Source organism: Lycorma delicatula, chromosome 1 (assembly GCF_047948215.1).
Source record: "Lycorma delicatula isolate Av1 chromosome 1, ASM4794821v1, whole genome shotgun sequence".
NCBI classification, from domain to species: domain Eukaryota; kingdom Metazoa; phylum Arthropoda; class Insecta; order Hemiptera; family Fulgoridae; genus Lycorma; species Lycorma delicatula.
Window position 1 is genome coordinate 26,302,670 of NC_134455.1, and position 121,821 is coordinate 26,424,490.

At 31.9% G+C, this 121,821-nt stretch overlaps 2 protein-coding genes across 6 annotated transcripts; one reads left to right on the top strand and one right to left on the bottom strand.

Annotated features, from left to right (window-relative positions):
- The first annotated feature begins 13,168 nt into the window (after positions 1-13,168).
- On the top strand, positions 13,169-90,408 carry Gtpx (Glutathione peroxidase homolog with thioredoxin peroxidase activity). Of its 5 annotated transcripts, none has more exons than XM_075380928.1 (7): positions 13,200-13,328; positions 39,672-39,774; positions 56,299-56,399; positions 62,567-62,714; positions 68,882-69,027; positions 72,456-72,540; positions 84,630-90,408. In XM_075380928.1, the coding sequence occupies exons 2-7, from the start codon at positions 39,697-39,699 to the stop codon at positions 84,660-84,662; spliced, it is 591 nt and encodes a 196-aa protein (XP_075237043.1). In that variant the 5' UTR covers positions 13,200-13,328; positions 39,672-39,696; the 3' UTR covers positions 84,663-90,408. The 5 variants fall into 5 exon arrangements, with proteins under 5 accessions (XP_075236967.1, XP_075237043.1, XP_075236893.1 ...); XM_075380778.1 differs by lacking the exon at positions 13,200-13,328 and adding an exon at positions 13,742-13,788; XM_075380852.1 differs by lacking the exon at positions 39,672-39,774 and having other exon boundaries at positions 13,169-13,328.
- Positions 90,409-99,083: 8,675 nt separating this feature from the next.
- Positions 99,084-109,844, bottom strand: LOC142333680 (facilitated trehalose transporter Tret1-like). The gene is made up of 2 exons (XM_075381133.1): positions 109,738-109,844; positions 99,084-100,640 (listed from the first exon to the last, which is right to left on the bottom strand). Exons 1-2 carry the CDS (start codon positions 109,778-109,780, stop codon positions 99,265-99,267), a joined length of 1,419 nt encoding a protein of 472 aa, XP_075237248.1. The 5' UTR covers positions 109,781-109,844; the 3' UTR covers positions 99,084-99,264.
- Between the last annotated feature and the right edge of the window lie 11,977 nt (positions 109,845-121,821).

Here is a 121,821-nt window from a genome sequence, read left to right on the forward strand (position 1 = left end):
GTCTTGGCATACTGTACTGCAGAATGCTCTTGGCATATGAAAGGTTTGTACTGAACACACCTTGTCTTCAACGGCCGATTTTTCTTATAGCTGCAAAGGAAGCATCGCTTCGAAGTGACTACATCTGGTGGTGGTTCACGTTGTTGATCTACTTGTTTGCTGATACCCAAATCTCACATTCGTAGTTTCATCGGCTTAGGTATATTTCTATAAGAAATTCTCTGTTCACTGTAATCTTTGCACAAGACGAAAGCTAGCTCTTGAATAAACTTTCTTCTAAAGATAGTCTGGTTTACATTCTTTTTCAGAATAATGTAACTGTTCAAACATCCAACATCGAGAAGGGTGTAAAACAGCCTCATCGACCATCAATTATAGACTCTGGCCATTGAATAGCTTTCCTTATATTTGTCAACTGTAGCCACTCCTTTCCTTGAATTGTAGAACAAATTAATTTCTGACTTTCCATAAGAGCGAGAATTCTCAGTTGTGTCTACAGTATTGGTGTTGTGCATTGATGACACCAGGATTACATCTTTGTTCTTCTTAGTTTTAAATGAGACCATGTGTAGTCTTTCTACAGAAAGACCTTGTGTAGTCTTTCTACAGAAAGACTACACAAGGTCTTTCTACAGATTTTTAGGGTCTTTCTACAAGGTCTTTCTTTCTACAGTTAAACTAATTGTTCTGTATTCTTCACATTTACCTGCTCCTCCTTTCTTTGGTATCATGACTATAACACTTTTTTTGAAGTCTGATGGAACTTCCCCTTATTCATAAATATTACACACCAGTTTGTATAATCTGTCAATCGCTTCCTCACCTGCACTGCGCAGTAATTCTACAGGTATTCCTTCTATTCCAGGAGCCTTTCTGCCATTCAAAACTTTTAATGCTCTCTTTAATTCAGATCTCAGTATTGTTTCTCCCATTTCATTCTCTTCAACTTCCTCTTTTTCCTCTATAACACCATTTTCTAATTCATTTCCTCCGTATAACTCTTCAATATATTCTACCCACCTATCGACTTTACCTTTCGTATTATAAATCGGTGTACCATCTTTGTTTAACACATTATTAGATGTGTTTAATTTATGTCCCCAAAATTTTCCTTAACTTTCCTGTATGCTCCATCTATTTTACCAATTCTCTTTCCACTTCTGAACACTTTTCTTTAATCCGCTCTTCTTTCGCTAGTTTGTACTTCCTGTTTATAGTATTTCTTAATTGTCGATAGTTCCTTTTACTTTCTTCATCACTAGCATTCTTATATTTTCTACGTTCATCCAGCAGCTGTAATATATCGTCTGAAAACCAAGGTTTTCTACCGGTTCTCTTTGTTCTGCCTAAGTTCGCTTCTGCTGATTTAAGAATTTCCTTTTCTTCATTCTCCCATTCTTCTTTTACATTTTCTACCGTATCTTTTTTACTCAGACCAGACCTCTTGCAATGTCCTCCTTAAAAATCTTCTTTACCTCCTCTTTCTCAGGCTTCTCTAAATTCCACCGATTCATCTGACACCTTTTCTTCAGGTTTTTAAACCCCAATCTACATTTTATTATCACTAAATTATGGTCGCTATCAATGTCTGCTCCAAGGTAAGTTTTGCAATTAACAAGTTGATTTCTAAATCTTTGCTTAACCATGATATAATCTGTCTGATACCTTGCAGTATCGCCTGGCTTTTTCCAAGTGCATATTTTATTATGATTTTTGAACTGGGTGTTGGCAATTACTAAATTATACTTCGTGCAAAACTCTTAAGTCGGTCCCCTCTTTCATTCCTTTTGCCTAACGAATTCCATCCTTGGCTCTTGTAGTGAAAGGTTGTGTTTTGTTGTGCTCTGTGAATTGTCAGTTGTAACCAGTCCAGCCAGGTGTTCAACAGTTCTTCTACCTGCGTCGCCAGACAATGTGAGAAGGGTCTGCTAGGACATCAGCCGGGCGGCCAGCTACCTGGACTACAGGCCAGTCACATTAAGAAAAGGATAATCCTTTTCTTAATTTTACTTTTATACTATTCAATATTTCTAATAATGTAAAGTGAACTCTTGTAGTCATTGTGAATACGTTAAGTAAATAGCCTATTATTATAGGACTATTGTGCTACTTTTAAAATAATTTTATTTTTTAATTGATTTTCTTGTCAGTGATTTTATTTTACAGCAAGTGTAGATTAAGAAGTGTAAATTAAGTTTAATTTTAATTTTTAAATTTTTCTTCCTTATTTTCCTCAATGGAAGGAAAAATAAGGCCTCCTCCACCCCGTTCTCCCACCACGGAACTGTCCGACGGTGGAGAGGAAAGCGGGTCTGGCGCTAGGAAGCGCCAGAAACGCCGGGACTCCGCGCCTCCTATGGAGGCGGAGCCCGTAGCGGGCTGTAGCAAGGCTGCAGCAGCCGCCAACTCGCAGGCTGATGATGGGGCCCCATCACAGCCTGCTACCGTCAGGCGGGAGAAAATCCCGCCGATAATGCTGGACTGCCCGAAAGAGTGGCCAGCATTGGCGAAGGACATAAAGTCGAGGATTGGGGGGCGCCTGGTGGCTAAAAGCACCGGGCTCTCGATAAGGCTGCAGCTGGGCAGCGAGGCGGATTACCGGGCGGTGCAGAGTTTTCTGCACTCGAAGGGAATCGCCTTTCACTCCTTTCAGCTCCCGAAGGACAGGGAGCTGAAGGTGGTTATACGGGGGATCCCCTATGGGGCTGCCCCGGAGGAAGTAAGGGAGGAACTGACCTCCCTTGCCTATGAGGTGGTTTCGGTTAAGAAGCTCCTCACAAGGGACGGTCGGGAAACCCCGACCTGCCTAGTGGCCCTTAAGAGGACCCCTTTGGCCCGGGCCATTTATGACCTTGGCAGTATTTTTTACTGCAAGGTCGCAGTGACTGCATTTGTGTCACGAGGGGGGCCACCCCAGTGCCACAGATGCCAGAAATTTGGACACTCGTCCAATTACTGCCAGAGGGCCCAGCAATGCGTAAAGTGTGGTGGAAACCACGACACTTCTGCCTGCGTCAAGCCGCGTGAGGAACCAGCCTCATGCGTCAACTGTAAGGGGCCACATCCGGCCAATTACAGGGGCTGCCCCTATTATAAGGAGCAGACAAACAAAGTCAAGGGACTTAAAAAGCCCGCGACTTTGGACGGCCGCAGCTGGGCCCGTGTTGCCGGTGGGGGAAAAACAGTCCCCAAACCGGAGGTGCCGGCACCCGTGGCCAAAGCGGTCGTGAAAAAAGGGGAGGTAACCTCCCCAACACCCGCCAAGCCAAAACCGGCGGCAACCACCAAGAAGGTGGTAAAACAAAAGGCGGCGACAAAGCCGGCCCCGGCGAAGAAGGCCAAGCCTTCCTCGACGGGAAAGGCAAAGCCGGCCCCGGCGAAGAAGGCCAAGCCTTCCTCGACGGGAAAGGCAAAGCCTGCTCCGGCTGGGAAGGCCAAGCAGGCTGTTAAAAACACCGCGGCCCCTGTGGCCCCGCGCCCCACCAAAAGGGCGGCCGCGCCAAAAGGCACCCCCAGCGGCAATCCGAAACCGGCTACCCCGTTGGAGACCACTGGCATGGACTTCCTGTCGCAGATGACAGTGAAGGATATCCTGCCAGATATCATGATGGTTTTGCCACGCCTGCTCCAGGCAAAATCTCTCAAGGACTGTATTCAGTCCTTAATAGAGTGCCTCATGGCTGTACTGTCAAGGTATGGTTAGGCCCACCCTCAGACTCTTGCAGTGGAACGCCAACTCAGTAGTAGGCCGGACGGAGGAACTATGCCGTCTGGCCGAGGATCTACTGATAGACGTGATACTGTTGTCTGAGACGTGCTTGAACCCAAACAAGCAACTGACCCTTCGGAACTATTTTACATATAGGACGGATAGGCCAGTTCGACCCGGATCTCGCACCTCTGGTGGAACTGCGGTTTTAGTCCACAGACGCCACATGCATACGCGCGTTGTTCTTCATACAAACGTGATGGAGCAAACGTGTGTGCATGTGGAGCATCTGGGCACGGTGTATCGGCTGGTTTCGGCTTATAGCAAGCCGAACGACGCGGTAACCGGCGCAGATCTGGATGCCGTGCTGGAAAATTGGGATGGGCCCGTGATACTCATGGGCGACCTCAATGCCAAACACGTGTCATGGAACAGCATTCTGACAAATCCGAATGGCAGATTGCTGTACGAAAGGGCGAGAGCCCGCCGCTTGGTCGTCGTAGGCCCTGAGGTGCCCACGTTCGTGCATCGCTCAGGCAGATCTAGGCCTGACGTGCTGGATATCGCAGTCATGAAGGGGGGTACCCTCCCATTCATGATTGAAACGATAGAAGACCTCAGCTCGGACCATTCCCCTGTCCTGTTGGAACTAGGTCAGGCAGGGGGTGGCCGAGATCCCCCGCCTATACCCCGAAGGTCAGTCAACTGGAAAAGGTTCTACGAGACCCTCCAGCGGGAGTACAGGCCGGTAAATCCTGAGCTCCTGAACACCCCGGAGGAAATCGACGACACTGTCGGGCGCGTCACGTCGTCAATGACCGAGGCCCTGGCAGGCAGCTCATCGGCCAAAACTCGAGCAGTTGTTCGAAACGACCTCCCTCCTCATATCTCCGAAGCCATAACGGAGAAACGACGACTGAGGAGGAGATATCGAATCACCCTGTCCCCCGCTGATAAGCGGGCCTTTTATAATCAAACGGACAGGGTAAAACAACTGCTGACAAGCCATCGAGAGGATTCGTGGAACGAATACCTCGCCACGGTCTCTGACGACATCTCCTCGGTGTTCAGGTTGAACAGGAGACTGCGAGAAGGGAAGAAGCCTCGCCATCCGGTTGTGGGGCAGCGAGGTTTTCTTGCATACTCGGAGGCGGAGAGGGCCGAGGTATTCGCCGATACCTTGGAGGAGCAGTTCACTCCAAACCCCCCTCCCTCCCCGAACGACGAGCACACAACCGAGGTGGAATCCTTTCTTGTAGATTATTTCTCACAGGTGGAGGACGCCCCTCTAGAGATTGACCAAGTCACTGAAGCGGAAGTTTCCGCAGCCATTAAGGCCACAAGCCCCGACAAGGCCCCGGGTGTCGACGGGATCAGCGCCCGTGCATTCCGGAACATACCGGCCTCCGTGATTACAGCAATTTCGGTGATATTCACGTCCATTTTGTACGTTGGATATTTCCCGAATTGTTGGAAAACGGCCAAAGTCGTATGTTTACCCAAACCGGGGAAAAGTTTACTTTTCCCACGGAATTATAGGCCAATCTCCCTGTTACCGGTATTGTCTAAGTTGTTCGAGAGGATTTTTCTCGAAAAACTGAGGCGATACATGGAGGGAGAAGTGCGGCCCGAGCAATTTGGGTTCAGGGAGGGTCACTCAACCACCCTCCAACTGGTAAAAATAATAGACGACCTTGTCGGAGGCCTGAACAGGAAACGGGTGACTGCAGCCGTTTTTCTGGATGTGGCCAAGGCCTTTGACAAAGTTTGGCATAGCGGGCTGCTTTATAAGCTAGCGCGATCGGCGATCCCGTACCGCTATGTCAGACTGATGCGGTCATATCTGCTAGACCGACATTTTGTCGTGCGCGTAGGGGAAACGATTTCCTCTACCAGAGAAATAGCCGCTGGGGTTCCCCAAGGAGCAGTACTTTCCCCGTTCTTGTACACTTTGTACGTGAACGATATGCCGCTGTCGGAAGGGGTCAAAACGGCCCTTTACGCAGACGACACGGCATATTTCTACGAATCCGCAAATGTGGATTACGCGGTCCGGAGGCTCCAAAGGCAGCTGGACTTAGTGGAACCGTGGCTCGACATGTGGAGAATCAGGGTCAACGGTGAAAAATCGGTGGCCGTGATGTTCACATGCAAGACACGTAAACCGACCAGAGAGCTGGAAATCTCAGGGGAGAAAATCCCTTTTGAGAAAACAGTTAAGTACCTGGGGGTGGTGTTGGACAGGCGGCTTACCTTCGGCGAACATGTAAATTATGCGACCCGGAGGGCTAAGGCCGCCAGAGCCTCGCTATACCCAGTGCTGAACAGTGCCAGCCCGTACCCACTGGCAACTAAGCTCCTCATTTTTCGGCTGTACGTACTGCCGATTCTAACATATGCTTACCCGGCATGGGGGGCAGTGTTGAGCTCCTCGCTTCAAAAGAAGATCGAGGCCGTCCAAAACATCGCGTTGCGGACGATCTTTGGAGCTCCGTGGTTCGTCAGGAACGCCACTCTCCGATCTGATGCGAGATTTCAATCCGTGTCCGAGGTGGGGGTGGCGCAGGCGCGCAGACTGTTCGGGAGAGCGGCTGTGTCCGAACACAGTCATCTTCGGGACATCTGCCGAGAGGACCCAACTCCGACAGTTGTAAGGAAGCGGCCTCACGCCGTACTGGACGAACCACCGTGATGGTGCGGTGCGGTAGCCGAAAATCGACAAACCAGGCTTAGGGGCCTCCATATCGCATGAGCCATAAACGGAATAGTGCGTCAGACGCGTTTCCGGGGTCGCGAGTGAAAAGTTTTCGCGAGTTATATAGTTTGAAGACGTCAAACACGGTAAGTCGCGCATAAAACAAAAACGCGGTCTAAATTTTAAAAAAAACTTACAGTAAGACAAAATATCCCAGCAATTGCGACTCCTCTGGAAAAGGGGACGCATTGCTCTCTCCTTATAGCTAGTGCCCCGTTGTGGCGTATTCCTGCTAGCCTATTAAAGAGTTAGCACCGAAAGGACTTCAGTGGACGGTCTGAAGGGGAATTACGTCGGGAGGACAGGCTTTATAAGCCTAGCCTTCCGCGGTCGGCCCATGAAATGGGTTCGATAACGCTGGTTTAACAACGGATTGGAATGCAATTAAATCCGTCTTAAATTCACTAAAATAATAATAGATAAAACTTGAAAAATTAGATCCGAGATTAAAAAATAACCCTTTTAAAAACAAGCCCGATTAGAATGATCCAGCAGCAAGGGACTCTGTCCAGGTTCTGCGATAAAGTAGGGAGTAATAGACTCCTGCCAACTTTGCATTCCATTCCATTTTGCCTAACCCGTATTCACCCACTACATTTCCTTCCTTGCCTTTTCTAATGCTTGCATTCCAATCTCCCACTATTATTAAATTTTCATCTCCTTTTATATGTTTAATTGCTTCATCAATTTCTTTGTATACACAGTCTACCTCATCATCATCATGTGCGCTTGTAGGCATATAGACAATCGTTAACAGTCATTGTCGGTTTAGGTTTTGATTTTATCCTTATTACAATGATTCTATCGCTGTACATTTTGAAATACTCTACTCTTTTCCCTGTCTTCTTGTTCATTACAAAACCTACTCCTGCCTGCCCATTATTTGAAGCTGAGTTAATTATTCTAATATCACCTGACCAAAAGTCGTTTTCCTCTTCCCACCGAACCTCACTAATTCCTACTACATCTACATTTATCCTATCCATTTTCCTCTTTAAATTTTCTAACCTACCAACCTTTTTTAAACTTCTAACATTTCACGCTTCGACTCGTAGAATGTTATTTTTGAATTTTCTGGTGACCCCTTCCTTAGTAGTCCCCACCCGGAGATCCAAACTGGGGACTAGTTTACCTCCAGAATATTTTACCAAGGAAGGCATCATTGCTATATGAAAATGCAGAGCTACATTTTCTTGGAAAAAAAAGCAGCTGTAGTTTTCCATTGCTTTCAGCTGCACAGTACTCAGTGGACTGAATAATGTTGATATGGCTGTTTAAGTCATCCTGACCTATGCCCTTAACAACTACTGAAAGAGGAAAGAGCTACTGCACTCTTTCAGGAATCATTCCTTAGTTTGGCTCTCAACAGATACCTCTCCGATATGGTTGCACTTCGGTCCAGCCACTCTGCATCACTGAGCACTCAAGCCCCCTCACCAACGGAAAGGTCTCATAATTCATAGAGGTAGGACATAAATATTTTAATTATACCCTGAAAATAGAAAATTATTATTATTAAAAAAATAATAATAAAACATATGACTTAGTAAATATAATGAATGAAAAAAGAGTGGACATGAAAAAACAGAAAAATTAATTTGTAATAGTTCTTAAATATAATTAATATCAATTAAGTATTTATTATTTTTTTTAAATCTGATGTTGACACTACTTGACTTGTTTGTACACCTGTTAAATTACATATACATATTTTTTTTAAATGTAAAGTACATAAAATTTTATATCATTAATAACATCTGATATTTTTTTCATTTTTTTTTTTTTTAATTGAATTATTATTTATCATACTTTTTTTACAATCAGAGGTTAATAATTATTAATAAATCAATATATTTAAATTAAAGAAAAAGGAGATAAAGTCTGATTGATTTGAACTGATGTGCATTCCCCTTGCCTTGTAAGATTCAAATATTTCATTTGGCTGTAACTCTAGAACCAATGAAAATAAGTACCACTTATGATATGTAGTTGAAAAGCTCTCAATGATGAGGGCTTATTATTGCAGTTGAGAAAAATTTCAAAATCTAATTTTTTTTTTTTTTGGGCACTTTTCGTTCAGTTGATTGCAATCAAAAGTGGAGATGCACAACTAGATGTTATAACAATCCTATATATATAGAGGATTGTTATAACATCTATATATATATATATATAGGATGAAGAAACTTATTAATGAAATATTTATATATAAAATTTCATACTGTTTGGGTGTATATTTATTTAAATTAATCATTAACACACAGTTAGCACCAGCAAAAAAAAATATAAAATTATAATCATTTTCTAACAAAACATTCATCTGTTTTGTAATCAGTATATTGACAAAAAAATATATTTATGTAAGAAAAATAAAGGTTATGGATTTATTTTTCCTTATCCATCATAATAATAATTTCCATTATTTTTATCATTAATATTGTTATTAATTTCTTGGAAGATATTTTTTATAAGCAATATTTAAAATCATATTTGATGCATAATAATAATGAAAGAAACCCCTAAAAAAATATTACCATAAAGTTTGTTAGTGTTTATCCTTCAGGAAACTAGCTTACAAGAAACAAAAACTATTATCTTTTTGTATATATATATATATATATATAAACAAATGATTTAGGAGTTAAGGAAAATAATTTGGGAACTGATTCTAAAACTTGAAATAAGGAAAGAAGATACATACATACATATGTCCAAAAACACTGTCAAGTTACATCTAGCAAAAAATGAATTAAGTTCCCCCAGTGAAATGAGATAAAACTGAAATTTTACCCCTTGTATAATACCTTAAAATTTTCATAATACATACATACCAGTGTTTCATACATATGAATTTCTTATGTATTTTTTTTGACCTGAAAATCGAATAAAATAGGTCCCAGAACTATATTAACTGTAGTTTTCATGATATCCAATGTAAATCAAAAAAATTCATTGACAGAAACACATTTTTTTTTTTAGTTTGATGTGTAATAACTTTGTTAAATGACTAATAAATTAGTAAATTTTATTATTAAAACATGTACTGAATTTAATTCTGAGAAAATTGATGATCAGAAAATTTTTCTTGATATTTATTTTATTATATTTATAATTATTCTTTTTATATTATATTTTTCATATTTAATTTTTGATTGTACATCTTAAGTGCCAGATGAAAAATTAGAAGGTAATTAATGAAATATAAATTACAGTAGAACTTGTTCAATGCCAAAGTTAGAAAACCATGAGAATTGTGACAGTGATGGTAAGTGTGAAGTGCAGCCTTTAACAACTTTTTTGAGGAATTTATCTCAAATATTTTTCAATTATTTTTTATCAGTGGATAAACATTTTTTTTAAATTAAATAAATTATTAGTGCATGGTGAAATCTGTAGATTATTAAACATTTTTCACAAAAAAAAAATTTACTACATTAAAAGGCTTTAATGTAGTAATTTTTTTTCAGTTTCACAGTAATGTGAATTTAACAGTTTAAATGCATTAGTCAAAGTATGTATAATTATGCATAAAGCAAATTAATTTTTTTTTAAATACACGATTACAGATTTATAACAACATCATGAATTGATTGCATGCTGAAAAGAACTACTACTCTATTAGCCAGAGAGAATCAGGGCAGCACCAAAAAATATAAAATTATTAGTTTGTATTTTAATTATGTTAAAAAGTTAACCTATCATTAACCAGCATTTGTTGTACTGCATGAAATGTAGTTGCAATCCTCTATTTCTGTTCAAGGTTTGCAGATTTAATTTTATGTAATGAAATTTATATACCTACAAAGAAAAAATCTAAAAGAGAAGTTTGCTAATTGAGCCAGCCATTCAATACTTTCTAGTGGTATCTAGCCACTGCCTATTAAACTAAGTATTGATAAACCTTTAAATAGGCAGGTAATTAAAGATTTGACATTAGCCATCTTGTTGGAAGGTTGATAAGTTTTCTTCAGCTTGATCCATAATTTCTGAAACCATATTTTCTTTCATCATACCCAGGCATTTGAGCATATATAGTGACCAATCAGTTAAAAAATAATCCAATGATTCAATCCTCATAAACTCCTTACTAAAAATATTAAGTTTCTAAATAAATGCTGAGTGTGACTTTAATAAAATCAGTCGATATATGTATTTATCCATTACACACTATTATTAGACTTAACTGAAGCATGCTTAGAAAATGTACATAATCATGGAAAAGCACATAATTTTACATTATAGATAACCAGCCATCTCGATTACAATGCATCACAATAGAATAGTTTCATAATTATAGTCTTCTGTTTGGATCATTTTCAATGAGCTCTTGAAGTAATGTGTTTCACGTAGCTAAAACTTAAATGTTTTGACAATTTTGCGTGCTGAACCAACAAATATAACATTTTCAACTGGAATTCTGACCGATTTACTTGAATCTATTATAACTTTTCCAAGAACTAACATTTATTTCATCTCTTTTCATTCAATACTGTTGAGGAGGTCTGCACTTTGAGGGACATAGTGTGTTACTAAATTTATTGAGTAAACCTGTCAAGTTAGGAACTGATAAAGGTCTATATGAATGTGTTTCATTGAATAAACAAATTGCATAACAGAAATTTCTAATAACTTCATCATACAATGACATCAATTCTATCTTATTTTTATCAAAGCGATTTAGTTTTAAATAATATGATCTCTCTTATTTATGAACTGTAGGAGAGACTAACAAAATGAAGATAATAGACATAATAATGTACGGGCTTGACAGGACAGCAACAAATAATATACTTTACATTAACAAAATATTAATTTGTTTTTATTTTATTTTAATGTAAATAAAGTAAACCATTCTTTTATTTCATTCAATTTATTAACATATTATTTATTTGTTTTTTTAAAAAATAACAGATTATTATTATTTTATAGGGTTTTATGTTAATAGCCGATTACAATTTATCAGCTGATTTTAATTGACAGTGTGTTTTTAATGATTTATTTTAGTCAATAATCAAAACAACCCAGACAATTCTGGAAACCATTGGTAGTTTGCCAATGAGTTATTAATTTTTTTTTCAACTGTAGTAATTATTCAAAACTTTGACCAGCCACCATTCTTTAACAAATAAATTTTTTTAGTTCTGGTTCAAGCCATTTTTTTTGTTTTTAATGGTTCACAGCTTCCCTTCATTAAATTTATATTAGGTAAAAGGAGATAGTTATTATGGGCTAATCCTTGTGTCATTAAACTGTGCAGCAGATATAAACATGAATTATATTTCAGCAGTTTAGGTTAAATCATTATGTCACTTGCACTTGTAAGTAACAAAACAATTATAGTTTTATGCGTATAATATTGTACTGTAAACTATCACTTATCTAGCATCATGGCTTTGCAATGATAAGCAAATAAACATTTTTTTGATTCTTGGTTATTGATGTTTAGTAATTGTAACATCAATTGTAATGCTTCAGCATTATACAGTTAGGGAATGGGTAGATAAAGAAATAAATAGCGCAAAAGACGCTTTTTTGAAGGGTTTGTCAACTGGGGTGAAAACCTCGGCTAGAAAAGGTAAACATTTAATAGTAATGCATGTAGGAAGTGAAAATGGATTTTTGAATGGTGGTTTATGGGTATTTCAATCTAGATTTTCTCAAGTATCATGATAAAATGAATGGTAACAATTTTATGTAGTGATTTAAAAAAATTGCTGAAGAAATTACTACATCATACCATAGCCTGAATACAGAAAAAAATTCAAACGTTTCGTTCTGAAAATGGGAAATTGCCGAATGGTTAAAAATCGAAGAAAATTGCGTACACTGAAGAAAAATGTTAAAAGTTGAACTTATAAGATTAGCAAAAATCAATTAAACAAAAATATATTCATATTTTTGTTAAAGTAGATGAAATAGCAAAATCCAAAAAAATTGTATCCCGTTGCATCTTTCTCCGTGGCACTCCAATTTTAACTCTAGAATTAATATGAGCACAAGACAAGGCTAACTTGGAACTAATAACACAGCATATAAGTTGTGATGTAAAAGATATATTGGTAGGTTTTAATAGAGCACATGCTAATACTTGGACAAATTGTATTCAACATGTAATTAAAGAAGAAAAAAGGCACAGGAAGCGGATGGTTTGTGTGAAAATATTATTGAAGATAGTGATAAATTTGGGAAACAATGATAATAGTTTAACAAACAGCAGCTTATCGGGTATTGAAGAAATACACTGAGGTATTCTAATAAATTATTTTTCCGTTCTAATTGATTTTAAATTATGAAAACGTTCTTTCTTATTTTTTCATTTTTAATGTAAATATATAATTTTATCACAATTTTCTAATTTTTATTGTTAAAGTTATTTTTACTTCATTTTAATGTTAAAAGTAAAGACAAGTGTTTTTTCACGTTGGATGGCGCTAAATTAAAATCATACTTTTATGTTTGGGTTTGCAGCACGCTTTCATAAAACAAATTATAGTACGTGTTGTAACGATTCAATCTTCAAACGGTAAGATGATTGTAAAGACCTTTTGAATACAGTTAATGAAAAAAATCTGTTAATAGAGATATGTGGGAGACAAATATATTTAAGAGATATTTGTAATTGAAAAAATTAATTAAAATCTTTGTATCGATTAGATGCTTAACCTTTGTCCGTTAAAATTCAGCTCAGTCATTGTATCGGATCTGTTATAATAATCGATAATCGCTTTCGAAGGTTTCAGTCGATGATATTGCACAACATTGTAGTTAAGTCAGATGATAAATCCGTCGTTAATTTTTAGTGTGTTACTGCCTGTAATTGCAGTTATTTGTGGTGTTTTACTGTACATTAATCGTGAAGATCAGGTTTGTACTAATTTAACATTTAAAGTTAGCCTAATTTTTTGAGATCGTTGTTTTATTAACATTATGCCGTAAAATTTATTTTTTTTTTATAACTGTAAAGACTTGTATGTTGTATCGGCACCCATTAAAGATAAAGACTAATGCTCAAACAGTAGGTAACAGATTTCTGCCGTTAGTCTTTGGTTATTTATTGCCGTTTGTAATAATGTGATTGGGTGCATTATAAGTGTAAATGTTATTTTGAAACTGTTTGAGTTTAACGAAAATTTTTGTTTAATCTTGATTTACCAATTTCAACAGTTATGCTAACATTTATGCTTATGATTATGATGAATTTCGTATGAAATGAGTCATGTTCTAAATCCAGAATTTTATATCGCCTGCTAATTACTTTTTAAGTTGGACACATTTTTGCTTTATTAATTATTATGCCCCTGTTATGGAGTTATGCTAATACCCAGTAAGTATATTTTCTTCTGCTTCCAAACATTTAATATGTTTGGATAAACATGCTTACAATTTTCATGTTTTCTACAGCACTATAAAGTTTATTTTCAAAGTTATTACCCATTATTAATAGTGAACTGTTTAACTTGTATAAAATATTAATTATTATTACTAACAGTTGCATCTGAAAGTTTTTTCAGAAAATTAAATAAAGATTAGAAATTTAGTAAAAAATAAATAATTTTGCTTAAACTTCAAACCAGAAAAAATAAAAGCCCATTGCATACTCAAAAAATTTAATTAAGAATATAAATATAAAGAAATAGCTATATTAGAATAAGGAATGGAAAAAAACTGTTTATGAAAGAATCTAATGGATATTTATCATCTTGTACTAGAAAAAGAATTTAGTTGTGTTACCAGGTTGCATTACACGGTAAGTTAAAGGAGTAATTTAAATCAATTTTGTTTATTTACATCAAATTCTGCAATTGCAGACTTTCACCTAGTTACCATTTGGGTATTTTTATGATTATAAATGAAATTTTTAGTAGACAAAAAATGCCAGGTCTACTACAAGGATTCAAATTCAGAACTTTCTGGATGGTAGGCAGAGGATATTTTCATTGAAGTGGGCATGGTACTGTTATAAAGAATATGGTTACCATATTTACACCATGATTCAAAATTACGTAAATCAATTTTGTGTTATTAGCCTATATTTTTCTTCCAATTTTCACGTTTAATTGATTAGCTTTATCTCATTTTGTGTAATTCTGAGCAAATACTTTGTCACCTGCAGTTTTTTCCTTACTTTAATATACCATAGTAGATAGGCTTAGGGTCAGGAAAACTCAAGCTCTTAATGTCAGAAAACAGGTTTGGACAATAGTTGACGTGTATAAACTCAGTCCTTGCTGCATTATCAGTATTCTAGTTAGTTAGAAATCAGTATTGTGACTAATGGCAACCTGTTTTGATGCTAATTCATTCTGTGGTGAGAGGTTAGGGTTAATGTTAGAATTTTGTAGAGAGAGAAGAGTAAACCATAAATAAACCTTAATAGTCATCAAGAATCGAACTGTGAGTCAGCCACTGAAGATGACAGAGTGCTCTTCATAAGTTGATATCTGTTATACATACGATTAACAGCACGGGACATGTGGTGTAGTCTCTTTCTTAATGACTATATTTCTGGTTAAATAAATTTGGCCGTGTCTGAAATAGTATTAAATTTTGCCATACCTTGATAATTTATCCATAACCTCTTTCTCCACAAAAGTCTAACTTTCACCGTAATTTATCTTCACAGAATGGATTAGCATCAAACAGGTCTTGATAACTCATAAAATTGATAGTTAGTTGACTAGGCTGGAGCAAACTTTAACCTTGCATGGTCACCCATTGCACAAACCTGCTTCCCAGTATTTAATTCTTGTGTTTTCCCGATCTTAAGCATATTTACTATGGTATATAAAGAATGAATTAAATTGAAATTTAACAAGTAATTGCATAGAATTACTTCATTCTGCAATAAAATCATGAAATTTGACAACAATTCTGTTTATACTAGATTCTGTTGAATTGAGGGTATTATTAAATAGATTTTACTATATTACCTTTCATAATTTGGGTGTCATGAAGAATTTTATTTATATGAGGACAAATAATTTAGATAATTAAACGACTACATTCATTTGTTGAGCAAACTAATAGCGTTTATTGATGCGTATTGTTATTAATTAGTTATTGCAAAATTAATCGTGTAAATTATGAATTGAAAAAATCTTTTTGCTTGGTAAAAGGTGTGTAATTTTTATAACTGCTTTTTTATTTGCTTAAGGGTCAATCCATTTGAAGTAACCCAAGGGTGGTTGCTTTACCAATTCAAAAGAAATTGAAACTTACCCACTTGTTTCCTACATGTCTCAGCACCTTAAAACTATTTTTTGTTTTTTAGATTTTTTATTTAAGCAGTTTACCTGTGCAGCCATTTTTTTTTTTACAGTGTACACCTATTTTTGTAATTGTAAGGGTTTACAGGAAAAAATCACAACTAAAAGCTATTAGTTCTGGAAGGATGAAAGAAAAAGCAATTTATTCATATTTTCTCAAGGTAAAGTATCGGTCCAGTGGTTTATTTACCTATCTCTCTTCTTTCTATGAGAAAATTACCAATAAAGTTCAACATGAAAAAGTGTGAAATTTCACTTTTTTCAAGAGGCTGGGATGGCATACACAGTTTGAATTATTTTTTTATAAGTCGGTGTGTGTTAGTAGTTTTACCATAAATAATATTAATGGTGATATACTTACCCATAAATTTTTATGAATTATTGAAAACTAATTTTTTTTTTTTAAATTCAAATTTTGGCTTCAAGTAACTGATGGGGTTGGTGATAAAAATCTTAAATCTGCACAACTACAGTATTTTTGTAAATTTTTAGGGCAAATAAAAAAGTTTCTGTGTATTGTATAATAAAAAAGTTATAACCTCTCAAACATCATGAAAAACCTGTAAAGCGATACCATTTTGACTCGCTAAATAAGTACTCAAAGGGGTTTCTTGTCTTCTTGGCACTTTAATATTTTTATGCTTATTACTGTAGTGGGAATATACTTATTTGAACCATTCAACTGCTGTGTTCATGTTATAACAGGTGTTTGATTTATGTTTGTTGCATCAATTAGCTTTGCATTTACAGACTGGTCAGTCTAACATTAATCAGTGACCTATTCACATCTTTACAGAGTGTCTAAAATTTCATCCTGTGTTTAGAAGTTTAATAAATAAATATGTTTTACTTACTAGTATTATATTTGCAAATTATGAAATCAGTTAATTTTTTTTCAAGTAATTTCACATAAAACAATGGGAGAACAATGTTCTGTAGGAATTTATGTGAATGAAGTGTATGAATGAGGTGTAAGAGTAGCACTGAATAAAACAGTGTATGCTACAGTACCAAAAGAACTCATTACAATTTGTGAATTTAGTGATGAAAACCAATAACTTATTTTTTTATGTGTTAATTCAGATCTCTCTAGTGTTTGTAAATATCATGAAAAAACGTTTTTGTCAAAATTCAGTCACCTGTATGGACAGTTCTGTTGTGACCTTTTGATAACTCATAAAAAAAAAACGTTAAGAAAAACTTAAGATAAGTAACATTAGAGCAAGCTTTTAAAGAACACATTTTTCCGAATTTAAATTTAGTTCCTGGAAAGTCTTTGTGTTAATTGTTTCAAAAGTATTTTTTCTCAGCAGAACAAAAAACTATATGAATTCGAAGACCAAGAGTAATACATTGACCCACATCACAATATTGAACAATTGGATGCTGCTTGTAGCATTTTGGGTGTACCACCTCCATTAGAATTGAAAAAATTAAGCGAAAAATTAGAGAATAGTTAAAATAAATAAATAGTTATTAAATAGTAAATAATTAAATTAGAGAATTTAAGAATAATTAAAATTTTGCTACAATTTATTTTTTTTTCAATGGCATTTACAAAAATAAACCAATAAACTAAAATAATTAAAAACTACATTGTTATCTACTTGTGTTGTTTCTTATTGATTAAAGAAAAGAAGCTATATCATCTTTTTTTTATAATTTTATTTGTCATATTATTGAAGTGTCAATAGCCTTGATTAGTTATTATTATTTTATCAAGGTAATATTATTATTACCTTGACCTTCATTAGTTATTCATTAGTTAACTCAATCACAGTCAAGTATTCGCAGGGACTCTAATAATAATATCAGTATAATACACTCAACTTGTTATTTTCAGTTAATAATTAGAATGTTATGGCTAACTTAATTTTACTGTTTATTACTTCATTTTCAGACTGCTGTTTCGGTTGGTAAAACAATTTCACATTTAGCTTATTTTAAAAAGATTTTTTTTTAAATTAAAAAAAAATTAGAACTATAACACTGTATGTCTTAAAATTTAATTTACTAGTCCATGAATAATTGATATTGAAATTATTTAAATATCTATTGGCAAGGATATGTGCTATTGTTGATTTCATGGTGTTAATATAATGAAAAGACAGATACATGTTTTTTATTCTAATCATATAAAGTATATATTTAATGCAAATTATGGGTGTTGAAGTATTGAATTTAATGTAGTGTTCAAAAAGTGATGCAATTTTGTAGGAAAATGAGTAAGTTTTAATAGTTGTTGCAAGTGGTCTCCATTATGTGATTTACATAATTGAATACGATGTTGCGTGCTCTTAAACACATGTTGTAACATTTATTGAGGAATTGCAGCGACACATTGTTTACTTTTGCTTTGCAATTCGGAAATGGTGTGTGTTGGCTGATATTGCTCTCTGTTCACTCTTAACAGATTATTGTTTTAAATTATAATGTTGGGGATTTTAGCTAAATAAAAGAAGTGTAATTATTTTACAAAATTATACTTCTGCAAAAATAGTTCATGATTTATTATGTTAATAAAAATTCTGTATGTAAACCTGTTTCATTTATGGTACTGATCATATAATAATGGTGGCATTTCTAATACTAATGATGTTGAGTAATTTTCATAGCAGTTGCATATGAGTTTTTCTGTATTTAGAATTTTTTTATCTGGTGAACTTAGGAAAGTAGCAATAAAAATCATTTTCTGAAATGAGTTAAAAAAAACTTAATAAACAAATAATATGTATCATATAAAAAATAAAATAAAAATATAGTAGAACAAAGAAAACACATTTTTACACTAAAATAAAAATGTTTCCTCTACAGTAATATACACATTGCGTACATATGAAAATTGGCTAAACACAGTCAATAATTAAATTCAATCATTCTTAAAATAAAAAAAAGATAATAGAGGAAAAGATTATACTGTTGCAATAAAAATATACTAAAAATCATAAAAAGTAAAAATGCTAAATAAAACTAATGGAAAAGTACCAACAATTTGAGGTGTGAAACTCACTTAGGACAGCACTAAATATGTTTGGTAGTTACCGAGTGCAGTGCTTACTCATGCACAATTGATCAAAACGCAGTTCTCTCCCATTCTGTGCCTAAAAGGAGACATTGCAAGACCTGCATTAAGACATGCCTTTCAATATAACACGGAGTGATTGTGCTCTACATTCAAATTTAGTTGTTCTCATTTTATAATGATAATAAACTTTTTTATGATTTATTTGAATGAATTATTTTATGATTTAGCACAGTTAGCTAACCTTGTATTCTCAGATCAGATAAGCCATTAAAAAAATTTGTGTGCACTGGAAACACAGTTGATTAATCATAATTAGGTTCTACATAAAGTACTTGAAAAGAGTGAATATTTTAGTCAAAATCATGTGTTCTATTTATATACAACCTCTTGACATATAAATATTTTAATAAGAAGGATGATGTGAGAAATTACAAAATGTCAGATCTTTGCAGAGTATTGAACTTACTGATATTGAAACTAACATAAACTACTCTGAATTAATTATGCACTAATAATTGCACTTTGATTTCTTAAAATGGCTAAAGTTGACAAAAATATATTTTAAATTTGCAGAAAAAAGTGACAACACAATGAACATTTTTATTACTTTTTTATCTTAAGTTTTTTTTAATTTTTTTATTTTTTATTTTATTTTATTCTGTATGTGTAGAAACAGATCCATAACTTTTTATTACCATAAACTTACCATCATAAACTGGACTGTTTGAAATTAACCAAACATTTTACCAATAGAATTTCAAACAAAAATAACTTCTTGTTAAAAAAATCACCACTATCCAAGGATTTTATTACTTCTACTTCTCTAATTCTAACAAAGTTATTTTCTACGATAATGGAGTGCAAACTAGATATTATATTGAACAATTCTTTGTATTGCAAAGTAGAATGTGGATTCTGATGATGTCATTCTTTTACAAACTGCATACTTTTATCCTTGAAGCAGTTATGCAGAATGTTCTTTCTGGGTTAGGCAACTTAACATGGTACACACTTTTTTTTTAATTTTTTAAAATGGTTATTATTTTGATTAATAAATCAGTATATTTAAGTTAAAAAAAAAAATTAATAAAAGGAGATGATGTCTGATTTGAACCAATGTGCCTTTTCCTTGTAATATCCAAATATTTTATTTGGCTGTAACTCTGGAACCAATGAAAATAAGTACCACCTATGATATATCGTTGAAAAGCTCTCAATGATGAGGGCTTATTACTGCATTTTTGGGCACCTTTGGTTTATTCGATTGCAATCAAAAGGGGAGGTGCATAACTAGATGTTGCAACAGTTCTAAATCAAAATTTTGACATCCTGCAGCTAATTGTTTTTGAGTTACGCAAGATACGTACGTACATACAGACGTATCGCCAAAACTAGTCAAAATGGATATTTCTGTTGAAATCTGAAATCTAAAATTTTTTGCGATCACAATACTTTCTTTACTCCGTACAAGGAAGTAAAACTGCTATGAAAAAGACCCACTGTACTGCCTTCTCCAACATTTCAAAATTATTTTTTTTGAGTGGGGGTGCAATTTAGCAAACAAATTTATACACAAAAGATTTTTTTTCATAATTATTCAGAAAAATATATATAAAAAAAAAAAAGGCAACAAAAATCATCCCTTGTACTTGCCTTATATAACTCTTCAAAATTAAAACCATTTTTAGGGTTGGGGTGAAATTTAGCAAAATGTTTTTTGTCCAAAAGTTGTTTATCAATGTTCACAAAATTATAAAAAAAAAAAAGTATAACCTTAATTATGCAAAATCTGGAGATGCTTTCGTTCTCTCCCCTGTATCCCCCCTGTATCCCCCACTCCCTTGACCTTTTGAATTGAAAATTTAATAGCATCAGTGCCCCAAATGTAGAAGCAATCTGCTAAGTTTGGTCAAAATCAGTGGAGTAAATCTGCAGATATAAGGTGATTTACAGTTAATTCGTCATGATTCAGTGAAAACCGGATATGCCCAATTTTGACCGATCACCATACTTTGCCTTCTATATAGCTACAGCTTTGCTGTAGCTGCTATAGATGACAAAGTAATAGCTTGTATTTTATAATTTGTATCATAAACAATATTTTTTAAATGATCAGTTGTTACCTACTAATTACTTTTTGTATTTATAAAGTATGTTGCAATTTAATCAATTTAAATAATCACTAAATTGATCCAATCATTTTTTATGACTGCCACTTGATTGCCATTTAAATTTTTTTTTAGTTGCTGATTTTTATTAAGTATTTGGGAAATAAAGCAGTGCTTTTTATTGGAATGTGGCTTCATTTTTGTATTTCATTGTCATCATTAGTAATGTTTTTGTTCTTGAATTCTGCTCTATGTTGTATCTTCTTTAGTCATATTAAAATATACTGGTCTGTTATTAGTCAACATCCTCCCACTATACCATAACAGTTTGTGTTAAGTTTGTTTCTGTACGTTCAACTTTTCATTGAATTAAATTTATTAATCTATATTCAGATATTTTTTGTTTTCTGTTTTTATATATTTTTTTCTTAGTGTACAAGATTTGTAGGAATTTTTGTAGCAGTTTTGAATTACCTTTATTTTACTTGCTTCAGAATTCCACAAAATGAAATTTTATTGCAGAAGAAATAACTTTTATGAAAAAAAAAAAATTGAATTTACTCACAATATAACGTGGTTAGAATTGGTTATCATTAACAACTTCCTCATGGTAACAGTTATAAATAATGTTATGGATCTGTTTCTACACATACAATAGAAAAGGTACTGTGGTGTACATAATTCTAAGAATTGTCGAGTTGAAGCAATATAAAAGATTGATCCACGTTAGCAGGGTGCCAGTTAAGGTAATGTTGCTCTGATCAAGATTTTTCCACAGTTTCTCTTGACTTTTCCAGCTAAATCCTAAAACAGTTTCTTTTTGATATCATGAACAATGGAAAACCTGTTGTTACTGATATGATTTACATAATTTTTAATTATTTTGTGTTCAGTAAGTGTGTTACGTATGTTTTGTCATTTGATCGTGTTAAAATATTAACAGCCAGTTCTGATGTGCTTTAATGACCTGTTTGTAACATGGCACCTGAATTTATGTTCCACTTACTTCAATGCCAAATACATTTATTCTTTTCTAGATTAAATATTATTTTAATTATGAATTTTTTTTGTGTATTTTGAAACTATTTTAAGCTCATTATTGAATGCTTCTTAATTTATTTTAGAAATTTTGGTTTATAAATTGATGTTCTTATAAAAATGAATTCTGCTAAAAATGCTTTTATAGTTCTAAACAGTACAGTTCATTTGAAGTAAGCAAAAGATTAGTTTTGCAATTTATTGTACGTTAAAACATTTTGAAAATTAATTACATCTTATGAGTGATATTTATAAGTTTATTCATCACCATCATAAACCGTCTGAAATTAACCAGATATTTTACCAATAGAATTTCAAACAAAAATCACCACTCTCCAAGGATTTTATTACTTCTACTTTTCTAATTCTAACAAAGTTATTTTTTATGATAATGGAATGCAAACTAGAGACTATATTGAACAATTCTTCGTTTTGCAAAGTAGAATGTGGATTCTGATGATGTCATTCTTTTACAAACTGCATAATTTTATCCTTGAAGCAGTTAAGCAGAATGTTTCTTTCTAGGTTAGTATTTGCTTTAGTTTTGCTGAAGAAATTGTCTTATTTTTAAGTGTGGAACTGAATGAACAAAATTTATCTGTAATTGTTAAAGTTCAAACATTAAGTAGAAATATAAAATCTTAATAAAATTTTTAGGCCCTTTGTAATAAATGTTTGAAGACCAACATTTAAAAGATCCAAAAATCCAGTACATCAATAACATTGAGACAAAAAAAAAAATTGAAATTAACCTTTAAAATGTACTATTTTTTTTTTTTTGTAGCTCACCTGTTTAGTTTCCTTCAGAGTAGTTTCCCTAGATTCAGTAAACTTGTCCCATTGTTTACATTACATTACTGTAAGAAATTGTTCTCAGGAGGTTCTGTTGTTTCCTTTCACTAGCAAAATCTTAGTCTTTCATGTGGCACTTTGTGATGGAAAGTTGATTAAAGTTGCCTAATGCAAGGTTGGGTGAGTAGGGAGGATGAAGGAAAACCATTGTGGTTTTTCCCATTAAAAACTCTACTGCATACAAAGTGAGTGTGTAAGCAAGGCCATTGTGGCAAAGAATCTAATTATTGCTGCTCAACTTGTTGACTTGTTTTCTTCACGTACTATTGTGTAACTTTTTCAATTCCTCTGAGTAAAAGTGTTGATATCCAGTTTGTTTCGGTGGATCAAATCTTTGGTACGATTCTATTAAATATTGAAAAATATTCAATAGAATTTTTTACGTAAGGTAAGACCTGCCAGGTTTTATTGAGTTTTGATGAATTCAACATTTTCAATTAGCTTGATACTTTTATTAACAACAATAATTGCAGTACCATGTTTCACATTCAATCCCAACTTAAGAGAAAAACAGACCCATTCTGAACTTGTACTCTGAAGTTGTGATCAGTATTGAGTTTAGTGGTTTTTCTAGCATTCACTGATTTGAACTTTGTCAACCCAGATTTTAGAAATTTCATCAGTGGTCTGATAATATATTTTGATTAGTTGCATTATAAACTCTTACAAGATTTTTTTCATATGAATGCTTGCCAGTAAAATCTTGACTGGCTTGAAGTGTCATTTTCTCTTGCTTGAAGTACTGCTTGTGTATACTTGAATTTCTATTTAAAGCATTTTTCTTAAAGTAAAAGCTTCCTGATAGTTCAGAAAGGTTTCAGCATTTGATATCCCAAAAAGAAAACAAAGTTTCTTACGTACTCGCTCACTTGCGCACACCCGTTCTCTCCTACCTCATGTCAAATTCATATATGATCTATATTATCTCTTTTAAAAGAGAGATTTGGTAATTTCTCTTTGTATGATTTTTACATGGGAGTTATAGTTTGTTATAACTTATCTTTTAATTATTGAGTGGGTGTAAAGAGAATTGTACTAAATTTTCATGTATGTATGTATGTGATATATTTCTGTTGAAAACATCATTTTTTCTACAGATTCAGAAAAAAGTGAACAGAAAAAATGTAACATTTCTATATAAATTGTTGTTGGTTTTATCAAAGTTAATCCTTACATTTAATTTTTTTTTTTTGCTTGATGATATCGCCACATAAGCAGCTTATGTGTGGGATATGTAAATGTAACATATGAAAAGTACCATGTCTAATCGGGATTAGAACCCAGGACCTCTGGATGAAAGGCCAAGACACTACCACTTGTGCCATGGAGGCCGGCGTGAGTGTTAGCGTCTTTTTATTTAATATTTTGTTTTCTGCTACTCAGCTTACAATTTCCTTATCTTTATTGCTTCTCTTTATGTTTGTTATCTATAAATACTTGGCTATCTAATATTACTTTAATTTTTTAAATTACAGAATGTTTAATATTTTCAAGTGAAAATTTACATTATATTGTTGAAATTGCAGTAGGTATTCAATGTTGTTTAATAAAGTGTAATTAAAATTGTTTACTTAACTATTTACATCGTGTCTTCATTTACCAAATGTTAACAGTATTTAAGATCTTACATCCTTTTATATGTAAGGCATATCATATTTTGTGACTTATGAAATGCACATCTGATATGAAAATCATGTTGACTTTGATATAATACATTCTTCTGGGTCATTAGAGGTGTGAGAATGGTACACAGATAGCAAAGGTCTAAGCTGAATATGTAATTTTTGTAAAATTGTATTGAACATCATAAATTTATGTGTTTTTCTATCAGCTATTCATTAATTTAGTCAGAGGAATAACTGTATCCAAGTTTTTTTAGAAACCTTTTCCTGGAGCATCTGTGTAAATAAATGAAGCAGCAGTTTTTTACATAATTTATTAATTGTGTATGAATATCATGCTTTTTAATATGTTTCAATAGTTGTTTGCGATATTGAAACTCTAAAAATTTACAGACTTAAGGTGGCTTTGACACAGGATGTTAGAAAAAAATATTAAACATTTTAGGAAGTAGCAGCAGTTCAAATTGAATATTGCAAAATTATATTAAATTTACCTTACTAGTGGTATTAATGTAGTTAAATACCTTTATTAATTGTAGTTTGTAATTTTAACAATTTTCGTACCGTATTCTTTTTCATCTGACAAATATACAATTTATTTAATATTTAAATTTCTCTGTTCATTTGTCGAGATCTTTGCTGATGAATCATAATCAGTTTTATTAACTGTAATGAAATATGTTATGCCCATATTTTCTTTTTATAATATATTTTTAATAAGTAACAAGACATTTTCACCTCTCTTTCACAATTACCTTGCTCACTCCAGTTTCAAGTATATGTTAATTTTATTTTTGAGAATTATTTTTAACATATTGAGGGATTGTGTCATCAAATGCTTTTAATATTTAGGAATAATTTTTGATTGCAGCTGTAAAGCAATTCTATATTTCCTACATGGATTATTAATCTGTACTCCATGATATGGTATGGTACATTTTCCAAAATAATTACACTATTTGTGGGTAATATTGATAAACATTTTTAGAAATTTAAAAAAAATATATAGCCTTCTATGTCTACATGGTAATTTCTGAATTTTTTTAAATTAAAAAGCAAGTAATTCCTTGTCTATAAATTCCATTTTCATTACTGATATGTACTACATTTGATTGCTTACCCTTATTTTTGAGGTGATTAAGCCCTTGCTTAATCTTGATCTGTATGCTTGCTTTTTGTTAGGTTTTGTTGTGCTTTTTTTTTATAGTATCAAAGTTGTTTGAACTTTGACATTATCTCATGTCTCATTTAAGCAAATAATTTGTTTATTTGTATTTCTATACTTTACACTTTACACTAAATAATAATTCATTTACCAAGTGATATTGTCTTCAGAACTTTTCTACTTTTTTTTTTTTTTTTTTTTAATGAATTTAACCAATTGACAAGATTAATTAGTTGTTGGTGTAAACTGCTGTTACATCTAATGTCTGGTAACAACACTCCTTATAACTGTCAATATTGTATATAAAGTAGGTATTTCTTTTCAAAAGTATAATTATGCATTTTTATCTCATTTTTATCATCAGATTTCCTGATCATCTGTTTTTTTGTTTTTTTTTTTTTGGTTTCATTGTATTAGATGTTTTTACTTTTATGCTTTTCTTCGTTGAGTTAATATCCTATTAATATTTCCTACTGGTGTGATGGTAAATTCATATTTAAGTTTTTACTACTTCGTTTATTAGTAATGTTTAATTTTTATAATTTATTGACGTCATTTTTATAATGTTTAATTTTTCTCAAGTTATTAAAAATGACTTGTCTTTTCATTTCAGTACTTCTCAAGAGCATTTTATGATTATTACTATTAAAACTAGGTTATCAACTGTTATATCTTTAATTAATGTTTAAATTCTAAACGGTTTGTCTCAAACCTAATTCTTAAAATTTGGGTAATAGAAACTATGTTGAGCACACAGCTGAAAATATATAAACTGTAATATTTAAAATACTACAAAAAAATACTTTACAATTATTAGACTTAGTGAATTCTTTTCAGAGTAATACAGTAAACAAATTGTTTTAGTTGGGTTCACATGCTTGCAAGAAGGTGAAATATTATATAGTGTAATTATGTAAAAAGATGGCTGCATTCAAAAGTCAATAATCTTGGCATATATTGTTGTTTTCACTGTGCTAGTTGTAAGTATATTTAAAAAATCTCTGTATTGTAGTTTTTGACTTAAAAAGAATTTAACATGAAAAATCCAAAAATGACATATTCCCATAGGGGCAAGGGTAATATTAGGAATTTTTCAGTACTCTTGTGTTTATATATTTTTTTGCATAACCCATATCTATATCTATTATTCACTCTTAAAACACTTCATTGAAATGTAGGTAGACTGATTTCGTTATTGATAGGTTGTAATGAAACATTAACGCAATTAAATTACAGAAATGAAATTAAAAGAGTTATGACTTTCTGAACCTCAAAAAATCAGCATATAAAACCTAAACAAATCTAAAATATCAGAAAATATAATCAGTTTTCTTCTACTCTTACCCTTTCATTACTTTCTCAGTATAAGTATGGGTACTGGAGGTGATTCCTCTTAATCATGTATGAAAGGATTGTAGGAAGTTTCTTTTAGTACATAAAAGGTCTATAAAAAATTATGTTCTGTAAATAATTTAGTTAACTTTGTTAATTTAGTTAATCAGTTAGTAACCTTTGTATTTTTTTATTTGTTTAATGAATATACTTCCTGTTTGAGATAATATGTAATATTTGTATAAGAATGATAAAATGGGTATTTTAAAACACTATAATTTTAAGAATAAGAATGAATTGTTAACTATTACTATTAACTAATTATTCATTAGTTACAAATTGTAATAATGTTTTTGTTGATTATGATTTAAAATACCTCCAGTGTTACAAAATTATAGTTACTTTTTATTTATTATTATTTTTTTTAAAGAAAATTCACAGAATCAAAGTAACCAGTCTTATTCTTGTTTGGACAATAATAATTTATTTTCGAAAATAAGAATACACTTTTTAACAATATAGTATTATTTCCAATATACAAGGGTCAATCCATGAATTAACTTTAGGGTGGTTTCTTGACCAATTCAAAATAAAACTGAAACTTACCCACGTGTTTCCGGGCCTTAAAAATTATTTAATAAGTTGACCTTTCTGTTTTTTTGTTTTACGCTGGATGTGGGAAAATTTGCCTAAACCAAACGCCCGTACATACTGGGTCTGTGGGACCGCCTACTGCAGTGGGACCCGCTAAAACACCACCCAGTAACGCGGTACTGGAATTGACGTAAAGACACAACCTTAGCACCTCGTGCGTCTCTGGCACAACTCACATTCTTACAAATATTTACAAATCACATTCACACCATATTACCCTATTTACAACTCAATATATACACTATACACGCGGACTCCTCTTAACCCCGCACAGCTATGCAATTGGCATAGCTTGTCACCAGTGGCTTTTGACCATGACTAGGCACCCCCGCCACCTACCCCCGAAGGCTAGCGCCCAGCGCCGCCCTCAACCGATATTCTCGCTGTTCTCCTCACGTTCTTCCACCAGTAGCTTCTGGTGGAGCACTCTTCTAACTACTGAGCACACATGGTCCAACCTACTCCAGACGAGAGCATCAACTGTATAACTCTCCCCGGCGAGTTCAAACCGTCACATGTCAATTTTTTCGTCCACCTTGGATACACGAAAAAGGTGTGCTCCACCATGTCCGTATCTTCGGAATACCGACATTGATCCGTACGCCTCCTTCCAATCCTGCGGAGGAAGACCCTACCAAACGACCCGTGACCCGTTAGCCACTGAGCCTTCCAGAAATTCACCTCCTCATCTGGTCTGTTGATACACGCAGCTACCTCTGGGGATCAAAATATAGCTCCAATGTTTTTTTTTTATTCCTCCACCTCTCCTGCCATTCAGTATGCATGCGGCTCCTCGCCTCCTCTTTGCCTCCTGTAGTCCTGTCCCTTGTTTGCTTGGCCACGAGGTCCAATGGTAGCATTCCCGCCACCACTAGTGAAGCGTCCAGGGGGACTGTCCTGTATAGTTGGGTCACCCTGATTGCCAACTTCGTATATATGGTCAGCCTTCGGGCAATTTCTCCCTATCTTGAAGGCCTCCCACCACACTGGCGCCGCATACAATATGGCCGACACCACCGTATACGCAAACATCCTGCATTTAGGTTTCCTGGCCAATGTCCCTCGACATTGGCCATCAGCCTCATCAGTGTCGAAGACATTCCCTCCGCCGTCATGGTTATCTGTTGCCCATGGAAGGCGAAGCCCCTCCACCTGTGGAGCCATATTCCCAGCTACTTAACCCCATCCTTCGGGGCAATCTTCTCCATATCTACCTTGATAGAAGATGAGGGTATACGAAGTCTCCCTGTCATCGATACAATTTCTCTCTTCGTGGCTGCCAGTCACTCCGTGCCGTTGCCACTCCGCAAAAGTTGCACAAAACACTATCAAAAAAACAGTAACTCCGACAGAGAAACAACATGTCCTCTCTCTAAATCCATCACAAAAACACTCCTAATTAGTTTACCTGTGGTGGCTATTTTTGTTTTATAGTGTGTACATCTATTTTTGTGATTGTTAACCACCATGTATTGTGAAAAATATGTAAAAAATGTAGAGTGCAAAGAAGACAAAAAACCCCCTTGGGGCACTTATTTAGTGAGTCAAAATGGTATCGCTTTTAACAGGTTTTTAATGATTTTTGAGAGGATAACTTTTTTATTAGTACAATACACAAGAAAATTCTATTTGTCAAAACACCTACAAAAATACAGACTTGATCAATACTATCGCAACTACATTCAGCTATTCTAGAACAAATGAGATTATGATATCTAACGTCCAAGTTGCTAGTTTTTTCACCCTTAAACCGAAAGATTACATATTTGAATTTAGATTAACATAATCTCGTTTTTGATTCACCACAACCTAATTTTAATTAAGTCTCTTTGATTGATTTCAAAACTTAGTCATAGCTTTTTTCTTTGTAATAAAGGGCAGTTTCATTTGCATATAAGTTCAAATAACCCTGAAATTTGCCAGAACAGAAGTCATTAATATAAATTAGGTTCAGAATCGGGCCCAAAACTGAACAGCCTTGAGGGACACTGATTTCTAATATCCCTTGTTACTGAGCATAGTTTTATTTTAACCTTTTGAGTTCTTCCCTTTAAGTAGGATTCAAACCAGTTAAAGACTAAACCTCTTATACTCGCTTCCTCCAACTTATTTAATATTATATTCTGATCAGAGACATCAAAGGCCTTCTGGGTATCCACAAAGAGGACGCTGACTTTAGAATCTTCATTGATGCTATTTATCGACTTTGAAACAAATTTAAGTAAGGCATTTTTAGTGCTTAAATTTTTCTGAAAGCCAAATTAACACTGAAAAAATTATTTTTATTAAGAAAGTTAACCAGTCTTGATTGTGAAAGCAGGGCTGTGGACCTAAAGTTCTGACATAATTACTATCTCGCTTTTTAACTACCACTACTTGTTTATGTTTATCTGGAAATTTACCCGACTGCAGACTTAAATTGTATAAGTACACAAAAAAATGAGAACTATGTTCACACACAAAGTTTAGGGCATATGAAAAAATGTCATCAAAACCAAATGACATTTTGGTTTTCAGACTATAATTTTTTCAATCTCAAGATAATGTGTAGGCTGTAGGAAAATGGTGGTTCCGACTTCGCTTGAGGTAAAAATATTGTTATATAAATAATGATTCTGAACTGTAATATTCTGAAGAGGTGTTTTTAGTTTCTTTGTGATTTCTAAAAAAATAGCTATTAAAAATATCCTAAACCTCTTGAACCTCGCTAACTATCTGGTTTTAATTCCATATATTTCATTTTTTTTCTATCTTTTTTGTCTATAAGCTGATCAGTTAGTTTCCAAGGTTCCCTAGTATTACCAGTGTTATTAATTAAGAAGTTTCTAAAATATAATTCTTTAGCCTTCTTTATGTCGTATATGAGTCTATTCCTGAATCTACTGTAATATCTTTTTAAATCTAAATTATGTGGTTGATTTTTAACTTTTTTTAATAACACATCTTTTTCTTTTAATTCCATTTTTATAGATTTTCTGATAGCCAGGGTTTAATTTTGATTACATTTTAAGTTTTTCTTTTAAACTGCTTTATTCAGAGTATATGTTTAAAAGTTCATAAAATAGCCCAAAGGCTCTGTATACATCTTTTTCATTAAATACTTAATTCCAAACAGCATGTAAGATCTCATGTTTAAACCCAACTAAATTAATAAAACTATATTGATGTAGAGTGTTGGTTACATTCTGAATTTACTTTTTATATAAGCTTTTTAATATCATCCCAGACTAGTATAAGGGAATGGTCTATAATGCCAGCATCTGCTACAACAGCAAAAAAAAATTTAAGACATTCTTTGAATTGTTTACATTTAATGAAAAAATTATCTACGCACGTGTTTGCATCCAACCTCATAGGGGTGTTGACCATAGACTTCGTAGCATTTGAATGAAGCAAAAATTTGTATTTATTAACAATATCGTTATCCTCTAAAAGATACAAATTTGTATCTCCTACGAGCATCGTTATAGGCTTACTGTTGTGGATATTTAAGAAATTACATAAGTCATTAATAAATACCTCTGATATCGACCAATGATATCTATAAAAAGCAAAAATATTGCAAACATAATTATCAAGAGAAAAGATAAACAAATGCTGTCAGCTGATAAGAAACCGACCTCATCGACCTTGACTGGAATGTTGTTTTGCACATACACTATTATACCTCCAGCTGTATAAGTTTTGTTGCATTTGGTGTAAAGAATATATCCATCAATTTGATAATTATATAGTTCATCATAAATCCATATCTCGGTTAATACTATTTTAGGAAATAATTTTAAAACAATATTATTTAAGAATAAATCAAAATCTGTATGCAATCTCCTTATATTTTGATGGAATTAGAAATAAAAATTTATCTTCCATAAAAGAAAAAAGAAAAGTATAATAAAAAACTTAACAAAATACTATTTAAGAACAGACACCAAACACTATTACACATTATTTAAAGAAAAAAGTAAATAATGATAAAAATTTTAACAAAGCACTATTTAAATTTATTGTCATCATCAACTGAAGTAAGCACAATTGCAGGAGCACTCTCAATTCTGCGTAAAAAAAATTTTTCAACTACATACCCACAGGTACTTGAAACCCTTTTCCTTTTTCAATTCTCTTGCCATTGAAAACACTTCCCTACGATCAGCTGAAAGATTTTTATTTATTTACACTGGATTATTATTTGGCAACTCTTAAGTTCTTCGTTGAGAAGTCCTTCTGCTTAAGATGCCATCTTTTGCAGATCTTCTGGTAAAGTGAACTATAATCGTAGCTGGTTTTTTTTTGGGGTTCTGTTAGTCAGCCTATGGCACACATCTATGTCGCTTTCAGATATTGGGTATTCAAGTGCTTTTGCAACATTTTGAATTACTAAATCTAAATTTTCATCTTTCTGTTTGGGTATACCATGTATTTCTTAATTATTCACACAAGAATACTGTTCGAAGTTTACGAATTTTGTTTAGTAAAATTACATTATTATTCATTTCTCTTGTTAGCTCACCTGACATATCGTCAACCTTAGTTAGGATATGTTGTATTTTTTCTCCTTGAGTTTCAAGTTTTTGTTATACTGCTCTGATTTCCCTTTGGCAAGCTTCATTGGAATACCCTAAATTTTTCTTCATTTCCTGGTTTTCTCTGCAGATTTTGTTAAGTAACTTCACAATATCTTTCATCATAATTGAACTGTCTTCAGCTGCTGATTGCTGTGCAACACTTTCCTTTTTCATTTCACAGATTCACACCGCCAAATTTTATTTTCTTGCTCAACGAAATTAACCTCTTCTTGAGTAAGATCAACGCACTGTGGGTGAAAATTACTGCTGCAGTTGCTGCACACAATACTTTCCGAACCGCGGCACACTGTTTTTAGACAAGTAGAACATAACATATTAAAGTCGGCGTGAAAAACAAATTGGCAAAAGAAATAAACAATCAATAGATATCTTATTATTATATTATTTAAATGACAAATATGTACATGTAATATTGAACACAGTTTAAATATTCTTATTATCACTAAGGTAACCACAACTCCCCAGGCAGAACTTCACCATAAATGCGCTCAATCATAACTGTTTCAATCATTTAGATGTAGTTTACTTTTAAAACCAGTTGGTTCAGTGCTTCTCTTTTGTCAGTGAAATGAAGCTCTGGGAAGTTGTAAAATCTTTAAAGTATTTTTAATTTCTTTCAAGAATTTTATATGCTATTGCAGATTTATGAATTGTAACTCGGCTTATATTAAAAAAAAAACTTTTATACTAAGTAAATTAATTGAAAGTAACATTAATAGTAAAAAAATTGTTTAAAGTAACAATAATGTGTTGTATGGTCACAAAGAAAACTATTTCGATTGTAATTGAGTTGTATTTTTTGTACATGTATAACTGTTTGGGATTATCTTATTATAAATCTGGTTTGCTGTATGAATTTTGGTATGTTTTAAATTATATTAATTCACATTTTAAATTAATATACTGCTGATACTATATGTCACATTATCTTAATTATCTTGTGAAAACTAAAAGGTAGAAGAATAAGAATTAAATATCCAAGATAAAGTAGGATTAAAACCTATTTTGAGAAAGTGTTCCAGAATTAGATTTTGCTACTCCATACATGTAGAGAATAGAAGAAATAACTTCTAGTTATGAAGATTAGAATGGAAGGCAAGAAGTATAAGGGAGAGTGAGTGATAGAAGTTTTACAGAACAGTAGTGGGTGGGAGTGAAGGCTCCAGAAATAAAATGGTCTTGTCAAGCTTTTAAGATTCAAATTGAAATAAAAATATTTGGAATCTGGCCCGCTAGTATATTACAGGAGGATGAATAAGTTACTATCCTAGCTGCTAACCTATAGATAGTGAGAAACAGACTATTTCTCACACTAACAATACTACAGGCAGTTATTGAAGTGGTAAATATCCACATATCCACTTATTATTGGCAGCTATAAGAAATGATTGTTACCTGTTTTCAAAAATAAAATGAGATGATCACAGAGGTAGGATTAAAAAATTTAGCAGATTATAACTTTTATTAAACCATTACATATGATGTCCTTTTTGCTAATTTAAATCAAATACCTTAACATGTTGTTACTGGACCACTCCAAGGTCGAAAAAGGGTGAACAACTTAAAACTGAACCAAGTTGGCTCAGACTGTAGTTATTTTGCTGCTGCTGCTACACTAACACTATTATTGGTTGTTTATACTTCTTTCATCTGTTGTCAGTTGTAAACTGTCCATGCTTTAGTGCAGTGTTGTTTTGTTATTTCTAATTGTATTTTTCCTAAATTACCTTAATCGATTGAGGAAGGAGTTGCTGTAGTGGAAGCCTTTGTGCGTTCTGGATCCTTTCAAGAAATGTGCCAAATATTTGTGGGAAAATTACCAGTCTCCTAGCAAAGAGTATCATGTACAATTTGGTTAAAGAAAGGCATATAATGGTTCTATTTAAAATGCAAAGTGAAATAGGCAACCTTCCATTAGGACTCCAGAGATCATAGTCAATATTCAAAGGCTGTCGGCCCAAAAAAATCTATATGTAAGTTATCACAACAAAGTTTTGTAACATAGACATCTTACCATAAAGATTCTTTATGATCTGAATTTGAAACCATATCATGTAACATCTTAAGAGAATGGACTAACCGAAACATCTTAATTATTGTGAATGGCTTCTGAAAAACATTGTCGGTGAATAGATATACTCAATGTCATATTATCTTATCTCAGACAAGGTATGTTTCATTTATCTGGGCATATTAATTTGCCACACAAAACCTTTCTTTTTCCTGTTTAGCTGCCATTAATTACCATTCAGAAAATACTTCAGAGGATGAATGAGGATGGTTTTAAAGCAATTACTAATAGAGTAAATTTGTTGGTCAGAATATTTGACACAGGTAGTTCAGTATTGAATAAAAAATGAAATTTTACTTGTTTAGTATATGGTGTATTACAATTTATTTCAACAAATTTTCAAAACATTTATTGCATCACTATTTTTGATTTTTATGATATTTGGTATATGATAACTACGCACCTTGTAGGAATTAAAAATATTTTTTGTATTTTTAAAAAAAATTTTCTTGAGCAAGACCATTTTCTAACTTTCCAACAAGTAAAACAGGCAATTTTACCAAGAGCTGTAGAATTCTTATTTTAAATGAGGTAAAAAAGGACCTTTGGGAAAGAGTAAATGTGGAACTTCATTTTAGTGAACTCAAAATTCATTTTATTACATAACCAAATCTTGTAATGTTTACTGAAATGTTTACAAATTGTTTTTTAAAATTTTTTGCCCTAAATAAATAATGAAAGGCTTAGAGTAACAGGCCTGTTTTTTACCTGTTAACTCTTAGGTACTAGTAGTACTTAAAACAAAAAAAAATTGGACTGTTACCGAATGTCCTTCATTAAAAAAAATAGCCACCAAATCTTAGATTTTGAAAATGTCTCATTTTTTGGGCCCAAAAACCACAGGTGGCAAAAATCTGAAATGTTCACAGCAGTAAATACTTTTTTATGTACTTCAAAATCATATAAAATTTTTTTGTTACCCAATAGGGTTGATGAGTAATGAAGCCATCAAAACTGCTAAAAACACTGTTCCTTCTACCTGTGAACAATGTAAAGTATGACTCATACACACAAACTCATGTATAAACACCAAAGTGAATAGACATGCATGGACATGAATGTTTGTGTAATCCTGAATATAAACATTGTAGAAGGCTCAGTTACTCTTTTGATTTCAATGTGATATGTTGCATTGTTGCTAGTATTAATACTGTGGTTAGGTAATGGACACAAATTGGCAAAACGAAACCCAGTCTCGTAATTGATGAAAATGTTATTAAATGTATCAAAGATTTTTACCACAGTTATGAGCACAGCCAAATGATGCCAGGCAAGAAGGATTGTGTCTAAGACAAACTGTTGGGAAGAAAATAAGCATTAAAGCTTCAAAGAGAAACATAATTTAAAATTTGTTTTTAAAAATTTGCTGATAAAATCTAAATTTGTGTTCTGGCTGGTGGGTCGGTACTCTCTCTCCCTCCCTCCTGTTCTTTCCCTTTACCTCTCCCTCTTCATCTTCATCTCTCCCTACCGCCCCTCTTTCTCACACACCTTGTAGTGACTAAAAAATATTTTTTTATATTTAAGAAAAAAAATTTCTTGAGTAATAGACTATTTTCTAACTTGCCTACAGGTAAAAATAGCCATATTCGTCACTTTTTCATGATCTGTACCACTCTTATTATATCTTGTAATGTTTACTGAAGTTACATTTACAAATTGTTGTTTTTTCAAATTTTAGGCCCAAAATATATAATGAAGGGCTTAGGATTTTACCTTTTAACTCTTAGGTACTAGTAGTACTTATAAAAAAAATTGGGCTGTTACCAAGTTTTCTCCATTAAAAAAATGACCACCAAATCGTAAGATTTTGAAAATGTTTCGATTTTGGTGCTCATAAACCACATGTGGGACAGATGGCAAAAACCTGAAATGTTTACAGCAGTAAGTACTTTTTATGAACTTTAAAACCATATAAAATTTATTTAGTTACTCAAAGGGGTTGATGAGTAATAAAGCCCACAAAACCACTAAAAATAATGTTCCTTCTAACTGTAATCAACGTATCCAAAAATACTGATGTGTTGTATTTTTCAGGTATAAAAATTACAACTAAACTCATTAGAATGAATAAATTAATAATTAATAAACAGTTAGTTGCAAAATGATAAATAATTCAAATACATTAACAAGTTGTTCAATTCACTTTTACTTTATTTTACTTCTGCTAATGAAAGTTACGAATAAATCTTGCAATTTTTTATAACAACTTAACTAACATAACTTAGTGCTCCTGCCATTTTTTTATTGATTATAACTGATAAGTCCTCATTCATCTTTGGTGTAATGTGTCCTCTTCCTGTAGTTTACAGAAAAAACTGTAAAGGGGTGATAATCTTTAAACTATTTTTCAGTTGAACCCATGTTTGATTATCCCGCAATGATTTCTTGAATGAAGTATCCGGACCTGTGGATGGAAAAGTGTATTTGATTATCCTCTTCATTTTCATGTATAATGACTTCGCCTAACCACCACTTGCCATCGTATATGCAGCAGACATAATTTTTATATTTTGTCTTTGGTAAACCTATAAAGTAATCAGAAACACTAATAGCCTGCCTTGTGTACAGATACTAATGTAAATGTTTCTGATTCAGAGGTCGCCCGGGCTTTCAGAATACATTTCTGACTTGTTGGATCATAACTGTGAAAGGTTCTTGTTTTTGTGACTGTCGTGATTACCTGATAACGAGAATTCAGCTATTTTCTTCAGTCTCTTGAACATCTTTATTAGAGCAGAAAATAAATCTTATATTTTTAATATTGTCTTTGCAATAATTGTATACTTCAGAAGCAATTTGATTGTTGACTGTTCTTTGAAGGCTTGCTTTAGTCACTGTCCTTTTTACAGTTCCACCAATACAATCACATGGTTCTTTTCCATGGTATGAGGCAAAAAAATGCTATTCAACTGTGATTCAAAATCTTCTTGATGGTAGCACAAATTTATTAAATTTTTTTTGTTTTATACTGGACTGAGGAGCCATCAGAAAAATATAAAAAATTGTCTAACTTGTGGTAACAGTGTTTTTACGTTATTTATAACTTGCTTTTGGAAGCAGAAGAATGATGTAGTATTGTGCTTGAAGTACCCACTAATCATACAGTAGCTTTAGCTTTGTAATTTTCCATTTTTAAAATATCAGAGAAATTGGTGTACTGTGGCACAAGTTTTTGACCAGTGATAACTGGACTTCACTCTGTATCACAAAACAAAAATTTTGAGAGAAGTCTCCAATTACAATATATTCACCCTCCAACAAGTTCTCCTTTTTAGATTATTTAAATTTTTACTAAGTTTATGTAAGTACTCTTGGAATGGAAGAATTTGAGTAGTTAGTTCACAATGGCCAACAGAAACCCACTGTTTGAAGATAATTTCAGAATCAAAATCATCCCAGCTCTACTGCAGTAATCTGAGCACTTCATTAGTGTCTGGACATTTTTCACACTGTGACTGCAGGCACGTTTCATTTTCTATATCATATACCATGGTTAAAAGGAGAATATAATCAAATTTCATTTTTAGAGCAGATAACATGAGTTTTACATATTGGTGGGTAACACACACACACACACACACACATGCACAAAAACAAACAAAGTGAGTACCTGATCTACCAGCCACAACACAAAATTTAGGTCTTAAATCAGCAAATTTTGAAAACCAATTTTTAAATTATGTTTTTCTCTGAAGGCTGTGTACAATTCTTTTAAGTGATATAAGATAACTTTTTTGAATATTAATTTTCTTCCTGTTACTTCACAATCCTTCACACTGTCCTTGCCTGGCATCATTTGGCTGTGCTCATCATTCTGGTAAAAAGCTTGAACATATTTAATAACATTTTCATTAATTACATGACTGGGTTTCTTTTTGCTGATTTGTGGCAAAATTCCACTTCTTTTAAGTAATTGTTTGGCTTGATGTGCGAAATACTGACTAACATTAAACTCATTTTTAACTTTTTGAATCCTACAGCTGATTAGTAATAAAACTTAAAATATCAATTTTTTCCTGGGTTAATGCACTGTTTATCATTTTATCTTTTATTTTAATGATTAATTCTTCATATTCCCTACCTAAATCAGCATAATTTTTTGGTACTAAACTGATTTCTTCTGTAAAAATATTTAAATCAAAGGAATGATTTAATTTGTTGGTAACTGACTGCTATTTTTGTAACTTTATTTTTTAATATTTGTTCCTTTGCACTGCTTGATAATTTTTGAACCTTAATGGGGGGGATTGCCAAGCGCTGAACAAGTTTTATTTGCTGACTCTACTATAACACATTGATGCTTAAATATATCTTGACATTACGGCTTGCTTTCTGTATCATCTTGTGGTTTTTATATTTTGTTTAAGCATTTTGTTCACAGTGCCCTGGCTGAAATTAATTTTAAATTTGGATTGCATGTTGAAAGTGTCAAAAGATATTTCTTGAAGAGATTTCTTAACCGGTTTAGTGTAACAGCTAAATGGGTCAGAAAAACGTTTCCCATTAATATGAAAATATTTATCTAAATATTTAGTTTTATGAAAAGTACAGATATTTTTTTAGAAATATCAATGTTATTTGCTGTTTAGTAAACTCTAAAATATCGTACAATACTCAAGATCTATTGTAAGTCAATTTGTGACATACTGTTTCTGTGTGAATGCCAATTGACACTCCATAATCTGTTTTTCTAAAATGCAAGGGTATAACAATACAATTAGTATAAATTATAAAACTACCAATTGCACCTTACTTTGTCATCCTAGTTTCTCTACAGCTAAAATAAAAATGTCTATAATTAATAAAATTAAAAGTAAAAGGTATCGCATAAAAGAGAGTTTCACTGCTAATAAAATTACTTTATAAACAAGTGTACATTACCTCACTACAGTATTAACACTAGCAACAATACAACATATCACATTGAAATCATAACTGAGCCTTCTACAATGTTTACATTCAGGATTACGCAAACACGCATGTCTATTCACTTTGGTGTTTAAACATGAGTTTGTGTGTATGAGTCATACTTTAAGTAACAAACTATATAGAATCTAAGCTGTTCATTCATTATAGACAAAATATTTTTTATAGTAGGCCTACACTATTATCTGAATAATACATGCTGTGAATTTTTTTGATACATTGTTCATGGTTAGAAGGAAAGGTGCTTTAGGCGGTTTTGATTGCTATTTTGTACTATATTATATATATATTTTAATTAGTAAACAAGTTATGGAAATATGTGGGTGTATGATAAATAATTTAATTTAGTAATGCAGTTAAACATACTAAGTGTGTTTTTTATGTTGGATATTCTTTTTAGTCAAAAATCATTCTCAAAAAAAATTGTTTTGAGAGAAAAATTATTTTGAACATTTAATCTAGTAATATAGTAAATTAAGTATATTTAGTAAATATAATCAACTGCTGTTAGTATGTTGTAGAATATTAAAAATTAATCCGTATTTACAATTTTTTGTTTAAGGTTTTTATTTTGTTGTAATAGTAACATGTTAATCCAATTTGGGCGTTCGTTACTGGCACCTTTCTGTGTCTTGAGAGTTTTTGCACCTAGATTTTCATCTGTAGTAAGTGATATATGCTGTTGTTAGCAATTTTTTGAATGCTCTTGCTATGTAACATGTATTATGATTTACGAGTAACATTTATGTAGTTATCATTTGCTGTTTGATAAATCATAATTTGGTTCCTTTCTGTTCAATTCAAAATTTTCTTTTTAGAAGTATATAAAGTAAATGGATGTTAAAAGTTTTCATTAAAATTAGTGTAAAATAGTGCACTTTTTTTCAATGAAAACTTTTCATGATCTTATCATGTTATAAACATATGGCATGTAAACTTCATTTTCAGACTTTGTTGTTAATACCTGTATTGAATCAACAAAATAATTATGCCTCAGAAACGAAAATCAGTATCATCAAATAGTACTGCTATAAAAAGGCCTTGTAGGATAGTTAAAAAACATGAACAGAGGCGTTCCCTGAAAACAAAGACTACCAGAAAAACGCAGAACAAACAGATAATTAAATCAAATCCTAGCAAAGCTGTAGAAACAAAGCCTGTGAAAAAAGCAAGGGGGAGACAGAAATCTAACTCAGAGGTAGTTGCTTTTCAAACAGTATTTTGTATTCTTCTTTTAGCCTTTGAAATTATTAATATCTTTACTTTTGCTGTAAGGAATTATTTATTCAGATTTCTCTTTCTAACTGTATGGTTTTTTTTATTCTTGAATTTTCATTCTTATTTCACTTTCATATTTCTTTTTTCCCATCCCAGTTTTAATTTGTTTATTGTACATTTCTCCTAAAGTTTTTTAACTTTATTTAATTGCTATTTTATGATATTTTTTGGTGACCATTTATATATATTATACAGTACAGTACTCTATTTTATTTTTTGTACTGCATTTTAAATGTAATTAATATTGGGCTTAATATAAATCTCAGAACTTGGAAATGTAAACTAACCTTTACACTTTATGTAATATTAAGTACATCTATTTTTCCAGTAGATTGCACTTTCAAGTAAAACATAACCTCAATGTAGAAAATACTCTTTCTTGTTTCATTGTTTGTCATCTCAAAAGTTCTGATTTTTTAAAAATTAAATTTTGATTTCTTTTGTGTATCAAAGTATATGCAAAAGTATTAATTTACTATTATCTATTTTGTGTTAGTGCACATTCAATAATGAATTAAAAAAAGAGTTTACATTTATAAAGAAAAAAAACGACGACAGTGAAGTGATGTATGATAAATGCATGAGAATATTTTCTATTGCAAATGGCCATAGAAAAATGCTATTAAACAGCATTTACATACAGCAAAACACAAAAGGGGATTTATTAATGCTTGTTCAGCTAACCTTTGACTAATTTTTTTTTAATCCAAACATTTAATGAAGCAGCTATTAAAAATATTAAGGCAAATGGGCTTACTGTACAATTCAACATAATCACTTATTTTGCATTGCACATCAGAATTTCAACAAAAAAAAAATTTGACCATTGTGCATCAGAATTTCTAAAAAAAAATGTTCGACAAAAATATTCTTGCATATGTACAAATTGTGAAGTGATTATAATTTTGCAATGTGTTTGCATCAAATTCAGTTTCTGAAATTAAGGCTGATGTGTTAGGTGTTAGTTTTTTAAATTTGTTTTCTGATTGATCGAATCATGAGAAGATAGAATTATGTCCAATATTAGTGAGATACTTTACTCTGAAGAAGAACTGAGTTCATGTAAAAATCTTAGAAAAAAGAAAAGCAATTGTCAGGGGAAACTTTGGATATAATTTCAAAATATATTCAAGAAATGATATATACAACATAAAAGATAATAAACCACTTGCCCTTTGAACTGATAATAGTAATTACAACATTGGTGGTGCGGATAGACATTGTGGTAAAAACAATGTTTTTAGTAAAATTCAGACATCAAATTAAAGTATATTAATTGATGTAAATTGTGTCGCACAAATTTTAAATAATTGCATTCAGACAGCAGTAGAATGCCTTCCTGTGGACACTGAAAATATAATTGTAAAGGTTTATTCTGTTTTTTTATATATACAGTGTGAATTGAAAATTTAAGGTATGTATGATAACGTTGATGTGTGATATAAATTATTGGGTTGCAGTAAGATCAGATGGTTAACTCTTAACCAGCCATAGAAAAAATCTTAGTTACTTAGACCTTTAAAGGCATATTTCATAAATGAAGAGAAATGTTCTGCAATATTAAAACAATTTTTTAATGATCATGTGCAGAAGTTTGGCTTTTATTCAGACATAGTCAGGTGTCTATTTTTACCTTGTAATTGTCTAGGTTGACTCTCAAAAAATATCAATGTCAGAAGTATCTTTCTCAAAAATCTAAAATTTAAATTATATGCACGAAGAGAGGAATTATTTTTGCCTTTTAATGCATAAAAAGATTATTAACAAAATGGATAAATCAGGACATGTTAATATCAGTGAATTTAAATCTGCTGTAGCTAATTTTTTGAGACATGCATTGATTATATAAACCAGTGGAACACTGCATTTGAGATGTTGAGATATTGTTATAGGGGTACTTCTTTGCAAAGTTTTTGATGGTCAAAGGTCAAAGCTTAGTATTTGTATTAGTTGATTTTATTTTATTTTGGAAAAAGTTGACCTTAAACTAGATGATGTCAAGTTTGATCAATTTTCCTGCATTAAAAGTTATGCAGATACTGATAAAAGAATGGGTGGACAATAACCATACAGCCGAACAAAAATGGTTTCAAATATTTACACATTCTGATAACAAAAACATTTCCTATATAAATATTTTTAAAATAGTTGATATTACTATGTGCCTTCCAGACGCCTATCAGTATCTACAGAAAGGGTGTTTTCTGTATTAACATTTAAACAAGTAAAGGTTGAGACTGTGAAATCACTTTTAATTACAAAATGTAATCACAACATGGATTGTCTTGAATTCATGGAGTATTTAAAAACCAAAATTGATATCTTAAAAAGGTAGAGTATTGAAATGTATCCATAATTAATTTGATTAAACTGGTTTAACATTTTTTTTATAGTTTTAAAGAAGTAAAATATAATTTTAAAGTTGTTGAAAGTAAAATACATTTTATGTTGAGATTTTAAAAGTTTTTATGTAACATTTTTGCATTGCTCTAGTCCAGCTTGTTTGAATTCATTTTCATATAAAAAGCTCAGTATGTTTGCAATATAATTTAATTTTTTGTACTGAATTTGTCTACAAATAATGGTCACTGTAATGACATTGGAAGTCTATTCTGTTTCTTCTTTTTCTTTATTAACCTATATCTGGTATTTTAATATAAATATAAATTCAGTTTATTTATGTTAAGATGTGTTCTATTAAGTTAATACTGGACAATTATAACAAAATATATAGCTAAATGGATTAAAAAAATTATCTCCACATTCCGATTAATCTGCTTTTACACAGTTTTGTTTTTTGTAAACTTGAGTAAATGTAAAACAGAATTTTTGTTGTAGTTAGAGGTGTATGCATTTGAACATGAAAAGTTAATGTTTCAGATCTTGGTTGTTATTAAAATACCTAATGTAATGTTCAAATGAATATTACATTTAGGGAAGTTAGAAGAGCAATAATTCAAAAAGCAGTTTTCTGATTTAAATAGCATTAAAGGGATTTGATATAGCATCTTCAGCCCATTCAGTTTTAAAAAATTAATTTCAAATATATTTAATGAGTTTTAGGTTTAAAAAAAAGACCCAATTTTAAGAGTGATCATAAGAAATAACTACTTAAATATAAATAATTCCTTCAATATTTTAAGGTTGCTTACCATAGAAATCATCTGTTATTATAAATGTAGTCATTCCAAAAATCAGATTAAAGAAATCTTCCATTGATTTATGTTTTGTCAATAATATATAATGCACTCTAATATTTATGTTAAGTTGTAGCTAAATGATTTTTTTCCCATTAAAAAAAAAAACCTACAAATTATAGAATAATGGTAAGGTAATAAATGAAAAGATAAGTTAATAAAGGTAAATAAATATAATAAAAGAGATTAAAGCTGCTAAATCAAATTATTCTCATTAATATTAACTCATGTTAAATTGATGACATTATTTATTTCAGATGAGCACTGAAACATGAACCGCCACAGACTTATGTACAGTTGCAACATGTAACGTTTAATAAAGGAAACAAAAAATGTAAATTAAATTAAATTCTGTGTTTACATTAGCAAAAATTTATAAATACCCTTGAAATGAGTGCCCTGCATAGCAATGCACTTTTGCACTAGTGTTCATATTGACAATGAAGTAAAACATTGTTGTCAATTTCATCAATTTCTTGTTGAATGTTTGCCTTCAGTTCTTCAATAATGTGTGGGGATTTGATTCAATAACTAACTCCTTCAAATAGTCCTGAAGGAAAAAATCACAACTAGACAAATCTGGGGAACGTGGAGACTATACTGGCCTTTGCTGACAGTTCATTTTCCTGAAAAGTCAGATGAGAACATGTGCTAGATTGTTTAATGTATGACAAGTTGCTTTTTTTTGGAGGAAGTCCTACCCTTTTTCATGCTTTATTAATTGATTATAAACTTCTTCAAAATTGTACGCAACACTTTTGTTTTGAAAGTCTGGTCATAAAATATGGATTGTGCTGTACAATTTCCTGAAACAAGACACTGTACATCAGTCTTATCATCATAAATTGAAGACTTAAGTATCTGGTGAGAATTTTCATTTCATCCAATACCTGGTGTTTTGAGGCAAATTAACATACCCAGGTAAATTAAATTCCTTGTCTTGCATAATTACAACATCCAATGTATCTGGCTGTTTACAATTTTTAATAAGCTAGTCACAGTAATTAAGATGTTTTAGTTAGTCTATTCTTTTAAGTTGTCACACAATATGGTTTCAAATTTAAATCATGAAGAATCTTACCCATTATATACCATTTTTTTAACCAAATTGTGTGTGCTACTCTTCAAATTGTGTATGCTGGAATACTGACTGGCATTCAGAATTTTTTCATGATTATATGGCGCATTTCTTGAAAGGATCCAGAACACATAAGCTTCCATACCCTGGATCGAATAAGGTCTTTTTTGAAAAACAACTGGAAAGAACAAATCTACACTGCACTGAAGTTTGAATAATTTACAACTGATAGCAGACGAGGTAGTAACATTTACAATGTTACTAGTACATCAGCGCTAGTATATCAACACATAATGGCACTTGTATATCAGCATTAAAGTTGACACTCTGATAACTACAATTTTAGCTCGCTCAATTCAGTTTTAAGTTGCTAATTCTGTGTACTATATTAAATTATAATACCTATATATCTTAATGAGTTATGTTAATAACAGATTAGGAATTTGAAACTATTTTGCTTTTACTAATTTAGCAATTATGTTTTGATTATCCTAAAATTGTCATTATGCTGTAATTCTGCTAATTCTGATAGTTGATAGTTGTGTGATTAAAATACTTCCATGTTCTAGATTTCCAGAACAAAAGGTTCATATGATTCAGAATGGACACTTTACTTTTTATTTTCAAATTGAAAAGGTAAAACTCTATAAAGATAAAACATCCTTATACTGCCTGTAGATAAAAGAGGCAACATCCTTGATGTCCAAGAATTCTTGTAATGATTTCACATTTGCAATGGTTCTCTGGATGGGTTGTGACTGCAAAGAAAACTGATTGAATTTTAAATTAGTCTGGAAATCAGGGGCTTATTGTGAACTAAATTCCATTGAATTAATTTGAACTTTAATTAAAAGGTAATTTACCAAAAAAAATTTAACCAATCTACATTTCACATGAAAAAATAAGTAGTGTTAGTATTTTCATAGAGCAGGGTTTGACAAATCTTTTTATGAAAAAGGCCAGATTGTACAAATTTTAGGCTCAGTAGGCCAAGTAGCATACTCTTATGAAATTTACATTGTTAATAGAGCAAAAGAAAAACTTGTAAAATCAATAAATAAATCATAAAAATCAATAGAGCAAAAAAAAACAACAAAAAATCAAGGTTAACATTTTTTATATGGAAGTGACATTTTTACACCTAAACAGTATTTATACAAATTTTATTGACACAACAAATAAAATATTTAAATTTATAAATGTATTATAGAATAGGTTAAATTTTGTACTATTTTAGTACTAATTATTTTTTCTGAGGTAATATTTTATTATACTGGAGTTCAAAATTATTATTTCCTATCTTTAAAGTTGTTTGCAAATGGTCATTTGCTAATAATGATCTGAATTGTAATTTTCCATTCATTATTTTTGAAAATGCCCTTTCACATTCGTAATTACTCCCAAATGTAGAAGTAAATCCCCTGGCATTTGATTTTAATTGACCACATTTATTTTCTGAAAAGTAACTATAGAATTGGGTTAGATCCATTTCTTTAAACATTATTTTTAGTATATCATTGTTTTGCAGATCAGTCCCTTTCAACTGAAGCTCTGAAGGAAGCTCCTTAGTTTTATTTTCAAATGGATTTTGAAATAATAGAAATGTCTTTTGCACTTTTATCAAGATCTGAAAAATGCTGTTGTAACTGTAGTTTAAATTCTGGTAATATATCTGCTGCTAATTTTGAAATTTCTGCTAATTGTAATTTTTTATTGCCTGGAGAATGGTCTAATTTTAATGTGATTTGTGTTTCAAGTAATGGAAATTTTCGGCTATGTGACTTAAAGATAGAATACATTTCACACGTGAACACTGTTTTTCTCTGTAATTTTTAGTTAAATTCGTTAAGATATCCCACAGTGTCTGTAGCAACACTAATTTTCATAGCCATTCATTGTTTGATAATAGTGGTTGTGGTCAGTTATTCTCATTTAGAAAAATTTCTATTACTTCTCAGAGTTCAAAAAATCTCAGTAGAATTTTCCCATTACTGAGCAATTAAACTGCTGTGTGCTAGGGCAAGTCAGGATATTTGACTTTAATCTCTAATAAAAAATCACAAAACTGACGATGATTAAATCCACTAGAGTAAATAAAGTTAGCCACAACTGGTTCAGTGACATATGACAAATTGAGGTAAGTTCATTACTCAAAGAAAGGATTTTTTTTATCTGATTATTGAATTAATGCCATATAATAACAAGTTTAGTACAATTTGTGGGTTGTAGGTACCTCTTGCAGAGAACTAATTCGTCACTTGTCACATAGACTGTGGCAAAATTTTCTCCCTTTTCCTCTCTGCACTAGTCTACTGCCATCTTGATGAAAAATCCTACGAGGGTATATCAAATATAAACGGGATTGTTGTTCCTGAGCATCTACATTTGGTAGGACTGGGCTCGCGCTTCTAGTATGCTTGGATGGGGTCACTAGGAGTAAGGAGAGCTGGCCATTCCACACTCCCAACCAATTCATCAGTAACGCTCACAGTGTGGAACAGCAGGGGCACCGCTCCACTGTGCAATGCATAATTATAAAAAATTTCTTGCTTGTGAAGGAGTTCAAGTGACAGAAATTTTCTGGAGATCGTCTGCAAATTTCGGGAGCCAAACATTGTCAAGGACTTGTGTGTTTGCCAGACATAAAGAATTCAAGGAAGGACAATAACGAGTGGAAAATAAGGAACACGATCATCATCCTCGGATCAGCATTACAGATGAAAACATTTGTGCAGTTTGAGACATTCTTGAAGACAATCGATGGGTAGAGTATTCGAAATTGCAGAACAGGTCAGAGTAAATTATGTAATCTGTCAAGCAATCATCACAAATGACTTGCAGTTCCATAAAGTGTGTGCCATATGGGTCCCTTGCCTTTTGATCGCAGATCAGATGTTTGGAGGTCTGTCAGAGGCTTACAGCAAGGTGTACGAAAGAAGGTGATGAATTTTTAAGTTGGATTGTTGGTTGCGACAAAATGTGGGTCCACTACTACACTCCCCAGTCGAAACAAGCCAGTTTGGGCGGGGCAGAGGAAAGGGGAGCAGACCCAGTAAAAGCCAAGACTCGACTGTCAGCTAGCGAGGTTCTTTCAACTGTTTTTTTTGACTGGTGAGGCATTTTGCTCATTGACTTTTTACATGAGGGACGCACAATCAATGCTGCTTACTACTGTGAGCTGTAGAATGAGTTGAGGGCTGCATATTGCTGCAAAACATGAGACCAACCGATTCGAGAGGCCATCCTCCTCCAAGACAGGCCCCATACTACAGCTCTAATGGTCTCAAAACTAGAAGAAATGCACAGAACCCAACTTCATCATCTTCCCTACAGCCTGGACCTGTCGCCCTGTGATTTTCATTTGTTGTGGTCACTTAAAGAAGCTGTAGGAGGGCAACGATGTGAAGATGACAAGGACAAGGGGGTAAAGGAATTTGTGCACAATTGGCTCCTGACACAACCAGCTTCATTCTACAATGCTGCAATAAAAAACCTTAATTCTCGCTGGGAAAAATGTGTTTCTAAAGCAGGAAACTATGTAGAAAAATAAATTATGTTTGCCTTTATTTTTTAATAAATAAATTTTTAAAAATAATTGAATCCCATTTATATTTGATTTACCCTCGTATTTAAAAAAAAAAAAAAACTGCTCATCATTTACTTTATCAGATTATTTTATTTATTACACCACTTATAACCGATTCAATTAGTCTGTTGCAAATCTCTAGGACTTTGTGGGATTTGTAAAAAAAGTAAAAATACAAAAGTATAAAAGCGACATTTGAAAATTGCAAGATCTATATAAGAAATTATGATGAACAACCCATTAAAATATGAAGGCTTTCTGTTGTAGAATTGTCAAGTTACAGTCATCAAAAGTTGGGTTTTCTGAATTTTTGCTCTAAAATTGGGTCTTTATTTTGAATTTATCTAATAATAAATCTTATTTGAGAAAGTTCTTGAAGGCAATCACTAAATGTAAATTGAATCTGCCGATAAAATTTGGTTTATAAAACATAAAGGCTGAGATGGTTTATTTTGGAGTTATTGATCCTCAAACTTTGACCACACTGTTTATTCAGATAATAGGGGTTATTAATTTACAGAAGGATAGGGTTCTAAAATTGTGTGGGTGCACATAATATTTCAGGTTTCTATAATCGAATGAGTTTGTATTCAAATTTTGTTTTTTTAGTTAAAGGAAACTTCTATCTCTGCTAAAACTGTTCTAAGTGAAAGTCAAAAGCTTTGTTCCTAATCAAGAGTAAAGTTTTTTTTACAACCAAGATGTTATAAGAACAGTTCCATGTATTTTGATTGGTTACAGTTGACATTTTATCCTTACATATTCAATGCTTAATTAATAGTGCGGTTTATTTATGCTTGACTATTTGTACTAGCAAAATGTAAATGGCTACATAAATATATGAGGTAGTAGAAGTCATACTATTTTTTTTTAAAGCATTTTACTGGTAACTTTGCATTCCGTCATTGCTAGTTAATCAGTATTTTGTAAGGTTTTAGAACCTAACCTGCTGTATTTTGCTTTTGTGATTTTTTTATATTTATTGTGTAGTTTATACAAGTATTTACAAGAGTTTTGTTTGAACATTGTTGATTGTTTATATTTTATCTCTTATTGTTCTCATCACATTTACAACATCCTGTTAAGAAAGTTTAATTGCATCAATTTTGTGCCTATATAAATCTATACTTGAGTTATTTATAACATTTGCATTCTTTCAGCTAAAAAATTCTATTAATTTTGTCTGCTTTTATTTTCTGATGTAATGTAGCAAAACGTTTTTAGTAAATTTTTTATTGAGGTCAGCCTGAGCTAAGACGTGAACTCTTGACTTCCCTCCATTTACCATAAAGTAAAAAAGAAGAGTCCACTACTTTAAGCTAGTTAAAAGTGAGATGTTTAAAAATTCTAGAGTCCTTAGCAACACGAAGTGGGTAGCAGACTGATCATGTATGCCACAATTTTATTATTCTTTGGTTCGGTCCTGTACAGATTATGGTTGTTTCACCTGCTCTTCAGCGTATCATACCATGCTTAGAATGCTGGATGCTGCACATCAGCTTTTCTTCACCTTGCCATAAGTGCCTTTACATCAAGCCCTGTCACAAGCATACTTAAGATTGCGGTGGTGAACCATCACTTTGGGATAGATAGGACCAGCTACTAGCATCTTGCTCTACCCATTTTAAAGGACAACCTAATCACCTGCTTTTTGAAGCTGTTCTCGCAAACCCTCATTTATGACTATGAAAACCATCCACGTTATACAGCACCAATGAGTGTTTGTATCCAGATTTACTGTACTTTTTAAATTTTGACACCTATTTTCTCAACCTATCCCTGTTCATATCCTTCATGTAGACTCAACTGTAAAAATTATAATTATGACCTCACCATATATAATAAATATATAGTAATATATAATAAATATGTAATATATAGTAATATATCATAAATATATATCGTCTTTCAGGAAATGTTTTCCCAATTCCTATGCAAGACAAATGAGATGCAGTAGTATATACAGATGGGTCGAAGCAGAATGATAATATCGTTGAATGTGCTTCTGATGTAAATGACAGAACCTTTATACTCAATGCCTGGTATTATAAGTGTCTACAATGCTAAGCTGCACGTCATCAATAAGGCTTTGAATATCATTTACCCAAAATACGATCACATCCTTATTTGTAGCAATTTGTGTAGTGCACTCCAAACTTTAGAAAAGATTTGTATTCAAGATGTCCTATCATCACTGAAATTCATCATGCAATCGTTGAGTTGAACAAGTGAGTTTTTGCTGGATCCCTAGCAACATGTGAATTCCACTACTAAAGATGCATGTAACCAACCGTCTTTCACCACCTGTTTTAATACTACTGATTTTATTAATTCTGTTAAACACTCTTCAAGGAAGATGGCAAGGTGACTGGACTACTATGTAGTAGGTAATAAACTCTGACTCTGATACATCAAGTATACTGTAATGCCATGGAGCTGTTCAATCTGGGATAATCATCATATTTGCTGTTTACAAATATGTTATACTAATCTTACACATGGACACCTAATGAATTGAACCATTGACCCATAAATGTTTGCTGTGACTGCCAACAATTGATACAGTTCCAAGGGGGTCTTGGAACTGTGTGAGTCATGCGACATTACATCGTAGATTTCAATTAGGACCTAACATCCAAGATATTCTAGGAAACATTATAGTGATGCTAATGAATATCTTGTTGTTTCTAAAGGCTAATTATTAAAATTTTTTTTTTTTAAATTATTGTATTATGTTTGTTCTTGGGGATGACTGATAACACAAAACTGTTTTTCGTCTTCCCCCAGAAAAAAAAAAACTTAAAAGATAACTTTAAACCTAAAATAACAGATCCACATTAAGCATCAATTAATTGGAGCTCTTAACTGTTATTTAAAGGGTTTCTGCCCCCTTTAATAAATATTAAATTAGTAAATTATGTTTAAATAAATTATATATCTTTTTTTAGTCATAATTTTTTTTTTTATTACAGTATACACATATTAATCTGAATAAGCATCAACTTCAAGAAAATTTATTTTTATATTTTCCTTATATATATATATATATATATATATATATATATAAAATTGTATAAAAATATATATAAATAAATGAATGTTTGTTTGTTTGTTTGGTCCTATATGCGTTCCTATGCCATTCATCTGATTGCTATGAAACTTTTGTGAGTTGTGGGCACACCCGCGAAGGTTTCCGAGTTTGAACCTGTTAGGTGGCATTGGAGTTGAGATATTTTGAAAAATTTTATTTATCTTCTGAGTTGGCTCATATTTAGAATATATAGTAGTTATGTGAAAAGAAATATTTTTGCAAAAAAATGGCCCGCTAGGTGGCATTAGGATAGAGATATTTTGAAAAATTGTATTTATAATTTGATTTGGCCCATATTCAGAATATGTGTTACATGGAAAAAAAATACCTCTGCAAAAAATGGACCTGCTAGATGGCGTTGGGGTTGAGATGTTTAGAAAAATTGCATTATGGTCCGATTTGGCTCATATTCAGAATATACATCAGTTACATGAAAAGAAAAATTTTTGCAAAAAATATACTCACTAAATGGCACTGTTGTCGAGATATTTACCAAACAAAGAAATACAAACAAACTTTCTTCTATATATATAAAAGGCAGTGTTTGCATGTGTGTCCGTTGTAAACTAAAATACTATTGGACCTATTTACGCATGGGAAAAAGGGAAAGGGGAAATAGGGTGAAAGTGAAAGGTTAAAATTTTGTGAAGTTCCATAATGTTGAGTTTTTTAATGTTTTATCAAACATCAATTGTGTTCATTTAGTCTGTATATATACTCGACTCTAGCAATATCTGAAGCATTCATATATATATATATATATATATATATAAATTAATGTTTGTTTGTCCCATATGCATTCGAAATTAGAATCTTAGATATTTTGAAAAATTGTATTTATGGTCAGATTTGGCTCATATTCAGAATATGTGTTACTTACATGGGAAGAAATACCTCTGCAAAAAATGGATCCGCTAGATGGCGCTGGGGCCAAGATATTTGGAAAAATTGCATTTTTGGTCCAATTTGGCTCATATTCAGAATATATATTAGTTAAGTGAAAAGAAAAAATTTTGCAAAACCTATACCATCTGGTTGGCCCCTTCGTTGAGGTATTAATGAAACAAATATACAAACAGACTTTATTCTTCTGAATATATATATATATATATATATATATATATGTATAAAAGGCAATGTTTGAATGTGTGTCCACTATAGACAAAAAACTACTGGATTGATTTACGCACAGGGAAAACGGGAGAAAGGGGAGAAGGAAATAGTGAAAAGGGGAAAGGGAAATATGGAAGAAAGGGAAAAGGAAAGATGTGAGAATGAGGAAAAAGGGTGAAGTGAAAGGTTTCATTTTACGAAGTTCTGTAATGTTCATTTTTTTAAATGTTTTATCAAACTTTCAATTGTGTTCATTTAATCTATATTATATACACTCAAACCAAAAAAAAAACTATACAATGTTATAACTGACTTTTCTTGAGTGCATTATTAGTGTATGTATTTATTCCATTAATTGTTTATTTCTTGTAGGAAAAAGATTAAAAGATTTATAGCCTATTCAAATCCAAAACACAGAATATTATACTGATAGTAATATCATTAATAATTTTAACTGCAGTAGTTAATATCTGCAGGAATAGATTAAGTTGAAGTAGATAGTAGATTTTAGCTAATGAAGCTAAAATAAACTTTACAAGCTCTGTAAATAAAGTAATGAGATTAGTTTTTTTTGGCTGCCAAAGTGGCAACACTAAAATTACTAGTAAACATATGGTTCTATGAATAACTGATTTATGAACAACTGTATTAACATTTTTAGTTTATTGTTGCCACATGAGACATAAACAAACTTTTCATGGAACGAGTTTTTATTGTGCGTTACAAAAATGAGGTATGCTAGTTATGAGCAATGTTGTTGAAATCAAGTTTTTTTTGTTAAACTCTGTGAGAATGCTACTGAAACTTTTTCAAAATAGGAAAGGGTGTATGGAGATGACTTTCTGTCACAAGCCCAAGTTTTTAGGTTGTTTAAGGCATTTTCAGATCGCCGGGAATCTGTTGTGGATGATCCACGCTCTGGAAGACCGTTTACATAAAAAAGTAATGACAGTGTTGAGTGAATCGGAGACTTGATACGGTATGATCAGTAGTGATTAACTATCAGAATGATTGCAGAATAATTGAATTTGAATCATACCTCAGTCCATCAAATTTTAACAATGAATTGGACGTGAAAAATGTTTGTGCAAAATTCATCCCAAAAAACCTCACTGTTGAACAGAAAAACAACAGGGTGGAAGTGTGCCGTGATCTAGGGCGAATTGAAACTGATCCTGATTTTCCAAAAAAAATGTTATTACTGGTGATGAATCTTTGATATTTGAGTACGACACAGAAACCAAACACAGAGTAAGGAGTGGCACACTTCAAACTCACCACGTTCCAAAAAACCAAAAATGAGTAAATCAAAAATCAAAGCCATGCTAATTTATTTCTTCGGTAGTAATTTCATTGTTCATAAGGAGTTTTTGCTTACAGTACAGACTGTAAATCAGTATGTTTACCCGAGAAATTCTTGAAAGACCGGAAAAAAGTTCCCACATGAAACCAGCTAGCAACTGGATGCTGCATCATGATAATGCACCTTGTCAGACTGCACCTTAATGAGTTTTTGACAACAAAAAACATTTCTGTAGTTCCTCAACCACCTTTTTCATCTGACTTAAGTCCCTATGACTTTTCCTGTTCCCAACTTTAAAAAAATATCTCAAAGGACACCATTTTGGAACAGTAGAAAACATAAAAAATAATGTAACCGACCATCTGAAGGATATTCCGATTTCTGGATTCCAACACTGCTATGAAGAGTGGAAAAATCATTTGAAGCTTTGCATAGCTTCCCAAGGGAACTATTTTGAAGCTGATAATAGTCCATGCGTAATTGGATTGTAAATAAAAATTTTTTCCGAACCGGTCTTATTACTTTATTTACAGTCCTCGTATAATAGAAATTTGATTAACAAATAAATCATTAACTAATAATGGTGTTCCTATTGCGACTGACGGGGGAAAGTGAGCAGATTTTGTTTTACACTTCAGCATAATAAAAATACTGTTAGGTGTGAGCATGATCTACTAAAAGTTATACTGTTTCTCCAACAGTTTTGTGAAAGCTAAAGTTATTAAAGTTTTACTGTAATAACATAAAAACATGCCAGTTTTTCCAAGGTAAATCACCCTAAATAGTAGTATGTGTGTTAGAATAAACAGTGAAGAAATATTTGTTATAATACTTATAGTAAAGGTAAAGCATTGTTTTTCATTATGAATAATATATTTTTTTTATATTTTACATCTTAAAAGCCCAAATAAATTTGTAAAGTCCTACATTTTTTATGTGTTGAGGTAACTGTAACCAAATTGAAAGTACTTGCAGTTCATGCTTGTACAACATGTGCTGACAATGATGTTTCAGTGATGTATTTTACATTAAACATTTATGTATGTCCAATACTGTTCGAAGAAAAATTATTAATTTTTTTTTTAGCAGTTTTAAAACAATACCCAAAGTGTTTGTGTAACAATGAGATTTAACCCAATCAGTATTTTGATTTAAATTTCACAAATTATTAAGTTTTTGTAATGATTGAATTTCAAATTATTAAAATGCAGTATGTGTAAAATTATAGTTTTGTATTAACTCTCGGATTACATTTGCAGCCATGCACAAGCGTGGCTGCAAATGTTTATTTTGAATATAATAGTAATGATTAATTACTAAGAAAGTGAGAGCCACTGAAATAAGCAATAAAAAATAAGTTTAAAAAATAAATATTTTCTTACGGAATAGGGCTATGCTGTGATTGTGTAAAGTGAAAGTTTGTAGATGAATTTTTGATTCCTTAATTTCACCTTTAATGTTCAATAATGATGTCATCTGGTGTATGATAGATGGGAATTTTGTTCTTTTAGGTTATATTTTTAATATTGTATTTGATTGTGGTTTTAGTTTACGTCATAGGCATTTTCGTTTTCCATCTATGCTGTGTTTTATATTATTGTTGTTTAGTTTTTAGTTTACTATTGTTTAGTTTTTAGTTGTTAATTTTTAATATCTATTTGTTTACTTTATAAATATTGTGTCTGGGCGCTGATGACGACACTTTGTTGTGTAACCAGAAGGGAAAAAAGGTTTCTTTTTTCTTTCTGATTACTTATTCAAATTAATAAGCGATGACCTTTTTTAATTTCTATTATAAAACAGTTTATAACGTAAAAATTATTTCAATGTTGAATACTTTGGATAGATGGTTTTTTAACAGTTACTGATATTAATTGATGAGAAAACCAGCAATTAATAGTGGTAAAAATAAAGATATATATCTTTATATTTTATTATTATTATATTTTATTATTTTACAAAATTGTTTTATTGGAGTTAAAGAATTGGAAGTTCCATGTTACAAAACATTGTGTTTTTCACTGTTCTCTTCATGTGCTAATAAGGAGACAGTTCATGCATTTTAAATCATTGCTTAATAAAATATTGTGAAACAGATCAGGCTTTAAATAAGTATTGATATATTCTTGTTTCTGTTATTACAAAGTTATGACAATTCAACTTGCGCCTTCATTAGTCAAACTATAATTATTACTCATGAGTAAAACTAGATGTGTATTTCAGTTGTTAATAAATAATAATGATCATCAAAATTAAAATAAAATCAGGTTTGATATGCTTAAAATGAGGGCCTAATTTTCATAAGCATAGTTTAATTACAGATTTCTTTGCTATTAAAATGTTTAAGATTAGGATCATATTTTAATTAGTTATCAATTGGAATGAATATATAGTTTTGAATTTATTATTTATCACCATCCTTTGAAAGTTTTCTCTTCATGATGTTATATTAATAAAAGAAGGTAGAGAATATACTTATGAAAAGATAGGTAAGGGAGTATGAAAAGGTAGAGAATATACTTATCTTCTTTTTTTATTTACAGATGGGTTCCAGTTACGGTGAGAATTGGAAAGATGCTACTTCAGTTTACGATTTCACTGTTAATGACATTAATGGTGAACCAATTTCTCTTGAAAAATACAAGTAAGTAATCAACAGTTATTTCATTACTAAGATTGATTCAGGAGGAAAGAGGGAATACTTTGGGAACTGATTCTAGAGCTTGAAATAAGGGAAAAACGTTCATAGGAACATATGTCTAAAAATGCTTTGTTACACGGCTAGCAAAAAATTTAGTCTAGATTTCAGTTCCCCTGGTGAAATGAGGTCATACTGAAAGTTTAAAGGCATTATGTAACGGGTAAACTTGCTGGTTTCATATATATTTTTACCTGAAAAATAAAAAACAGGTCCCAGAACTTTTATCTCGTGTTGTTTTCATGTTATCTTACTTAAAATTGGAGAATTCAGTGAAATTTTTTTTTTTAATTTTGAAGTACGATAACTTTGTTAAATGATTAATAAATTCATAAATTTTATTATAAAAACTTATAGAGAATTTAATTTTGACAAATTTAATGTAAAAAATTCTCTGACAAACAGGAAAAAAAATCAACTTTTATTATTATAAACAAAACTTAACAGAAAAATGCTATGAATTTGTAAAAATTAAAAACAGTTGTGCAATAAATTTAGACTTTTGAAAAATTTTTGCAAACCTTAGATTACTGTTTATGGGGATAGATAAAATACAAGGTACAAAGAAAAAAGTAGACTCATTTGATGAACTGATCGCTTGCATTCTGAATGCTGCTGTCTTCATCAGGAAACATGAAGATATCATTAGGTTGGCAACAAAAAATTTATAGAAACTAGTTGAAAAGTGTGTCTATGTTGGTGGTGGAATTTTTGAATATTTATTGTAAATTAATACAGTATAAATCGCAGTGAGTATTTTTTTAAAAAGTAAATTAAAAATATTTAATTTTTTAGAGGTCTAAATTTATAATGCTAAAAACAATATTTTTAATTTTTCATAAAATTTTTCTTTTAAATTTGTTTTTAATATTAAAAGTTGATTTTTTTTGTTCTTCAGAGACTTTATTAATAAAATTTTTCAAAATTAAATTTACTACGTGTTTTGATAATAAAATTTATGCATATATTAGTCATTAGTCAACAAAGTTATTGTTCTTCAAACCTAAAAAAATTTGTCCAATTTTTCTGTTTTGTGTTGGATATCATGATAACTACAGGAGATACAGTTCTGGGACTTGTTTTATTTGATTTTTAATGTAAAAAAACATATGGAACTATCAAGTTTACCCCTTGCATTACGTCTTAAAAATTTCAACATAATCTCATTTCATCAGGGGAATGAAATCTGAGCAAAAGCTTTTGCTAGCTGTAACTCAATAACCAAGTGTAGAATTATGTTTGTATGTCCTTTTTCCTTATTTCAAGCCCTTTAATCAATTTCCAAATTGTTTCCCTTTCTTCGTGAATCACCCTTTATAACCTGAATTTCACTGTTAATGATCTAGCAGGACATTCAAGATGTCCGGATGAGGCCTACAGCGAAGGCAAAAGCTGAGTTAATAAATCACCGAGGCATTTACATTGGTGGCATCCCTTTAAAGCTCAACAGGGCTAGGAATGGGGGTAGAAGGTGTGGCGACCACTACATCACTAGGCGGGTGTCTTCCCCTACAGGGTTGGGTTGTTTATGATCTAGCATTGTTTCACAATAGCTGCTGTATTTATTGCTTATAAACCATCATATTGGAGCGAGTGTGTTGTGTATCATGCTCATCATCCATCTAAGCAGAAGTAATTTTAACCATAACTTCCTTTATTGTACTCTTTTTCTTCTGCTTTGTTAAGGTAATGTTACTGTATGCAGTACATGATTTTCTACAGAAAGTTACATATTAATTTATGCTTTATACTATCTCAGTTATTGTGGTTGTGACAAACTCAAAGCTTCGGTGTAAGAGTCGTCTGTCAGAGTTACTTTCTCAAAGTAATTGTGCTCACTCTGTAATAGTCTTTGTGGTAGACAGAATTAAGTTCTTACTGTCATCTGAAATTTACTGCACCTTTTTTCCTCCCTCTCTTTAACAGACTTGCAGCTCTTTCAAACAGAAGCTCTTCCAGTAACTATCCATTACTATCAAATAATGTATCAGGAAGACTCTGTTGTGTACCATAAAGTATTGCTCTGTGCATTTATAAAAGCCTACCTATTTTATTTTTGGGGTTGTATGGTGTAGTATTAGTGACTTACTAAAATGTGTTGATCTCCAAGGTCAAGTGGTTGCATCTTATCAAAAGATACTTTTGGGTTAGAGGTTTTGGATTCATAACTCAGTCAGGCAAGATCCATATGCTACAAGTTTTCTTAGAGTACATTTCTCTCTGGTAAGTGGGTATCACAAAGGGTATCCGATCTCAAAAATTGTACCAAATTCCATTTGTCTACTTCTAGAAAAAAAAAATAGTCAAAGTAAAAAGACTAAAATATGTCAAAATGCCAAACAGGGAAAATAAAGATACAAATGTGTTGCAGAAAAGTACAGTTTCATGTAGAACTGTAACGTGAAACTGTACTACTGAATTGATAATACACAAAACTATGATAACCTAAAACTTGATGTAAATTATAATGGTTATACTATTTATTTAGTTGTAAAGTGAATAAATGTGTTCAGTGCTTGCAGATTTTTAAAAGTAAGTTCAAGAGGTAAATTAAAATTAACAAGTCTAATAATTTATCTTGATCATTTTAGCTGATATGAGATTAATAAAATATCTACACCATATGTGGTTAAAATTGCTGGTCCTTGCAACAAAAAACATCTTTTTGCATTATTTAATCAGAGGAAGTATGAAACACCAGTGAGCTCCTTTTCCCATGGAATCATCAAGACGTTATTTCATCTGATTCATCTAGCTGATGATCAAACAGAATGTAGCCCTATCAAATCATTGTAAAATTTCAATGATAAAAAAATGAACAACATAAGTAGAATTAAACAGTGCTGGGTAGAGTTAAGGTTAGGTACAGATTCTTTAAGATTAAATGTGAGAGACCATGAGATGTAAGCAGGAATTGCAAGTCTCAGTAGATTTGTCCTCCACTGTGATAGCAGATTTCGTGAGTATGATGATTGATCATCTTCCTGTTACCCCCATTACAGATCTTTTAAGTGTTCACTTTCTCAGTAATTTGAAGTATCTTAATTTGAATTTGATGTATTGTAAAAATACAAAATAATATGAATTTTTTATAATGTAAGAAATTCATAGTTTATTTGAGAATTTTTAAAATCATTTTAAATTTATTGTTTGCCTCTTCTGTTATAAAAGGCTGATACATTTTTTAGCTGTGCAAAGCTAGATTAAAGTAGATTAAATAACCAGATTTAAAGTGTTAATACTCGGCTTTCCATTTGTAAGATTCTAAAATAAATGTTAAAAGTAATGATACCATACAAGAGTTTATGTTGATCTCAGATTAGTAGACACTTCTAGCTATAAGTGTTGAAACTAATTTATGTACTCTATTTTTAAAGGTATCGAGTATGTTAACAGTATTGTTAGAGTGAACTATTTTTCATTGTTATTATACATTTATGAATTGTACAGCAGATACGAGGGTCAGCTGATAAATTTTGCACACTAGCGTGCTACATGGAGACAAAATTTACTATTGAATTGGGCGGGACAGATAGCTAAAATCTCCCTTTACAAACCTGCGATAATGTGTGTGTTGAAATATATTTACTGGTTTGTTTACAGTAGCACTTAAAATGGAGTTGAGTACAGCCAATATGTCAACATGGTTAAAACAGCGTGCAGTGATAAAAATTTTAACAGTAGAAAATGTGAATCCTATGAATGTGGATGTGAATCCTAAGTATGTGACTGATGAGAAACATTGAAAGGAGGTGGACGATTTGCTTCAAAGTAACCGGCGAATCACCCAGCAACGCATTGCTATTCAGTTAGGCATATCTAAAGAACTAGTAGGCTATATTATTGAGCAAAATTGGGTTACCGTAAAATCTGTGCACGATGGGTACCATGCAATCTCTTTCAATGGCTCTCCACAAGCTGAAGTTTGAGCCTATTCCGCATTCGCCATACTCACTGAATTTGGTTCTATGTGACTTCCATTTCTTCCCTCATCTCAAGAGGTATTTCAAAGGTAATCATTACACCACTGATGATGAGTTGAAGGAAGCTGTGGCCACTTGGATCTGGAAAAGGCCGCCAGAATTTTTCAGTGACGGAATGCAAAAACTTGTCACACATTGGGAAAGTGTATCACTGTAAACAGGGATTATATTGAAAAATAAATACTGCATTTTGTAGTTAAGGTATTCTACTTCTATTTGTTTTTTATTTCATTGCAATATCTTTTTTCATTCCCACACTACGCATAAATGTACAAAATTTATCAGCTGAGCCTCATAATATGCTTGTTCCACCAACTTTAGGTAGTTCTGCCATATTATGGTTGTATCCATCATGAATCATTGAGTAGATAGTTTCTTCCTCATACTTCATAAATTAATTAACAGCAAATAATCAGTATCTCATTTTGAAACCTTACTTCTTCCTGGAATTATTACTTCCACTTACTAAATATCCTTGGATGTGAAAGGAATATTACAATTATGTTACAATAACCTCTTGGAAGGGAACACAGGGCTTTGATAATTTTCTTCTTGATTTTCTCTTCTCCTGCAGATAATTCCCAGAGGCTGTAAATTAGATCCTTTGATACTCTATCTTTCTGTCTCAATTTGAGTCTTCTCTTCCTTTCCCTCACAACTTTTAACTATCTAAATTTCATTCACAACATACTCTTTATTTCTTCACATACGAGGGTTATTTTTTTTTCAAGGTCCGATCGGTCTCGAAATAAAAACCTGCGCAAAAATCGGATGAACCTTTGCGCATATGTGTTGCACAGCATCTCTAGTATGGCCTTCAACATGCCGGGTCACTTTGTTTAGTTCTGAACACGCAGCTAGCACGTAAACATGTCTACAACAATAGCATCTCCCACCAAGTGTGAAGTGCATGCAGTAATTCAATTTCTTCTGGCTGAGGGGTGTAATGCAGCTGAAATTCATCGACGAATAAGTAATGTGTACAGTGAAAATTCAATGAATGACAGCAAAGTGCGACAATGATGCAGGAACTTTAAAGCAGGACGTACAGATGTTCATGATGCAGGTGGTCAGGGAAGGAAGCGAGTGTCAACCGATGATCTCGTTGAGAGAGTGGATGAGGCAATTCAAGAAAATCGTCGGTTCACATTTTCTGTATTGAATGATTCGTTTCCTGAAATTTCAAGTTCAGCTGTCTTACATCATTGTGAATGAGAAACTTCAGTATCGCAAACTGTGTGCGAGATGGGTTCCCAAGATGCTGTCCAACCATCACAAAACAATGAGAATGGACGCCTCCCTAACGTTTCTGCAGCGCTAACACCATGAATGAGAAGATTTTTTGAACCAAATTGTAACAGGGTTCGAGACATGGGTCCATTTCGAAACTGAAGAAACAAAAGAACAATCCAAACAGTGGATGCATTCTCATTCTTCCAGTAAACCAAAGAAGTTCAAGCGAACCTTCTCCAACAGAAAGTGTATGGCTACTGTGTTCTGGGGCCAGAATGGAGTTCTCTTGGTGGAATTCATGGAACGTGGCACGACCATCACTGCAGCCTCATACTGCATGACTCTTCAACGTCTATGAAGGGCAATTCAGAATAAGCGGAGAGGAATGTCATCAGGCATTGTCCATGACAATACTTGGTCGCACACTGCAGCTGTAACAAAGAAGCTCCTGCAGCGTTTTCGTCGGGAAGTGTTTTTTGATCTCCCACTATACAACCCGAACTTGTCTCCATCCAATTTTCACCTCTTGCTCACATGAAACGCTGGCTAGGAGGACAACATTTTGGCACAGACATCGAGCTGCAGACCAGCGTAGAAACATGGCTGAAAACACAGGCGGCTTCGTTCTATGATGAGGGTATTGGAAATTTGGTACCATGCTACAACAAATGTCTAAATCAGAGTGGCGACTATGTAGAGAAATAGCATAAGTACGTAAGTACTTGTTACAAATAAAAAATTTTTTATTTTCACTGAGGTTTTAATTTCGTGACCGATCGGACCTTGAAAAAAAAAAATAACCCTCGTATATGCCCAAACTACCTCAACCCTAACCTGTTACTTTTGTAAATGATTAGTTTGTAATGTGCAATTATTGATTAATTGTATATTTTTCAGAGGTCATGTGCTTTTAATAGTAAATGTTGCATCAAAGTGTGGGTTAACTGCTACCAACTATAAAGAACTTGTGGAACTGGATGAAAAGTATCGTGATGCTAAGGGTTTACGTATATTGGCATTTCCTTGTAACCAGTTCAGCAATCAGGTAATTTATTTGTTTTTCTACTATATACTTTCTCACTACTGGCAGTAAGCCTAAGTCTGTTGTTCTTTATTATTGTATTTATAAAGAATTAAATTTCCATAAGTTACATTATTAACTCTTATTTCACCTAGTTCAACAATTACATTTGGTATTACAGTAAAATCTTATTTATGTTCGTCCACTTTCTAGCGTCTGCACTCTCTCTTTCTCTCAATCTATCTCTCTTTTGTAAAAACATTTTTACCAATTTTAGTGATTGAATAGATTTAAATATCTTCAGAAGTACAGGCTGAATTTAAAAAGAAACTTCTAAAATGAATTACCATTACACTTTATTCATTCATCTTACAAATTCCAATTTTTAATTATTTTGCTTAAAATTAATGTTTTTAAGATTCATAGTATTTCTCTATGCTGTTAAATTATATTTAAATTTTATTAAATAAACCGCCTAGTACAGAAGAATATGATAAGACATATCTTATCTTAATTTTTCATTAAAGTACTTTCCCAGGATCCTGCATCATCTGTCATGATTGAAATAATTCCATTATTGCATAGTAAAAATTTAAAAATAAAAATACTAAATTAAGCAATAACTTAATTATTTCAGTCATGACTGAAGATGTGGGATCCTGAGAAAGTACTTTCATGAAAAATTAAGGTAAGATCTTATCTCAATCTTCTGTACTAGGTGATTTGTTTAATAGAATTTAAATATTATATTTCAATTTTTATCTGTTCCTTTATTCATATATCTATACAAGAGCAGGTGATATGTGCTATGTCTTATAAACTGCGAGACATAAACCAAAACACTTGAAAAAAAAAAAAACTGTAAAACAAGCAGATAACAAAAGTTTTACACAATAAATGTTATCAATAATTCATCTTATTTGATTGTAGAGATCTTTAAGTTACCAATTTTTTTTTAAACTTTTTTTTTATGTTTAATATTTTTTTATAGTTCATATCTCTATTTTCTTCTATTTAAAGTAAATTTCATAAGAAAGATACCTATTGTAATGGGTACCATTCAACATATCTTCACATTTCACTTCCCCCAGACCCCAAAACCATCGTCAGTTCAAAAGTTTATATATACATTTATATATATATTTCACTTTCTTGTGGACAAATAACTGCCGTAATTTTTTGCCAATCACTTTCAAATTTATATGTAAAATATAATGACCCAAAATCTCGGTTGAGTTTGTTAATGTGCAAAATCACACCATGGGGGTGGAAATAGGGGAGGGCTTTTTCGAAAAAATAAAATATTGCTACAACTTTCCTATTAAGTAAAATATCGAGTTTGTTTAAAGTTCCTACTTTTCTTTGGATAAGGACCTAAAACTTATAAACTTCTTTTGTAAAAACTTTGTAAAGTTCTTTTGATATCTCCATTGGCCATTGGCCCCGGGGGTGGAAAAAATGGGGTTTCAAAGTCAAAAAGAATCATACCTCCCTTAATAGGCACAGTATTTAATCATTTTAAAGTGGTCATTAATCCTCTAAACATTACTTAAAATTTTTGTCTGAAACAATTTTTGATATGACCAACCCTTACGGCAAGAGATGACCAAAATGTTGCTGTGGAATTGTAAGAAGTTGGTGCTTGTCGTATGCTAAACATGTGAAACTTTTTTCACATGCAACCATTGTCGTATTGAGTAAATTTGAAATTTTTCTTAACTTTTAAGGTAGAAATCTTTTTTATCCTCTACATAGCACTGGTGAAATCTACCTCTGCCTTCTGGCATGCCGAAAGAGATGTTTTGTATGTGATGTCAGTAATATGTACTTCTGTGAAAGATTTTTTTTCTTGAATTAGTTCTTGCAGATATATTGCAATATCACTCTTGACATCTGATTCCCTATATTATACTAGTGATTGTTTCCAAAGTATGGGAGTGAAACAGAATAACTTTTACTTTATAGAACGTCATAAAAATATAAACTCTGAGGGCTATTCAGATATAAACCAGAATTTATTTACATTGTTTTATTTGTACTAGATAAAATTACGAATAAATTTCCTTATTTTACTACGTAGGTTCTTTGAACAGACATACATTTATTTTCTCCACCAAATAGGTAGTTTCCTGATCCCTTATCAAAGAAACGAGATGGCTGCCCCAGCAACAATTAGTGAGCATAATGGTCAATTGCAGTATCGTCTTTGAATCTTATCCTCCTAAAGTTTTTTTTCAGCAAACCAAACACATGGAAATCACATTGTGACAAGTGTGGACTGTTTGGTGGGTGTTCAAGAGGTGTTAAATGAATTCTAGCAAGTTTATCGCAAGTCTAATCTGCTGTGTGTGGCCATGCATTGAGGAGGATGTTGAGAATCGAGAAGATGTTTTTGCAATAAGCAGCCCTTATGTTATCCAACAACTGGCAGTAGTTTGCTGCATTTACTATCCTTTGTTCGTGCAGGAAATTAATCAACAGCACACCTTTTGAATCCAAGAATCCAAAACACACTTGCCAGAACACTTATCCAGCTGAGAAGCATTTCTTGGCCTATATCGATGCCACTCCCCACTTTTCCACCACTTCATACTTGTTCTCTTGCTTTCCAGATTGTAGTAGATAACACATCTAATCGCAGGTCATGGTATGGTCCAAAAATACCTCTCCTTCCTCAAAGAAATTCAGAAGCTGCTGACAGATGTCTTTGCAGACATTTCTCTGTGCCTCAGTGAGAAATTTGGAACCCTTTGCTTTGCTGTGCCCAAGAATGTCTGACAACATTTACACACACTTCTGACAACATTTATGGCAGCTCTGATTTAATTTCAGCAACGGTTATATGGTGGTCACCTTTAACAAGGTCACAAATGGCCTGAATGTTGTCATCATTGATCTGGTGTGCAGACAACGTTCGTGACTTTTGTTCTGAAATATTTTGGCTCAATCAAATACTTGTTTTTGACAGCGTAGCATCTCTGAGCTGTGCCTGGAGTCAAGTAAAAATTTCAGAGGATTTGACATCTTTGTTGGCAAGAAATCGGATTATAATTCATTGCGCAACAGATGATGGTATCTCCTGTTCAGACATTCTGCTCCTGGTATGGGAATGTGACCTACTAGCTTGGCTGGCAGTTACTCCGCTCCACACATATTCAACTAACTACCCACAGATATATTCACTGCTTTCCTCAGTCCATGCAGCAAAATTTCGGTTTATATTTGAATGACCTTGTACATACTGTCATTGTTCCATAGTGCTTGTGTTCATTAAAAAATTTACTTCATTTGAATTTAATATTTCAACTTAAGTAATGCATAGTTTTGTAATATAATACACTAATGCATTTATTTTCTAAAAGAATCTTTAGAAAACACAGACAATAGAAAAAATTTTGATATATCGATCTCTGAATTTTAATAAATTAACAGTAAAAATTAATGAAAGTAATTAAATACATAAATGTATGGTATATGTAAATGTGTAGTATATAAATCTTGCATGAGATTCAAATGACTATGTAAATATCATTGATGTTCGTGCTCAAATCATCGTGTTCGAATTGTTATATAAGTGCAGTTCAAAAAAACAAAGAATATATAAATTTTTATAAATCACCATAATAAATGTGAGATTACCGGATTGATATTCTGTAGACAGATTTCTATTTTCAATTTTTTTTTTTGGTGGGCTGAGAGAGACTTTTCTAATATTACTAAAACTGGGAATTTTTTTCACTGCCCAATCTATAATACAGTATGAAATGATTGCTGGGAAAGTACCTAACATATGATTTTAGAATTACTAAATATTTAGCTTGCATTAAAAACCGTCAGTTAGACTTCTGAATCACTGATAAAACACAAAAATTGACTAAAAAACAATGACATAAAAAATTTCTAATTTTTTTAATAAGAAGCATTTAAGTTAACTTCATTTCTAAGAATATGTATATAGTATCAGAAGAGTGATAACAGGTATTAATATAGAACAAATAAGAAAATTGAACTATGGTATAAAAATACTATGATTATTTCGCTTTAAATTCATTAATTTTGTACTTTTTTTGTTGGAGACATAAATGCCAAAGACAAAAGTAAATAAAAACAAAAAAGTAAGGTTTTTAATTATAAGTTTTTAAAGTTTTTAATTATAATACAAGTGTTAGATGAATAGATTGCATAGTTTAAAGGGATTAAAACATTATAACAAGCTAAAAAGGTTCTGTTAACATATATTTGAATATCAGCTTTTTTTAAATTGATGTCCTTGCTCTTACATCAGTGGAGTTCAAAAAAATACAGCAGTATATGCGATTAGCAGATTTATACTCTGGTAGAAAAAAAGATTTCTGTTTTCAATTAATTTTTTTGGTTTTATGAGAGACTCCTAGGAATTGATTGAAATATTTGACTAAAATTCAGTTTCCTAGAAATTGGTTGAAATATTTGACTAAAATTTAATGTTCATGTTTAATGAATATTATCCAACATGCTTTGTGAAATAAATTAAACAATGTTGAGTTTTAATGTTTTCAAAATTTCAGTCTGAGCCCATTTCAATTAAGTAATTAATTTATCAGATTATGTTTCATTAATTTAGTTAAACTTATTTGAAGTTTTATATATAAATAAATTTGGTGTCATCATTTGTTCACTGCAAAAATGGTTTAGATTTTACTTAATAAAACAATTTGACAAAACAAATATGAACAAAAATAGTTCCACCTTCTAATATAGGTTCCTTTCTTTTTCCTGTTTAGTCTCCGGTAACTACCGTTTAGATAATTCTTCAGAGGATGAATGAGGATGATATGTAGGAGTGTAAATGAAGTTAAACAATGTTGAGTTTTAATGTTTTCAAAATTTCAGTCTGAGCCCATTTCAATTAAGTAATTAATTTATCAGATTATGTTTCATTAATTTAGTTAAACTTATTTGAAGTTTTATATATAAATAAATTTGGTGTCATCATTTGTTCACTGCAAAAATGGTTTAGATTTTACTTAATAAAACAATTTGACAAAACAAATATGAACAAAAATAGTTCCACCTTCTAATATAGGTTCCTTTCTTTTTCCTGTTTAGTCTCCGGTAACTACCGTTTAGATAATTCTTCAGAGGATGAATGAGGATGATATGTAGGAGTGTAAATGAAGTGTAGTCTTGTTCATTTTCAGTTCGACCATTCCTGAGATGTGTGGTTAATTGAAACCCAACCACCAAAGAATCCACGATCTAGTATTCAAATCCATGTAAAAATAACTGGCTTTACTAGGACTTGAACGCACTAATATAGGCTCCTAGCTTTTTAATATATCACCCACCCATCATATGTGTTATGTGTTAAGTTTTTAAGTTGGCCTGAATTTATGACAGTGTCTTCTTGTTTCATCTTATAATTTTTGCAGGATATCAATTTCTTGTTGGATATTCAGAAAGTTTTTTTGCTTAGTAATGTCACAATCTATTTTTCCTCTTCCCTTGTGTTTGTTCTTAATTATACTTTTAAATATATTAATATACTACTTTATGGAATGGTACGGTAATTTACCTAAATATAAAAATTGGTTAGTTAAAGCTTTTTGTTTATGGTGATTGCTGGTGATTTTTTTAATTATTATTGCAGCAAACTAGATAACTTTTTTATTAAGTAATTTTTTTTCTTTTGTACTTCCACTGTTTTGACTGATTTTATCTAGGATGATTCAGTCTCTAAATATTTAATCCACATTTAGTTATAATTAATTTTTTTTTTTAAATCGTTTTAAAGGTATTCTTTATTGTTAAATTAAACAAAGAGAGAGTTGCTTTAGTGATGGTTGAAATCTGTACTTCATTCAGTCACCTTATTTCTGCCTATATTCATATTGGAGATCTACCTTCCTCTTTTTTTTGTTAAATTAAAACAATCTTATTTTGTATGTAAATTCTTTGATTATTTTTATTTGATTATATATTTTTTAAGTAAATCTATAATATGATTATTTATATTTTTATGGAAGAATTGATATAAATAATAATAATAATACCTAACAATGTATGTTATAATATTATAGTTGTGATTACCAGAAAATAATTTTAGTCTGCTGTTAATTTTTATTATATGATATATTCAAATAAATAGTGAACATAATACTCGGTGATAAAATTCTTGAATTAAAGAAAATTATTAATTTGAATTTTTGCAGGAACCAGGATCTTCTGAAGATATAGTTTGTTTTGCAAAGAAGAAGAACGCTACTTTTGATATGTTTGAAAAAATTGAAGTCAATGGTAAAAATGCCCATCCTCTGTGGAAATATCTAAAGCATAAGCAAGGAGGAACCTTTGGGGAGTGAGTATTCAGATTTTCATTGTTCTTTGTTTGTAGCTGTTTCTGTGGTTTTGATTTAAAATTTAGGATGAAGAATTTAATAACATTTTCGCTCTTTTTGGACTAACTCAAATTATGATCGCAAGTGTTGGGAGATGATATGATTTATGTCACCCAGGTGTTCTCTATAGTATATAGATGAAATATCTCATAGATTAGGTATAATGTATTTTCATACATAGATGTCCAGGAATTCATAGAAGTAGCTGTTAATTACACTGATGAACATAATTTTTGTTTCTTAACATGTGATACATGATTTTAATCTGTTTTTTGATGCTGAAAACGAATATGAACTCAGACTCTTTATATCACCCACCATTTATGAAAAATTTTTAAATTTTAATTAAATAATTTTTCTTCATTTTTCAACATATGGTTAGCACTTTTCTTCTATTTTGTATTTTGTTAGCTCATTTTTTTATTGTTTAACTTTGTTAACATAATTTGTAAGCTACAAATAAACAATACTAGACAAAGAATTAAATCATTTCATAGTCACATATTATGACATCATATCTAATACTGAAGAGTGAGCCTTCATGACCGAGATTAATCACGTCTGTGCAGGTCAAAACATGTAGCTGAAAACATAGCTTTGTTGTTTGTATTAAGCACTAGATTTCAGTTATATTGCTGTCTTAGGTTTGTTAACAATGCAGTGTCACAATGCCTTGAAATTGTGTAGATGATGTGGATGCCTTTTGTTTTATATGTGGTGAGTTTACCATAAAATCAAATAGGAAAAAACATTACATCTCTAATTAAAAAAGCACATCATTTGTACTTTTAGTGTAAAATTGCTGATCAGGATAAGACGTGGGCTCCTCATATAGTATGCACTAATTGTTCTGTGTATTTAAGAGGATGGCTGAAAGGTACACGGAAGGCTTTACCATTTGGTGTACCTATGGTTTGGCGTGAACCAAAGGATCATGTAACCGATTGTTACTTTTGTTTAACATGTGTGTCTGGAATTTCGAAAAAATCTAAACATACTGTAAAATACATTTCATTGCAATCTGCAATCAGGGCTGTACCTCACAGTGAAATTATTAAAAAGTTCCTGAGCCACCTGTTTGAAATAAGCGATGAAGAATCAGGCAGTACTGAAGAAGACAACAGTGATTTTGATTTTGACTTATCTTCCAATAAGCCACATCTTATATCACAAGGTGAATTAAATGATTTGGTTAGGGATTTAAATTTATCAAAAAATCAAGCTGAACTGTTAGGATCAAACTTCGAGGTGGAATTTACTTTAAAAAAATACAAAAATTTGGGGCTTTTGAAGCCGACAAAAAGAACTTTTTCAGTACTTTATTGTTGAAAATAATTTGGTTTATTGCTCAAATGTAAACATTTGTAAAAGATTTCTCAGCAAACAAAAATTCGACAATTACCATGACATTGTTAATCAACTTCTTACTTCATACAGAGCTATGAGATGTAATATGTCTTTGAAAATACATTTCCTACACACATCTGGATTTTTTCCCAGATAACCTCAGAGACGTAAGTGACGAACATGGTGAATGTTTCCACCAAGACATTTTGGTGATTGAAAGTCTCTATACAGGGAAATGGAATACTAACAGATAACTGTTGGACATTAATTTGGGATGTGCCTGAGGCTATTGATAAAAGAAAAGCATCAGCAAAATCATTCTAACACAGGTATGGCTATGCAAAATTATAAATTTTACAGATTTTAACTGTATTTTCCCTTAATTTTTTTGAAGCATAACCTATTTAAAATTAAGGGTGATAGAAAAATTGTATTTATAGATCTGTAATGTACTAAAAAAAGCATTCACGCTGTAATGTACCAAAAGAAATGTTATCACGCTTAAAGAAACATTAAAAAATTTTTTTTTTCTATCAGTGGTATTTAATTAATTATATATATATGTTGCAAAAAGAAAATATGCAAAATTTTCTTTTCTAACATCAAAATTATGTTAAAGTTATTTTTAAATCATGTATGTCTCTATAACTATTTGGTTTTTGATTTTATGTACTAAAATCTTGAGCATTTTACTGAAACAAATACATTATTATCTAAATGGATTATTATGTAATGAAGTAATTTTTGAAGGTATCTTGTTAACCAAAACAAGGAAAAATAGTAGGTCCAAAATTTGGTGTAGGTCCCCAACATAAATATAAATATCATGTTTTAGATTATGCTCCCCATTATAACCTTTTGTCTGTGATGGGAAATATGACATTATTAACTCCAGGCTTTTCCTATGACATTATAATACTTATGTTTATTTAGAAAAATATCAAAATTTATGCTCTCAAATATGACATCTAAAGTACGATGACAACAAACCGGTGTTTGTTGTATCCTCTATACCTGAGTATCCTCTATACTGTTAAAACATTATCTGAAAGATAAAAAATTGCCTCGTTTGTATAATTTCTCTTCCCAAAATCCAATTGTGATTTATCTTAGTTATATAGTGTTTAAAATGATCTTGTTATATTACATATTACCTTCTTAAATAAATGTCTTAGAATGAAAGCAACAAAACAAGTGGATAATTTGTTTAAATTAGTTACTTAATTTATTTTTTTCTTAAAATGGGAGGCTTAAAATTCATACTTTAAAATATTCCGGATAAACTCCTTCATTTAGTGAGCTATTGATTAAGAATATTACATTTAGTGAAGTCACCTTGAATACAATTGTACAAATTCTATTGGAACTAAAAAAAAAAACTTTATAGTTTTAAACAGTACTATTTTGAAATTTGAAAATGTAAAATTTCTTTATTTATTTTTGTTGAGATAAATTTGGTTTAACTGAGAGGATCATTGACCCATCGGGTTGGTCTGGTAGTGAATGTATCTTCACAACTCAGCTGATTTCGAAGTCGAGAGTTAAGGTTCAAATCCTAGTAAAGGCAGTTATTTACTTTTATATGGATTTGAATACTAGATCATGGATACCATTGTTCTTTGAGGTTGGATTTCAATAACCCACACATCTCAGAAATGGTCGACCTGTGACTGTACAATACTGCAATACTTCATTTGCACTCAGACATATCATCCTCTGAAGTAGTCCTGACAGTGGTTGCAGAGGCTAAACAGGAAAGAAAAAAAGTGAGCGGATCTTACTTTATTAAAATAGCTCAGTTGGTCCTTGTAATAAGAATCTTTGCAAAATTGAGTAGGTAGCCAGATGAAAAAATAAATTTTTTTTATGTATGTTTGTGTTGATTTTTTCCTTTTACTGATGAATATGTATGCCACTTAGTATTAGACTTTTTTGGCCACTAAATGTATTGTACGATAACTACATCAATTCTTTTTAAAAAGTTTGATATTTAATTTTATGTTGCTATATATTATTCTTAGTTGTGTTTAAATCATTTCAGCAATATCAAGTGGAATTTTTCCAAATTTATCGTTGATAAAACTGGACAACCAGTAGAAAGATTTGCACCAACAACTTCTCCTAGTGTAAGTATTTTTTTTTCAATGTTAAGTGTATTGATTTTTTATTCTGTTATATAATGTTCTGTTATATAATGTTTTAACGTATAAATTTATTAAAATTTTCTCACTTTAGTATATTAATGACGCATTTGCATTTGATTTTTACATTTTTCTAAAAAACACCATTTTCAAACAACTTGGAGTTTCGATCATTATGAGAAGAAAGGTGACTTTTTGAAAAAAATTGTAACTGGAGATGAGTATTTTATCCATAATTTTTCACCCGAAACAAAACTGAATTTGCTTAAGTGGAAACATTCTGTTTGCTCCCTACCTCCAAAAAAAGTCTTAAGGTCCCATATGCTGGAAAGATGATGTTGAAAAATTTCTTTGACAAACATCATGTAATTTTTGCCGAAGGCCTTCAAGAATAACGCAAAATCTTATTGACCCAGAAAGGCAGCTGATGCCTTTTGTTGTAATGCCTGACACTGCAATATGTCATTTGTCATGCATCATAAAATTACCTGAAGTAATTTAAGTGAGAGGTATGGGATCATACTATTTACAGTCCTGACCATATGCCATGGGTCAGGCATATGCCATGAGAAGCATTGATATCACTTTGATGAAGTCTAAAATCAACATGGGAATGGTATCACATATTCAACAGTCATGGATTAACTTAAGTCATGCTATGATAAGTGCTTAAATAAATTTGATCATTTATAAAAAAAAAATATTTTCAATTGTACTGTTATTTTTTTATGCTATTGCAACTAATTTTTAGATTTTTTTATATTTTCTAAGCATCAACTGTTCTATCACGAGGTTTCTATCTTCTCCATGATAGGACCCATACACAAAAGATTGGATTTGTGCCTTTTTGTAATCAATGTGTAGTCAATTTTATGGAAAGTCCCCATCCAAGAGATCTCCCAATGTAATGGAAATATATTGAACTAATGATCATGCTGTAAAGAAAATTAACCTAGCATTGTTATTGTTAGTCATGTAGGCCACGACTTCCTAATGTTTAGCCACTACAAGAATAAAGTTGCAATATGAGGCATGTAGAGGTAACATTCCTTTTCATCTGTGTGTATCTCTCACACACGTATGTAATATTTACAGTAAAAACTTTCTGATTAACAACTTTGGTTTACAGCTTTTATTACTTTGATCAACACACATTCTGATAACATGTAATAATTTATATGCCTGAATTGTAATTGTAATAAATGTTGCATTTATCTGATGAATAAAAAATTACTTACACATAAATATAAATTAAAATACATTTCGTTTTCTTTGTTACGTTAAACAAATTCATTGCACATCATGTACAGCTCATGTAGGATATTAATATGTATGTATTAACACCAAAATAATAAATTAAAACTATAGTAACAAATACTAGCTAGCGACTAATGTCATAACTGGTTTATATTACTCATTCATACATACCAAATAATAATAAAATTAAACGATAATGAGTAGGCCTACTAATACTAATAACAAATATATGTCTTTGGTACAGAAATAAACTGTTTATTTAATTTCCGATTGCGTACAGTTTGTGTTTAATGAAGTACAGTACTGTTTACACTTGTGATTTACATACAGTTTTAATAAAAAACAAATTTTTTGCCGTTTGTTGTGATTTGTTGTTTGGGAATAGGAGTATTGTCAAATTTTTGTTTCATTTGTAAGACCGTATTCGTTTTGGTTTTTTTTTTATTATAGCCTGTTTAAAAAACGTTTCTTTGTAAAAAAGGTGCTACTACATATTGCCTCAAAAGAAATCTTACTTCCTGGGTAATTAAACTGTGTGATGAAGAAATTAAAAACACAAACTTTCTTTACTGCTAAAAAACACTTCCAAAAGAGCAGCTAATTATTCAGGTGTTTCAAACAAACAATTTTTAAAATACAGGCTGAAACTAATAAGAGTGAGCAGCTTTCTACGCCAGGAAAATACAGAAAACATCCTGATTCTTACTATGTGATTGGATGATTGTGATAGGTGCATAATTAGAAATACTATTTCGGACTATTACCTGCGAGACCAAAGTATTCCATCTCTTAAAAAACTTTTGTTAATTTTCAGAGAAAAAATACATTTTCCACGGCGGGAAAGGAAGTTTAAGAAAAGTACTGCATGAAATGGGATTTAAGTGGAAAAGTACAAGAAAAAGAGAAAAGTTCTTATTGAAAGGCAAGATATTGTAAATTGGATGGCTGAATACCTTCAACACATTTAAAAATTTTGAAGAGGAGGTTGAACAGTATTTTATATGGATGAAAGTTTGGTAGACAGTAATGTGACATTCCAAAAATGCTGACAAAGTGTTGTCGTTCCAGGTATCTTAGCTCATAATGGGGGAGACATCGTTTGGTTATTATTACCATTGGGTCAGTTGATGGGTTTTTACAAAATTTGGCACTCCTATTTAAAGCAGAAACAATAATATCGAGTGACTGTCACGGTCAGATGAACGCACAAATTTTGAAAAATGGGTTTGTGAGAAGTTAATAACAAACTTAACCTCCAAATTCAGTTGTGGCATTGGACAGTTCACCATACCGCAATATAGAAGTAGATAAGGCACTCGCCCACCAAGAGTTCACTAAATCAAGATGTGATCTTGTGGTTAGAAAAGAAAAATGTGGCGTGTAATTTGAAAATGAGAAAAGTTGATGTTTTTAAATTAATTGAAAACACAAACCCAAAAAACAATTCAAAATTGACAAATTACTGCAGGAGCATGGATACAAAGTTCTGCGGTTTCTCCCTCATATGTTTGAACTGAATTAGCATGGGCTAAGATGAAACCACTGGTAATAGATTATAACATCACTGTTGATTTAAATTAACTGAATTACAAGAGGTAACTAATAAGGCAATGATGAGTGACAAAGCATGACTGACTGGGAAGGTTACATAAAATACACATAAAAGTAAAGAAAGAATACTGGAAAAAGATGACATTTTAGAAGATGCAATAGATTCTATTATAATCAGTATTGGTGAAGACTGAAGAATATACTATTACGAATGATTACAGTGCAGGTGAGACATCATGTGAGGAATCAGATTCAGATCTAGCATCATCCTTGGTTGACTATACATATTTCATGTTCCATTATAACGTTAAAATTCAGTTTGTTTATAATTTTATTATGTGAAATACTGTAAACGTGTTAATAAGCTAAACTGTGTAAACTAACAAATTATTTAACTTAATTATAGAATGTTCTTTTATCAGAAATTTGTTTTCTGAACTGAATTTTAAGGCCTAGTGATCTACAAAGATAACCAACTTATCTTTTTTTATATTTGTTAAAGTTACTGATTTCAAAAGTCATTATTAATATTTAAATAATTTTATTTCAACTAACTATATTAAATTTTATTTAGTAATGCTGTAGTTTTTAAGTAATTAAACCCTTAAAATGTAATATTTCGTTGTTATAATAAGTATATAAATACAAATCAATTTTTTAAATGAAGAAATTAAAATAATTACAAAATGGTTAACATACAGTAATTAATAAATATTAGCAGCCAGTTTTGAATTATTACTATTGGATAATGTTTTCAGTTGCGATAATAGCTCACTGCTACTGCATTTTTTAGAGCTCTATTCTCTTTGTGGCCGAACGTTACTAATATTATAAACAACTTCCCAATTTGGAAATTGAAATCTTTAGTAATGATTTTAACAAAGTTTATATAATAAAGCCTGCCTTTCACCTCATCACATAAGTGTTATGTAGGTACGTGTATATTTTTAGTAATATACTTGTAAAATCTATCCTTAATGTTCATCGACAGCCAATTTGATGTTAACAAGTGGGAAATTGATATTCTTTACTTTTAGATGCATTCAGTTTATTAGCTATTCAGCTTAAAAGAGGCCCCATAACTTAGTTTAGCCATTAAGTAATAGTTTATTGTAGTAATTTACACATACATACAGGGCTGGATTTAGCCTTTGAACTGTTTCATGCAAAAGTAAAAAATTGTGCCCCTATGGAACTACAAAGTAAGCATTCTAAAAAAGAGGTATATGTCCTTTTTTACATTTTTAGCAAATTTAAAAAAAAAAAAACAGCGTAACTCAGTAATTGACAGAAATACTTAAATATCTTTTCTTTTTTCAAAAAAACAGTGAACAGGAGAATAATTCAACAAATTTTTTTTTATAAACTTTTAGTTCAGAGAATTCTGTAATTCAGAAACATCTAAACTGTTACTGAGTGTATACTCAATTCTTAATATTGCGAAGTCCGACAGTCTTGTTTGAGATGTTGTTGTTGGCAAATAGTTTGTGATTATTTTTAGTTTGGAAGAATTACTTTCCCCGGATGCAACACGTATTGGAAGAGTTAGTAAAATTCTTAGAGCAATGTTCAAGTTTGGAGCCAAATTCGTTTGTTATCAATTTCAAAACTTTCAAAGGTGGTAAATCTTTTTCCAGTAGAGAACACACCACTGATATTTTATCACAAAGTTCCAGGTTGTTTACATCCATGATTCTCCATCTGTTAAAATGGTTTCCAGATCTTTGCAATTGGCCAATATTACAGTAGAACTAACATCTTTTAATTCATATATATGATATAAAAAACAGAAGTAACTGTTGTGATGTTGCAGCTGAGAAATTTTTTGTTTTAAAGAATCAATTGCAGTGTTAAACAGGCGGTAAAAGAATTCAATTTTATATTTTTCCTATGTATCATATATGAGCTAATCCTGATTTTCATAATTCAAAAGTCTCTTTTCTCGACGAAATCGATAGGTATTGATTCAAAATTTTCATCTACATCTATTTCGGATGCCATTTCGCCAGCATTGACAAGGATGGCATGCTTACCTCAACAGCTTTATAGTTTCAATCTGACTTTCCCTCTTGAGGTCGCTGAGAGGTTTTAAGGAGTTCAACTTGCTTAAAAAGAATGGTCCATCTGGAAGTCGAAGAAGAAAAAAATAAGTACAATTTTTGAACAATATTAAAGAAGTTCCTTTTTATGGTGATTCGGTCATATCTTTTACCGCCAGGTTAAGGAAATAGCTGCCACATGTACCACATGGTATAAAAAAAGCATGAGGGTTGATGTTTCTAATCTTTGCTTGCACCCCCACATGTTCTCCTTTAATATTCGCCCTATTATCGTATTCTTGGCCTTGTTTGCCAAAGGCAATCCTAAATTTTCTAGCTCTCGAATTAAGATATCAAAAGTTGTTGGTTTGTTGATCTTTCAATTAGACGGAAAAATATTCATGAAAGTTGATAGCTTCTTGTTCAATTGCCACTTACCTGATAACGAAAGTCATTTGCACCTGATTTTACTCAAACCAGGTGTACAATCTGATATAACTGTGTAATATTTTGATTTTTTCACTTCATCTCATATGTGACTTTTGGCATTATGTGCAGTTAGATGAACGACCTCATTTTGAATGATTTTATGTTGTTTGTTCAAAGCCCCTCCTTACATGCTCCTCCATGACAGGATCAAATTCAGCTAGTAGATGCACTAGCTTTAAAAAGATTCCATTATCATGTTGATACAAATTTTCGTTGCCATCTGTAAATACCAAGCAAGCTTTCTCCTAAAAGTTTGAAGATTGAAAAACGGCGTTCTAATGTCGGGTTTCTGCATACCAAAATTTTTGAGAAGTAGCATCTTTTTTTTGCAAAGTTTTTAAACAAACACACTTATTACAAGCCAGAACTTCTGGGCTTCAAAATGTTTTTTGTAGTTTCATGATTTTTGAGGTTTTGTACTGTATGCCACCAATCTCTGTAGCCATCTTTTGCTAAAGAAGAAGATGCAGCCATTGCAAAACTGTTGCAGTAGAAGCAGAAAACTGAGCCTGGCTACAGAATACAATCACCAGTTTCTGTGAATTTTTTCTCCATTGCTGAGATATCTTGTATAGTTGTTTGAAGTGAACCCATGTCCGCTGGTATCAGTAGGGAAATCAAAGTTGTATATTGGTGATGCTGGACCTGCTTTAGAAAGACATCCTTTCTGGATCAGAAATACATTCAGGCCATAGTTCTAGATCAGAAGACAAAACCAAAATGACAGGACAGTCTTCATCTGTCTCCATATGCAAAATTGATTACTGCTCTGTTGGACCTCAACTTCAACGCTATCCAAATCATTTTTTTCACTTGTACTTTGCCTAGAATTGTATTTGAAAAACTTTTCCTAAGCCAAAGTTTTTTTTTAAGGATGCTTCCATCTTTAGTCTTAGTTTCCTGAGTGGCTACTAGATAATTTCTTTTTACAATCTGGCATTCTGTAAGTAAAGAAACAGTGGAAATAAATGATCACCGAATACAACTTTAAAGAGAAAATCTATTTTTGATTATCAATCATTCATATTCACTTCTTTATCTCCCCCAATATATAATGCAAACATTTTAGCTTTGGATAAAAACACTAAAATAATTTGGTAGGTGAAAATCTAGAAACAAAAAGATCGATCAGATTCATCAATCCATTTTCAAGCTAGCAAATACAAATTACCAAAATCAAAGTAAAAAAAAAAAAAATTTTATAATGAAAAATAAAGATTAAATTTTGAACAAAATTAGCAGCACAATTGGAAAGTAAATAATCGCAATTCTTTATAAACAATCTTTCATAGTACTCCAATGCAAATGAATTGGGTTAATTTCCTTGGGAATTATTATAGATGTTCATCACAGAAAAAAAACTAATAACGGAATCTGCTGTGACACAATACAGTATATATCAGAACGTAAACAAAAGCAAAATACCAGAATCAAAGTGAACAAAAAATTAATTAATAATAATAAGTAAATGCTAATTAAATAAGTGCAAATGAACTTCAACGTGAACGGAATCTCCTGGTCATCTCGTTCCATAAATTTTCCAATGCAGATGTTCGTCACAGAGAAAATACTTTTATAGTGTCAAAATAATGCATGTTTGACGGTGAAATATTTTATATTCATAACTTGTGCGCAAGATTATTTTTCATTATCCAAATTTTTTTATATTAATGCACTAGCATACCTGGCAATGCTTTGCTATGCAATATTTGAGTATATATATATATATATATATACAAGGGTTATTTTTTTTCAAGGGCCGATCAGTCACAAAATTAAAACCACAGTGAAAATAAAAAAGTTTTTATTTGTAACAAGTACATAGTTACGCTATTTCTCTACATAGTCTCCATTCTGATTTAGACATTTGTCGTAGCATGGTACCAACTTTCCAATACTCTCATCATAGAATGGAGCTGCCTATGTTTTCAGCCATGTTTTTATGCTGGTCTGCAGCTCAATGTCTGTGCCAAAATGTTGTCCTCCTAGCCAGCGTTTCATGTGAGCAAAGAGGTGAAAATTGGATGGAGCCAAGTCCGGGCTGTATGGTGGGAGATCAAACACTTCCCAACAAAAACGCTGCAGGAGCTTCTTTGTTACAGCTACAGCGTGCAGCCGAGCATTGTCATGGAGAAAGACAATGCCTGATGACAACATTCCTCTCTGCTTATTCTGAATTGCCCTTCGTAGATGTTGAAGAGTCACGCAGTATGAGGCTGCAGTGATGGTTGTGCCACGTTCCATGAATTCCACAAAGAGAACTCCATTCTGGTCCCAGAACACAGTAGCCATGCACTTTCTGTTGGAGAAGGTTCGCTTGAACTTCTTTGGTTTACTGGGAGAATGAGAATGCATCCACTGTTAGGATTGTTTTTTTGTTTCTTCAGTTTCGAAATAGACCCATGTCTCATCCCCTGTTACAATTTTGTTAGAAACGTTAGGGAGGCATCCATCCTCATTGTTTTGTGATGGTCGGACAGCATCTTGGGAACCCATCTCGCACACAGTTTGCAATACTGAAGCCTCTCACTCACAATGGTGTAGACAGCTGATCTTGAAATTTCAGGAAATGAATCACTCGATACAGAAATTGTGAACCGACTATTTTCTTGAATTGCCTCATCCACTCTCTCAACGAGATCATCGGTTGACACTCGCTTCCTTCCTTGACCGCCTGCATCATGAACATCTGTACGTCCTGCTTTAAAGTTTCTGCACCATTTTCGCACTTTGCTGTCATTCACTGAAGTTTCACTGTGCACATTACTTATTCGTCGATGAATTTCAGCTGCATTACACCCCTCAGCCTGAAGAAATTGAATTACTACACGCACTTCAACTTTGTGGGAGATGCTATTGTTGTAGACATGTTTACGTGCTAGCTGCGTGTTCAGAACTAAATGAAGTGACACGGCGTGATTGAAGGCAAAACTAGAGGTGCTGCGCAACACATATGCGCAAAGGTTCATTCGATTTTTGCATGGGTTTTTATTTCGAGACCGATCAGACGTTGAAAAAAAATAACTCTCGTAGTTTAAATGAACCGAGTTGAATGTTTGATAAAACAGTAACAAAATGAACATTACAGAACTTCACAAAATTTAACCTTTCCATTTTATATCCTTTCTTTTCTCCTCTTGCTCATTTTCCTTTTTCCCCATTTTAATATTTACCATATACCCTTTCCCCCATTCCCCCTTTCCATGTTTACTATATACCCTTTCCATGTTTCCTCCATTTCTTTTTTCTCCTTTCCTCTTCCATTTCCTTTTCCCATTTTTCCTTGTTTTGTATTTATATAGATTGTACTATATCTGTAAACTGTTTGTTTAAAAGCCTCTTTTTATTTTTATTACATAGTTGTAGTATGTATCCATGAATAGAACATTTTTAAAACAATAATGCGTGTTTGATGGTGAAATATTTTATAATCTTATCTCGCTATAATCATTATCCAAATTGTTCTAAAAAATGTTCTTAATAAAAATTACTATTATTTGATATGCATTTTTTTCTATATTTGAGTGAGTCTGCAACTCACGTGCTCCAAATGAAATCGCTCACTAAAAAATTTTGAAAATACATCATACCTCACACTAAATAACAACTTTTCCCCTCTCCCCAAAAGCGCCAAATAGAAGTTGATAATTCTTTTCCCCATTGCAACGCTCAGATGCCTTCATTCTCCTTTCACCGCTAGACATGTGACACACATCAGCCAATTATGACAAACAGAGAAAGGGAGAAAGATGTTTTCCTAGGAGCATTCAGAACATGCTTAATTCTGGTAATTTTTTAAAAATTACCAGAAAAAAGTTTCTTTAACAAACTTGTTGGATTTGAATAATTTTTCTTTCATCTGAAAGCCAGCTCTTGAGAGAATATTTTCTGAAAAAAATTTGTTTTTGAATGACAAATTACTAGTAAAGTTTTTACCGCAATTTACAAAAAGACTTTACGGGAAGATAGCATTTCATCCGAAAAAGCGATCTTATTTTAATTAATTGCCAACATGCGTCTAATTATCGTACAAATTTGAAATTGGGGTCTCGTTGTGGAGGGCATTAAATACTGTTTCACATGGTATAAAAAATTTTTCTCTATCTGTTCAACTTCAGATTTTCAACAATTTTGTTATGGAACTTAGCTGAAAAAGGCAAAAAAATCAATAAAACTTTGAATAACAAAAAATCTACTTCAAAAATCGAAGTGTTCGAGGTGTTTTGGCTCGTCCTGGGCCACTTTATGTCAAATTTTGTACCTGTACGTGCAGTGGTTCTGTGCTGTACTGCACACACACACACACACACACACACAAAAGAAATACATAGACATTGCTTTTTATATATACAGATTACTGGAGTAGCCCCTTGAAAGATTTGTGGTCATTAGTACATAAAATTAGATTTTGTTTTTTAGAATTTTATTTCAAAAATTTTCTAATAAATTCAGAGACTCTTGTGGTTTTTTCTGATTTTGATTTGGCAATTTTGCACCCCTCAAATTTTTTTACTCAGTGCCGAAGCACAGACTAATGGAGTGTTCGTCCAGTCCTGCTTACATAATAATTTATTGAAGATGTTGAAAATAAAATCTATCCATTTCTGTGCCCATATCAATACATTTGACCATCTTCACGGCTACTCTTTTTAGCTGTACCCTGTCTATTCCCTGGATGGCATTGTTAATGTTTGTCTTCAGTTACTGCAAGGTGTGTGGATTGCTTCTATAAACAGTTTCTTTTAACTAAGCCCACAGAAATAAATCTGAACTAGGCAGATCTGGGAATCTTGGTGGCCACAATCCTTGAGAAATTTTTCTTTCACTGAAAAAACCCTGTAGCATCTCCATAATAGAGTGAGGTGTATGGCAAGTGCCACTGTCCTGTTGCAACCAGCAGTCATTCTCATCCTCTTGCACTAAAGCAATTGGATAATATCTTGATAGATGCAGCATACACAGTTTTTTCAAGAAATTACTTGGGTCATATTATTCATCACCTTGAAATGCACACTGTACGCTTATTTTTTGTAGTTACAAGGGAGATTCAAAGAAAATGGGTGGGTTTTCAGTACCCCAGGTCCAGTTCTGCTTATTAACATACCCATCAAGGTAAAACCAGGCTTCATCTGTGAAAAACACTTGATCTAAAATGCCAGTATTGCCTCTAATGAAGTTAACATTGAACCATTGACAATAGTGAACTCTTTTAGCATAATCAGCATTAGTTAGCTCATGGAAAACTCATTCGACGGATGGCATTTTAGCATTCTCCTCATTGCAGTGTAGGCCGAGCCTAGTCAAATTCTCTTTTACCAGTTCAGCATCTGCAAGGATTTATGAGATCATGTAACTGCTGCTTTAATGTCTCTACGACTTATGTCGTTAAAACTGACCTGGGTTGGGCACATTGTTGGTTTATTATTGAACCTGTTTCATGAAATTTTTTAACTTCTGAATAATTTTTTTCGTTGGCACTTCCTTTTCAAATTTATCCCAGAGCTTTTGCTGACACACATCATGAGATTGTTTCAAAATAAGTTTCCATCATGAATACATATTCTTCAACATTTAAACGCATTTTAACAAACAACACACACAATTATGCAACTTTTTTCAAAAGCTACTCTAATGTTCGACACAGACTGACAGTACTCAAATGTTCAGGCAGTAAACTGCCCGCCCTCTCCATTCCATCTTCAGTCATATCAACATCTTCCACATTATTTCATCAATTTCACACCAACATATGGATTTAGTATAAACTACCAAGTGATGGGGGCTTCTTTTTAAGTTAAACAACATGTAGTATCAAATGTATATTGTTTTTTATTACAACCGTAAAATACTGTCTTTGCTTCTCCAGCATTCCACTCTCTCTCTTTCCATTGCATTTACTGAAGAAACCGCTTTAGTCACTTAACCTGAAACTGACACTTTTCCACACCCTACCCTTGAAGGGGTAAGATTTACTAGTAGTGACAAGTTTGCTGTCTTGGATTTCAAATATTAGATGATAAAACCTAATTGGTATAAATGTTATTAACTCCAGGGAAATTTTTAACTTCTTAGGAAATTAAACAAGCCATTTTCCTCTACCTCACAGGTGACATCCCTGTAACATTCCAATTGTCATGGAAACATCAGATTGTAGGGGATGCAGTTTTCAGTCTTATCTAGAACTCAAAAGATGCTACTCTATGAAACAAAAAGAAAAAAATCAGGTCATTATTAACATCACTATCTCTGAAAATTAAAATTTCTTTTTGTGACAACTGAGGTTGTTATACCAAAATTTTATTTTAGTAAAATGTATTACCGTTAGGCAAAAAACCCCTTGCACATGTTACTTTAATAATTCTAATAGTAACACTAATAATAAATTAATTAGAAACACCAAATCTCTTAGCCGTCATTAAAAGCAGATTCTTAGAACAGCAACTTCATTGAACATATTAAGTTTTAAAATTGGTACATGCTTAATTTTAACAAAAGTTGATAAATTGAATCAATTTAAAAAAAACTGGTAGGTTTTTTGATGTAATTAATCAAGATCAAATAATTGTTAATAAATAGCTTACGTAAAGAATATTATTCTGAATAATTATGGTAAATATCATTTACTAATGTTGTGATTGCTGCTTAGTGTTAACAGTTGTTATAAGCATCATGCTTTAAAAATATGTTCAGTTTATGTAAACATACGGCTGTTTCTAATAAATGTATTTCTATTTACAGAAGCTGACTGAGAATTTGGAGAAGTATTTTTAAAGTTATCATCTGATAGCAAGTTCTGTATAATGTTGTATAAAGAATTATTTCTTTTTGTTTGGGTTGTTATAATATATCTTCTTTATGTTGTTCATTACTATTGTTAGAATGCAAGCTATTGTAGTCATTAAATAATTTTTTATTCATTTTAAAATTTCTTAATCTTTATATATGCATTGAATGTTTACACTGAAGCTTTTCTACATTAGCTGCTGCTTGCTGGACAGTAATTGTATTTCATAGTTAGGGAAAAAAGTAATTTTTTAGAGATAAACTATTTTTTTAATGAAAAAGCACATAATATAGTTAATGTATTTTTTTTTTAATTTTAATTATGACACAATTGTAAATCCTGAAGGTTCACCTAAAAAAAAAAATTCATGTATTTATTTAAGTATTTGCAATTTATATTCCTAAAAATTATTAAATTTCAAAGTCTGTCATAATTTTATTTTATAGAATAATCATATTTATAACATATTAATAACACTAGTACTGAGAAATATAAAAATTATTGAAAAAATAGACCCTTATGTAACAAATACTGTAATCGTAATTGATTTGAACTAAAGCTTTCTAGTTTTTATATACTGAATTCAGTTGTAATTTAGAATTAACTGTAGTTATTGGTTTTTAGCTTCATACCAAACAATAATTTTTATATTTATATTTAAGTGTGGATCAAATTTTTTTTGGGCGTAAAGAAATGTTTAAGTACAATAAGTTCATATTTTTAAATTTAAGTTAAATTTTATTAACAAAAAAGTAAACTACATTATTATATTTTCTGTTAATTGGTATTAAAATAATTTCAGTGTTTATTATGTTGACATGTTCAAATTTTCACATTGTTTAAAATAATTCTTATCAAAGGAATAGATGCTTTCACTTTGAATAATTAATTTTAGTGAGATAACACTAAAGAAATTACCTTTCAATATGTAGTGTATGGTTGACAGAAAGCTGTTGACAGAATTATACACTACTTTATGTGCACTTACAAGTTATTTATGTATTGAAATTGTATTTAGTGTTAAGTATTCTTCATTGAAGTAAGTTTCATGCCAGTCATTATTTATTGATTGTAATATTAATTGCTCTCCTTATTATTGTTTGCACAGTTATTTAAGATATGAAGTTATGTATTCCTGGTAATAATTTAGTGAGTGAGTGAGTTTGAATGAGTGAGCAAGTGAGTGAGAGTGTGTGTGTGTGAATTACTTTGTAATAGTTATACCATATATTACAATAATTTATATTTTGACTGGCTAGCCTTTTTCATGCCTTGGATCTATATTTGATCTGCAATATACCATAACTATACATCTACTGCAGCACTTACACAATTACTTTTTTTTTATTAATGATTAGTAATTATTATGTAGTCCTGTTGTAGATACTATGTAAAAGACTGATTAAGAAGATCAAAAAATAAAAATTTAAAAAGTATGGTTTTAAAGGGTTAGTTATTGGAATTACTGAATATGAACAATTAAACTATTAAGACATAAGTAAATAAATGAGATCAATAATACACGATTTTCATTATTATAGGAATGTATTTTAATTTTAATCTTCTTTTATGTGGTAAAATCTCTAGTTATTTACTAATGTAGTAGAAATGTATTATTTTTATATTTGTAAACTACAATTAATAAATTTTTAAAAGAGAAAAAAAATTGTTTTTTAATGAAATTATAATTTGTGTTTCTGACAGTATCTTCTATATCTCAGAGTTTACTGTTGACAATGGTCCTATGCCATTCTGCCTTCAGCTGATGTTTCATAATAATTTTATTCAGAGTAAATTTCACTTTAGAAAATCAAGTCTAATTGGCAGCTCCAATGAAACTTGTTTGGTTTTTCATTTCGTTCATTGCTTGGGCTACCTACATAGCTTATCAGCTATGGATTACTAAGTTTCTGTTGGATTACTGACCGGTAGAAGATTACTCATGTATTATCGTTGTTGTGAACTGAGGTAGATATGTACTGGATAGAAGTTATATTTTACGTATAAGTAATAGTGGTTGAAGTCCAGTTATTATATTTCAGTATACAAGAATACAGTATTATTTAGCCATGAAAACAGTAAAAAGTTCAGCTATAAGTATGGGGGTTTAACAAGACTGATCAAACATTTAAATTTAAACTCCTAGATTAACACCTATGAAGAATTGCCTTCTTAATGTCCATAGTTGCAAATAACATGAAGGACTTATGTCAGTAATTTATACATTTATTGTATCCATTTTTGTTTCTATTTTCCATAACAAAGATGAAGATTTATGTTATCTAAGAACCCTTGTACAAAACTGATCACATGATTTAGCTATACCTAACTAATTCAATATTGCAGTATATTCCTCTGAGCCAGTTAATATATCTTTTTTAAGTCAATGAAGACTACAATATATCTTTTTTAAGGCAATGACATATACAGTGGGAATCAACTGTAGAAACCAGTATGTGCAACTGAGCAGAGTGATATACCAAAGTATTATCGAAACCACCTAAAATAATTTATAATTTATAAATGAGAAAACTTCATCTATTCTGTTGCAACTGAAGGTACAATTAGTTTTTGTCCAATATTCTAATAAAAGAATTAATTGTGAAGTTATTGATATATTAATTGTAGAGATATTGATGAATGTATATAGTCCTGTAGCATTCAGAAGTTGAACTATAGTATGAAATATTGAAATTGTATTGGGAAAAAGCCAAAAATGTACCTTTTTAAAGTTTAAAATTTACACAATAACAAAAATCAGAAGAAATATAGATTCATTATATAATTTGATTTGGGCATATAAACCTTTCTCAATCAGGTGGTTTATTATTTAAAAGAACCACCTGAAGCAAAGTACAGTATTTATTTCATTTTAATGTACATTATGGTAACTGTGTAGTACCAATTTCTTTATTTAATAACGAACGATTTATTGTGAACTGCATTTGAAAAATGTTACTAATATTTTAAATTAACGATTAATTTTAATATGAACTTCAGTAAGAAATTAAACCAATGTAGTTATTATTAACTCACTATGGGTATGTATACAATCACATAAAAACATATTGTTATAATAAAAATAAATTACAGTAAAATAAATTAAAAAATGAATATTGAGCTGTTAATATTTTTTTATTGGGAAGCAACCATTTTCTTCCCTAGTGGGGTGTGCCACTTAAATGAAAGGCTTTTAATTAATTTTTAGTTTTATTAATTTTACTCTGTCTTCTTAACAACCCATCTAAGTTAGTAAATTATGATTTTTTTACTTTCTGTTAACAAAACTATTAACTTTAGTTTAAAAACATTTATTATGATTAATGGAGAAGAAAATATTTGTTTAATACCTACTATTCACCTGAAATTTTGATAAAGATAAAAGTAAAGAAAGGTCTGTATGTAATATAAAAGTTTGTTGCATGAGATAACTATGTATTTTTGTATAATTTTCCTGTTAGTTATAGGCTGAAAATTGCATACACAAAAAAACAATAAGAAAATCATGTGTTGATGGTCTTTTACAAAATTAAAGTAACTTGTTATGTAACTGAGTTCTAATGCAAAATTTAACCCATAGCTCAAGGAATGTAACTACCAATTTTTTTTTTATAAATTATAACCTAAGTCAAAAATCTTTTTATACATAATACTTAAGAAGTTCCTAGTTTTGAAAACATTCTTAAAAACTAAAAATGATGCTGTTTTCAAAAACTAGAGAAAGGTTGTCTACCATATTTGCAGTTAGTAGCAAAACTAATGCATCTATGTTCCTAAAAGAAATCAATCTCTAAAATCAATCAAAGTTTCAGTCTCCTCTCAACGCATCGTCAAACATTCATTCAAATATAATGAACAAAAAAACCAGAAGTGTTAACATTTTAAAATTCAACAAAATTGGGATGTCAATACTCTTGATCAACTGTCAAGAAACTTTTATTTGAATAATGGTATGAAAAAATGGCCTCTTGTGGGTTTTTTATGACATAATAAACCTTGTATGAGTTAATGCTTGCAACCAGTTCTGCATAGCTGAAGAGAATGTATAATGAGGTTGGCTAAAGAATTGGTAAAGCTATGAAAAGAAATTTTTGATACCACAAGCAAGAACATAAATAATTATTAATTGCATCAAGCATTAAGGTTTTGGAGATCTTGTGAAAAAAAATACAATCAACAGATAGGTTAATAATGAAAGACATATAACATGAAGACAAACAAAGGCCAAGGAAAAATTGAGGAAGGTGTTTATTCCTGAAGGATATCAGTAAGTTGTATGAGTGAAATTCGTTTTTTATTTGTATAGAAAGAATGATCTCAAACAATAACCGTGTTTAAAATGTGTAAAACTATCCAATTTGACAATGATATCCAAGTTTGAAATTTAATGTTTTTGCTATTTAGACATTGTTTTCGTGCTTTTTTAGGTTGTAATTAAGTTTCCAGTATGATTAATTTTAAGTTATACTGTTTAATCAGTCTTCTTGATCATGTGTATTTTTATATGCCTGCATTTGCAGATTTGACAAAAAATTAAGGTGAATGCCCAAAATAATTTAAGAAGTTAGATTTAAAATCAAGTGAAATTAATAAAAGTTGCAGTAATTAATATGTGTGCTTTGAAATGCCATTATCATTTATTTAAAAAAAAAATTAACTTCATTGAGTGATCTTTCTACTTATTACATCGTTCATGTAATTCATGCACTTTTTTGAACAACATTTTTTATCTAAAAGTAGGTTGGTGATTTATCCGAGGAAATGATTTTATTTAGGTTAATAATAGACCATAAACAGTTCTGATTACATCCAAATCAAATTCATCAATAATAATTTTCTAACTATGCTGTTTTTTATTTTTTTCCAGAACTGAAATATTTAACTTCAGTATCAATATTTTTACTTCTTTTTTGATCTTTCACCTGTTCCATACTGATTTTCCTGTAGCTCAACCACTCTGTAATGTGCACTCTTAATGTACAGGTAGATTAATAATACCTGCTATTATTCAGATAGATTATTACTTTAATGTTTTCTCTTCATTGAAGTATTTAATAAAAGCTAATACTATTCTTACCTTCATTAGGAATATGCAGTTTCCTCATATTTGTGGACTTGTCCTTACACGGTCTTAAGAATTACAAAATAATTATTAAAAAATAATGAGATATACAATAAAACAACAGAAAAGCTATTAAACTAAATTTAATGATAACTTAAAATTCAGCAAATAAATAATGCAAGATTAAATTTTAATATTTGTATAGAATACAGTAATACTAAAAATTTGTTATATTTATTAATAAAATGAAAGAAAATAACAGTGTTTAACATGCAGTTCATCAATAGTTGTAATATATGCTTGTAACACATTTGCATTATTATTGATTGTCGAGTCAACTGGCAGTTAAGAGGTTGCATTTCATTTGGTTGGGTTGTAATATTTAATTATTTGAATTTATTAATATTACTTATTTTTAAATTTAAATTGATTAATATTTTATTAGTTTTGGAGATAAAATCCAGGCGAATATTGTCACCAATTAACTGCAATGACTCTAATGTTTGTGAATTGATTTAAAATAAAATGCTGTTTTGTTTAAAATGAAAGGCATAACATTTAAGCTGAATAAAAAAACTAATGATTAAATTCCAAAACATAAATTATCAAAAAAAATTCAATTTTGAAATTTGTGGATTTGTTTGAAATAAAGTATTTATTGGTACAGAACATTAGTTTAAATATATGTACCTAATATTAAACAATTTCTTACTACGATCTTGAAATAACCATTTTTCTTTGACCAAACACAAAAACACATTGTTCAGTATGAAAACAAAGAAGAAATCTACTTTTTTTTTTCATTTTTATATGTAGAATGAAGAAATAGTCAGTTACAGTTAATGTTTTTAATAAATCTGAATTAAAATTTTACTTTATAGTGATCTTAATATATTATTGTGAGTTTTATTTGTTGATCTTTATTTTAGTTTAAAATCATAAAGAAATTTATATAAGTTTACAGGTATTTTATTGTAAAAAAATAGATCAGTGAAGATGTCATTGTCTATAACATCATGGAATTAAAATCACATTTTTCTTTAAATGCATCTTCTCTAGCACAGTATTTATTTTATAAGATTTTTCTGTAAATATATTTTCAAAATATCCTACTTTTATTGCCTTTAAAACAGATCTGTTATGACAAACTTTCTCTTCTTTTTGATTGCATTTAAATTTAACAATTAACTGAATTCTATTATACTAAATTTACCTGTATTTATTATGCACTTCGGTTTAACAGCAGGGTGAAATTATTTTTAAGTGGTAGTGTTTGCTACTGATATTTGCTGGCTAATGACCACCATAACTATGTGTTATTCTAATATAAATTTAGTAAAGCTAATTACATTATTATATTTTTCATTACTATTTTACTTTCTTTCCCAGAAATGAACTTATGATCACTATTTGCTAGTAAAAGATGCACATTTAAAAATTAATGTGTATCTTTGAAAACCATAACACAAGCCTAATTATTAACAAACCAGAACCTTAGTTGCAGAAAAGATAATTACATAGTGGTAATATTTTATAAAATATTCAGACAGTGATAAATTTTATGCTTAAACAATAACAATAACATGTCAATGACATAAACAATATGCAGATTATCCCAAAATTACTTAGAGTGAAATGTTTTACCTGAATTATTTTGAATTTTCCAAAATATGCAGCTCTCCAAGATTCTCCATCTGACGCCAGTCGTTTCATTTCAGTATACTCCCTACATCATCCCTAACAATTTGTTTTATGTATTCTAAACCTTGTCTACCTGCACAAATTTTCACATCTACATGTCCTTTCAATATTAAAGCGACTCTTCCAAGATGCCTTAATATGTGGCCTATAATTCTGTCTCTTCTTTTAACTATTTGTTTCCAAGTGCTTCTCTCTACATCAATTTGCCGCAGCACCTCTTCATTTGTCACATTATCCACCAATCTGATTTTTAACATTCTCCTATCGTACTACATTTCAAAAGTTTCTAATCTTTTCTTAGGTACTCCGATCTTCCAAGTTTAACTTCCATACAAAGCTACATTCCAAACATACTTTCAAAAATGTTTTCATGATGTTTAAATTGATTTTTGTTGTAAGCAAATTATATTTTTGACTGAAAACTCATTTCACCTGTGCTCTGCGGCATTTTATATTGCTCCTGCGTGGTCCATTTTTAGTAATTCTGTTTCCCAAATAACAAAATACTTCTACCTCCACAATTTTTTTCTTCCTATTTTTATATTTAGTGGCCCATCTACATTATTTCTACTATATTTCATTACTTTCATTTTGTTCTTGTTTATTTTCATGCGGTATTTCTTGCTTCATCCATCCATTCCCTGTTTCTTCTAAATCTTTTTTACTCTTGGCAAGAATTACTACATTATCAGGAAATCATAACATCTTTATCTTTTCACCTAACACTGTTATTCCTGATCTAAACTGTTCTTTAACATAATTAACTGCTAGTTTTATGTAAAGATTAAAAAGTAATGAGGATAGGGAACATCCTTGTTGGACTCCCTTTTTTATTATTGCTTCTTTCTTATGTTCTTTGATTATTGCTGTTGCAGTTTGGTTCCTATAAATGTTAGCAATCGTTCTTCTATCTCTATACTTTAACCTTAAATTTTTTAAAATGCTGAACATTTTATTCCAGTCTCCATTATCAAATGTCTTTTCTTATCTATAAAAGCCAAGTATGTTGGTTTCTTTTTCTTTAATCTTCCTTCTAGTATTAATCTGAGCACCAAAATTGCTTCCTTCCCTATACTTTTCCTGAATTGTTCTTCTCCTAACACTTCTTCCACTCTCCTCTGAAATCTTCTGTACAGAATTGTAGTTAAGATTTTTGATGCATGAGTAGTTAAGCTAATTAATTCTGTATTCTTCACATTTATGTGCTCCTACTTTCTTTGGTATCATGATAATAATACTCTTTTTGAATTCTAACAGAACTTCCCCTTTTTCGTAAATACTACACATCAGTTTGTATAATCTATCACTTCCTGACCTGCACTGCGCAATAATTCTGTAGGTATCCTGTCTATCCCAGGAGCCTTTCTGCCATTCAAATCTTTTAATGCTCTCTTAAATTCAGATCCAGTATTGTATCTTCCTTTTCATCCTCTTCGACCTCCTGTTCTTCCTCTATAACATCAGTTTCTAATTCATTTCTTCCACATAACTCTTCAATATATTCCACCCACCTATCGACCTTTTCTTTCATATTATAAATCGGTGTACTATCTTTGTTTAACACATTATTAGATTTTAATTTTATGTACCATAAAATTCTTTTTAACTTTCCTGTATGGTCCATCTACTTTACCAATGATCATTTCTCTATTCACTTCAGAACACTTTTCTTTAATCCACTCTTATTTCACTAATTTGCACTTCCTGCTTATAGTATTTCTTAATTGTCAATTGTTGCTTTTACCTTCTTCATCTTATACTTTCTACGTTCATCCATCAGCTCCAATATATCATTTCATATCCAAGGTTTTCTACCAGTTCTCTTTGTTCTGCCTAAGTTCGCTTCTGCTGATTTAAGAATTTCCTTTTTAACATTCTCCCATTCTTCTTCTACATTTTCTACCTTACATTTTTTATTCAGACCTCTTGCGATGTCCTCCTCAAAAATCTTCTTTGCCTCCTTTTGCTCAAGCTTCTTTAAATTCCACCGATTCATCTGACACTTTTTCTTCAGGTTTTTAAACCTCAATCTACATTTCATTATCACTAAATTATGGTTGCTATCAATGTCTGTTCCAGGGTAACCTTTGCAGTCGACGAGTTGATTTCTAAATCTTTGTTTAACCATGATATAATCTATCTGATACCTTGTACTATCATCTGGCTTTTTCCATGTGTATATTCTTCTATTATGATTTTTAAACTGGGTGTTGGTAATTACTAAATTGTACTTCATGCAAAACTTAATGAGTCAGTCCCTTCTTTTATTCCTTTTGCCCAGCCCGTATTCATCTAAAATATTTCCTTCCTTGCCTTTTCCAGTGCTTGCATTCCAATATCCAAAATAATAATTTTGTTTTTTATAATTTTGTTCCCCTTTTATGTGTTTAATTGTTTCGTCAATTTCTTCGTATACACACTCCACCTCATCATCATCATCATGGGCACTTGTAGGTAGGCATGTAGACGTTAACAATCATTGTTGCCTTAGGTTTTGATTTTATCCTTATTACAATGATTCTATCACTATGCATTTTGAAATAATCTACTTTCTTTCCTATCTTCTTGTTCATTATGAAGCCTACTCCTACTTGCCCTTTATTTGAAGCTGAGTTAATTATTCTAAAATCACCTGACCAAAAGTTGTTTTCTTCTTCCCACTGAACCTTGCTAATTCCTACATCTATGTTTAACCTATCCATTTCCCTCTTTAAATTTTCTAACCTACCAACCTTTTTTAGAGTTCTAACAATCTATGCTCATAGAATGTTATTTTTTAGTTTTCTGGTGACCCCCTTCCTTAGTAGTCCCCATCCGGAGATCCAAATGGGGACTAGTTTACCTCCGGAATATTTAATAAGGGAGGCGCCTCCATCTTTGTTACATGAAAATGCAAATAGCTACGTTTTCTTGAAAAAAAAGCAGCTGTAGTTTTCCATTGCTTTCTGCTGCGCAGTACTCAGAAGATTGAGTGATGCTGATATAGCTGTTTAAGTCCTCCTGGCCTACGCCCTTAACAACTACTGCAAGAGCTGCTGCCCTCTTTCAGGAATCATTAGTCTGGTCTCAACAGATACCTCTCCTATATGGTTGCACCTTCGGTCCAGCTACTCCGTATCACTGAGCACTCAGCCCTCTCACCATCAGCAAGGTCTGATTCATAGAGGAAGACAATTTCATTAAATGACCAATAAATGCATAAATTTTATTACCAAAACTTGTAGTGAATCTAATTCTGAGAAATCTGAAGAACTTTTATAAATAAAGTTTTAAAGATGATAAATTATTTAATCACACCCTAAATATAGCTATAAAGAAATAATAATTTAATCAAATAAAATATCATTCCTGATAACATGGTTTTTTCATAATTACATTTCAATTCACCAGAGTATATTTATATTCTTTCAGTATACTGGTAGAATGCAAACAGCAATGACTGTATAAGTATTTTAACCTTTGATATTATTTTGATTTTTTAATTATAATATTTTAATTCCTGATGATGGTTTTCAAATAAACTGAAAGATCTCGAGTCACACTTAATTTACTGGTAAGTTGGATTTATATTTTTAATAATTTTATAAATAATAAAACTTTTATTATTAAAAACAAAGCAGAACAAAACTTAACAGAAAAATGTTGTCAGACATATGTTTGTATGAACTTTTTTCCTTATTTAAAGCTCCAAAATCAATTCCCAAATTATCTCCCGTTTTTCCTGAATCATCTGTATATCCCATCCACAGACTAACATCTTTTCAAAGATGTCATTTTTATATAGGATTAAAATTGTTCAATATTCTGCTAACTGACATTTTAAGTAAATTGATATATATACATATATATATATATATTTTTAATGTGATTTAAACAAATTATTTAATTAAGTTCTACTTCACAAGGATCATTAAATTTTTACCTTGGTAATATGGTTGTATAAATTTTTTGTCATTCAATTGCAATGTTTAATTTTGGTTATTTTAATTTTTATGCTTTACCAGTTCAGGCAGAGAGCTTTTGCTGATTATAAAGGTTAATTTAAGTTTTAATTTAATTCAATATTTCTATGAAGATTAATTTAAATTTAATTTAATAATTTATGAAGGTTATCCAGTGTTACTAAAGTAAATTATAATTTTCAGTCAGTAAGACATAAGAGTGATCTATCATCAACATAATCAAGACGATGAAATATTACAGAATTTAGTTTAGTGTATAGACTGAAGTAGTGATTGCTTACTGGATAAATTTACATATGTTTGGGTTTTGGGTTTATAACTCTATGTAAACCCAAAACTTTGTGTTTTGACTTACAACCCAAACACATTCTCTAATATATTATATATTTTCCCTCCCGTAACTCTAAAACTGAGTGTTAATTGTTGTCTTAGAGCCTCCATCAAACTTTTATCAGCATCAACAGTATTTTTATTTGTTTTTTATACTATATACTTCTTAGTGTAATACTCAAACCTCAGGTGACACGAGTACTCGTTGATTTCTACCTAAACGAGGTAGAACTCAATTATGTCGTGCCGAGTCCTAGCAATTGAAGTAAAAATCTCACCTGCCTTTGTTCTCCACCTGTGACCGTACTCATGTATAGTCATTTACTGTCCAGTACTAGCATTGTTTATAACTTCATCGTGGTTAACTTCAATATCCTATCATTCCTAATTCTATAAATTTCCTTAGGTTTCTGTTTTCATAATGCGGGAGAATGAAGAGCAACCTTACTCTTTAAAATTTACAGATCCATGTGTCTTCATACTTTGTGCATGTAATATCATCATTTATAGTTGGTGAGTTTCTTTCTGTGAGGAAGGGGGTACAAGATGAGGTCCATATGAAGATGAAGGTAAGATGCTTAAGAGAAAGATCCAAGAAAAAGTTGAAAGGGTAAAATCATGTTCCGTCAGACAAGAGAGAAATGTACATGTTTGTGTAAAGGATATTGATGGAAGAGCAAGAATGTTGAGTTGTGTCGCTGAGGCCGGTTTATGGTAACACAAAGATGGCTACTGTGGTAATTCCAGCCAAGTACTCTGAGTTATTGTTAAAGAAGGGTAGAGTTAAAATCGGCTGGGTAGCATATAGAATAATATTAAATACCGAAGTAGTCAGGTGCGATTGATGTCGTGGTTGGTGGTACATATCATAGCTAGATGCAAGGTACTTGACAGATCAAAGGCATGCTTTAACTGCAGTAAGGATGGACGTTTTAGGGGTCAATGCAAAGAACCAATTAGTTTTTAGAATGAGGCAAGCATGATAACAGGAAGAGCAGCCCTTAAGTAGTAAGACTGGAAAAATAAATTTTTTCAACTTAATGTAAATAAGAGTAGAATGCCACACGACCTACTGTGGGCTTTGTAGGGGACTGTATTGTTGAGTGAACCAAACCATAAGTTGGTAGGTGGATGACTGATGGCAACCGTGATTGTGCCATAGGAAAGATTGTGTCATAGGAAAGGAAAAACTACTTTGCCGTAAGTAATTTTGTAAATGACATTGGATGTTTGGTGCGGTACGAAAAAGGGGTTAGTTGTCATCACTGTTGACAAAGAGACGATGAAAGTTATCTCTGACTCACTTGAGGTCGGTAAATCTGACATGAAAGTCGTCCTTAAGAGGAAGAGGTGTCCCAGGGTCGATGTTTGTTAGAGGAGTAGTTAATGGCTCTCATTAGGGAGTAAAATACTCAAATAACAGAAGCAGCTTTTGAGGCTGAATGTCGATTGTTATTTAAAACGCATAGGTGCAAGGCGGAGCGCTATGACGGTGTATTTGAGGTGATCCTGATCTCTCGAAACGCTTAATTGCTCAGGCAGGTTGTTTATTAATTTTTCTTCTCAGAGGATCAAGGAGGACTTAAAACTTCAGCGATGCTTCAAATGCTGCCAGGATGAAGACAAAGCTAAATTCTGTAAACATCCGATGGTAGTGTGAGCTCATTATGGAATGAGCGCATAAACATGATGAGTGTCCTAAGAATTCGAGGGGTCAGACTTGTGCAAATTGTGTAGATGTTTTCGAAAGGATCACAAGCACTGTGTGAATAGTAAAGATTGTGGCTGTTATTTGAGAAGAGCTGTTGAGATATATTACAATTCATTATCATTAGATGGTTAAAATTGGGAAATTAAATGCACAGAGTGCTCATGTTGTCCAGACTGAGCTTGGTGAGATTGTTTTACATAGAAGGTTGGATGTTGTTTTGTTTTGCTGCAGCATCCGTATAATGTGAGTGGTGAACTGCCAGGTTTTTCTTGTTGGAAGAGATTCTATTATGGCTCTGATAGTATGTCTACTGTTGTGTGCAGAAGGGAAGTTGATTGTGCCTTCATTTGGCAGCTCTCAGATAATCATATTGCTGTTGTCCGTTTGGATTTTCAGAACTTGCATCTATATGTTAAAATTTCATATTTTCAGTACAGAGATCCTGCTGATAATCATATTGAGGTTTGGGATAAAATCCTACGATTCTCTGGTAATATCCAATCCTTATTGGTGTGGATTTGAACGCTAAGTCATTATTGTGGTATAGTGGTTTCATTAATGATGGCTGTGAATTAATAGAGGGCTTTTTAGTCCATTATAGTCTACAGGTATTTAATGTACCTGATGAGTTGCCCACCTACATAGCTTTGGTAGATGAGCATCAGCAGTTTGGTGGAAGGGAACATCGATGTTGCCATCGGTCGGTTTATTTCTGTGAATGTTTGTAACTGGAAGGTAGTTGATGATTGCTCTAGTGATCATCAACTGATTGTATATGAAATTGTTGGTGGCTTGAGTGAGCGCTACCGATATAACGTTCCGATTCAGAAGGGTAGTTTTCTGTACAGGCATGCGGAGTGGAGAAAATTTGTTGACTTCCTTTCGGCCAGGCTTCGAGTTTTGGATTGGAGTCTGGATTTAGCAATGGGTTTATCGGCGGCTATTATTGATGCCGCCGAGTGTTCAATTCCTCGCATTTCCGATCGAGAGAGGCTTGCATCATGGTGGAGTAGGGAATTGTCGGCCTTAAAGAGGGCTGTCTGTCCGTTATGGAGAGCGTTTCAGTATGAGGGTAATCCGGAATGGCACGTTGTCCCTGTTGCTAAATATAGAGATCGGAGATCTCAATATTTCCATTAAATCTGGATTGTGAAGAGGGATTCCTGGCGTTCCTTTGTGCGTGGACAGGGGAACAAGGATCCCCGGGGAGTAGTGTATAGGGTCTTGGGACATAAACGATGAAAGAACACTCTTCCGTCTGCTCTCTCGACTAAATTTGGTGTAATTTCAGACATGTCTGAAATTTTACACAAATTACTTGACGATTTACTGTCCAATGACAGTGAAGCTGGAGAGACCGCATACCATCTGCAGGTGCAGTGTGAGGTCACTCAATTTAATGGGGGTGCATTGTCCTTGGAGATTACTAAGGCCAAGCTGTGTCAAGCTATCTGCAGTTTAGGTAGGAGATCACAACAGCTAATGATCATATCTGTTGTGATGCCTGCTCTTTCATAACAGAAAAAAAATAAATGAACCAAAACTTGTATAAAATAATTTATTTACAATTCATCCAAAATTATAGTGTTAGAAAACATATAGAAAGTTGTTAAAGATTGTTTTAAATAATTACAATGATGGATGGATTCATTTAAAACTAGTTATTTGACTAATACTGTGTTTTAACACAATATTTTAGCTAGTGAATATCAAGAATAAATGGATTTATAAAAGTACAAAAACATACTCATGAAATCTTTTATAATAGTCAGTTAGAATAACAATTAAAAATTTAACCTTTATTATTATAAAAACTTTTAATTCTATATAGTTTTAAATGGAACCAATTCACTTTCTTCAGGTTTTGTCGTTGAACTTTTAAAAAGAAGTTTTAGTTCATCTTGTATTGCAACAAGAGATTTACCTTTCGTTTCTATCAGAAATATATACATCAAAATACATCCAGATATATTAATAAAGGCAAAGAACCAAAATGAGTAGCATATTCCAAAATTTGTATTTATAACTTGGTACATTTTTAATGCGATCACTGAGAAAGAACACATTGCTACAGTGAATATACCTGACGCAATACCTTTAATTCCATTTGGAAATATTTCACTTTGATAAACTGGGGTAAGAGGTGCTATACCAATACTTGCAAAAACACAGTATCCACCGGTAGCTAATAACAAAATCCAACTATAACCGGAAACATTTAAAGTTGTTTCTTCCTGAAGAAAGAAATAAATTCCAGCAATCAAATGACTAATACTTGATCCTCCTGCTGAAATCATTAATAATGGCTTTCTTCCACAATTATCAACAACTAATGTAGCAAATATACTTAATATTAAATAAATTAAACCAAGAACAATAGTGCACTGGTCTGCATTAAATAAAGAACTTTTTAATGAGGAGAATATTTCTGTTGCGTATGCATACATTACAGATATTCCTCCAAATAATCCAGTAACTGACAGTATCAAAAATAAAAATAAACTCATTCTATAAACGGGATCAGTAACCAATGCTGAGCAAGGCATTCTTTCAGCATTTTCCTCATCTATAGCAGCTTTAACTGAATTTATTTCATTTAAGATAATTGTGTTGTTTCCACTTCTTATTTTCCTCAATGCCTTTTTTGCCTTTTCATATTTTCCTCTCATTACAAGATTATATGGAGATTCTGGTATAAAATATAATCCAAATGCTAAACCTACAGGTAATGAAATACATATATATGAAAGAGTGTCGTAAGAAACATATGGTCCTATAGAATATGCCAAAAGTATTCCAAAAAACCACATAACAATGCAAAAAGATGTGATCTTTCCTCTAATATCAGGTTCAGCAACCTCACCAAGATATAATGGACATATTGTATAGATAATTCCCATGGCCATACCAAGGATTAGTCTTGAAAGAATCAAAATTTTATATGATCTTGTAGCAATTAATAAACACCATCCAATTATGTACATAGGAACAATCGACCAAATCACTGGTTTTCTGCCAAACCTATCTGAAATCAATCCAGCTGGTATCGGTGTAAATATATCTCCTATTTCCACAGAAGCAATGACCCAGGATCCTTCATCTACACCCATATGGATATCAGAATTATTAGCTAGAAGACGTACCATAACAGGTGCCGACCATCCGTATGCCATTCCAGCTGCTGTGAATGTTAACGATACTGCAAAAAAAGAGGTCGGCATTAGAAAATATTTTGTTTGTAGCATAGTTTCAAAACTACTTTTATGTTCAACTGAATTCAGGTTTTGTGCTGTTTTTTACTATTTTATTATACATACACACTATTCATAATGAAAATTTAAATTACATTACATAACACATTTTACATAAAATTTATGTGTCTAGAATACTTAATATTTACATTATATAATACATCTAAAAATATTAATTTATAATTTTTCAGAGTAATAAAACAAAAGGATGAGGAGATTATTTTGATGGGAACAACTTCAAGATGTCAGAGAAGAAATTAAGTGGATCTAGGAATCCAATAAGAAGTTAGCCAGCTATTAACATTGGGTTTTAAAACTGTTCCAAAGTTTTATTTTGAAAAACTGATTCATTTGCTTGACTGCAATTAACAGTAGAATAACAATGTAGTTAGTGAAAATCTGGGATTCAAGGAACAAGTGAATCATTTTATATTTTCATTATATGCCATAAATTGTTTTTTCAGAAAACGGCTTGACCCAAAAGAAATGACTTGTCTTCAGTCATTTGACTGGTTTGATGCAGCTCTCCAAGATTCCCTATCTAGTGCTAGTCGTTTCATTTCAGTATACCCTCTACATCCTACATCCCCAACAATTTGTTTTACATATTCCAAACGTGGCCTGCCTAGACAATTTTTCCCATATACCTGTCCTTCCAATATTAAAGCGACTATTCCAGGATGCCTTAGTATGTGGCCTATAAGTCCTGTCTCTTCTTTCAACTATATTTTTCCAAATGCTTCTTTCTTCATCTATTTGCCGCAATACCTCTTCATTTGTCACTTTATCCACCCATCTGATTTTTACATTCTCCTATAGCACCACATTTCAAAAGCTTCTAATCTTTTCTTCTCAGATACTCCGATTGTCCAAGTTTCACTTCCATATAAAGCGACACTCCAAACATACACTTTCAAAAATCTTTTCCTGACATTTAAATTAATTTTTGATGTAAACAAATTATATTTCTTACTGAAGGCTCGTTTAGCTTGTGCTATTCGGCATTTTATATCGCTCCTGCTTCGTCCATCTTTAGTAATTCTACTTCCCAAATAACAAAATTCTTCTACCTCCATAATCTTTTCTCCTCCTAAATTCACATTCAGTGGTTCATCTTTGTTGTTTCTACTACATTTCATTTCTTTTGTTTTTTTCTTTTTATTTTCATGCGATGGTTCTTGCGTAGGGCTTGCGTATGCCGTTCATTGTTTCTTCTAAATCCTTTTTACTCTCGGCTAGAATTACTATGTCATCAGCAAATCGTAGCATCTTTATCTTTTCATCTTATATTGTTACTCCGGATATAAATTGTTCTTTAACATCATTAACTTCTAGCTCCATGCAGAGATTAAAAAGTAACGGTGATAGGGAACATCCTTGTCGGACTCCCTTTCTTATTACGGCTTATTTCTTATGTTCTTCAATTGTTACTGTTGCTGTTTGGTTCCTGTACATGTTAGCAATTGTTCTTCTATCTCTGTATTTGAACCCTAATTTTTTTAAAATGCTGAACATTTTATTCCAGTCTACGTTATCGAATGCCTTTTCTAGGTCTATAAACGCCAAGTATGTTGGTTTGTTTTTCTTTAATCTTCCTTCTACTATTAATCTGAGGCCTAAAATTGCTTCCCTTGTCCCTATACTTTTCCTGAAACCAAATTGGTCTTCTCCTAACACTTCCTCCACTCTCCTCTCAATTCTTCTGTATAGAATTCTAGTTAAGATTTTTGATGCATGACTAGTTAAACTAATTGTTCTGTATTCTTCACATTTATCTTCCCCAGCTTTCTTTGGTATCATTACTATAACACTTTTTTTGAAGTCTGACGGAAATTCCCCTTTTTCATAAATATTACTCACCAGTTTGTATAATCTATCAATCGCTTCCTCACCTGCACTGCGCAGTAATTCTACAGGTATTCCGTCTATTCCAGGAGCCTTTCTGCCATTTAAATCTTTTAACGGTCTCTTAAATTCAGATCTCAGTATTGTTTCTCCCATTTCATCCTCCTCAACTTCCTCTTCTTCCTCTATAACACCATTTTCTAATTCATTTCCTCCGTATAACTCTTCAATATATTTCACCCATCTATCGACTTTACCTTTCGTATTATATATTGGTGTACCATCTTTGTTTAACACGTTATTAGATTTTAATTTATGTACCCCAAAATTTTCCTTAACTTTCCTGTATGCTCCGTCTATTTTACCAATGTTCATTTCTCTTTCCACTTCTGAATACTTTTCTTTAATCCACTCTTCTTTCGCCAGTTTGCACTTCCTGTTTATAGCATTTCTTAATTGCCGATAGTTCCTTTTACTTTCTTCATCACTAGCATTTTTATATTTTCTACGTTCATCCATCAGCTGCAATATATCGTCTGAAACCCAAGGTTTTCTACCGGTTCTCTTTATTCCGCCTAAGTTTGCTTCTGCTGATTTAAGAATTTCCTTTTTAACATTCTCCCATCCTTCTTCTACACCAAATTATGGTCGCTATCAATGTCTGCTCCAGGGTAAGTTTTGCAGTCAACGAGTTGATTTCTAAATCTTTGCTTAACCATGATATAATCTATCTGATACCTTGCTGTATCGCCTGGCTTTTTCCAAGTGTATATTCTTCTATTATGATTTTTAAATATGGTGTTGGCAATTACTAAATTATACCTTGTGCAAAACTCTATAAGTTGGTCCCCTCTTTCATTCCTTTTGCCCAGCCCGTATTCATCCACTATATTTCCTTCCTTGCCTTTTACAATGCTTGCATTCCAATCTCCAACTATTATTAAATTTTCATCTCCATTTACGTGTTTAATTGCTTCATCAATCTCTTCGTATACACACTCTACCTCATCATCATCATGGGTGCTTGTAGGCATATAGACGTTAACAATCGTTGTCGGTTTAGGTTTTGATTTTATCCTTATTACAATGACTCTATCGCTATGCGTCTTGAAGTACTCCACTCTCCTCCCTATCTTCTTGTTCATCACGAAACCTACTCCTGCCTGCCCATTATTTGACGCTGAGTTAATTACTCTAAAGTCACCTGTCCAAAAGTCGCCTTCCTCTTCCAACCAAACCTCACTAATTCCTACTATATCCACGTTTACCCTATCCATTTCCCTTTTTAAATTTTCTACCCTACCAACCTTTGGAAAGAAAGATATTCTAATGAATAATATGCCTCTCTCATTTTCTGTTTGGGCTCCAGAACCACCATAAGGTATTACTTCAGAGGATGAATAAGGATGATGTATATGAATGTGAATGAAGTATTGTCTTGTAGAGTCTCAGGTCAACCACCCCTGAGAAGTGTGGTTGATTGAAACCCAAACACCAAAGAACACCGGTATTCCACGAGATCTAGTATTCAAATCCGTATAAAAGTAAACTGCCTTTACTAGGATTTGAACCTTAGAACTCTTGACTTTGAAATCAGCTGATTTGCAATGACGATTTAACTACTTGACCAGCCTGGTGGACTAATGAATAATATTCCTGTACTTGGGTAAAGAAACACAATGAGATTTTCATTGCCTTTTGGGAATTTTTTTTTTTCTTTTATGATAGATTGATAAGTAGCAATCTTCGTTAGAAGGATAAACTTCTAAAATAATGTTATTTTAATATGAACGAAAAGATAGAATGGTTGTTTTATTTCTATTAACAGCTCTAACTTACAGTTCATCCATTTATTGCTGATAAGCAATTTTGGTTGTTACTCTTATTTCTTTCAATAAAACGTAAATCAGAGGAATGTTTTTTCTTTGTAGTAGATATCGATTTTAAAACCAACGAAAGTATACGATCACCGTCCCGAACATTTTGTACAGTACATCTGAAATCAAGAGCAATAGTTTTTATTTCGTTATTGATCCACGACTACGGAATCTTTGCTACGTAAAATCTTTGCTTTCTGGAAGATGTTCGTAACGTTCTGCACTTTCTCTCTGTACACCACCGATTCTTATCGGTCTTCTGTCTTTTTTAAGGCCTTTTTCCTATTTCTCTTTTGATATTCAATTTCCAGACCATTGTCCCATTCCACGTTTTTCTACAAAAAAATGAACATACTCGTATGTCTTGTCGAATCGTTGTTTGTAATCACAATCAGTTTGGTTTCCATCTCGAAGTCGTTATTGCCACTGCACCTTTTTCCACAGCCTTTTTTCTGTAGTGGAACATCTAATATTTGAACATTTTTGCGGTACACCTAAGTATTCTGCACAGTAATTTAAAATTAACAATCAGTTTTTTATAGGATCATTGTGTTTATTACTATTTCTTGATGATACAGTACATAATGTACAATACAGTTTTATAGAACAATTAAATTTTAATGAGAAATTTGAGGTTGGTGTTTTTTTATTACTTCATTTATGTTAGGCCGCATAAAAGAAAATGCAACTCTAATTTCATTTTCCACATTAACAATTTTTGATCTTTTTTTCGATTTTACTAATGTTATCGCCGAAAATTCAAATTCGCATAAATACGATAGTAAAATTACTATAGCACTACCTGATACAACTGAGAAATCTTTTTGAAGTGATATTCAGAAAGCATGAATTGACATTTCGGATTGTTTTAATTTCCATTTTCTATCTATCAATATACATTGCCGATAAAGAAATGAGCTCCTCTTCTTCATTCAACGTCAAATTAAAAATGGTTGCATCGTGTATTAAGAATGGATTCCTTATCCGATCGTATTTTTTTAATTGCAGTGTTGGAGAGTATTTTTCTACTTGTTTTCCTAAAAACGCCAAATGCTCAACTACTGTTGATTCTATAGATTCTATCTTGTCACAGTATTTTGCAACATTTTAAAATTTATCTAAATTACCCTTTCCACCTTTAATTTTCCAGAATAAGAGCTATTTTTGGAATCCTAATAGTTTATCATTTGACTTTAGAATAATTTCGTTTGGTTCCTGCATACTTTTATTGAGAGTATTAAAAACAGTAAATATATCTGACAAGTATGATAATTTAACACATCATATTTCGTTTTTATTAAATTCACAAAAAGGAAGATTTTTCTTGTTCAAAATAAGTTGTTAATTCATTTTTCATTTCAAGTACGAGTAATAAAACTTTTACTTTGAATACGCATCTAATCAGTAAGCACTAATAAAGATTCGTGTTTAGATTCCATAGCTTGGCACAATTTTGTAAATAGGCGACTTTTTAACGGCCTTGACTTTTTAAAATTAAACACATTAATTGTTTGATTAAGAATTATTCTCAAATCATTTGGTAAAGCTTTTGTCATAAGGGCTTTTCGATGTAAAAAACAATGGGTAAATAGAATATTTGGATTCTGCTCTTTTACAATCGTTACAAATCCTTTTATCGAACCGCTCATACAAGGAGAGCTATCTGTGCAAATTCCAACTCAGAAATTCCACGAAATATTTATTTGCTCAAAATATGAATTTGTTGCACAAAAAATATTTTGTCCTGTGGTATAATCAGATAATTTTCGACAACACAAAAACAAATTTATTATTGCATTATCACGAACAAACCGAACAATGTCATTAATTGAGCTTTTCCAGAAATATCCGTACTTTCTTCAATTTGCAACGAAAAAGCTGTATTTGTAATTAGTTTGGCAATATTTTCTTCAAAGTTACAGAACGATCAACGATTCTTCAATGTACTGTATCATCGGAAACAGGCATTTTAAAAATATCTACTTCTACTTCGTCGCATAGCATGGTTTTAACCATTTTTCGACTAGCAGGTAAAATAATCTCCTCTGTAATAATATAAGTTTTCATTTTTAAAGCCATCAATTCAGACATTTCATAAAAAGCAATCTGAGCCTTTTCTGAAACATTTAACTTTCTTTACAAACATTTGGCTTGTTTTGATGATTTTTTTATCTTTTGATATAAGATTTAGATGTTTAATATTAAAGTAACGTTTTAATTTACACTGTTTGATAATGTTTTTTCTCATACGACACAAAAAGGAATAGGTCGACTTTCTTCTCCAGTCCACATAAACCCAAAGTTCAAATAATCTTTGTGTATTAACAATTACATATATACTTTTTATTACTTATACACGGTTTACTTATGTCTTCTGGATTTACTCTTTCTGCTTCTTTTGTTGTATTTTCTTCGCCGTCGTCATTTTTTCGGTTTTTAATTACAAATATATCCTTTTTTAACGCATTAAAAATAATAAAGCAAAAATACAAATATGTAAAAATGACATTTTCTAGTAAATTTTTTTTTAACTTCATGCTTCCTTAATTTTATATTTTGTTGTTTTCTTCCCAGTAGATTGTTCAAATTCTTTAAGACGCTTAAATAAGCTTTGCCTTTAGTTATGAGTAGTTTAGCATAGTGAATTATTTAGGGTAATCATATGTTGTTGCATTTAAACGAGAATGAAAAAAAATGAATAAGTGTATGTATCTTAAATCGCATTAAATTCAAAAAGGCAACGTAGAAAAAAAACATTGGTACTTAAAACGGAACGAACACAGAATGAGAACTGGGTATATTTATAAAAAACGAAGTAGTGTGCACATCAGCAGCAACTGACGGCCTCTTTCAATGTGTATTGCACTGCACGGATAACTTTTTTTTTCTTCTTTTTTTTCTGTTTAGCCTCCGGAAACTACCGTTTAGATAATTCTTCAGAGGATGATATTAGTGTGAATGAAGTGTAGTCTTGTACATTCTCAGTTCGATCATTCCTGAGATGTGTGGTTAATTGAAACCCAACCACCAAAGAACACCGGTATCCACGATCTAGTATTCAAATCCGTGTAAAAATAGCTGGGTTTATAAGGACTTTAGCGCTGGAACTCTCGACTTCCAAATCAGCTGATTTGGGAAGACGCGTTCACCACTAGACCAACCCGGTGGGTTACTGCATGGATAACTTTCTAACTAACTAACTCTACCGTTGCCGTTTTGAAGCACCAGCCAATCAAATTTACAGCTTTGTCGCCAACTATTTTTCGCTGCACACCGATGTGCCGCGGTACACGGTTGAGAGTCACTGCCTTATTGCGTCTTTATTCAAATTATCTATCAACTTTAATACGTGGTCATGTTCATCCGTTTTTTTTTCCACTAATCATTATAAAAATCAATCTGTTGCCGTAATGATTCATCGATTCTTACAGCTTGCTACTATTAATGAGATAGCAGATGAAAGTGTAGAAGTAATAACAATTTTGCAACAGCTAAGAAAAATACTTAACGATCAAGAAAAGACAGAAAAAGACAATATCCCCGTCAAAATTACGTCAAGGCAGAAAAAATTATTTGTAATACGTAACAGAATTACATTAACGTTAAAGGTTTATATATTCCACCTGAGATGTTTGTTAAATATTATGTATTTAAGTATACTAAAAAGTGTACAGAAGTTCTTTCTACAAATAAAGAAAAACAAGTGTACTCAAAATGAGATTCTGAAAGAGAAAAAACAAGAATTTACAAAATAAATGTAACAAAAATATGTAAAAGAACTTTTTTTAAGAACTTTATAAATCAATGAAAAAAGAATTGTTGTGGCTTTAAAGAAAGATTCAGTAATAATTCAAAAGATTTATGCGACTCAAAAATAGGAGATTGTTATTCTTTTTGAAAAATATATGTAGCAGAGATAATAACTTTTTCGATTTAGTTCCGCACTAAAAAAAAAAAAAAACTTTAGAACTCGTGATGCCACAAAGAAATTTCCTTTGTCATTTGGTTATTTATTAATTTTTTATAAAATTCTCCAGCTACGCATCGCTGCCATTTTTCCAGACGATACCACTGTTGTTTTTTCACACCTTCTGATAATTATTTAACAGGGATACGAATTCTTCGTTACTATTACAACAACAAAAAAAAATAACCATCTTGCTGGATTGTAATCATCATAAAATAAAACCAATATGTTGCGTTTCTCTGGTAAACGTACCGTTGCTAACCGCATGCATGCTATTCCTATTATAATAGGAATAGGAATCTATAATCTATAGATAATAGTAATAGTTGTATTGGCAATAGTTAGAAATTTGTGTGTATATTACTGGTTGACAAATTCTTGTAGGACGATCAAATTTATTCGTCTTAATACGACTCATTTAATCATATTGTCATAATGTTTTCACTTTGAAGCGTATTAAGAGATTGTCAATATTATTACTGCGTATATTTGTCCAAATATTTTCACCTATCTGGGCTCCTGCAAAAATCAGAACAGTCTTTACTAGATTCCAAAAAGGGGCTATGAGATCATTGCTTGTACTTAAGTATGAATCACGTAGACTGATGGGAATAAATTACAATCTTTAACTTATGTACTCGTTACTATTTACAAATGCGCAATTTTTTCTAAATTAAAAGAAATAGTTTCCTTAAAAAAAAATTATATCCGAACTCTATCAGATTGCGAAATAATAACTGTACATTTTGTAGCTACTTTGATATAGGTTTATCACGGTTTCCCATGATCCGACCCTGCAAATGCTAGGTTAGTTCCTTCGTTATATCCGTGAAGTAACATATTTTTCCATTTCTGACTTGAACTATGTAATATACAATACATTATGTACGGATCTCAACGGGATATTTATCTAGCATAAAAAACGTAATAAAATAAAAGAGGCCGATCAATTGCATAAGCTGTCATCATGAAAGATAGCGCTGAAATTGATGGCGACTTATCACAGTTGCTTTTATCTAACTGATAAATATTCCTCGAATAGTTATCACAATCTAAAACTAAAAATAAAAATAAAAAAATATATATATACAAAAAAAAAAACAAAAAAAAACGGTAAAATATAAAAGTAAAAATCTAAAAACTAAAATAGTTATCTCAACCTCGTCACTGTGAGAGGGAGTTTGAGTTAGTTATAACGTAGGGACTAACACAATAAAAGGACATTTTTGCTGGCTTTATGACATTTAATGACAAATATCATACATACTTTTGCTCGTATTTAAGTGTCAACTATTTTTTTATGCGGTATTCAAAGTTAAAAGAATGTTATTATGATTATTACGTAAAATAAATTACCTGCGATTCCGATCAAACACTGTTTTAAATGTCCGCTGTCCATTTAAAGAAGTAAACATATCCTGAGCGAGTACAAATTGATACTCCAGAGTCAAGTGCGAATACTAAACTCGAACTGATAATATTAGTATATATTAGTATATTAACTGATAATATTTAGCAACTTTAAATAAACAACTTCTGAAATCAGTTACTTAAAAGTGTAAATTAATACGATAAAGAAATAATGATAAATACTTTAAAAATTCTATTAAAATTAATTCTGGGATGAAGATAAAAAATTCCCAGAATAACGTATGGTGTGATAACAACTAATCCAGTTTATTGCGTTTTTGTTCGGATGTTGAATGCGATATTTAGATAAAGGGTCCATGTAAAATCTTAATTTATATTTCGTAAAAATTAGACCATTTGTTGATTACTTTAGTTTGGTAATGGTAATTAATTCATAAAGTAATGCTTTTCTTTAAACCATAGATAATAAATTCTATTGTAGAAAAAAAAACAACTGTCTTGGTCAGAAATTCGTTACTATTTTCTCATGTGTATGAATGAATGTGTGTCAATGTTTTGCTATGAGAACAACAGAAATATCTGTTCTACCGGGTATCCGAAAAAAAATTCCAAGGTTTTCAATTAAATTTATTATACTTAGAATTGAATGTGTATTTATTATACTTGAAACAAAAGTATGTGTTTTATTACAAGAAAGTAAAAAGAAGGTTTTTTTATCTCTTAATGTAACTCAGTAAGAGCCCTGTTTACAGCCCTGCAAACGTTCAACATAAAATCCACTTCATTCCGCTTTGGCGGGCATGTCTGCAGGAAACGCTTTTACGGCTGCTGTTATTCTTTGGCGAAGGTGGTTAAGTAACTGGATTGTTTCTTGATAAACAATGTCTTTTACGTAGCTGCAAAAGAAGAAATCCATTGGTCGATTCAAATTGGGACTTGAAGGATTGGAGCTTCTCTGTTCATCCGGTCATCTGAAAACCTGACGCTGAGCCCAGTCCAAACAACTACTGCATCATGCGGAGGGACTCCATCCTGTTCAAAAATTAGGCGTCCATATTTTTAATCTGCGAAAACACAAAGTTCTCTAACACGTCCGAATACACTATGTCCGTAATTGTCTGATCATGGAGAAAACAAAATTGTCCAGAAATTTGTTTATGCATATCCCCATCTAGATATTCACTTCTGGACGGATGTGGATGAATTCCACCGTTTCGTGTGGATTTTCTGAGCCCCAAATTCAAAATTAATGGCGATTTACGACTCCACGAGCGTGAAATGTTGTTTAATCAAAAAATAAAATGCACTGCAGGTAGTGTATTTTATTTTTTGTTAGACTTCATTTCATCAGCAGAAATTAACTCTAACATGGTCGTCACAAATTGAACGCTAAGTGGTTTGTCGTTAGGTTTAATTTCATAGTGTAATTGCAATTTATAAATTTCAATCGTTTGGGAACAACATCATGCGGTCAGTGCTTTTAGGAATGATTAGTTCATAATTAATACTACGAACTGGGACTTTGGACTTCGCTGGGAAGAGAATCGAATTCTTTCTTTGTTTTAGGCCTATATGGTGAGTGTTCTTTCAAAACGCTTCTGGTTTCCAAAAATTGTTCATACCACTTAGATATGCTTTTGTCACTTGGAGATTTTTACGATAGACTCGCGTATTCTTTTTATGACACACTAATTTTTTTTCTGCGAACCAGTAAACGCAATGTGCTTTCTCTTGTGGTGACGCCATAGTTCAATGATGGGATTAGTGTGATTAAATTAGTCGATCATTATTAAAATTATTTTACTGATTTAACAACACACAAATATTAGTCGATTAATTTTGAAAATTAGTCGTTGCCTACGACTAACACACTCTGACAATCACATAAACAATCACATCTGTTAGTCACAATCACATAAACAATTCGATCGAATAAATTGCTTTTACCCTGATTGACAAATTAGTCGTTACTTGAAAACATTAACCGCTATTGAATGTAGAAACATTTCTTTTAGTTCGTTCTACGCCAAATATACCTAGGTAGCACCTATGCTGTCTCCATCACTTCCCTCCATTCAAGTCACTTCATCGCCATACGTTTAACTTAAATACATTGGCTATGAACAATACTGCGTAATCAGCGATACACTTGTTAAAAAAAAGTACCTTTCAACATGCCATGCCACCATAAGATCATATCATCATTATACCTAATTTCACAGTATGAAAATATACCTGTATGATTTATGGTACAATATGATTTTCAAGTACCTGTACCGATTCTTAAGTTCTGTGGTACGTTTGTATTTCGAAAATATTCTAAACGCAGGCGTATGATTTAAATAAAACTGTACTTTTATAAAATAAATTCTCACTTTTTATAAATATTAACAGTTAAATTAACATATATTTGTTACTTGCTTACATTTGTATAATCGCATATATTTGTTAATTTACTTGCTTAGTTTGACATTTTTCGTTGCTAACTTTCTCCATTAATGACGGTAACACGTAGTTTTATTAAAAACAACTTTTAATAATGAATAATATAGTCTGTTAATGAGGTACTACTAAATTAAAAAGTCAATAATTTTACTGTATTCAAATTTTCTAACTCACAGTTTATCTTTTACATTTAACCGTTTAAGTACGGCGCCGTACTTAAATCAAATAATAATATGGAAGAATAGTATGCATACTACTAATAAAAAAAATACGAGAAATAACATTAAAAATATAAGAAGTAACATAACAAATTTAGCTATTAGATAAATTACCATGAAAACAAATGTTTCTGCACTTGTCTATTTCTATACAGTTTTATTTAAAAAAATGAGCAAGTCAGCATTTTTTTTGTTTCAGCCTACTTCTCTTCGAAAGAATTTGGCCTGCTTTGGAAAAAAATTCTTTGTTTCATTCAGAATGTTTTACAACTCACTTTCCTGTCCTCATACGTTTGCTCAAAATATTTAGTTTTAATAACAAAGATAGTTCATTTGTCAACAAATCTACCGCATCTTTTAAGTTGCTGTCATTCCCAAAAAACAGCTTTTTGAATCGTGAATCTAGAAGCGTTGTGGGTGCAAAAATTTTATTTTTTCCACGTTTCCCGACTGTTGCCAATCCCACAAACTAAATATTTTGTTAACTTTTCCCTTACAAAAGAAGTCACAGTTCTTTGATTAACTGTGTGCACAATCCCTCTAACAAGGGGAATAAATTTTTGATAAGGTGGGATAATTTTCGGCAGATATCTCTGTCATAAGCTAGAATGGTTTAAATTTATACATTCAGTTAAAATATCCCGTTAAGCATTTGTTACAGATTGTGGACTTTTCGGCAATGCTGCAAGTGCAGCTGACAAGGGTTCATTCAGTTCTATCTTTCAATCATCACAAGCGTTGCATTTCATCTTGTAACAAACAGTTTTTAATTTTAATTCTTTTTTCTCCATTTGTGACTGTACTAGTCTTAATTTATCAGCTGCAACTATACTATGCTTGAGATGCGATACAATATTTCTATATGTTTTAAATAAATCTGGTAGCCCATCATCACATTGTGAAATCGCACCATTTACTACTAGATTTGGCGTATGAGCTACACACGGAATATTAGGAACTTCTAAAAGTTTTACTGCACATTTCATATTAGCGCCCAGTCCAAAATCACTGCCACAATTTTATAAATAGCCGACCCGTCTAGCCAGAACCGGGACTCTCGGTGCTCCGGTCAGCCCAGACTAATCGCGGAGCCAACTCAGGGGCTCCTCGAGGCCTCCGAAGGCCAAGGGGCCTACCCCATGACCGCAGAGCTTGCTTTGCTCGTCATTCCCAATTTGCCAAGTGGAAGGGCGCCCTGGACACCCGAAGAGCTTGCTTCGGTCGCCATTCACATCTACCCAGAGGATACCACGCCTAGACCCCCCGCACTGTATTTTTTTCTCATTGTTATGAGAATAATACTGATAAATAATAATTATAGTATTCAGGCTTTATAGAAACCTGAAAAAGAAACTAAATTACAAAAAAAAATAATAATAAAACTTTTCCTTTTTTTGTTTAACCTCCGGGTACTGCTTCAGAGGATGAGATGAATGATTTGTACGTGTGTGAGAATGTCATGCCTGACCAGGATTCGAACCCGGGACCTTCGGATGAATACTATGGTAACTAAAGTACACACACCTTTGACGATGAAAATTTCATAACTTATTTCTTTGCTATGGTGGCAGAAATATAATGATGAAATAAAAGAATTAATCGGTTTTTCTTTAACGAATATCTTTAATTCACGACTTCACCCTCCTTGGAGGCGAAGAAATAAGAAATATTTTTAATATCTTTCATCAAGGGGGCTAGGGCCTTGGTCGATGACTTAAAACCTTCGTTGGGATAACACGAATGTATCCGGGAAATTTGAAAGGAATCGGTCGTTTGGTTTTCGCGTGATGCGATAACAAACATTGTGTACGACAAACATTGTGTGTGTATACATATATATATATACCCAGTTCCGAATAACCGTGACAGTTAGCCTTCAAACTAATAACAAATACTCCATTTGAATTTTAAAAATCCGACGATTGTTTGTAGAGGTATTAAAAGAGTACCCTATTGCACCATCCAAAACAACGTACCAGGATCACCTCATCTGTTACCAGTTGATGGTGATGATTGTTCTAGCTTTCTAAGAGGTGTTCGCATACCTCAACCCTCTAGCCTCACACGCAGTCCCCACGGGAAGCCCATAGTTTTTAAATAGAAGGTTTTTTAATTTTTTTAACATAATTTTACTTAGCGTAAATTTAATTCTATTATTTCTGTAATATTACTCATTCGATTGATTTGAATCATTCAGTCAAACCCAGCTCATGCAGTAGTGGAGACTCATAGTTCACAGTTCATTAGTTCATTTCATTAAACTTTGTACTTCAACCGACAAATCTCCACTACTTCCTTCTCAGTTATGCCAAGAAACATGGTTAAAAATTTGGTTACAAACTGATCAAGTAGTTTTTTGTTTATCTTGAATATATATATATATATATATATAATAGTATAGATATAGATATTCCATTAGTGGAAAAATTTTTTAATCTCTAGGCCAAATACTGGTCTGTATGATTTTCATGCAATTGTTTTGTGCATAAAACGGATATTAACTCACTCCGTTCTAATTCAAAAAAATGACTAGTTACGGTCAGAAAAGAAATCGTATTAATTGATTTTCAACCGTCCGTTGTTATAGAGAGATAAAAACTTTGTCAAATGTGTTTTTAACCATTGATTTTACATTAACATAAATGATTGGCATAGTAGAATTCATTAATTTTTTCCTGCTTGGCAAGATGTAGCGCGGCACGAGATCTTATAACAATATTTAAAACCCGTCATCTTCTACAGTTGACAGGGGCTATAAATAGTTGAAAATCATTTCTGTCACTAAATTATAAATTTTATTAACTTTCTTTACAGATAAATCTTTAGATTTGAATTGCAAAACGACCTGATTAAATTTTTAGAAGGTATGGAAGATGATACCGATAACGGAAGAAATACGAAAGTTAACGTGGATGCCAAGGGCTGATTATCCTCGCTATTGCAATCTTTGAACATTTTTCTGAAGAACTCGGCTCTTCCGTGGCATCGAAATCAGTGATTTCAAAATCAGTTTGTGTATGTGACGGCACAACCCCAGTTTCGTAAACTCCTACATGTTTTCGTTGTAGGTGTTCTTTTAAATTTGAAGTGTTATTGGATCTTTTGAGTTCTTTTTTACATACTTTACATAGTGTTGTTGGAGAATTTTCGTTAAAAAAATTCCAAAACCTAGTATCGTTTGTACATCTTAAAAAATAATGGTCAACTTGTAAACAACTATAATGGCACATACCTGCTAACTTACAATTACGAAAAAGGATTATTTTCATTATTTCTTCAGGACCCCGGCAAAAGCCATCTTTCAGCCTTGTTCTTGTCTCAGTCAGGATGCCACCGATACGAATACCACACGTGATATTCCCATCGGTGTACTTCTAGAAAATGACTCATTAAAACAAAACATATCTATATCGAGTTTTTAACAAGACTGAATGACATAAAGGAACTGAAATTAAAAACGCTACTACCTACCAGATCGGTTAGAAGTTGAGTTCAATACGCAACCATAACATGACACAAAACAAAAAATAAAAATGAACTTAAAAATAAAACTAACTAAACAAAACACTACAAAAACACCAAATCTCATAACATCAGAACAACAAAACCACGACACAGGAAAGAACAGGCGGAACCCAAAATTCCCTCGTCAATCCGTTCTCTTGCCAGGTACCCGATGAAATTTTCAACGATTACCTATTCGGCCCGGTTTTTCCAATTCTCACGGAGATCTAATGTCGACCCGATAATGTTGAGCCGATAAATAGTCTCCGTGCGCAAAAGTTCGTATTTCGCGCATTCGTAAATTATCTGGTATGCGTCATCTATTTGTCCACAATGTGGACACACATCTGATTCCACCAGGCCAAATTGCTGGAGTCAGTGTCAGAAGGGGCCATGACCAGAAAGAGATTGCGTCACGTACTTGTTAGTGTGGACCCAAGGAGCGTCCCGCAAATCAACAACGTCTGGGAAGAGATCATGCGTATAACGCTCACACGCTGTCTCATCTCATCTGGCCTACCATAAAGCATTACTATGCCGATCTATCTCGCGAATCTTTTTTGAAGTTAATTCACCTGACGTCTTAGTAACATAACGCTGCTGCTTTTCTGACACAATTAAATCTATCGGTTTCACGCCTGCAATTACCAAGATTGCCTCCCGTGAAATAGTACGGTAACCTCCTGTTGCCATTAATAATAAAAGGCGTTGACCTCTTAATAATATATCCGATAGCTTTTAAATTTTAGCCAATCCGCCCAAACAGGCGCAGCATATAGCATAATTGCTTCGCACACGCCCTTGTACAGGATACTCATAGTCTTAAATTTTAGATTCCAATTAGGATTGACCAATCGTCGAATACCAAAGAAGGTACGACAGGCCTTCTCCGTGACGTAATTAAGATGCTTCTTGAACTATAATTTCTCGTCAAAAAACACCCCGAGGTACTCTTGAACCTGAACATATTTAATATGAAGGCCTGACATCAAAACACGAACCTGACGCCTCACTGCCAAATGGCCTTTAAAAAGCATCATCGTGTCCTCTCCGGGCTGAACATCCATCTTATGTTGATGACCCCACAACTCAAGTACCTTACAGGCAGGGTTGGAACTCAACCTCCCTCCGCGACCTTCCTTCAATCAGCAGGAACCCATTGTCGGCATAAGCCACGATGAGGCACCCGCTGGATAATCTCAGCCGCAGAAGGGAATCAAACTCCACTACCCACAAGAATGGAGCCAACACGCTGCTCTGGGGACAGCCCTTGGACAGCTTACCTTATGCCCGCCCTCGCAGGAGCACTTCCTGATGCCAGAAGTAACTTTGCATTACAAATTAAGGCACTTATCTCATCACCCACAAACTTCAGATCTGAAACTCTTAAAAATCAATACCAGGAGATTTATTTTCATTTAACGCAAAAATTATCTTATTCACTTCCTGGGCAGTGACAGGAGACATATAAAAATTAACATCAAGCGGAACCAAATCTAAATGAAGTGATAGCAAACATTGCATCTGTGCTTTGTAATGTTGAGCTCTTTAATAAAACAATCAGTAAAACGATTAGCCACAGTCAATTCATCATCCTTAAAAAGTTTTTAATTACTTCATCAGTTTTCAAACCTGACTTTTTTCCAAACACTTATTAATAATATGTCAGGTATTTTTAATATTTCCCTTATCTTAAGCTAATTTATCAAAGTAAAATTAGCAGCGGAATCCGCATGTTCATGACCTGGGATTTCCACATGGCTAGGGTTCCAACAGAAACTCACTTATTTAACTTAACAATTGCATTATGAATTTCGGTGACGATAGGATGTCTAGAATACAAATCTTCTAAACCTTGGAGTGTACTACACGAATCGCTACAAATAATGATGTGACTTTTGGGTTAATTATATATAAAGTCTTATTGATGGCGTATAGTTCAGCATTGTAGGCAATTGTAATACCAGGTAGACCAAACATGTAGGTTCAGTCATTGACAGCGAAAAAGCATCATACAGTATCATTCTGTTTCTGTTTTGATCCATCTGTGTACATTACTGTGTTTGGGTTTATTTGGGATAGAAATTGGTAAAACATTTGTTGAAAGAATAGGAGTTGATTTTTTATTATACATGGTGATGTCATAATTAAAATTTATGGAGTTGAGCCTCCACAGAGGATGTGAACAGGGAGAGACAGGCTGAGAAAATTGAAGGTGTGTCAAAATTTAAAAGGTACAGTAAACACTGAGTATGAACACCCATTGGTGCTGAATAACGTGGATGGTTTTCATACCATTGTAAATGAGGGTTTGTGAGGACTGCTTTAAAAACCGAGTGATTTGGTTGTCCTTTAAGATGGACAGAGTAAGATGCTAACAGCTGGTCCTGTCTTTCCCAATAAAAATCCAACATCCATGATCAGTCAGCTCCCCACTTTGTGTTGAAAAGGATTCATAGCATAATTAGAATTTTCAGACAACTTGCTTTTAACTGTTTAATATGTTTGACCCACGTAAGATGACTATCAAAACGCAAACCTAAAAATTTAACATCAGAAAAGATAGCAATTGGCTCTCCATTGTGAAGGACTTGTGGAATAAAAGGGTCTCATCGGCGAGAAAAAGTTCTCTTTTTCTCACTTTGTTTTCAGGTGAGAAAGTGAAGCCGGTGACCTTGGACCAAGATTCAAGATGAGATATAATTTTCTGTAGCAGTCTCTCAGCTGTGGCCGTTGATTAGGTTGTGATATACATAGCAAAATCATCAAAAAATCGAGAACATGAAACAGATGGCTACACACATTTAGAAATACTGTTGATGGCTGTAGTAAAGAAGGTGCCACTTAATACACTTCCTTGAGGCTCTCTATTCTCCAAGGTGATGCTACTCAACACAGAATCTTGAGCAAGAGCATGGAAAGTTTGGTCATTTAAGAAACCCCTCATAAAGGCAAGCATATTACCCATGATTCCCCATTCCTTAAGTGTGTTTAGAATACCGTGTTGCAAGGCCATGTCATACGCACTCCTGATATCAAAGAAAATAATGAAAGTTGCTGGCGGGCCAGAAAACCATTTTGGGTAAAAATAATAAGCTGTATGCAAGCTCTTTGCTTATCTCTTTATTCATTTGTTAAAAAAATGTAGTGTATAGTTAAAAAATGTAATGTATATTTAAAAAAATGTACAATGTATATTTATTAATTATTCATACAATAATATAATTTTTGTAAACAATACACAGTTAAATAGTATTATTTATAAATTTATTGTTAGTTATGAATATAAAATTAAATTATAACATATTGTTATAGATTTCTTTATTTCAGAATTTGAACACAATAGCATGTCTAAATTTGAGTTGTTTAATTCAGGCATGTACTTAAACAACCTCAGTAATTACGGTTTGGTCTCTGTCCTTGTTATTCCATTATTCATTCAACTAAGACTTTAGAACTTGAACGCTGGAACTCTCGACTTCCAAATCAGCAGATTTGGGAAGATGGGTTCACCATTAGACCAACCCGGTGTGTTATCAACTAAACTAAGACTACTAATATTACCTCATCTAAACGTCACACTTTTTTTAAACATTCATGTTTGCCTTATTTTTTGTTACATAAGACTAATTCCTAAAGCCATTTTAATATAATTATTTATTTTCAGTTTTAGATTTCATAACAAACGTAATTAATTTCCATTGCCAAGGCTACTAATATATACAATATTTAATACAGTACCATAGTGTTTTATGGTTATATAATATAAATATTCATCTTAATATTAAATATATATATATATATTATATAATATTTCATAAAATTATTTTAAAAAAATATAATTATAAATATAAAAAAAAATAAATATTTAAAAAAATATTAATTATAAATACTTCCTAAAATTTCATTCAGTAACTTCATTACTTTTTAAGAGAAATAAGATATGGACATAACCAAAGTTCTCACTGAAAGTGGACTTCCAAAAGTAATCATATTCACTGGAGTTGTCTGTACAGTATTGAGTAATAGGCCTATATATGAGAATATTTTGAACTTATTATAGGATATCAATCAACACATGTATTGTATGGGATGATTAATTACTCTTCCTGTTTAACATGATTAATTTATCCATCTTGTTTATGCAAACTAATAGCCACTTAATATTAACAAAACTCTGCCTATTTTCTTCATAGTAATTTAAATTTGATTCCCAACAATTAAATTTAAAAAAAAATTGGTTTGTTTCTTTTGAAGATAAAAACAAAACAAAATTTCTGAATGTTCTCTGTTGAAAAAATATTTTCTTCAATATTTCTATGCTCATGGAATATATGTTAGGTAATGTGACAAAAAGATTGTTGGCAACCTGTAATTCTGAAGAGTAACAATCATCTCATACCAAGCTTATTAGGGAAAGTGAGTAGCAAAGTGGTATCCTATTTCCCCTCTTCAATCAGCCAAATACAGTACTGAACATCAGTGTGCTTATTCGTTAGAAATGTAGGTCACATTTAGCCTAATAAACAACACCAATCTGTTCACTGCAGAGACTACTGTATAACGAACATCATTATTTTATGAGGAAATAATTTTGATTATTACCAGTTACACCTCATATTACTTAGTACATGTGTAACATGTGGTACCACAAGATTTATGTAACAGCTATAAGAAAGATTGGGACAGATAGGTTAAATTAAAAAATTAATTTACCCCTTTCAGTTGAAAAAAAATGCATTACATACTCATACATGCTTAGTATAGGTATCAGTTTAATATTGTGTAGTCAGTACAATATATTTAGTATTATTATTAGCATTGTACTATATGTATTATTACTAGTATTGTAGTATGTTCCATATAAGATCAGTGAAAGTAATGAATAAATTGTTGGTCATTATTGCACGTGATTAGCACTTCTCTTTTCAGATGAGTAATTCACCACTTATGCACTTGTGTGTGGGAGTGTAAAGAAAACCTTTTTTTGTGTGTGAAAAATGACATGGTTATATACCAGGACTTAAACCCAAAACATTTTAAATGAAAGGCAGAGATGCTATCCCATTCTACCATGGAGTTCAGTGTGAGTGCTATTAGAAAATTAAATTTTTATGTATCATGAAAAACTATTTCTCAAAGCCCCTATTTTCCACATAAATTTTGAACAAATGTGGGTAATCATTCTCTATTAAAAACTATAGTTTATTACTTCAAAAGAATCTGTATTCTACATTCTATCTTTTGTGCCCAGGGTATATTTCAGGTAGGTGGCTGTCTGACATTAATATGGTATATGACAGAAATCATACTCACATGAAGTGTGGTGTTGCAATATACAATAAGATAGAAATAATCCAGTGCTATCTTATTAAGAGAATATTTAATTTTCCAAGTAATGCACCTGATTATAGTTTATTCTTAGAAACAGTTATTTACAGTTTTTATATACACCTTGAGAATGCTTAGTTTTAGTAAGCATTACTAAAGTACTAAAGTACTTAGTTTTATTAAGCAATGTCTATAGTTACCAGTTTCTATACATCCAAAAATCATATTAAAGCAGATTATAGACTGAAAGGTATTCTATTATGAATCGCAGGTTTGTCACATTATTATGATTTACAAATAACATTGTACTTCATGTTTTTAATATGGTTGAAATTTTTATTAAAGTAAAAAAATAAAATTGAATTGAGTTTTAATGATTTATTAATTAATAGTAAGAGATCTTCTTCTTACAATAAAAATAATTCTTTAATATAAATAATTGGGTTGTAATAATGCCACATCCACATAACAACCAATGAAGTTTTTTTCGTAGTTTCATTTTGCTATTAGGAAAGAAGTGAGTTAATGTGGTTATTCAATACATTTATTCAAGCTAGGCTTTCCTTGATGT

What these genes read in the sequence shown, in the direction of transcription:
- Gtpx (XM_075380696.1), top strand. Translation starts at nt 40,098, where the DNA reads ATGCCTCAGAAACGAAAATCAGTATCATCAAATAGTACTGCTATAAAA. An exon ending in CAAGGAGGAACCTTTGGGGA is followed by an intron (nt 69,028 to 72,455) that starts GTGAGTATTCAG and finishes AAATCATTTCAG; the next exon opens with CAATATCAAGTGGAATTTTT. An exon ending in CACCAACAACTTCTCCTAGT is followed by an intron (nt 72,541 to 84,629) that starts GTAAGTATTTTT and finishes TTCTATTTACAG; the next exon opens with AAGCTGACTGAGAATTTGGA.
- LOC142333680 (XM_075381133.1), bottom strand. Translation starts at nt 109,780, where the DNA reads ATGGACAGCGGACATTTAAAACAGTGTTTGATCGGAATCGCAG. An exon ending in GTGTTTGATCGGAATCGCAG is followed by an intron (nt 100,641 to 109,737) that starts GTAATTTATTTT and finishes CTTTTTTTGCAG; the next exon opens with TATCGTTAACATTCACAGCA.